Genomic DNA, 144,179 nt, shown 5'->3' with positions numbered 1-144,179 from the left:
TCTGCGCTCTAAAACTGTCTAGGCGATTTGTCTTGAATGCCTTTTATATATGAGCAGCAAAACAGTAATTTAATTGAGAAATTGTAGTTCGATAGTAAGGATATAGTGGCTAGCTCCTTGAGAACTCATTTGGCTTAAATCTACAAAAGGCTGTACAAGGGAACACGGCCTCTCCAAGGAGCGAAGTGACTTACTTGTTGTGAGTAGCTCCAATGCAAAGTAAGCGGGAAAAGCTCAGCTCGTGCAAGGGTATGAGTCAACGGTATGTAATACCAGTATGTCGACTTATCTTAGTCTAGATAGGCACACACGACCACGCTCCTCCAATCAAACTTTGAAGTTACTGCACGAACGACGCAGAATAAGAAGTAAAGATATAACATTTATCTGATATATATATATATATATATATATATATATATATATATATATACTTATATCTATATTTATATATATGGGAAAGAAGGGTATACGTAAGGGCTCGTTCTTCTATGTTTTAACACAATATTATTGAGATCTAACAGACAGTAATGCCACGGAATGTACAGAGGAAGTTATTAGAACTAATGGAATGTAAATAAGAAGAAAGAAAAGTGCATGAAAAAATAACCAGCCATGAGCAGCCGTATATATATATATATATATATATATATATATATATATATATATATATATATATATATATATATATATATATATATATATATATATATATATATATATATATATTGTAAAGAAGAGGAAGTACTCCGGCGCAGAGGCAGCAGCATTGAGTGTGCAGCAGCGGCAGCAGCATCGAGTGTGCAGGAGCGGCTCGAGCTCGGAAATTGCGGCTGGTGCATCGCCTTCCAAACCTTCCAAGCACCAACCTTTCTGCTTAATAAATCTCCTTTATAATTGGTGGAGATGCTGGGTACCGTCCCTTACACCTTCCCGCTACCATCCTGGAACTCCGTTCTCGAGGGCTACCTTCTGCTATGCCGGACGCCGATCAGCAGACGCTTCCATCTCTTCCGGCCACCTGTCCAGGCAGTGTTCCTCAGCGGGAGCCTCCAATCTTCAGTGGAACAGATGACAACGACGTTGAAGAGTGGCTCTCGACTTTCGAACGGGTGAGCGCTTTAAACAGATGGACGGACGCGGACAAGTTGACACGCGTTTCGTTCTATCTCACGGGTGTAGCCAGCCTTTGGCTTAGAAACCACCAGGCATACGTCCGAACGTGGCCGCAATTTAAAACGTCGATTGTAGCAGTCTTCGATCGACCTGCCGTCCGAAAACTTCGTGCCGAGCAACGTTTGCGCACACGCGCACAAGAAACGGGTGAAACCTTTACAAGTTACATAGAGGACGTCGTCGATTTGTGCAGACGCGTGAACGCCGAAATGACGGAAGCTGAAAAATGTAAGCACATCCTCAAAGGGATTGACGACGACGCTTTTCAAATGCTCTTGGCGAAAAGCCCGACCACTGTTAACGACGTAATTAGCCTCTGCCAAAGCTACGATGAATTGCGGAAGCAGCGAGCGCTGACAAGACGTCCTCCAGCGCACGATTTCGCATCGCTGTCTAGTGCGATCAGTGGTCATGACCACGCGTCACTAATGGCCGAAATAAAAGCATTTGTCCGCGAAGAAGTTGCACGACAGCTTTCCTTGGTGCCTTTCACACCAGAAGCTACCACAACTTTACCATCGTCTCTACGTGACGTCATTCAAGGAGAGGTCGCCGAGGCCTTACCAGCTGCTCGCGAGCCTAATCTTGTGGCTGCTCCTCTCACCTACGCCGCGGCTGCAGCCATGCCAACTCGCAAGGCGCCTGCGCCTCCGTTCCAGCCTCGCGCGAGCTATCCCCCAGCTCCAGTTCACTGGACCAGCACTAACACCGCCAACCCGTGGCGCACCCTCGATAATCGCCCGATCTGTTACACTTGTCGATACCCCGGACACGTCGCAAGGTATTGCCGCCGCCGGACGCATATCACCAATGAAAACCGCCGTGAGCCTTTCTTCCCGCTTGACTCCAACGCGCGATACGGTTCCTCCACTCCAATGCCAGCCCGCTACCAGGACGACCACCGCCCTCGGCCGGGACGTCTTCGCTCACCCTCTCCACGCCGCCGCTCGCCTTCTCCTATGCGTCGACGGCCCGCACCTAACGAGGAGGAAAACTAGACGACGCAGTTCCTGAGGCAAGAACTGCGCAAGTTTCGGTTTGCCCAAGTCCTCATTTGTCACCTACCAATGTTATTGATGTGTTCGTCGAAAATATCCCTACTGTCGCTCTTGTAGATACCGGTGCAGCTGTTTCGGTAATAGATGCTGGATTTTGCCGCTCAATTCGTAAGGTTACGACGCCTTTCTCCGGATTATCGCTTCGCACAGCCAGTGCTCAACCTGTTCAACCGACCGCAGTATGTACAGCCCGCGTGACAATTCAGGACGTTCTGTATACGATAGAGTTCGTTGTTCTTTCATCATGCTCCTATAATATTATTTTGGGATGGGACTTTTTGTCGCGTCATAACGCCGTAATCGACTGTGCTAGGGCTGAGATCGAATTTTGCTCACTGGATGACCAAGCGTCCGTCGACACCCAGTTTGCCGCTAAACTTGTCGTTAGCGATGACACCTACATCCCTCCATGCTCTTTTGCGTTCGTGCCAGTTTCATGCAGCGCCATATCCGACGGCACGGTCTTCTTCACACCATCCCCAATATTCTTCGCCCGAAGAGCTCTTCCCCTGCCTTTTGCTGCTCTCGATCTTGTAGAAGGGTCAACCACAATGCCAATTTATAATCATGAGTCGTCGTCTTTATCTCTACTTTGTCGCGAGTGCCTTGGCCACGTCGAGACAATCAGTTCTTCCAGAATTATATCCGTCCCCGATGAGGTGCCTTCTACCTCCGTCTGTGAACTGGCTGTCGTCTCAGCGCCTGACTCAACGTCGGCAAACATATTTCAACCATTCATCTCTGCAGATTTGACATCTTCGCAGCGTTCACAACTCCTCACCATTCTTGAGAGCCACCGCCACTCTTTCGACGTTGAACAAACATCTCTCGGCCGTGCGTTAGCAGTAGAACACCACATCGACACTGGGTCCCACTCACCCCTGCGACAACGACCATATCGCGTGTCCGCTACAGAACGCCGCGTTATTGCTGACCAAGTAGACGACATGCTTCGCAGAGGCGTCATTCGACCTTCACAGAGCCCATGGGCGTCTCCGGTGGTTCTCGTCAAAAAGAAAGACGGTTCTATTCGTTTCTGTGTCGATTTCCGGCGATTGAACAAGATCACGCTGAAGGATGTCTATCCACTACCACGCATTGACGATGCTTTGGACAGTTTGCAGGGTGCCGAGTTCTTTTGCTCGTTAGACTTGCGGTCAGGCTACTGGCAGGTGCCTATGGCGGAGGCCGATCGCCCCAAAACCGCTTTTGTCACGCCAGACGGCTTATATGAATTCACTGTCATGCCCTTCGGACTTTGCAATACACCTGCAACGTTCGAACGAATGATGGACAACATCCTGCGTGGACTAAAATGGAAGATATGCTTGTGTTACCTCGATGATATCGTGGTCTTCGCCCCTAACTTTGACACACACTTACGTCGCCTTCAGCACGTCCTTACTTGCTTAACTAACGCCGGTTTGCAATTAAATCTCAAAAAATGTCGATTTGCCATGCGTCAACTGAACATTTTGGGCCACGTTGTTTCCAAGGAAAGCATCCTCCCGGATCCCGAGAAATTGCGAGCTGTTACGGCGTTTCCTAAACCTGCCACCATCACAGAACTTCGAAGTTTCATCGGCTTGTGTTCGTATTTCCGGTGATTCGTCCGAAACTTCGCGTCTATTATATCACCTCTCCCGCAACTTCTCAGCAGCTGTAAAGACCTCTTATCGTGGTCCCCTGCCTGCGACGAGGCTTTCAACACCCTGCGACGGCTTCTTACGACGCCACCAATTCTACGCCATTTCGATCCTGAAGCGCCAACTGAAATCCACACCGACGCCAGTGGTGTAGGCCTGGGTGCTGTGCTCGCACAGCGTAAACCGGGACATCAGGAATACGTCGTGGCATACGCTAGTCGCACACTTACCAAAGCTGAGAGCAACTACAGCGTCACAGAAAAGGAGTGCTTGGCCATTGTGTGGGCCCTTGGAAAGTTTCGCCCATATCTATATGGTCGTTCTTTTGACGTCGTGACCGACCACCACGCGCTGTGCTGGCTTTCGACGTTAAAAGACCCATCTGGCCGCCTCGCTCGCTGGGCGTTGAAAATTCAAGATTACGACATACGCGTGGTTTGTCGGTCAGGACGGAAGCATGCTGACGCCGACGCCCTTTCCCGTTCCCCCCTGTCCCAGAATGCCACAGCTGACTCCGCTTGCGATTCCACATTGTCATCGCTTGACTTTGACACCATTGCTATCGAACAACGCAATGACCCGTGGACTGCGTCTCTCCTCAATCATCTCTCCGACACTTCTGAACTCCCAAAGACGCGAACGCTTCGGCGCCAAGTTCCACACTTCTCGATACGTGACACGCTTCTCTATCGACGTAACTACGCACCAGAGGGACGCAAGTGGCTGCTCGTCGTTCCACGAACCCTGAGGTCGCAGATTTGTTCCTCTTTTCACGCTGACCCACAATGTGGCCACGCAGGAGTCTTCAAGACCTACGAAAGGCTTCGACATCGCTACTACTGGCGTGGCATGTATACCTTCGTCCGCAACTTCGTCCGCTCTTGTGCCGAATGCCAGCGCCGAAAATCTCCACCACACGCCTCCGCCGGTGAACTGCAGCCTTTACCATGCCCTTCCCGACCCTTCGAACGGGTTGGAATAGATATTTATGGGCCACTTCCATTGACTCCGACTGGCAACAGGTGGATAATAGTTGCTATCGACCACCTAACGCGCTATGCTGAGACCGCTGCTCTTAAAACGGCTACAGCACAAGAGGTTGCCACTTTCCTACTACGTCATTTTGTGTTGCGTCATGGAGGCCCTCAAGAACTCATCAGTGACCGCGGCCGCGCCTTCTTGTCCGAGGTCATTGAAAAATTGCTCGCTGAGTGTGCTATTGTACATCGCACATGTACCGCTTACCACCCACAGACCAATGGGGCTACCGAGCGCTTTAATCGTACTCTCGGTGATATGCTATCTATGTATGTGACGCCTGACCACTCTAACTGGGACTTAGTTCTCCCATTCATTACATACGCCTACAATACGGCAACGCAAGCGACAACAGGCTTCTCCCCTTTTTACCTCCTCTACGGCCGTCACCCCTCCCACACCATTGACACCATTTTGCCCTATCGACCAGACGCGTCCGAGTGCCTACCGATCTTGGACGCCGCCAGACACGCAGAAGAATGCCGCCAGTTAGCTCGTCGCTTTACCTGCGATGACCAAAACAGGCAAAAGGCAATTCGTGATGCCCAGACCTCAACTCCCGTTTTTCTTCCGGGTTCTCTTGTATGGCTGTCAGTGCCGCATCACACACCTGGGCTCTCTTCCAAACTTCTGCCAAAGTACAATGGGCCATATCGTATTGTCGAACAAACTTCGCCAGTAAACTACCTCATTGAGCCTCTTACGCCACCATCAGACTTGCGACGTCGCAACCGCGAGGTTGTACACGTACAGAGGCTCAAGCAATACCACGGTTCAACGCCGCCTGCACAGGACTAAGTCGCCAGGATGGCTCCTTTTTTTCTCCGTGGGGCCATTGTAAAGAAGAGGAAGTACTCCGGCGCAGAGGCAGCAGCATCGAGTGTGCAGCAGCGGCAGCAGCATCGAGTGTGCAGGAGCGGCTCGAGCTCGGAAATTGCGGCTGGTGCATCGCCTTCCGAGCCTTCCAAGCACCAACCTTTCTGCTTAATAAATCTCCTTTATAATATATATATATATATATATATATATATATATATATATATATATATATATATATATATATATATATATATATATATATATATATATATATATATATATATATATATATATATATATACTCGCGAAAAAATACGCGAGTTACAAACTAGAAAGCATGAACAAATGCTCTGTCATAATTAAAAAAATGCCAAAAATACAGAAAATACTGTAGTTCTACGCCACATGAGAGTTACATAAACTTGTATAAAAATTCATAGGAGAGGGCAGCAGTCCAGTGATATCTAGTCAAGCTCCCGTGGGTGAGGCTGGCTGTTGTGTTCGGGACAACATAAGTACAGCTTTAACGTGGAAATTGGTGATGATATGCAGTTCTTGCCAGGAATGAGAAAGGGTAGAACGCCATGGAACACTTATAGCTCGAGTTCCGCAGACGTTGGGTTCTTTGTCCAGAATGGTACGCACGGGTCACTACCAATTTGCGTATTCGTTGGTTGTGTGATGTTTCTTTTCGTGAAAATGTCTTGAATTTGACGCCTTCTTTCTCTCGAGCGAGACATCTTGAATGTGTCGTCGCTTTGGCTGATTCGTTTGTAAAGGTCTTTATATAAGTCGTATGTGTTCTTTCGACGTCTGTAGTTGACCGTATTAAAAAACAAGGCGCTTAGCTGGTCGAGTTCCTTTTGCTGGCCTTGCTTATGCTGCGAGAAGTGCTGAGTTGGCAGCCCTATCGGAGCAGGACAATGCTTGTTTTTAGCAAGTTGATGTAGTAGGCAGTTGGTAGCTGTTGTAACGCTTTTCAAGCGGGCATTTGGTTGGACGGACTTTAATGCAAAAACATCAGAGGCGCCTGCGACAGCATTCATTACGTAAGTTTCTGCCACGTGGAAACCTCTCAAAGTGGATGTCTTCAAGCCTCCGGTGTTTGCTCTTTCAGGTCGCTGCGCTCTGAACGGTTACATGACAACAGGCGTGGTTTGGTCAGAGTTCAGTTTTGAATGCCCGTCGTTCTGTGCGACTAATGAGCTGAGCTGTTCCAACGCATGCATCTGGATTGAAGCTGCAGGGCATGGCTAAGTACCTTCTGAGTTTCACAGCTCTATTCTGACTGTAGTGGGCGTGTGAGACGTGGGGTGAGCGCTTTGAGCGACGAAAGAGCAAAGCGATGGGAAACCATGAGGTTGGCCGGATGTGCGAGATGGTAAGTAAGCTGCTTTAATGCGTGAAGATTGATTTCCCCTCTTCTATTCATCATGGGGTCGTTCGGTATTTTCCCCATGCGTCAGCTGGTCTACCGTGAACAAGGTGTCCTTATGACACGAATAGTGACTATTATAAAGGAGATTTAGTAAGCAGAAAGGTTGGTGCTTGGAAGAATTGGAAGGCGATGCACCAGCCGCAATTTCCGAGCTCGAGCCGCTGCTGCACCCTCGATGCTGCTGCCTCTGCGCCGGAGTACTTCCTCTTCTTTACACTATTAAGAACCTTACAAGAGCTGCGTGGTAGACAACCAGGTGGTGGATCATGTATGCGAGAGGAAGCATGCTGGGCAGCAGTAAAGTGCGCAACGTCTCGTGTCATATGTTGGAGCGACGATATTGAAAATGCCGATTTTTGTGCAAAAGAGAAACGTGATGGAAAGCCATGTCTCTTAAGAAAAAAGCGTGAACTGTGGTGGCTGAGTGGGATTTTCTCCACATTATATGTAATAAGGAAGTCCTTATTGAAGTCGTTAAAACGGGCGATCATGTACTCTTTGACATTCTGCCGTGATTCATCGTTGTCAAAGATGTGGCTAAGGTAAAATTTGAATGCCTCACAAGTCACGTATACTCGCTGAAGTTTGTAACCATCTCCCGTTCTGAACATGAAGCAGGGGTAGCGTGGAGCTCGAACAGGTCGAACCAGTCCCGTACAGGTCCATCGTTCGCTGCTCCGGTGTACTTGGGGATGGGAAGGTCAGTTGATGGTTCAGTCATGATGCAGGTAACTGCATGCGCCTGAGATCACCTCTTCTTTAGTTGATATTCAGTTTAGGCGTATTGCCGGTGGCTTTGTGAATGATGTGAGGTTGATGAGCGGTGGCCAGGTCTTCATCCTGTCGACTCGTGTGACGCTATGAGATGACTGGTAGACGTGGTCTGGTTGAAATACGCTATGTTTATCCCAAAGCACTTTTTCCTTCTCTGCCTCTACCGTCAGCCACTGCCTTTCTACGTCACACACACACAGCTAGACAAATAGACAACGCCTGTTCACTAGGTCTACGCCGGCTGTTCTATTCTCATCAAAAAAGAAAAATCTCCAATAAGTGAATAATTACAAGTATGCGCGATACTCTGGGTATCGTGTGGGTGAGTAACCACACGTTACCCCATATAAACTGAGTGACATAAAGCAAGATAAAGTGCCGTTGTATCTACGTTGAAGTCGCCGAGTAGTATAATGGATTTGTGCTGGTAGGGGTTTTATGTTGTTGTGCTACAAATATGGTTGATATTAGGCTTGGTGAATCTTTTTTTATTCACTGACACGCATGTTTCGGCTATAACAATAACCAAGACAGTGAGCAGTAAAAGTCTACGACAAGGTTAGGTTCTATTGTGTAAAGGGTGTGTACTTAAGGGGTTACTCGGTCACAATTACAATTGATAGCAGTTCATCATTGAAGAGTTTTTTGCATCTAATTTCCACAATCTCTCCGTGATGAACACCGTAGAGAGATACCGCACGACCTTAAGCTGTTCGGCTCCTAAAGTATTAGAAACAATGACTGGTCAAAATATTTTTAATGCCGCTACATACAACATTAGAGTCAGTGGCACCCGTTTACATAATAAATTGACTGTACCTGTGTACGACTCCTATGCGTATTGGCACATATATATGAATGCTTCATAAAAGGGCACCTTACTGTACACTTCAACAAAATCGAGGTTGTTTTCTACAAAGCTACAGGCGTTCCCGGTATTCAGCCGACCTACCTCGAACAGCGCTTTTGATGCTTCCCACTTCAGCACCTCGTTCCAGGTTCCAGAAGACGTTCCACTTGCCAATGCCGGGAAACAGATCGTTGCTTGTGGCCAATAAAGGATAGGCCCCTAGCTTCGAAGCCATCACCCTGAATGGTCATGTGATGAAGCGTTCTGTAAGCGCCTTGATAAGGTTCTAAAGCCCAAGCGCACACGCTAACATCAAGGCATACAGAATGCCACCAAAGCAAAAAGAAATGCCAGAGACGCATGTCATCAAACTCTACGGTTCTTACTTTCACCAAACTCTAGGTTCTTACTTTTAGTGCTAACCAAGTACCAAAGTCTTCCTCGAACCCAGAATTCCTGTTTTAGTATTATCTTTTGCGCAATGCTTATCCTGTGGTTTGCATGCTTTCATGCTCCTAAATGTGACTTCTATGTCACGTTACGATGAAATGTGAATGAAAGTGCGTTTGCAATATGTTCATTGAGCATGCTACAGTCACACGTAGCCTGCAGTCGTGTGTTATGCCGCATATAACTATTGCGTTACCACGTTTATTCAAGTCGATCCCCTGTGATCGACGCTTTCGATTGTCAATTTTGGCATGTTGAGCACATTTTTGCGCACCCAGCCCTTTATAGTAGTTATTTCAGGCACTCAACTTTCAGTATAAGTTTGAATCTGCCCATTTTGGCGACACTGATTTTCGACAGACCTTTGCGTGAACCTCAAATAGGTCTTCATCAGTCACTACGCCTCGAGAACTGTTCAGAGAACGGTGCGGTGTTATAGCTACACGTGTGGTTCTAAAGAGGTGGGGGTCGACAGGTATTTGTTCTGGGCCTTGCTTGGAACATTGAAGATTGTCGCCAGTAACCATACGTCTAGCCTGATAATCTGCACCAAATACACTATGATACGACTAAGAAGATATTGTTATCACGTTGTTTTATTGTGTTTCACAGTGAATCACGTGCAAGCGCTGGAAAATTTCTTTTGGCTTTTAAAAGACATTAGGCGTTGTTCCGGTGCGCCTCATCTAGGGGGAGCTTGATCAGAAAAATTGGGGAGTGAAAATGGGGTAATAAAGTATTTATATATTTTCCAGCCATTCCAGCCGCGCACCATGAAGCCCAACATGGGGACGCGACAGGGCAAATATATAAAAACATGCTAGCGCCAGCTGTAAAAGCCACTATAGCCTAATATTATGTGACAAAGAGGGGCACATACACAAGGTTAAGCCTTACGTCCTTGAAAAACAAACTGAAGCGAGAGCGCGACACGAAAGATGGAAACAGCGTAAAAGACGAAGATCATGAGAGAGAGAGAGGTAGTAAAAGGCGACTGCTGATTTTCCCTGGGGAAGAATTATCCCATGGGTGCCATCTGCCAGAAGCCGGGGCCTAAGCGTTGTGTTGCCTTTGCTTGGGAAGTCTTGAGGGTCCGATCACCTGGCATTGGCTGAACCCCTAAGATCCCCTTTTCCCCGTACACGGCAATACCACGCACTGTGGGCATGGGAGGGAGTCGGACCTCGCCCTCTTCCCGGTAGCTCGGGCCTGTGGTGTCGCCAAACACTGAACGCCTGCTCACGCAGACGCCCCTGCGGGGTCCAGTACCTAATGATACTTACAGCCGAGAGGTAGATGCATGGCGCGTGTGCAATAAAAGAAATGTTTACGCGGGTATTTTCAACTAGTCTCGGCAAGCATGTGCAGTAAAAGCAATTGCTGTAAGCAATTTTATCTATCGTGTAATTGAATTGTACGTAATAAGTGGGCTCTGTGCTCGGTACATTATTCGCACTGAAAAGGCATAACAATAAGCAATGATATGGTAGTTTAAGACCTCTGTCTAATTGCCTTTATTGTAGCTTATAATTCCCATAAGAGAACGTAAAGCTGTAAACTAACAACGCCATCGTTCTTCCAACACGAGGTTTACCTCACAAGAGTTAACGTTTGGTCGAGCTAGTGCTTGGGCATTGGAACCATCGTGAGAGCGCAACTAAACGCAACAAAAAAGAAGAAACAGACAAGGACAGTAATGAAATCACACTGCGATGAAAGGATACCATCAGATTTTAATTTAGAAGGGCTGGTGCTTCTCCCACCAACGAGCCCATCTCACGGCTAGTACGAGAATCAGTCAGTCCAAGCACTCCCATTGCAAAGCTGACTGTAGCGAGACTAGAGAGAGAGACGTGAGACGACGTCGTGAAGGCAGCTGACGGGATCGTGCCAATCTCACCTCTTCATTCGTAGGGCTGAAAGGGAACAATGGTTCTTGCCAGAGGCCGGTACACCTGGTGCGTTAAGTCGTTCTGTTGCTCACTCAGCTGGAGCTAGGCATGAGCTGCGCGAGAGGTGCGGTGCGGTGGCTAAGAAATGATGATGATGAGGATGAATGGTGATGATGATGACGCTACACTAGCAATGCCACTGGCTTTAAGATATGCCAGTATAATTTAGGGCTTATGGATGGTACTGTATTGCGAGGGGCTATTCATCATTTTCGAATTTTATGACTGGGCTCGCCACACATACCAGAGAGGTGATATTTTCGCCCTAATTGGGAGAAAAATGGCGAAATTTTGCAACTGCTGAATGCAAATGCATTTCTTTGGCGGGCTATGTTGGGCGTTCGGCGGTGTCCGCTCACTGGCAAGTGTTATCTCTGCGCTCTCACTCCATCTCTCATAGCAAGACCTGCGGACGCGCGCGCATATTCTCTCCCCAGCAACCAGAGCTGGTCGTTTGGTGGAGTAGCGGTGAGAAAGTGGAGAAGAAGAGCGCGCTCTTGCATGTAAGAGCGCTCGCAAAATAGAAGCTCGGCAGAGCTCCCACGTGTGGGAAGGCAGTGTTGGAGAGTGTAGGTGTAGTGCTTGCCGCTCCTTCTCTCGCCATTCGCTCTCTCGTCCCTGCGCCCCACTATCCTGTCCACTCACTCGAACATATATATAAATGGAGTGAAGGAGGCGCCTCACTCTCACCCGTTCGTTGGCGGAGAAATGTGTAAATAAATGGTTGCGGTGTAAACCCTCGTCTTGTCAGTATTTATGCCATAAAAATTACTATGCTGTGTACTTTCGACGCAAAAATTACCTTTGCATTTCCGCACGATTCCCTGCGGAAAGGTTGGACTTTCTTTCGTCGTTTGGTGACATTCATTCGAAAGTCAGTGGCAATTTTGGCCATATGCACAAAACTACGTGGCATGGTTGAACAATTCAGAGTCGTTTACATGAGCAGGTAACCATGTTTCAGTGAGTGCAATGATTTTGCTGAGCTTGCGTCGATAGCGTCGGATAAAGAATTGTATTTTTTAGAGGCACTTTTAATCTTAGAAAAAAACTGGCACTTGAGAAGAAGAAAATCTGCCACTGCCCCTCTCACGCCGCTAGTTTGAAGAACAAGACAGGAAAGGGAGGAAGGCTTTATTTTATTACGGTGGTTCTAAATTTCTCGGATTTTATCAATATGCTGCTGTACACATATCATTTTCTAATCAGGAATATTTGTCTAAACGTACCTCGAAGGGTCGGAAAGATGCCGGCTCGTGCCGAAAGCTATCAGATTTCTTCGTGTGGCACGTGCACCGACTTAAAATTCTTGGGTTATACTTATGTTTTTCTTGCATTTTGCATCTGGTATACTGAGCGAAAGCAAAACGGGGTTCTTTGTGTGGGAATAAATTAAGGCGGTGTGCCAGTTGTATGGTATCTGACTCAAATGTGTCCGTAATGATCTTGATTACTCACACTATATGCACCTATATGCAGTTAAGGATATCATAGCAGAAATCAAGAAGAAGAAATGGACATGGGCAGGGCATGTAGCGCGTAGACAGGATAACCGCTGGTCATTAAGGATAACTGACTGGATTCCCAGAGAAGCGAAGCGGGTTAGGGGGAGACAGAAGATTAGGTGGGCAGATGAGATTAAGAAGTTTGCGGGTATTAATTGGCAGCAGCAAGCACAGGACCGGGTTAACTGGCGGAACATGGGAGAGGCCTTTGTCCTGCAGTGGACGTAGTCAGGCTGATGATGATGATGATGCACCTCCATTTCTCGCCAGGTGTCACTACTATCGCGGAGACAGTGAAATTTGTGTTGTCGCGGCGTGACCGGTCTTACAGCTCATGTACACGAGCTTCCAAAAGGCTGTTGTGACTTAACTTTTTCAATAATTTTTGCTATGCGTTTGATTCTTTCAAGGTGACCTCATTCACATTTAGCTATTTTTGTCTAAAGCGTGAAGTCTTTCCATAATACCAAAGATTTTCGATTCAAGTGTTTTATGTCCAGACCTTATTACCTTACCATCAGAAGTGCTCTCTGAGTTTTTTGTGTTTGCAGAGAACGCCTGTGCACATCTTTTAGTTTCTTGAAGACAAGGCTCGTCTTCTCAGTGAGATCAGCTCGCGAGGATTTATTGTCGACCATAGGTCTAGTGCGGGTGTTACGGCTAGTTTTGACTCAACGTCGTCCGAGCACAGCACAGCCCGAGCATGGTAATATGGTGAGGCGAACTCATCATATGACGGCCTTAGAAAAAAGTCACAGCTTTTCAGCAAAGGCAAAGCGATGAACGCGATAGCAACAAATTGAAAAGTCACGCTCAGAATGGCCAGCTGATCTAGCCCCACGTTTCTCACGCACAAAGGAAGCATGAAACCCACTCTTGGGTATAGATGAACGCGAATAAGCGTCTGAGTTGTTACTTCGCTATGTCTAAAGAGAGCACGCTTTTCGCAAACGTTGACTGTGCAACGAATGTAGTGAGCTTTGTGCGCCCAGTAACTAAAACAGAACCGTTCCGGTAAAATGTGAACGCCAGCCAAGACGTACGATACTTCTTTTCACGAGATGAGGTTGTGTCATAGGGCGTCGAGTGCCTACTGTTTCCGGGGAAGAGTGTGCGTGGGAAATGAGAGTGTGGCCGCTGCATCGTGACGATGTTGCTACGCGTGCTCATTGCGCCATCTTGCTGGTAATGCTGGAAACACGATAGATCCCCCCCTAGCCTAGATGCCCGTCAGCAGCTGTAAGTGGTAGACATAGATAGCTGGCCGTTTGAGCGTTGAAAGACATGCTCCCTGGTGGCTCAGTGGTTAACGCCTCGCACACACGATTCAGAGTACCCAAGCTTGATTACGTACGCCGCAGTCTTGTTATGATGTGTTTTCTCTCGTGTATGCCATATATATATATATATATATATATATTGAAAAAAACAAGTATACGCCTCTAAAAAACTGTTTATTGGTGACGTTTTGATCGGAGACCGATCTTCATCAGACATCAGATGAAGATCGGTCTCCGATCGAAACATCATCATAAACAGTTTTTTAGAGGCGTACACTTATTTTTTCTTAATTCTACGGCAACCGAAGCCGGACTCTTTATAATCTACGAATATATATATATATATATATATATATATATATATATATATATATATATATATATAAATATATATATATATATATATATATATATATATATATATATATATATATATTGATACAAAACAGCCGCTAAACACGGGTGCATGAAGGAAGAAGACGAAGTCAGTTTTCGTTGGATGCTGGTCTGGCGCCATCTTGCTCGTCGAGTTCTGTGCGCTGTAAATAGATCATTAAACAAGTTACTCGTAACATTATTGGTAGAGGTGGACGACCCCCGTACCTCGATGGAGACGCGCAGCGGTCGCACCATCGGCGACCTTTCGACTGCTTCGACGGCTGGTACTTCCTCTACGCAGCCCTCATCAGTCCAAGCCACCACCTACGTCACACTCCCGCACCTCCGGGATCCTGGCACTTTCTCCGGTGATGGTGCGATCGATCTCGACACTTGGCTGAAGCGGTACAAGCGCGTCAGTGCTACTCACCGCTGGGATCGCACGCTCATGCTCGCCAACGTGCTTTTCTACCTGAACGGCACTCCCCGAACATAGTTTGAAAGCCACGGAGCCGACATAACGAGCTGGGATCTCTTTGAAGAAAAGATACGTGACCTGTTTGGCGATTCATCTGGTCGTCAGCTCGCTGCTAAGAAGACTCTTGCCACACGGGCCCAGTCTTCTACCGAATCGTACGTCTCCTACATTCTTGACGTTTTGGCCCTTTGTTCCAAGGTCGACCAGTCCATGTCGGAAGACGAAAAGTTTAACCACGTCTTGAAAGGCATTGCCGACGATGCTTTCAAGCTGCTGGTTTTTAACAACGTCTCGAGCATCGACACCATCCTTAAGGAATGCCGACGTCTCGAGCAAGCTAAAGCCCACCATGTAGCCCAAAACATCGTGCGCTTTCCGAACACAGCGGCCACTTCTTCGTGTGACGACGCCTTCCACCAGGCCCCTCTATGCGACAACCTGACACGCACCATTCGTCGAGAGGTCGAGGCAGCACAACCGGTAGCCACGCCACTACCGACGCCTGCGCCTTCCCCGACCACGATTTCTTTGATACGAGCCGTCGTTCGTCAAGAGCTATCGAATGTCGACCCACATCCTGTCTCTGCCGTATACTCTGCTGCGCCCTCTTTTCGTCCCCCTTCTGCTCCTCGCATACAACGTAATCCGTCCGAATGGCGTACCCCTGATGACAGGCCCATATGTTTCAACTGTCGACGCGTTGGTCATATTGCACGTCACTGCCGCAGCCGCTGGGCTCCACCGTCCCATTATGCACCTCAGTATCACACCACCTCTGCTCGCCAGTCATCCCCATCACTTTCTTCATCAACGCCGACCACATTTTCCGCTCGTACAGCACCTCTGAGCAGACCTCACTACGACCAGTCACCGTCCTCTGCTCGTCGTCAGTCCCAGTCACCCCCACAACGCCATGCTGCCTCTCCGACCTATTCGCAGCATCTCCGAACGGAAAACTAGGCCGTGCACCTTCTGCAGGTGGAGCTGCGTTGACGACCTTCGTAAGAAATGCTCGATTAATTTTAACAACGAACTGGAACATTTTGGACGTTACTGTCGACACTGTTCGTGTCAGTGCATTGATAGATACTGGCGCACGTGTGTCCATTATGAGTGCTAACCTTCGCCTCCGACTTAGAAAAGTTGTCACGCCCGCCCTCAACCGAGCTGTACGAGTCACCGATGGAGGAACTGCCGCAATTCTCGGCATGTGCTCTGCGCGAGTGTCAATTGGGGAGAGAAGCCCTGTCGTTCTCTTCGCCGTTATCAAACATTGCCCTCATGAACTCATTCTCGGTATGGATTTTCTAGCCACGCACTCTGCCCTCATAGACTGTTCAGCTGGCTCTCTCCATCTCGATTTATACCTCTTTTATGACCCGCCTAGCCCACCGCAAACCAGCCTCTGCTGCATTAATTTCACGCGCCTCCTTCCTAACTTTGTCACACATGTCGACTTATACTGCACGCCGCCAGTACCTGATGGTGATTACATGGTGGCCCCGATTCCTGCAGTGATGCTTACGCATGGGGTTGCTGTGCCGCATATGATTCTGACGATTAAGAGAAACCGCACCTTCCTTCCACTGGTCAACTTCTCACTCACCACCCAAGTTCTGCCACAGGGTATCTCCCTGGCCAAAATTACTGCTGTCCAAGATGACCATGTCGAACCCATCAGTGTTGACGATTGCTGAAGCTCAGTCAGTGGTTCCATTCCATCACGTTCTTGGGGCGCCGACATTGAGCGAATGGTGTCATCGGACCTCACGTCTGAGCAAGCTGCAGCGCTTTGCCACGCTCTTGAGGGCTATCGTAGCATTTTGGAATTTGCCAGCAACTCTTTAGGCCAAACGACCATTGTCCCCAATCGCATAAATACTGGCCATGCAACCCCCATTCACCGACGCCCCTACCGTGTGTCTGCGTCGGAGCGTGCAATATTACAACATGAAGTTGGCAAAATGCTTGCGAAAAACATTATTGAGCCTTCATGCAGCCCCTGGGCTTCTCCAGTCGTCCTTGTTAAAAAGAAAGATGGAACATGGCGCTTTTGTGTTGATTACCGTCACCTTAACAAAATTACCAAAAAAGACGTTTATCCTTTACCTCGCATCGACGACGCCTTTGACTGCCTGTACGGTGCGACTTATTTTTAAACAATTGACCTTTGGTCAGGGTACTGGCAGATAGCCGTCGACGAGATGGATCGCGAGAAGACCGCATTCATCACTCCTGATGGTCTTTATCAGTTTAAGGTGATGCCCTTTGGACTCTGCAATGGACCAGCCACATTTGAAAGAATGATGGACTCATTGCTCCAAGGGTTGAAATGGTCCACCTGCTTGTGTTACCTTGACAAAGTTATTGTCTTTTCGCCCACATTCAATTCGCATCTTGATCGTTTGTCAGCTATTTTGGACGTTTTTCGTCGAGCCGGACTCCAGCTTAACGCCTCCAAGTGCCACTTCGCTCGTCGTCAAATTTCCGTGCTCGGTCACCTTGTCGATGCCCAGGCGTGCGTCCAGACCCAGAGAAAATTCGCGCAGTCACAAACTTTCCCGTTCCGAAGACCACAAAGGATGTCCACAGTTTTGTGGGGTTGTGGTCATATTTCAGACGCTTTGTTAAGGACTTTGCGACCATTGCACGCCCACTCACAGACCTTTTGAAGAAAGACGCCTCGTTTACCTGGGGCCATGATCAAGCGTCATCATTTTCGCAACTTACGACACTGCTTACAACGCCACCAATCTTGGCTCACTTTGATCCATTAGCCCCAACCGAGGTTCCCACGGACGCCAGTGGACACGGCATAGGAGCTGTGCTATTTCAGTAACAACGCGGAAACGACCGTGTTATAGCCTACGCAAGTCGACTGCTATCTCCAGCCGAGCGCAACTATTCCATCACGCAGCGCGAGTGCCTCGCCCTTGTATGGGCAGTCGCCAAGTTTCGCCCTTACCTGTACGGGTGCTCATTCCGTGTTGTCACGGATCATCACGCGCTCTGCTGGCTAGCCTCCCTGAAGGACCCCACGGGACGTCTCGCTCGTTGGGCTCTACGCCTTCAAGAGTTCACGTTCTCTGTAATGTACAAAACAGGGCGATTGCATCAAGATGCGGATTGTTTATCCCGCTAACCTGTTGACGGAGCAACCGATACCGACGCTATCACAAACGTTTTTTCCGTGTCGCAGCTGTTAAACATTGGCGAAGAGCAACGTCGGGTTGCTTCTTCACGAGCCGTCATTGACAAACTGGAGTCAACGCCTCGCGACCCGTCCCTACGAATGTTTTTGGTGAAAGACGGGATCCTATATTGCCGCAACCTTGATTCCTTCAGATCAGACTTACTTCCTGTCATCCCAGCGCACCTGCGTTCCACTGTCCTGCATCAACTTCATGACGCTCCCATGACGGGCCATTTGGGCGTTTCTCGTACATACGATCGGGTACGACGTCGGTTTTTTTGGCTTGGACTTGCCCGCTCTGTTCGACGCTATGTCGCCGCTTGTGAGCCCTGTCAGCGGCGCAAAACGCCGTCTGCCCTCCCAGCCGGCTACCTTCAGCCGATGACGTTCCCAACGAGCCTTTCTTTCGAGTTGGTCTCGACCTGTTGGGCCTTTTTCCACTCTCCACAGCCGAAAATAAATGAATTGCTGTTGCCACGGACTACGCGACGCGGTACGCAATCACACGAGCACTCCCGACCAGCTGCGCTACCGACGTTGCGGAATTTCTGCTGTACGACATAATATTAGTGCACGGTGCTCCCCGTCAACTTCTCACCGACCGTGGCCGCACGTTATTATTAGCTGTCGTTCGTGAAATCCTAAGGTTTTTCTATACCAAGCACAAATTAACTACTTCATACTATCCCCAGTCAAACGGCCTCACGGAGCGCTTTAACAGCACCCTAACCGATATGCTTGCCAAATACGTTGCCAGACCACCATGATTGGGACATTCATTTGCCGTATGTGAGGTTCGCCTACAATTCATCTCGTCACAACACTGCCAGATATTCGCCCTTCTATCTACTATATGGCCGGGACCCAACTCTACTTTTAGACACGTTACTACCTGCGACCACTGTATTTTTATTTTTTGCGGGACACCAGATGACACGGGGAGGTATTGTGAACAGTCATTATCGATGCGAACGAATTGCTTGCGGTTACTCAGGTACGAAGATATCCAGTTAACTATAAATGCAGGAAGACCAGTAGATCGTAATTTATTGATAAGGTGAACATGAAAAACAATATCAAAAGCTTTGGAGAAATCTAGAAAAATAGCATCTACTTGGCCCGACTTGTCAAGAATGGCGGCAAAACTGTGAACAACCAATGTTAATTGCGTTACTGTAGAGAAACCTTTTCTAAAAACATGTTGAACAGAAGAAACCAAATTACGGTCATGTAAAAATTTGTGAATGTAGTTAGCTATGATATGCCCAAGAAGTTTGCAACACGATGATGTCATTGAAATTGGCCTGTAATTACAAGGGCATGCAGGGTCACCTTTTTTGAAGACGGGTACCAAGCGGGCTATTTTCCAGTCAGGAGGTACAATTGCGGTTGAAAGAGATGCGCGAAAAATTGTAACCAGAAATTGAGCCAACATCTCGGCATAACGACGAAGAAAAATATTGGGCAATTTGTCCGGGCCTGGGGAAGCTTTTGTTTTAAGGTTAAGGAGCAATGAAACAACACCAGGTAAAGATATAAAGTCATCATCGGGAGCTGAAGGCACATGGATTGTAGGTATGGGATCACTCGATTTAGAAAAAAAACACTTTGGAAATAAGCATTAAAATGTTCAGCAATATGGAGAGGTTCAACAAGGAACATGCCACCGCGGTTAAGTTGTTTTATAGGCTTTTTTTTACTGGACAGGAAACGCCAAAACTTCTGTGGGGCATTCCTGATATAGTTTGGCAAGGTATTTTCAAAGTACAGACGCTTTGAGTTTGCGACTGTGGAGTTGAGAACGATTTGGTTGACACTAACAGTATTACGGTCAGCCGCTCCTCGTCTTATGTTTTTGATTTTCCTTTTGATATGCAGAATTTCACGCGTTATCCATGGAGTTGTTCTTCGTACATGTCTTATTTTATTTGGAATGAAGTTGTCGAGGCAATATAAGCAAATGTTTTTGAATTTATCCCATAATTCGACGGCATCGGGACCACGAAACAGCTGAGAGAAAGGTCGAGATGGTCTAACACACTTTTATCCTGGGCCATTGAAAAATTTTTGACAAATACAGATTTGGGCCGAGGCGCGGGGTAGCGTATATTTTCAAAAACACAGAAAAACTCAACAATTAAATGGTCAGAAATACCGCTACTAACATTCACGGCAACATTTTCAATTACACGGCTCAGAAAAACTAGATCAAGCATCGAGCTGTTTTTGACCCTGAAACACGTGTTGGTTGTTTTACGATTTGGTGCATGTCATGGCTAAACATTATATCAAAAAGGTAAGACGCGTGAGGGCTTAATCCTGTACTGCAAATATTATTTTCCCAATCAACGCCAGGCAAGTTAATATCGCCTACGAGAAAAATTCTGTCATGCCGAAATGTTGCCATATGGTCATACAAAGCTTTTAAGTACTGCGGTAGGGAATCGGGTGGACGATAAACCGCAAAAATGAGAAAACAACGCCCCCAACAAGATGCTTTTAAAGTAAGGCTCTCATGATTACTTATCTGTTGCAAAGCTGTACAGTTAATTCCATGTTTTACCAGAACGGCAACACCGCCGCCCCTAGACGATCTATGACGGCGGAATACTTGATAAGAAGGGGGAAAAACAGTATCGTCCTCGATATCACTCCGTAACCAACTCTCTCTAATAACTACAACATGTGCGTTATGGCCCAATATGATAGCTTCAAGTTGTTTCGATTTATTTGCAACACTGCGAGTATTTATATTTAAAAGATAGAGCTGCTTACCCTCAGGGGTTCTTGGTCAAGCGCTGAATTTCCTGTTCGGAGAAGCGCCGAGTTTATTTCGAGAGTTTGTGACATCGTCCCATACGAATTTTTCTTTGTCTACTCGAAGTTTGTCGTGTACAAGGGCTACTTTCTTTCCCTGCTGTTTTTCATTTTTTGTGCTCTCCCACAGTAGCTTGCGTTTGCGCAGTGTTTCTTTCGAGTAATCATTTTGGATAGATACCTCGGTACCCTTCAGTTTATTAGCGTTCATCAAAACTTGCTCTTTTTCATTGAAACCTGAATGATTATAATCACTGGTGTTTGGTTTCCTGGCTTTCCGATCCTTTGTATCCTACAAACTGACCTGCAAGGAACATGAAGCTTTTTGTCAAAGATATCAGTGAGTACTTTGCGTTTCAAATCGGGCTCGGTTTCCACTCCAAAAACGACCATGTTTGCGCGTCTGTTTCTATCTTCGAGGTCAGTTATTTTGGCCTGGAGGGAAGTGATTTTTTTTTCCAAATTATCTACCCTAGCTACCCGTTTTTCCATTTCCGCGAAACGCAAGGCTCACTCACTCATAAGCTTTTGCATGTCATCCTGTTTAGCTCTAAGTGCTGCGATTTCCGAAGTTATGTTATTTTGGCCCGAAAGGAGTGTCTCAAACATTTCCTGTACCGTAGGGCCCGGATTTACCTCGACATCCCCACACAATACCAACAGGCACACACAGTACACATCATACATGATGCAAATACACTGCTGGGGGTACGGCAGGACCACGAGACCGCGGCAATCACTTCTACATGTAGTGTAACAAACACCAACCTGTACGAAATAAAAGAACGGCGCTTTATGCCACATGCCTGCGCAAGGTCCGCCGTGCCCACTGAAGGTGAAGTTGCTGGGTCGATCCTTTATAGGTGAATCACTTGATGTCACGTGGCCAGACAGGGGAGCTGCCGGAAGCACGTCGACGAGCTGAACGCTGCTGAGTCCAGGCAGTAACCAGTGCGTCTCGGAACAGCACGTGTCAATCACGGCGCTGTTCAGCGATGAAGATGCTCCGGCGAAACCAAGCAGGAAAGCCTGTACGAAATAGAAGAACGGCACTTTATGCCCCTTGTCTGCGCAAGGTCCGCCGTGCCCACTGAAGGTGAAGTTGCTGGGTCGATCCTTTACAGGTGAATCACTTGATGTCACGTGGCCAGATAGGGGAGCTGCAGGATAGGGGAGCTGTATATGCTGTGGAAGCCATTGCCCGCGCCGACCACGCGCACCAAGTCGCCCGTAACCGTCTACAGGCTTCACAGGCGCGCCAACAACAGCTCTACAATTCTCACCATAGGACGCGTGCACTTTCCTCCGGGTTCTCTCGTGCTCCTCTGGTCACCTACTCGGCGTGTGGGACTGTCTGAAAAACTGTTGTCGCCCTACACTGGACTATTCCGTATTGCTCGCCATGTGACAGACGTCACGTACGAGATTGTTCCAACCGATCCAACAAAGTCATCGTCAGCTCCGAGCGACACCGTTCACGTGGCTCCGCTAAAGCCCTATTACCCCCCTTCGACATCATCTGCGTAAATTTAGCACCGGGACGGTGCTTCTACCGCCGGCGGTTATGATACAAAACAGCCGCTAAACACGGCTGCATGAAAGAGGAAGACGAAGTCAGTTTTCGTTGGATGCTGGTCTGGCGCCATCTTGCTCGTCGAGTTCTGTGCGCTGTAAATAGATCATTAAACAAGGTACTCGTAACAATATATATATATATATATATATATATATATATATATATATATATATATTTATATATATATATATATATATATATATATATATATATATATATATATATATAAATAATTCAATGGGCCAGTTAGTCTTCGTAAAGGTATGGCATATGGCACAACGGGAGCGTTGTCAACAAGGATAAATATATTTATTTCAAAACAGTGTCGGGAGGGGTCCACCCTTCATCAGGGGATGAGTTATACTAACATGAACTTCCAAACTTCGTTGCTGCCGCGTCCCTCTCGCCTTGAAAGATGTTTCCGAGAGTGAGAGAGAACTAAAAAAAGAAATAAAAAAGAGAAGAAAAAAGGCGAAAAGGAAAAAGAAAACAGAGAAAGAAAAGAAGGAAAAAGGAAGAACCACTGTGAACACTGAGCACGAAACCAAATGTCCGTGTACGTCCACATCCGGTTCTTATCCCGTGTTGGTCAGTTCTCGACGTCTGTCGGGCCACTCAAGATTGTGGCCGCGGTGGCGGGAGGGGTCCGTGACGGCGTGCGTAAAAAAAAGGGTTTCCCCTTAACGGGTTGGTCGGCTCTTTACCTCACATCTTCGTCCGTTCCCCTTCAATGGTCATCAAGTGGTAGGCGAACATAAACACTTTGTATGTGCATGTGTAAAAAAAGAAAAAAAAAAGAAAAAGAAACAAAAAACAAGAAAGGACAGTGTACACGTACGAGTCAGTCAGAAAAAATAAGCATGGTCTCCAGCTATCATTCTTTGTCACCAATTTCCTCCTGGCTTACTTCTCGGAGGCTGGAGAGTCTTTCGGGGTCCTCGTTGAGGCCGGCTAATAATGTTCTAAATTTTAAAATAAAACATGCCTCACGCTGTACGTGCTCGCGCCTGTTTGAGAAACCGGACTGCAAAAGAGTTACGCTGATATTTTCAAATCTATGATTTGGCAGGCGCAGATGTCTAGATAAAGGTAGCTTCGGCAGTGAAGTGGCGTGGTACCGGTGATTATTGAACCGCAGCCGAAATGGCGTGTCTGTTTGGCCGATTTATTCTTGTCCGCAGATATTGCAATGTAGCAAGTATATTACGTTACTGGAGTCACAATTAGGGCTTTCAGTTATGCAGAATTTGAAATCCGAATTCGCTTTGGATTCACGTGTTGTGACCATCTGTGGGCATACCTTGCATCGAGCTTTTGCGCAGAGATGGCACCCTGATTGAAATTCGGGGAGTTTGTTCTCACTCTGACAAGAATGTCCTTCAAGTTTTTATACCTGCGGTACACCACGTGAAGAGGCGTCGCGAAAATAGAAGTTAGTCGTTTGCTTTGTCTGATTATGCTGAAATGGCGGGAAAGTATGTTGTTGATTCGTGGCGCTGATGAGGAGTACGTTAGTACAAGGTTCGTTTGGGAAGTCGTTTTAGATAATCTGTTTCGTTCCTTAATTATATCATTCCTGTTCACGTTGCGAGCACGTAGTATGGCATCGTCAATGATGTCTTCCGAATAATTTTGTTTCAATAAGGAACGCTTTAGGTGTTCTGCATGTCTGTCAAATTCCCGCATATCGGTGCATATTCTTCGATACCGGTAGGCCTGAGAATGTGGGATATATATATATATATATATATATATATATATATATATATATATATATATATATATATATATATATATATATATATATATACGGCAAGTGACGGTGACGCCCACACGTCTACACCGGCACGAAATACAGCCGAGAGGGTCCATAGAATTTTGGTTGCCATAAATTACTCAAGAGCAGTTACATGTAACACTCTTGGGAACGGGAACAAGAGCAAACACGGACTGTTGCTTTTGTGAAGAAGAACTCTGACAGGCCAACCTGTTGAATCAAAACATAGCGGTTGAGAGCCATGCCAAAGGTACTGTTCTCGTGCCTCCTGAAAATGAAGTGGGCCGGCGGGCTTGTTATAACGTCGATAATAGGCGATGTCAGAGATGACCATAAGGAGGTACCGGAAATGGCTTGCGTAACAGCACACGTGCAGAAGGGTGCGGCAAGCAAGGTGTCTTTAGGCATAGCGAGTTCGAAACGCTGGTAATCGATGTAATGACACCATTGGTTAAGCTGGCGTAACACGGCCACTCGCTGCAACACTTTTTCAATAAACACAGTGCACCACAGCTTCACTAGACGTTTACGTCACCACTGGAGGGTGTAAAAGCTAAGTTTCCAAGCTCGCTTTCATCATTGCTGCTCTGTCCGTTTCAACACAGCGGTGGCACACTTTCCCCACTGTTGCTGTCAGGTTAATGAACAACAATTGTTTCGTTTTATGTTGCGATACACCCCTTTGATATGTGGGCTTTAATGTCCCAAACTAAAGATATCATAAACAAGCGTACTTGCTTGGGTGAATTTGCAGCTATTTATTGTTACCGTATTGCTTTTAATCAGTGTGGAATAAGGTAAAAATGAACACCATAAGAATATGTGAGAAGCCTTAGTAGGGAGCTCCAGAAATTTACACCACCTGGGGTTCCTTAACTTGACCCGAAATTCGAGCACACGGGCCTACAGCCGGGATTCGAACCCGCGACCTGCGGATCAGCAGCCGAGTACCTTAGCCAATAGACCACCGCGGCGGGGCGGGATCCATTCTTCTATCGACACGGTAATCCACATCTAGTGTCCCGTAAATTAAACTTGCCGCACCACCTCAGCCTACCTTGAAGCCCTGTCCACTGTTGGCCGAAAATTACAAATTCAAGAGGAACTTCAGGCCCAACAAGTGCCACATTTGGACCACGCGCCCCAAAGCTATGCTTCAGCGACCACCACCGCTGCGGCCAACGCTGACACGGGCGCATCTCACGTCGCCGTCAAGTTACCGCCGTTTAGGACGGCGGCACCCGAAGTATAGTTCACTCAAGTCGATCCCAAGTTTTCCCTGACACAGATCACGCAAAATCTACCCCGTTCCATTTACATCATCCGCACTTGTACGCCAGATACGCCAACGAGGTTTATAATATCCTCGTCAACCCACTAGTGATCAACCGATACTAACACCTCAAGATCGAACTCTCACGCTACCAGTTGACTTACGCAAACTTTCGCAGCTACTCCGCCACTTACCCGCTCTCACCGGCAGCATGGAAGTACCGGAAGCTTTCTTGCGAGTGGTTTGGTGCCAACGACTTCCACTGCACGTCCAAACAATTGTGCAGGCTCAGTCCTTCTTTTCTCTCAATGACCTAGCCGAGATCGCCGACAGCATCAACGAGGTTTCTGTGCCGCAGTCATCGCCCATCCACCAGGCTCCCGCCACACCGCCGAACACCGCAGAGCTTATGCGGCGTATTGACATCGATCGACAACTCGGCTCTATTCAGCAGCGCCTCGAAGAGCGACTTTCAACACGTCAGCGATACAAATCGCCAAGCAGTGATCTAACATCACCTCGTCACAGCAGGCTCCTGAGCACGGCTGTTACCACTATCATCCACACTTTGGTGACGGAGCCCAGCAGTGCCGACCGCCCTCCTCCGCCAACAAGAATCTCTAACAGCAACTGGTGAACGTGACTGCAAGCTGCCAATTTAGAAGCCGTCGCATCTTCGTTACCGAACAAATCACAAAACGGCAGTTTTTGTCCACACCGGTTTCGAAATCTGCTGCTACCCACGAGCCCATCTTCAAGGTACTCACCCACCGACATCTTTCGAGGTCAGTGTGGTAAACCGGTCCACACTCAAGACGCACGGCTCAGTCAAAAATCTTTGCCATGACGTTCACTGGAACTTTCTCATCTCCGACGTCGCCGAGCCGGCTGAAGTTTTCTGGCTCACGACAACCTCCTTCTGGACTGCCACAACGACGGGCTCATCGATGCAACAACGGGACATTCGACACCAGGCCAGCAAACGACTGCGCAACAGCCAAACATCAAGGTACTTCGTGTTGACAATCACTCACCATACCACGCCACCTTCGCCGAATTTCCCGGCTTTACGGGCTCCATCGGGCTGTCGCGCAAATTGGAGTATACCACCGTGCACTACATTGGGGTCAATTCAGGCCCCTCAGTTTTCTGCCGTGCCCTTCGCCTTGTTCTGGACCGCATGCACATAACCAAAACAGAATTCGAGGCCACGCTCGGCGAAGCAATCGCTCGCTGCTCTGACAGTTCATGGGCCTCACCACTTCACCTTGACCCGAATAAGACCAAAGGCTGGCGAGCACGTTGGGACTACCGTTCTCTCCACGCGCGCACCAGCCTAGACAGATACCCCGTCCGGCACATACAGGACTTTGTCCATCGTATTCATAGCTGCCACGTCTTTTCAGTGATAAATTTGCGGAATGCTTACACGCAGATACCCGTCCCGAAAACGGCAATTTTCACCCCATTAGGCTTGTTAGGCTTCAACTTCATAAGCTTTGGGCTGAGGAACGCTGGCAAAACCTTACAGCCCTTCATCGATGAAGTCGTCCACGGCCTCGGCTTCTGCTTCGTCTATCTTGACGACATATTGGTCCTGTCACGTGACGCCAAAGAACATCACGGACGCCTTCGTCTTCTGCTCCAACGCTTCGACCACCATGGCCGGCTCAATGGCGTTCAAAATAGCACACTTGGTGCTTCTATCGTTCATACCTTCTGCCACGAAGGTTTGTAAGAGCAAACTCTCCCTTGACTAAACGCCTCTCTGACTTGCAGAATTGCCCTAAAGCCACCACCGCTAAACACCTTCGCCGTTTTCTAGGCATCATACAAACACCAGCATAACTTCCACAACTGTTTGGCCGGGCTACGAGAACACCAACTCGTCACGTGAACACCAACTTTAGCAAAATTTTTGAATAATGAAAAGCTACCCTCTCCACCGCCACGCTCCACACCCATTCCGTGCCAGACGCTTGATTGGGCCTCTTCACGAACACATCTTGTTTCGCCATCGGCGTCGACCTCATGCAACGCGTCGAAAACACCTCACGTCTCTTGGTCTTTCACTCAAAAAAAAACTCGAAGCTTCAGAAACGACTTTTCAGCCACCAGTTCCACTGACAAAACCACGACCACCGACTACCTCAAACAAATTTTCCAGCCTACTACAGAGAACTTCTGTTGAGATACGAAATCTCGGAACACTTTTGCCATATTCTCGGAGCATTCAACGGTACCATCCATACCAATCACAAGCCTCTTACCTAGGCCTTCTCTCAACGTTGCGACAAACGCCTTTCTGCTCTGCAGAACCAACTGTCATTCATCGCACAGTTCACTACCGACATCCAGCATGTCAGCGAGAATGACAACTTGGTCGCTGACGCGCTTTCACGTGTATTCTCTATCAACTCGGTGCTCACAAAAGCGGACATTCTCACCGAGGCTCAGACCACAGATGCCCAACTACAGGAACTTCTCAAGGGGTCGTCCTCACTACAGCTTCAAAAAGTCCCCTTTCCAGGGTCAGCAACCCCCGTCTACTCTGATATGTTGACAATACAAAGCAGAACCTGTGTGTCCCTGTCCCATCACCGTGCTCTTTTTAACCAGCTTAGTTATGCCTGCCCACGCGCCTCTACATGCCACGTGATTAACCACAATGTCTGGCCCTCCATGCAGCGGGAATGTCACACGTGGGCCCACTCCTGTATTCGCTGCCTACGTTCTAAAATCACCAGGCACTACACGTCCCCATTCCAAACATTCACTCAGCCCTCTGGTCGGTTCTTGCACGTCCACCGCGACATCATAGCACCCTTTCCCCCAAGCTGGATCCAATCGCTACTGCCTCACCGCCATTGACTGGTACCCTCGATGGCCCGAGGCATGGCCCTTCGAGGAAATAATTGTGGAAGACGTCACCTCAGCCTTCTTAACCAGCTAGATGACTTTTTTTCGGCGCCCTTCGCCGTGTGACCACCGACGAAAGATGAAAGTTGAGTCGCACCCATTCATGCTCCTCAGACTAAGAATCGCGTTTTAACGCTTGAGGATCACCAGTTATAACCACTGTGTAAACGAAATGATTGAGCGTTTCTACCGGTAGTTCAAAGCAGCCATTGTGTGCCACCCGTACTCAACCTGGCTTGAGGCCATCCCATCTGTCACCTTTGGTTTTTGCGCCACCTTCAAGTTGGATATCCACACTACACAATAAGAGCAATTTCGTGCCGCTCTGACATCCAGCACTACGTCGTCAGACCCAATCAACTTCGTCGCCCGGCTCCGACGCACCATCGCCGCCTCACGCCATCACATGCGGCCCATCACAGCATGCCTATAACTTTGGGTTCAAGGAGCTAGCATCGTGCACACACGATTTCCTCCGTAACGAAGTTGTACTCTGGCCTTTCCAGCCACCCTCTAGCGGACCCTATGTAGTAGTTCATCGCAACGACAAGAACTTTACTCTGCGCCTGAACAGTAACGACGTCCGCGTCTCGAGTGACCGACTCAAGGCCACATACACTGCTGCAAACGAACCGGGCAGTGCCACTCCTTCCACGGCCCTCCAGCCACAGTCGCTGACGTCGCAACCCCGTCCTTCTACGACACGCACTGGACGCCTGGTACGCCTCCCACATTAGATCCTGAGGGCTCTGCAATCTGCGGAGAGAGGTGATGTAACGACTACTACGCGGAAAGCTGTGCAGCCTCTGTCTCGTCATTGGTTAGCCCAGCATAATACGGTCACTTGCTGTAACTTGGTTCCGATAAGGGACAGTGCCACCGCTAATTCACCGGAGGCTTACGTCACCGCTGGGCGTCTTAAAATTCAAGCTGCATAGCTCGGTTTTATCCTTGATTTTCTATCTGTTCAAGTGCACCCCGCCATTTTGCTCTAGTGGCTAAGGTACTCGGCTGCTCACCCGAAGGTTGCGGGGTTAGATACAGGCCGTGGCGGCTGCATTTTTGATGGAGGCGAAAGTGCTGTAGGCCCATGTGCTCAACTTCAGGTGCACGTTAAATAACTCTACATTGATGAAATTTCCGGAGCTGTCGACTACGGCGTCTCTCATAATCATATGGTGGTTTTGGGATGTTAAACCCCACATACCTAACAAACCATTCATGCGCAGCGGTGGCATGCTTGGCAGGCTGCCGCTAAGACGTTTAAAACGATCATGACGTTTTATGCTTGGAGGTGTCCTTCCGTTGGCACGGCATCCCACAATATCCTAAAGTAACTTTATTATTTACCACGAGGAGTCCACAAATCCTTAAAATAAATATTAGCTGTGCAGAAAAGCGGTACATGCATGCGCTTCAAAGAATAAGTAGAATCATTTTTAACAACCAGTTCCATAAACGACTTGATCACCATTGTCATCAGCCAGACTACCCTCACTGTATATGGCTAAATCTTCCCTGTGTTCCGCTATTAGCTAGTTCTGTGCTTGCTGCGGTCACTCTATACTCGAAAACTTCCTAATCTTATGGGCCCATGCTAGTTTTTTGTACTCTGGAAACATTGCCGAGCTTCATTTCGAGTACTTTGGTACGCTCAGCTATAGACGTTCATATTATTGAGGTTGTTAAGGCTTTTCAGCATCTGTGTTTATTGTGGTGAAAAAACTAAAGAATATTTCATCAAAATATTACTACCAGGTGGTATAAGACTGCTGCGTGCTATCAGTCCCCGAGAGGAAGCCCACATTCACGACAAAGACGGATCATGAAGCGCCCACGCGGCGAATTTCGGGCAGGATTTTACACACAATCTGCAATACCTAACGGCACGTGGAGGTGCGGAAATACTCATGTTCTTTGCCATGCGTGAACGAATCCACTCTTCTGCCGCATAATCCTCCCTCACCTTGAGTGCTAATAATAAAATTATTCACTTTAATCACAATACAGTTGAACTAACATTTCTCCTATTTATGAAGAAAATCGTTTGATGATTGAAACTGGGGTTTTAACGTCCGAAAACGACCATATGATTATGAAAAACGCCGTAGTGCACTGCTCCGAAAATGTAGACCACTTGGGGTTTTTTAACGTACGCCTAAATCTGATCACACGGGCCTAGAACGTTTTCGCCTCCATTGAAAATGCAGCCGACGCAGGCGGGGTTTGATGCCGTGACCTGCGGGTCAGCAGAGGAGTACCTTAGACACTAGGCCACCGTGGCGGGGCATTTTATGAAGGAAAGAAGTGTACACCAAAAGGCTGTTTTTTGTTAGACACAATAATAATGAGTTAATACAGACACTGATGTCAAGGAAAGCATAGGGGATGTTATATGAGCTAAAGGCAATGTGAAGAAATAATAATGGATGACAAGATAATTTGTCGACAGCAGAGGCTGAACCTGGGACTTTCGAAAAACTCGTCCGATGCTGAACCAACTGAGCTATCACAACTGCATTATCCCATATACTTTATTGGGTATATATGTGCAATAAACGTGCAAGCGTTAGTCGGCGCGGCCAGTAGCCGTGACGTCGAGTGTGCACACTCTATTTTTGTCTGTTTGGCGTCACGCAGCGCGTAATCATATTACGAGCAGACAACTGCCCATTAATTTCTTGTATACTACTTAAAGTCAAGAAGTCTGCCAGAAGGAGATCCTCGCTATCAACGAAGAAAAAAAGAGTGTTTGTCACATGGATTTCAGCGGCAAAGCTGTTGCATGTATTCGCAATTACATGTGACGTAGAGATATGATTGTGACTTGTATCTATAAACCTTACAAATTCACGTGAGTCAGTTTGTTGTTTCGCACGGTAAAACAGCAGCTCAACCACCCCCACATGAAAACAAGGTTACATGACTTAGTGTTTCAGACAAGCTGCGAGTTTCGTGAAGGTGCAATTATTGGTAGCGTTTTTTATTTAGAAGAAGATTGTAAACCGCGCCATTCACAGGTCACATGCACAAAACGTGTCTGACTGTACAGGTAATGTACTGCGAAATGAACAGTTTTTCAGCAAATTATGCATTGGTTTTCTTATGGCATCTATAAAGTGTGCTTAGTGTTACTGATTTTTTTTACATTCTGGTGTGGTAGAATCATTTTTGATCATTTGAATATAATAATCTAATCCAAGTTGCCGAGTGCTGCACTCTCCTTTTGACTCCCTTAGTGGTCCAGCAGTTCGAGTGCTCTCTTGCAAACCAGCCAGCCTCGGTGTCCAATCTCGCACGCGAATGCCACATTTTGGACGCAGGTGACACTGCTCGAGTCCCATGAGCTTAGATTTGAGCTCACCGTAAAGAAGCCATGGCAGTCTAGAATTTCTGGGCCCCTCCACTGCGCCAACTCTCGTTATTATATCCTGGATTTGAGACGTTATACCCCGTCAAATATTATTATGCCTGTCCATTATTTCTTCATTAGTACTTGACCCGCTCATTATCATTAGGTTGAAAAGTGTCACACATGGGCATGTAACACTAATGCATATTTTCATTACTAGCACCCGTATGAACACTATTTAAAACGAAGCTTCACTTTCTTGTGCAGTTTGAGCCAGCTATTCACGTTACTGTGTAACATATACTGCTTCAAACTCAACAGGATTTAACCTTGTCCTTTAGTTCAACCAAATCTCTGATGCAGCCAATAGCAGCAGTGCAATGTCACGTGCCAGCTAGCTTACGCCGTCGCACTGACAAGGTGCGAGCGAATGGCGAGTGTGAAGTTACCGAAATCCCTCAGAAGTAAGCGAAGAGCTAAACGAGAAAGTTAAATGTGATGGGAACGAGGAGTTTCTCTGTTAGTTAATTATTTTAAAATGCTGAACAGTTCATAGGGAAACTGCGGGCACTTTGAGCGTGTCTATCAACGCATCAACCGAGCCTTTCATGGATGGGTGCTCTTGATCGCCTCTTGAACTTGTCGTGGACCATCACTGACATGTGAGGGCAACAAATATTGAGATATGTGACTGTCTGGTGAGGTCATTAATAATGTGAAAGTCCTCTCGCGTACGTCGTGAAAACACTTTCTCCTGACGCATGGTACACATACCCATATGCCATGCGCCGTGGTGCGCGGGTGTGCCCCACGGGTGATTATTATTTTGGGTATATGCCGAAAGGACAACGACACGCGTTAGACATTTATGTTTGAGAGCACTAACAGAAGCTCACACTGCTAGCGTAGACCCGAAGAATGCGAGGATAAATTTCGAGCGTCTCAGCAGGCATCGGTGTCAAGCATTCTGTATAGGAACGACTAATTATTTTACGACAGAGCCATGCCGGTGCTTCTGACTACTCCGTTAAAAACACTTTACGGATGTATGCTCAGGTTGAATACGAATAGTGGTAGCAGTGCTCGCTGTTTAATTCTATATAAAATGATATAGGCATTACATATATTAACCCATGGCACAGAGGTCCCGTCAAGTTAACATCAATTGTGATTCTATTGATTAATCCACGTATATACCAGTCTAAGAAACAGTACAGTTTTGTTAATAAGATTCAGGGAGACATATTTAAGCCTTGGTTATCCCCGGGGGCATACGCTCACGAAAGATTCATTTGATATCCAAATCGCCACACCGTATAGTGCACATATTTTTGATAATACTCACGTCTGTGCTCTAACATGCATGCCGTAGGGCCCATGCCGTGTCGGTTTCGTGCAAATATAAGTTGTCGAGTGTAGGCATTAGTCGACATCTGTGTAGTTCATGCTCCTGGTTAGTTTGCGATGTGATCACGACTACCACGCTTAACGTCGACCTATCTCGTAACACTTGTTTCAAAACCAGAAAAATTTAGGATAGACTCGATTGCTGCTTCACAAGAAACCGGTTCCCCTTGAGGCCTGGGTTCTGCGAATTTTTGAAAGGTGTTTACCTTGATCGAGGCACTGTTCGTACATGGTTCGACCCAATCAATAGGAAGAATCCCTTTTCTCTGTTCGTTTAGCTATCTGAATATCCGCTTCTGTCCTACACTTGTCAGTGAAGCCGAAAAAATAAGCCTAGAGGTGTGTGTTGATAGGACAGTGTACATGCTGTAGAATAAGCGCAGAGACCATGTTTTCAGAAGTGTACGCAGCAAAGAAGCATTTCATAGCTACTTTGAACTGTTGGGGCCCGTGTGCTACTTAAACAAGGGTTCAGCAACCTAAAGCCTGTGGGCCACATGCGGTCCTCTTGACAACGTCTGACCCCCCCCCCCCCCCCTGCCCACCCATTTGCCTGTCACTTCATGTCTGAAGGCCGACACGGCAATTTCGACCTCAAACAAGGCTAGATAGGAACACCGAAATGTTGCTTGTAGGTAGAATTGTTGGCCCTCTTCATACTTCGCCACATGACATCTTCGGTAATTCACTTCAGAAATGATCTTTAGCACCAAAAGTCTTGCCGAAAGGCTTTAATGTTTTTTCTTGTAACTTGTGTTCGAAAACTGAAATCTTGTGGACACGTGCGTGGAAAGTTAGCATAGCTTCTTTTCCAGTTTTGTACGTTATTGTCAATTCACGCACGTTTTCCTTTGTGCCTCTAGGGCACCATCCCCCACCCCTCGCACTCTCTGCACGCCGCAAAACCCCTGCCGTGTCAGTTTCCTGCAAATCGGACCTTCAATTCAAAAGGTGACAGATCATTTGCCTAAATGATAACATTTTTCGTGTTTTTCTGTAGTAAAAAGAGGCCGCCAGTCTTCGTTCGAAATTATTGGCACTTGTGTAAAAATGTATTATGCCCATATTTATGACATTAAATTTTTGTTTGATCTGCGTATTTTTACGACCGTTAACGTGCTTTTTTTCCGGATTAAGAACGCCAGGCTTGCATGGAAGGCCCAGTACAGTCACAGCGAAAGCTAGAAGAGCGGCCTTTTAGAGCCTTTTCTAAACACTCATTGAGTAATGGCTGCAAGACCACTTGCTTAATGCCCACTAAGGTATTATAAGAAAAAACTCCAGGGTAATAAGCCGCCATTACTTATACTATTTTTCGTCATTCTTCTGAAAAATGTGGTATCCGCTAAAAAATTGCGAGGAATTTTGTGCGAATCGTTCATGCAGTGGCTGACGACAATGACGAATTATGCCTGAAGTGGGTACGCGCCGCGGTTATTAGCTGAACAAAGACAAGCTATTGTGATGGGTTCGAGCATTTGACGACCCAATCGTTACGCTATTTGCATTGCAACGACTGCTCGTTGCTTGTTCTTTCGCTGTTTCAAAGTGCCTAATATGTCATATTAACGCGACTGCTTTCCCAACATCAAGCCTGCCTAAGGCAACTTTGCCAATAAGTCCCAAGCACCGGCGTCACTTCGTGGTAGAATACTGGTCTGGCACCCAGCGAACTGGGTTAGAGACCCACTCTGTCATTGGTACTGGTTTTTTTTCAATTTCGCGCAATGTGGCTACGGACACCACTGGTGGTGGCGGCGGCAGACAACTAGGGCGCTGCGCGAAACCCGAGCTGCGATCTCATGAAAGCCTTCATTGTAAATAGCCTCTACTTACGATATGCGTGTCGTCACACAGTAGCACCCAATTCATTTCGATAAAATGGACGTGCCTGCTCTACTGTGAGTACCGACGTTGCGTCAGTCTATAACCCACCCTTTATACGCCAGTATAGTCAATATGCTGCTGGGCTCACGATGTGCGCACAAATACAGAAAGCGAACGAAGACGTCTGTCAGAGTTGGAACGCTTCACTCAAAGCAAAAAAGAAAAAGAGAAATGCTGCGTAGCTGCTACTGCTGGACTGCTTCGCATGAGGTTGCCTCTTATACTGCGTGGTATTTGTGGAAAATTGCTGGTCTATTTCACGGAATAAATGGATTTCATAACTTTACTCACGAATAATTGTAACTCCATTGCTCTTAACATTTCGTGCTTCCACCTGTAACTGTCCTTATTGCTACCAATGTTAAAAATCTCAATTCACGTCTCAATACAGGATGGAGTCAATAGAAGTGTCAAGGCCGGGGCCTTCAACCACTTCCGAGTTCAAAGACGAGATTGTGATGCCTTCCTCGCCATTACTGCTATTTTTACAAGGGGTTTCTACCCGTCACTTTTTATTCCTTCGTGAAAGATACAGACAATGCCACAACTAAGCATTGAACCTGTCATGGTGTCAGGCTTTCGTTGCATGCTGATACCGCCGTTCGTGCTGGCGAAAACCCTCAAAAGAAAGTAAAATCAGTTGAAGTCTTGGTTTCAAATATCGCGGGATTAAATCTCAGCCATAACGGCGCATCTCCATTTAGCCAAAATAAGAGAGGGCGATCTTTGTAGATTTACGTGCTGGTTAAAAAACCCCAAGTGGTTGTAGTTGTTTCAGCCCTTCAATACTGTATCTTTCACTATTTAAAACAAATTTTGAACGTAAACCTTGAATAACTATCATTATTTTTCATACAGAATTACCATGCCAGAAAAGCCACCATGGTCATGTGACGGCATGGCAAAGCTTGTGGGAGGTAATTCACAACTGACAAATCACATACATTTACCATTTTAGCGAAATTTTCTCATGACATCTTGTAAAATGACTTCTGGTGTCATGCTTTATGTCGAAAAGACGGTAAACTATTGTGTTCTTTGTTTTATCTTTTTAGATGATTTTAAAGGCCATTTAGAGATAAAAAAAAAGAAAGAGACGAGCATGATGCCTTTCTAGCACAAGCTCTGGGTCTGTAATAGATATCGGTTTAACATCGATAGTGGTTGCAGTGTTTGCTATCTAATTTTATAAAAAAGAGCAATAAACATTAAATATGTGCACCTGTGTAATAAGCAGCGATGGCCTAAAGTTAGAGCATCAGCCTCGCATTCGTGGTTCGAATCCAAGTGCCGCGCAGTTTTTGACCAGATTAAAAAAGTTCGCATGGTCATGGAACTGCATTAAGAGGTCTTGGGTGCTTCCTCACCGGTGACCGCCTCCGGCAACGCACTCTCTCACCAGAGAAGGATTGGCCACCCTGGTGCAGTATCTGGCCACTACCTCCCACATGCATTCATTAAATAACTCACGGCTTCGAATTCCCAGTGGCTTCGAAGCAACTGACCACGGCAGCGGTCAGATCTGCAACGCAGTACAAAGCGCTAAGAATCTCCGTGTCTGGACAGGCCGCCATTGAAACCTGAACTTGGCAACGTTTAACGCTAGAACCTTATCTTGTGAGACAAGCCTAGCTGTATTATTCGAGGAGCTGGAGGGTGTTAAATGGGATGTAATAGGGCTCAGTGAGCTTAGGAGGACAGATGAGGCCTATACAGTGCTACGTAATGGGCACGTTTTGTGCTCTAGTGGCTTGGCTGATAGAAGAGAACTGGGAATGGGATTCTTCATCCAAAGACACATAGCTGCAACTTAAAGGAATATTATAGCAATAATAAAAGGGTGGTAGGTATTGTAATTAAACTCAATAAGAGATACAAGATGATGGTGTTGCAGGCCTACGCACTTACATCCAGCCATGATGATGCGTCAGTTGAAAGATTCTATCATGACGTCGAATCGGCAATCAGTAGGGAAAAACACAGTGTACTATACTGATGGGAGACTTCAATACCAAGGTAGGGAAGAAGCAGGCTGGGGACCAAGCAGTAGGGGATTACGGCATTGGTGCTAGAAATGCCAGAGGAGAGCTACTAGTAGAATTTGCAGAACGCAACAACTTACGGATCTTGAATACCTTCTACCGAAAACGAAGGAACCGTAAGCGGACATGGAGGAGCTCTAATGGGGAAAGTAAGAACGTAATAGACTTTATACTGAGTGCACCCCCAGGCATCGTGCAGGGTGTAGAAGTGCTTGGCAAGGTGCGATGCAGTGATCATAGAATGGTACGGTCTCGAATTCTTATAAGCTTGATGAAGGAAAGACAGAAACTGTTACGCAAGAAGTCAATCAGTGAGGTAGCGCTGAGAAGGAAAGCACATGAATTCACAATCTCGCTTCAGAACAGGTACTCGGCTCTATTTGAGGAAACCAGCCTTAGCTTTGACGCAATGAATGATAATCTGACGAGTATCATTACGGAGTGTGCAGTGAACGTTGGAGGTAAGGTAGTTAGACAAGAAAATGGCAAGCTGTCCCGGGAAACAAAGAACTTCATTAGGAAGCGTTAAAGCATGAAAGACTCAAGTACAACAGGCAAAAATAAGCTGGTAGAGCTTGCGAAGTTGATTAATAAGCGTAAGGTATCCGATTTCAGAAGGTATAACAAGGAGAGAATCGAACACGCTCTGAAGAACGGAGGAAGTATCAAAGAAGTGAAGAGGAAACTTGGAATAGTCCAAAATTTAATGTATGCACTAAGGGACCAGAAGGCAAAATAACTAAAAGTATGGATGAGATAGTTAAAATAGTGGAGGACTTTCACAGATATCTGTATACACTGTGAACACAAACTAGCCGCATGGGGCGGTTTAAGGCCGTGATATTAACTTTATACACACTTCTAAATCCATATGATGTAACAAAAAAGAGTGATATGGTTCTGCGACCGTAATTTTACATCCTTAGAAAAAATCGTGGATAATAGAGAAGAGAAAAGAGGTGAATTCACGATCTGACGTCGTTCATCACGAACGAGACCGCCTGAAAACTCCCAATTCGCCTCCTCTCGCATGTTTTCTTTTTATTTGTTTCCAGAGCTCTCAGCAATTTGATTTCAGTTCTGGCAGGCGTGCATTCTGCTGTGCAGGGGGAAGAAATGCGTTGTCCCATGAAAGCACATATTTATCAGAATGCTTAAAAACTCACAACGCGCTAATCAAATATTTATTTCTTCATATCATCGAATGATATCTGTTGTATGGAATGTTGAAGAGGGCACATTTCAGACAGTTAAGCTCGGGTTCAACCAGCCGTGTGACCATAAAATAACTTCGCTTGTGTTCTTTTACCACCAAATATAATTTCAAAGCAAGAGCCTGCAGACCTTCGATGTGGACGATCGTCACCGCATGCACAATCACTTTACCCTTTCAGATAACGTATCGGGTAGGCGCAGCATGCATTAACGCACGGAATAAAACCAGGTGTTGAAGAGACCCAGCGAAGAAGAAAGAAAAAATGGCCTCGTATCTGCATGTGATCTCCAAATGTCGTCAAAAGACGATAGTCTTGCGTGTGGAGAGAGTGAACAAAATAATAATTTGATGTCCTGCGCAAGAAAATCAGTGAATGGTATTCTGGAGGCGCTGCGCTAGGGTGGCTCGAGCGTGCAGCGGAGGCGAACGAGCGCATCAAGTCACGCCACACGTGAAACATGAGCGTCATCTAGCAGTTTCTTTTGAAAAACAAAGCGCGTGGCCGTGTGCGCCCGTCTCAAAGATGATAAGCTGTAGAACGCAAGGCGACAGGTAGGTGCCACCACCATCTCGTCTAAGTAAAGCGTTGGAAACACTTCTTGTTCTGTGCAAGCGTTGAATGGTTGGCGCAACGTGCTAAGCGATACGGTCCTTAAAATTACCTAGGTATGCGTTATCTAGTAAGAGATGAATATGCAGAATATGTGCGTGTAGTTATGGTGCCACAGATATGCGTAATAATTGCTTTTTAATTGACAATTGCACAAGCATGAACGCTCAACATTGAGCAACATTGGTGGTTGCTGCGGATAGGGTCGGCTGTTTCAAGTACCCGATGTGGTAAGAGTAGACAAACAGACTAAAGTACAGACAGAAAGATAGACAGACAGATCAAAATTTTTGCGTCGAAGGTCCCCAAGAAAGACAATCATCTTTAAAAACAAATGAAGGGAACTGTTTTGAAGCGCCCACTCCGAAGCGAGAAATTATGCCCTCGACCGATCTCTGCTACGGCCTTTGAACAGTGACGGCACCTCGCGAGAGGGGAAGCGATGCACGCAGAAAAATAAATAATTGGCAGATCCCACGTACAGTTGGAATCGGTGATATGCGAAGCATGAATGAGAAATGTTTATATGTCACTTTAAAAATAGCCCAACGTTACCAGGTGTAGGTCAGTGATGACGTACATGACTTTCGTGTCATGATTATCATGTTTGAATGTGTCGTTTACCTTCGTCATCTATTGACGTCACGTGATACCAAATTTAGTATATGTGGAGCTAGCGAAACGCCCGTGAGCACGATAGTAGCGTGGTATGTTGTCAGGTTCTTACATTACACGCATCTCAGGATTATCATGTTTGCACCAGTTATATATTTCGTCATCCATTGGCGTCACGTAATTCCAAATTTGGCATATGTGAAGCCAGCCAAACGGCCACAAGCGCATCATCAGTGTGGCATATAGTTATGTTGTTACATGACACGCATGTCGTGATTATCATGCTTGGAAGTGTCATTTACCTATGTCGCCCGTTTGCGCCACATAATACAGAGTTTGGTACATGTGAAGCTAGCGAAACAGCCGCGAGCGCATCACGAGCGTAGCGCGTACTCATGTTGTTACATAACACGCAACTCATGTTTATCATATTTGCACCGTTATCGTATACCTTTGTCATCCATTCACGTTCAATAATACCAAATTTGGTACATGTGACGCTAGCGAAACGGCCGCGAGTGCATCATGAGCGTGGCATGTGGTCATGTTGTTACACGACAGGCATGTCATAATTTTCATGTCAAGATCAGTCGCTTGTGATCGCCATGCACTCATGTCGTACCATACCAGTATTGCAACATGCTATGTGAAGGAAACCACCGCAAGATCTGCAGGACTATGAAATGTAAATGATGACATTAATGACACACATGTCATGGTTTTATTCTAGTCAAATATGTTCTTCATACAGTCATGTCATGACATACCTAGTTTGGTATCGATAGCTATAATAAAACGGCCAAGAGAGCTAAAAGGCGTAGGTGCCTAGATAGATAGATAGAAAGATAGATAGATGGATAGATAGACACATAGGAAGGTAGGTAGGTAGATAGATAGATAGATAGATAGATAGATAGATAGATAGATAGATAGATAGATAGATAGATAGATAGATAGATAGATAGATAGATACGCTCAATGTCGCCGCAGTTTGCTAAGAAATGTTTCACATTTTAAAAAAAGAAAAAAAACACGTGAAAAAAGAGCCGTTCAAGTTCCGAAATGCCAGCGGAGATTAGGAGACTACACCATGACGCGCTTGAGTGATAGCGAAGTGGAGCCGTCTCAGGATAGTCTTCACCTTCTGAGCGACGCATTCGAACTGCACGGCTACGTGTCGCGGTGTTGTGCGCGTATTTTGTGCGGCAGCGTTACTTTGTTCTCGTCGCTGGACGTGAAATGTGTGGTTTGACAATAGTTCGCCAAGGTTTTGTTTGGTGTTGCATATCTTAGTTGCCACACTTTGGGGTGGTTGTTGCCAGACTGTCACCAGATTTGGCAGAAAATTTTGCCTCTGTAGTTGTGACTTCTTGTGAGGGTTTTGTGTCGTCTGCGGTGCATGTTGTCCACCGTGTATTTCGCGAGTGCGATGAACTTGTTTTCTAGTGCTACGTCGGCCGTTTTAATTAACAGAATGAACCGCGTGCTTCAGAAGCCGGGGCACGTTGTCTTGCTCTGTGGTCAGCTGTGCAATTAAGATATCGTGTCTCAGTATTAGGGATGACGCGTATGAATCCTTAAGGGGAAGTGAATTCGGAAGCCGCGTTTCAATATACGTTGGACTCGTATCGCTGAAGCACGAAATATCTGCGTAGCTGTACGTACCTAGTCGACTGCGCACAACAACGCGTCTTCTGAGAAAACTGAATAAAATCGGAGCAGGCGGTGCGCTTCCCTTTTCTACTCGAGTCCGACGATCATATCTCAGAAGTAGGCTCAGCTGATCGTGCCGCGTCCACCACGTGAGAAGGCGGGTACGCTACGCTTCCGCTTGCTGTGTCAGCACAAGACATATCGTTCGGACTCTATTCAGTTTCCGCAGAAAACGCGTAGTTGTGCGCTGTCGACTAGGTACGCACAGCTACAAAGATATTCTGTGCTTTGGCGAAACGAGTCCGATGTATATTGAAACGCGGCTCACAAGTTCACTTCCTCTTAAGCATTCATATCCGTCGTCCCTAATGCTGAGACACGAACTGCACAGCTGCGCATAGAGCAAGAGAACGTGCCCCAACTTTTGCAACGCGCAGTTCATTCCGGTAATTAAAACGGCCAACGTCACACTCACGAACAATTTTATCGCACGCGCACTCGTGAAATGCACGACGGCTGATTCCCTAGCTCTGAGATTTTGCACAGCTACGCACACAGCAAGAAAAGGCGTGTCGACTTATGACACGCGTGTTGGACATTCATTCCGTTAATTAAAATGGCCAACGTCGCTCGCGCACTCGCGAAATGAACCGTGGACGACACAAATTTGTTTTCTATTTATTCTCTTCTTATATCAAGAATATAAGCTAGTAAGAAGACTTTACAATAACAACCTTGCATTGTTCACACGGACTGCATCGTAGAGCGAAAATTTCAATGCGTATCGACGTACAGTAGCATCATAAAGTTGTTCTGATTTAGTTTTAAAGGTAAATAATGTTAAAAAGACAAAATCAAGACTATATAATGTCACACTGTGGTGAGTGACACTGTGTTTTGAGGAAGCACGTTCGTTTTATGGTATTGTCAGTTGATTAGTTCCATATCAGCACTGGAAGTTGCCATGATTACATGTGAATTTTCATAGTATTTAGGAGATGTATCAATGATGCGTGGCTAATAGAACTGCATTGATATCAGTCAGTTGAACCTGTGGAACCTTGTTATTTAGTCACCTTGATCGATTTTTTGGTTATTTTGTTTTAAATTTTGTGGCCATAGTGCTTTTTATCAACACAGAGTATTCTGACTATTGAGACAATTACTGGCAAGGTTGAAACTGCTGGTATTTTGTCTGGCTCTTCCTTTGTTGTCATTTCATGTGTGCTGTTTATTTTTGCCATGAGTCAATAACAAGTCACACAATCGGAGACATAAACATAACAGCTGGGGTTGTTCAATAAGCTAGTGTTCCACGTGTTTTATTACAAAAGCGTATAATATTTCCTTTTTAACGGCCAAAAGCCATCATATGATCATCAGTAACACTGTAGTGTGGATGTACAGAAATTTTGACCACCTGAAGCTCAATAATGTGCACATAAATCTAAGCACAATTACCTCAAACATTTTTTATTCGGCGAGTATGGGTTTAATAACAACAGGAATTTTACTCACATTTGCATCCCTTTACACTACAATGCTAACTACACCGAGAAAAAAATAGTCGCAGTAGTAGCGCACAGGACAGGGGTCAACTTCTGATGTTGTTTTGAATTTCTTTACCATCATGTATTCTTCACCCTCTATTCTTAAGTGAAAAGTTTACAAGGAACTACTTAAGAGCATCTGAACTTTGCACTTGTTTCATGTTTTGTTAGAAAGTATGCAATGGTGCTGTCAAGTGTCAGTTAGTGGTAAGACATTCACTTTATTCATACAAAAAGCTTACTGGATGGTTTTTATCCTTTTCAGGAAGACATTTGTAGTAAAGCAGCAGGAGTTGCTCGCCCACCTGTTCGTGTACAAGACAGTGTATTGTGGGAACACTACCTTGTGCCTCACTGTACACTAACTCAAACATTTCGTACAACTTACAACATTTGGGATAATACTCGCACGTGTTTTCTTATACACGCAGAGTGTTATGCATGATACTGTATAGAACCCGTTCAATAGCGAGCCCAGTTGAAAATTTCGCATTGTTAGAAATGACACTAGGTAGAATCGGCTTTTTACAGCACACATATTTACTAAAATGCACAGTTGGGCGAACTGATGAGTATTAGGAGTTAAAGGAAGAGTGGAAAAGAGGCTCATATCATTGTGAAATGGGAATGAAAGGCACAAGACAATGCGCTACTAGAAATGGAAGGGTGATGCCAACCACAAAAAGATACACACACATATTACCGAAAAATTTCAAGATGAAAGTTTCACGCAGCCGCAGAATGAGTACGAACGTGACTAAAACAACGATACAATCGGTAAACTTCAGCTTATAGTACTGAGTTGCCCTGTTCTCTTCATTTCTGTTTCTATGTTGGTTTGCTTTCGCACTTTTTTTCACTATGGACTGCAGCCCTAACCACGTTTCACTCTGTATATATTTGTGATCAAATTAGTTTCAACCTCATGATATACCGAGCTCTGGGACATAATATGTTAACCGCCGTCAGATATATATAGAAAGTTTTGAATTTTCGGCCTGTGATTGCTTAATTTCACGTTCTATGCAGCCCAGGTACCTGGAATAATTTCTAAAGTGGTAATTATGCATAAGCCTTGAAGTGAGAAATTAAAGATGTAGAACTTCTTAGGTTGCAGATGATATTGGTAAGAATGGAAATATTGTAAACAACTCTGTACTAATTATGTACGAATGAAGCATCTGTGTATTACAGCTGTGTGATAATGCCGACAATTTTGCAACCATAGGTAATTTTAGAAAATTAGGTTATTCTTCAGATATGTGTGATAAAAATGTGACGTCAAAAATGCAATGTTGTTATTTTTTTGGAATGACTGAACATGATTCACACTCATGATGCGCTAGAATTCAACACTAAAAGACACACCGCAGCACGGGTAGGACACACACGAGTGCGAACTAACAACTGTTTATTCGATGGAAACATCACAAACATATATAGGGTGAAAGGAAAAGAAAAGAAAAAAGAGCGTGAATTGACACACTGCCCACCACCAGAATGTAACCATCTGCGCGACATCAAATCTGGCCTTGTCAACTATCTAAAATCTCCACGTAAAAAGCATATTCATCGTTGGACAAATGACTAGATGGTGCATTAACGCACCTGTCTTCACTGAGCCTGCGCATCATGAAATGTTCAATTATTTCAATTTATTTTGTGTCTTTTGATCATGATAAAATAATGGTGTTTTCGAAATTCGGCCACAAATTTTGGCCACTTCATGCAATACGTAGATAAGTTACCGGGGTGAAATGTGCTTGCAGTTGTAATCATGCTAACGTAAACGTGAATTAAGACACCTACCGGTTTGCCCAACGTACCAATTTCGGCATGACAAAGGAGTGCCATATAAAACATTTCCTTTCACGTGGTACAAACTTGTTGACATGGTTAACAGAACATGTATGGTTGTTCTTCTGCTTTTTGCCATTTACTAGGTGACAAAGTGAAATTCTATTGTGAGGTGCTGTGAAGGTCATGGGAATGCCATGCCTTCTTGCAATTTTTTCAGTCCATGCGAAGTGCTGTGGACGTAGGACATAACCATAGGCCTCTCTTTTGACTTCTCTTTTAACCGTATGTTCGTTTTTTACATGTTCTCGATGGTTTTAAAGAGTCTCTCAGCCAAGGCAGTGATCAAGGCATCAGGGTAATTGCTGTCCTTAAGTCTATGAACTTGCTTCATCAAAGTTCGCGCTACCATGTGGTCACACGAGTTTTGGCAGATGTTTAACATGCAGGCATACGTGACGCTTCAATGTGTCTGTTAGTGTTCAATTCTAGTGTCTGTTAGTGTATGCAAGTCACTAGCTTACGTCAATGTAGCTGGTTTTCTGGAAGACAAATCGGTTTGCATGTTCTACTCTTGATAAAACTGGGGTACATTATACCTCGGTGATCGAGCAGAAACGACTTTAAGAAAAGCTGTTTGTTATTCGCAGTTATATAATCTGAATGAAAAGTTTAGGAATACATTCTTCTTCTGGAACTCAGCTACCACCATATTTCACACATTCACTATTTCGCAAAACTTTGAACAAGCTTAACCGACGCTGCACCTAATCGAATGCAATTCTTTCTGTTGTTGCCACAGTTTTTTTTTCAGAGCACCTGTATAGTTTGCTCGCGTAAAAAATAAAGGCAGACGTACAACGATGACTGAGGGTCACGATAAAAAACTGCAGCTGGTTAAAAATTTTTGAGGCCTACACTACAGTGGGCTTCAGCATATTGTGGTATCGGAATAGTGCAACCCCTAAAATGAAGTAGTTATTTAGTTTCAGCCCCATAAGTTGACGTACAGCAGCCTTTTGCACACTTGTCCTTCAAAGTAGGAAATGACACCTCTCACACATCTTTTGAGGAAGCATGTATTGTGCAGAAACCAATAGCCCCAAAACGCTCAAGGTTGTCGCTTCATGTACCTCTATACGAAATGCTTAGCTATTCATGTTCAGTTCCTCGTTTAATAATTGAAGTCGTGTATCGACAATATTTTGTCTTGTTTCACAGTCTAAGGGGACAAAAACAGGTAACTACTAAATAAAGTCACACACCTGTGCATGTCTAACAAGGCGATCGACATGCCCTCGGAGTGCTTTAATCATGGCCCCATTTGCCGTATACTCGCTTTTCACTGTTTTACTACTAAATATGCGCCCATAAACCATATTTACTTAGCTCGAGCTTCATCTGCAGCAACACGAGAACGTTCTGCAATGATTGATGTTGTGACGATCTTCCTGCCACTGCCAGTTCGTTTTACTTGTTTTGGATGGTGCATGAAGCATGGAGAAAACATGTTCGCATATTGTGTTTTTGAAATAAAATATTTTCCTATCACCAGGCTACATTACTTGTAGGACAAGCATAGACGCATCACTAAAATATAATTCTCCGTTTTTCCTCCCAGGAAGCGTCAGTACGGTGCGCGCATCCGGATTTTATTTAGGTTGACAAATAAAATAAACCAAATCATGAAAAAAGAGGAAGACAGATGTACTTGTAGGTGCGTACCAAGCATGACACTAAAGCTATTACCACATTATACCACGTGTCATATTGTTCTACGAAAAGTTAAATATGTCTATGAACGTTTTTATCTTGATGTCTGCAACAATACATGGGCTAAATTTGCACTCAAACGGAACTGCCATTTTTTTATGCATAATTTTCATAGCATCTCGTAGCACTAAAACAGGTTGGTTGAGTTTGCCTATTTATACAGTCGCACGACGCCGGGTAGCCACAAGATCTTGGTAGCCTCGCTCAGTGCACATTATAGTAGAAATAGAACCCAATAGACCCTAAGATATGGCACCTGTACTTTTCGTTTTGGCACTCCTGCTTCCAGCGACTCTCGGTGCTCTACCTACTGGTGAGGAATTTTTTTGTCGCAGCATGTTTTTACAGTTTTTTGAGCCGGTACCATTTTTGTTACTTATTAATTTTGCTGACTGAGAACATGGTTCAATTGTAACAAATTAATTAGCCAAATGTTGAGCGAGGGCAGCGTTGAAACACAATCGGCTTCGTAAGGAAGCAATATTTCAGGCTCAAGGCTAAGGATACGTACATTAAAACAGCCAATACTGACATTCAGAAAAAGTTCACCTGTACTCAGGGCGTTTATAAGTTCTGGTGAATTCTCCAAGAGTGTACGCCAAGAATAGACACTTCAACATAGGCGAAAAGTTTCGAGAAGTTGGTACGCCGAAGTATAATAATGTTCACTACAGTAGTGTGCTTATTACAGTAAATAGTATTGCCGAGAAGGATCACTATAAGCTTTGTGTAAAAAAATTTTTATGATATTGATACGTGTATGAAAGTGTCACCCCAGCACAGCTGAAATGGCACCCAAAAGAGGAAGATGACAACGTGGTTGTTGTGGGATGGACTCTCGAGCTTCCCCCGTCGGCTTGCATGACTGTGCGCTCTTTAAGCCGTTAGCAAGACCCACGTTCGGTGAATAAATCTTCCCGGTAACATCTTTTGGTGGCAAGTGCGGGGTCTTCACACAACCCGGCTCTGGAACTCCGCAGTGGACAGCAGCTTTGTCGAGCCGCGATGCCTGACACCGGCACTCAGGCCTCGCCCTCCGCGCCGGCTCCATCACCTGTAATTCCCCATCTTCTTAACCATGCCACGTTTACCGCGACGGACAGCACGAACGTCGAAGAATGGCTCGCATTATTCGAGCGCGTCAGCAAGCACTACAGGTAGGACGAGACGCTTATGCTGGCAAATATTCTATTACACCTACGGGGTACGGCACGCGCCTGGTATGAGACGCATGAAGAAGAATTAACCTGCTAGGACACGTGCAAGCAAAAGATTCACGACTTGTTCGGTCGGTCAGTGGCTCGTCAGACGGCAGCCAGGCTGGAACTCGCGTCGCCCGTTCAATCATCGACGGAATAGTACGTCACGTACATCCAAGACGTACAGGTACTGTGCCGGAAGACTGACAAACACATGTCCGAGGCGGACAAGATCAGCATTGTTTTGAAAGGCATTGCTGACGATGCTTTCAACAAACTAATGTGTAAGAACTCTACCACTTTTGACTTCATCATATCTGAATTCCGACGATTTGAACAAGCTAAAAGCAGGCGAATAACCCACCACATTACTAGACTACCAAACACCGCTGCGACTTCGTCTTGCGAGGATTTTGCAGCGCCCCGTTCACTTGCACCTCCTGCCAATATCACAAGGATTGTTCGCCAGGAGCTGGAGGCGATGGCACCGGCTTCCTATCAGCCTCTTGCGCAAGACAACTGGGCAACAGTCTCGCTTATTGAAACCGTCGTACGTCAGGAGTTTGCTAACCTGGACGTACAGGTTCCCCAGCCCACCAGGCTCATGCCACAGCCCATGAGCCCTCCTGTCCACAATGCTGACCACCACTCTGCTCCACTTGTCGCTGCGGCAGCTTCGACTCCTCGGTTTCCACCACGCTACCAAAATCCATCTGAGTAGCGCACGCACGATGATGGAACCATCTGCTTTTCTTGCGCTCGAGTTGGGCACATCTTCCGCCATTTCCGCAACAGGTGTTACTTCCGGCCGAGCTTTTTTAATGTCGACCGCCGTCAGAACCGTGGACACTATTCGCAACCCGCTTTTCCGGATGTCCATCTTCAGGACCCTTCACCTCGCCGTTCATCTCCACGCTCCGAACCCTCCTACGCTGATGTTGTCACCCAAAAAAATTGGTCAAGCCACTCGCCGTCACCCCAGGGTCAGTCATCACGCTCCCCTCAACGAAGCCGCTCTCTGTCACCGGCTTATTATGACCATTCCCCGTGAAACTGACGAGTGCAGCTCCTGGAGGTGGCGCTGCGTTGACGACTCGGAACGAAAACACTCAACCAGCTACAAATTGAAGACGCCATTGCTTCGAGTTCAATATTCGAGTAACAATATTTATATACATAAGCGCCACACTAAATGAAGCGTCTTTACCAAATAGCGCCTAGACCGCTGCTCTGTCTTGAATTCCTGTTTACTAAACACTTATTTTTCCCCTGTTCTTCGCACAAGACAACAAATAAATATACGTTTGAAGACAAAAAACAACAACTAAATCACCATTACGTGGCAATCGTTGCTTTCAAAACGAAAAATTGAGGTAGGAGCCAAGTACTCTTTTTCTGTTAAAAAAACTCTCCAGCAATGCAACGGCCTTAAAAACTATTGCAAATCAAGTCAATGAAAAATATGTGTCAATGAATAGAAGGTAAGTGATTGCAGAAGAACTTGATATAATAACCTGTATGGCTTTAATCCGTTATCTACGGGCAGTGAATGTTTTCACGCTGAAGAAAGCTTTAGCATCATATTCATACCAAATGTAGATTCGGCGGTTAGAGAGATTTTCTATAGTTATCTGAACCCTATAGATGCAGTAAGCGCCTTTCGTGATCCTTGAATCAGATCCATAAGAAAAGGCTTACATTGAAATGCGGCCGAAGGCACAGAGATTCCCTGGTTGAAGAAGCTTTAAACATGAGGACACCTATTCCGGGAATGTCATTTTTTTTCTTTATGTTTGGGATCACTAAACTTGCTAGAAATTGTAGTCGTGAGATGTACAAGCACATCAGCAACGACAATCCAGTCAATGGTACAGAAATTCCCGCGCTATTCTATCGATCGATGCTCTTGCACAGTTATTGTATCGGCGAAAAATTGTCTAGTTGTCATGAACACAAATAAAAAAACATAAACTGACAGTAGTTCATTGTCAGACATTTAACTATGCTCTGTACATTTCACTGTATGCAACCACATTTAAACGCCCCTTCATCACCCTTTATTTTCGATTTTCTAGGCAACTGCCTCAATGCAACTTTGCCAGGAATTCTGAACCTTGGACAGGTATGCCGCAATCCATTTTGTATGCACTTAACCATCAATTGCGAAGGACACTATCAATCAATTGCGAAGTTCAATTCCGGTCGCAGTGGTCACATTTCCATGGAAGCGATATGCTTGATGCACGTGTACTGTGCAATGTCAACGCGTGTCAAAAAGCCTCAGACAGTTTAAGGTCCGTATCCACAAACCAACCTCAACCTTATCTCGAGTTTTCCTCATCAGTTTTAAGCCGTTATTATGCTTGCTGAACAAAGTAGCCTAGCACGCATGAACTAATGTTTTTGTTATATGTTATCCTGTTACCACTTCTGTGCTCTTAAAACGCACGTAGAGAGTAAAGAAACGTGAGCAAAACGTAAGGACATGCCAAGGTTGGTTTGGGAGTATACGGGCCTAAATTTGTGGAGTCTTCACCGGCACGTTCCTCATATTGATGCAAGGGTTTTTAGATCTATAAGATATCAGATATTATATTCATCGATCACCCTTCTTCCCAGAAAAAAGATGCGGGTGACCATTTGTAGACCGCTAAAGCTTTGTGCAGTCAAATGAATTACTTTATTTTTCCTGTTCCGTCCTTGTATCGACTAGCATGAGCCCAACTACCTAATAACACGTCCTAAATTTGCTTCTAGTGAATACTTCTTTGTAATTTCAGTGCTTTGGAACATCGCTGAACTTTTGCTCGACGTCTGCGGTAAGCTTCATGTTGAAACCTATCAAAAATACTTCATTTCTCTGGTTCTCAACAGCTCTTGGCATTCATGATATGTTTTTGCCTGAACAGATCTCATTTCCAGCAAATTAATAGGTGTTGCAGTAATTACAGAATGCCATAAGTGCTCCTAATTATTGTATGTACATGTGAAGCGTGTACATCGGGCTGGCTATATTTGCTCTTAGATATCGTGCAGCATTGAAAAATAAAACATTTGGAGGATTTTTTTACACTGGGAAATTATTTCGGAAATGCACCAATTTTAGGACAATAAGCTTAGCTTTCAACGAAAGCAGGCTAATGCGTATGTAGGCACGACTTATATTCATGCAAATTTTTCACCACTTATAGTCAAGGAGCGTTCACTGGTTCACTACTTTTAAATAACTTTGAAATACCAATCAATGCTTCTTTCTCACTTAGACATCAGGCTTTGGCTGTAGGAAACAAATAATCAAGGTTTGTAACATGCTCACAGAACTTATTGAGGGGAGGTTTTCTTTAAGTAAACTTTTCTTTATAATCATCCCAGAGCAAGACAACTTCAGCTATGTCGTGATCTGTTGTGCCCATTTCAAGTAATTATTAAGTTCTGCAGTAAATCGCATAGGTTTTATTCTTAGTCATGGCAGGTCAACTAAGGTAGTCTTCCTTAATTTTTTCTCTATGTAAGCTTCTATTTTTATAGCTCAATAAAGAACCATATTTGTCTATGTCACATATAGAATGCACAAAAGTTACTCGTCAGTGCACAACAAACGTTTGATTGTAGGCGCAAAGTACTACACGTTTGAAAGTCATAGAATGTTCGACGCTGATGATAGTGCTCTTGTTTTTTTTCTTTTCACGCCCCAGAGTGGACTAGTGACAGCCCTGACTAAGCTGCTAACGGTAAGAAAAGACCTAATACTGTGGACTAAACTATTTTTCTTCATTGATGCAGATCTCCAAATGAAGTGCTCTTCATAGCCTTACTAACAAGACTTTGTACGAGGTATAGCTGAATCTGAAGTTTTTTTTAACCTCCTATTTCAACAGTACGAGAATCCCCGTGTGAATCTTAAAAAGGAATAGGAATGCGATGACATGCTTCACGCTGTAACAGTTTTAGCACTTCTATGTCTACAGAAAAAAAAACGTTCAGTAATGACATCTTTTCGCGAAGTATATGCGTTTATCATAGGTTGTGGGTTACCGTACCATCTTTTCTATAGCTCAGTGCTGCGGTAAGCCGAAGGAACCCTCACAGCCACAGGCAGCAGGCGTCCTGTTGTGAGCACATCTTTAGTCCTCGTACCATGAGTCGACAATGCATGGAAAGCTTGCTGCTTTAACGCAATGCGTTTTGTTATCGCGGCGAGTTCCATTAGGTATGACACAGTGTAAAAACTCAAACTCTTCTTTCATACACGTGAGAATACCATGTGTAACACTCCATTTTAAGGGTCGCATTCACTCTCTTTATGAGAGTCGTGGGAAGCACGACGTCTCAAAAGGGATTTCTGCACGACTATCGAAAGGGAGCTTTACACATGCGACTCTCACATGCATAAAAGCAGAATCAAATGAAACCTTTTTTTTTAACTTGAAAGCGCTTTAGGCTGGGGTCCACGACGGTTCCGTTGACGTGATTCCATCACAATATAATGTTTTAGGATGGATACTAACAGATTGCAAAAAAAAGGTTAAGAAAAAGTTCCGCCGGCGGACGTTGACTCTACAAAATTTAACACTGCGGAAGCACGACGACACAGAGCGTACGTTGTCCAGCTTGCTAACTGCTTGCAGTTTGGGTACATGGTGTAGCATTGGTGGTCCTTATAACTCACCAACTTGAGATATATCTGTGATCAGTATCGTGATGTCGCGAAAAGCGCCACTAACCTTGCCTCATAACAAATTTTAGTTAGGCCGTGGAAGTTGTTACGTGTCTGATGAGGAGAATCAGGCAACAAAATTTTTTTTTCAGTCGGTTAAATATGAGCCGGGCAAACAATTTTTTTGAGCGGCGAGAAATGAGAATGAAAAAACGCGAGCTCGAAACCCTTGCCGCTCCCCACGCGTAAGCTTCGCAAGCCTAATCTCTTCCCTACCTTTTCCGGCATCCCAGCAAGAGGTAACGTGCACATGACGTGCCCAAACAAGTTCAACCCCCGAGCCCGTGAGCCGCGTTCTTTCGTTGACCAGCGTTATTTTGTGGTATACTGCCTGTTTCTGCGCGATGTTTTGGAAGCGCTAACTTAGACGTGGTAGAGTACACGAGCATAAAGTACACGTGGTGGAGTACACGAGCATCCGGCCAACCCTAGAATATGCTTCCATAGTATGACATCCCAACACAGCAACCCTTACTGATACGCTCAAATGTGTCCAAAACAAAGCCGCGCGATTCATTTTGGCATGTTATTCCCGCTATGAAAGTGGGTCATTCATTAGGAAAAATCTAAATCTCCTCCCTCTTGCCATGCACAGGAAATATTTCCGCTTATCTTTCTTCCACAAATTATACCACAGTGATTCGTCGTTCCACGATACGTTCATTCACCCTGCTTTGTGCATTTCCGCACGCGTTGACCATGACCATAAAATTGAACCTATATTTTCTCGCATAAAAAAACACCAATACTCACCCCTTGTTTTAGCGATAACCGAGTGGAACGCTCTGCCTGCCAGCATTGTAACGCATACACAGCAATCATCTTTTCAGTCTGCATTATTGATTGATATGTGGGGTTTAACCTCCCAAAACCACTATATGATTATGAGAGACGCCGTAGTGGAGGGCTCCGGAAATTTAGACCACCTGGGGTTCTTTAACGTGCACCCAAATCTGAGCACACGGGCCTACAACATTTCCGCCTCCATCGGAAATGCAGCCGCCGCAGCCGGGATTTGAACCCGCGCCCTGCGGGTCAGCAGCCGAGTACCTTAGCCACCAGACCACCGCGGCGGGGCCAGTCTGCATTATTTGCGTTCCTTGAATCTGTTGGACAATCTTAGGCATTGCTGTATAACGTGTCATGCAGCTTTTTCAGTGTGCTCGCTTGTGAAAACCTTGCTGTGTTATATATTGCTTATCTTGGGTAACAGACTGCGTATCCTGCGCATGTTTTCTTGTCTTCTTTTCTTGTTAAAATTGCTGTTGTCACTGATTACTGTATGATACCCTCCTTATGCAATGCCCTAGAGGCCTTTAAGGTATATAAATAAATAAATAAATAAATAAATAAATAAATAAATAAATAAATAAATAAATAAATAGATAAATAAATATTGAGTGCTTGAACGCGCAGGATAATTATTCTTTTTCCAGGACTTGGCGGCTGCTTGGCCCCCTAAGCACGGCAACAGGAACGCATGCGAAACGCATGCACATTAGCCCCGCAGCTCGTTGTAATATAGAACACGCGCGAACATTCTCCTATTGCATCTCATTATTTATCTCAAGGTATATTAATCTATTCAAGCAACAAACTACACAAACTACACACGTATTGTTACATAATTTGCGCCAGGTCTTGTGCTACTCTTCACATCGTCCCAGAACAGACGTCTTACGTAGACGGCAAACGTAACAGCACTGCCGTATACGTAAGCCAGCTCTTACGTGTACGTCATGCCCTCATTCTCTGAGCGCGTGCCCGCGAAAGGAAGGAGGAGCAGCGTTCATCTTGAAATCTGGCCCATTTCTGCGGTGCGTATAGCGTGGCCAATTTCGGCAGACGTGATTGCGTTCGCCCCATGTACGCATTGTGCTTGTGAGCTCAAAGTTGAGTGGCCCTTTCAAAGTTTCTTGCCCTACGCATTGCTATGTGCGCGCACCTTCGCAGACCGTGGTGGCTGGTGCGCACGCTTTTATCTCATAATTCGGGCGCTTTTTACATCTAGTGATTCTACTGCAAGTTTGCCTTAAAGTTACAGTGCTTAAAAAGAGCAAAAAGGTCACTCTAATCTCTACCCCGACCGCGTTTACGAAAGAAGTGTGCTGCTCACACGCAGTGAAGTAGGAAGTGGAACTGTGACACTTGTTATTGCATGCTCCTCCTGTGTGCTCATTTTATGTGGACTTCATGCTTGAGACGCACGCTCTCAGTCTGAAACTGCTTGCATTGCTTTATGTCACATTAACGTTTGTTTCTGTAGGATTCATTTATTCACCCTTGGGTTGAAGCAACGCATGATGAACGATCAACTCACTCTTATAAGGCACGTTGCACTATCGCGTTGTGCCTGCGGTAGACTTGGCGCTAATACAAAAGACGAGAGAAGGACAGGCGCCAAGTCTACCGTTAAAATGAACAAATTCGCCCAACAAGTCACTCCACTCGTGTTATACCGATTTCTTAACAAAGGGATGAGTCGTGTTTTTATGCAGACGAAGCTCCTAAGGGCGTGCATCTGTCCATCCAATATATGTATGTATGTTGACTGCCTAGAGTTCCCCCTTTGCCAACTGCCTACTACTTCGTCATTGCAAGCATCTCACTGCGCCCCATCACCAATCCGCCACTTCACCAACCGTTAAACAATAAATACTGTTGATAAGTAGCCAATATAAAATGCAAGATGATCTTCTACTTGTGTCCAGGTGCGCATTAAAGAACCATAGGTTGTCCCACTGCGTCCGTCCTTGGTATATGCGTGACCGCCTTGAGTTTCCCCGTTGCCAACTGCCTATAATTCTTCCTTGCAAACGTCCCACAACGCCCCATTACCGTTCCACTACTTCACCGACCATAAAGCCGTCATAATGAAGGGGGAACGGAAGCGACGTATAGCTACCACTTAAGAATGATAAAATTTCTTGTATAGATATTTATATTTTATTTATTTATTTACAATACTGCTAGCCCTTGCGGGCTGTAGCAGGGGTGGGAGGTGAACAGGTTAACAATACACAAACAATGTTAGGCAAAAAACAAGTCCAGCCGTCGTTGAAAATCCTGTGAGGATCTACATCCTGTAAGTACCTCGGGAGGAAGCGCATTCCAGTCAACAATAGATCGCACCAGAAACGAAAACTTAAATACATCCACCCGCGGTACATAAGCTTGGACAGAAAATGAGTGATTGGTACGAGCCGATACTCGTCCTGGGGGGTGCAGGTATACACTGGGATCCAGCTTGTAGTTTTTATGATACAGGTCATAAATAATTTTTAAGCGAGCTATTTTTCTACGTGTAGCTAACGATTGAAGGTCAGCCCTAGCAAGCAAAAGTGATACAGACTGTGTTCTCATGTAATTTGAATAAATAAACCTCGCGGCCAATCTTTTTACTCGTTCAAGTTTGTTAATTTCAGTTTTAGTATGCGGATCCCAGATGATAGCTGCGTACTCCAGCGTTGGTCTAACAATAGTCTTATACGCCAACAATTTAACAGAGGGCGGTGCATTACGGAGTTTCCTTCTCAAAAAACCCAGCTTTCGCTTCGCCAGTCCTGTAATATTGTCAATATGCTTGTCCCACTTTAAACTGCTGGATATAGTAACACCTAAGTATTTAAGCTCATTAGAACTCTTAATTTCTCTATTGTTTATTGTGTATTTATAGTTAAGGGGGGTTTTTTATTTGAAATTGTCATGCAAACAGTTTTCTCAAAATTAATTTTCATGTCCCATTTTTCACACCAGTTGTCAATACATCGAAGAGCATCATTGAGGAGCATTTGATCAGAAACACTTTTCACATGACAAAACAAGAGACAATCATCTGCATATAACCTTACATCAACAAAAGGAGGCACAACCGTTGCAATATCATTCACATAAATTAAAAAGAGTAGAGGTCCCAACACGGAGCCTTGTGGCACACCTGAGGATACGCGTAAAAGAGAAGAACGTGCGCCACTTATTTCAACAAACTGCAACCTATTGCGCAAGTACGCTTCAACCCATCTTACAATTGCGGGATCAATACCAAGTATTACCATTTTTGGAATAAGTTTCTGATGACATACTCTATCAAAGGCCTTAGAGAAATCAATTGCTATGACATCGACTTGTTCTTTTGAGTTTATCGCTGTAGCGAAAGCATGAACAGATTCAAAAAGCTGAGTGACGGTTGAAAGGCCTTTTCTAAAACCGTGTTGCTTATTATAAAACAGATTATTGTTTTCTATATATTGAAATATATATTTTGAAATTATATGTTCTATTACTTTGCATGCCGTGCATGTGATAGAAATTGGACGGTAATTACAAACATTAAGGCGGTCACCAGCTTTGAAAATGGGCACAACTCTTGCTAATAACCAATCAATCGGAACAGCGGCAGTACACAAAGATAAATTAAAAATTTTAACTAAGAAACTAGAAACCCAATCAGAGTAGCGCCTCAAAAATTCGTTGGGAATCATATCCGGACCAGGTGATTTTTTATGATCCAATTCAAGCAGTAAAGCCATTACGCCCTCTTTAGATACGGTAAGAAGATTGGAACTAGTATCATCGAACGTACAGCCTTTTTTTGAATGATCAATACTTGGAGAAAAAACATATTCGATATATACAGTGTTTGTCACGTCTATTATCTAGTAGTGGATGATATTCGCAGATGGCTCATGGTTTAGCGATGAAACTCTCCAGCGCTTCATCCAACTTATCATCATTCACTCCGTGGTATGCTGTGATTCTTTTTAGTGTATGTGCTCAGTGCAGGTTAAAAACGACGTATTCAAATTGAGTGGGTGATAGCTAATAGAAGTTTGACCAGCTAAACAAGGACGACTATGTACTAAAAACAAAGTGTTATTAAAGTGAGAGCTGTAAACGCTTCGTGAAATGGGAAAAGTGACCACCGTTGTGAATGGTGTGCGAACGACGGATGCGAAAAAACGAACACCATGTGAACACGTCACCTCATGCTTTTCTAATAAAATCACACGCTGCAAAAATCTGTGACGTCACCATAGAGTCACTATGATCTTGTTTCATCACACGATGACGTCATAACATGAAATCGTCACTTTGTCAAAAGTCTGCCAATGTTGGAGGCACTGCAAAACAACGTCAGGGGCAAAAAGCCTACAATGCATTTCATATCGTAGACAGTGCAAAGTCACGTTGGGTCTTGAAACGAACAAAAGAAAGTAGCGGTCGTATTTTATTAATTTACAGTACATGCATCACGGCACGTGACTTTTAATTGTCCATGTCTACGCAAACAGCCAAAGAAGCAGGTAAAGCAATTGATGAAAGAATTCATTTAGGCCTTCTAATACTTGCACGAACTGACACTAGTTGCCCGAGAAATATTACTTTTCCGGTCAGAACAACTAGTCCTGAAAAATTCAGCAGTCTTGGATACTTTATTATACGCCGTGTTTGGGACAACTGTGTTAACATAATATTGAATGCGTCGCAGATTAGAGCACGTGAGTTTCACAAAATAATGTCTTGGAATGGCCCCAACCAAACCTTCTCAGTAATTGAGCTACATACTGTGCTCGTGATTTGTAGTTTCTGAGGAGTTTCTTTATCTTGATGCAGTGTCTAGCCACGCCTTTGACCTCAACCAGTGGCATAGGTGGCGTGACGGCCTTCACCGACATCATTACTATTGTCCTGAGATCACTTGGATTGGGTAAGTTTGTCCAGTACATGACGTGTTTGCAATCATGCACAAGCCATTGACTTGTTTTTACAGCTGTCACGCAGGAACTACGTACCTCCTTCAATTATCTAAATATAGTACTCGGTAAAGGAGTCGACGGCTAGGAGATTCTGGTCATGCCTCACGACCCTTTTTGAAGCTCTGCACGTGTGCAGGCGCAGCTGTTCCTCCAACCGCTTGCAGTATGTCGCGTGTAATCACTCAAAAGACTTTCACCAATTTTTAGCAAGAACTATACCGCAAAGTAAACCATATATATATATATATATATATATATATATATATATATATATATATATATATATATATATATATAGATATATATACTATTTTGAACCAAGGCATCATTCACTTGCACGGATGCTTGCTGCAACGCTGATATGATGCCGGCAAAAAAATGTACATTTGCTTTAATGTGCCGTTTCTTAACTAAACTTTCTGGTTGTGAAATGCTGCCAATTATCAAATAATCAGTATTGTTTATATTTGCGCCGCTACTTCAATAACTTTGTGCGTATAATATCGTATGAGTGAGTGCATCATGCTCAGTCTAGCAGTCCTTGCCGCGGAGGGGGGAACGACCGTTCGCATGTGCTGCCAGTGTTACAACCGGAGACCACGAAGCACTTGTGTCGATGCCCTTGCTTCTGGTAACGTTGAAGTGGTATAAGGAAGACAGTACTAAAACTTAACTATGTGCATAAAAGTCAACGCTGCCATTATCTTACCCTTGTCATTGGTAGCATAATCTTGCAAGGCTGACAATAACCAACTGAAAAAAAGCACCACCCGGTCAACAGCCACGCGAAAATATCCTGAAAAAAAATGCTCAACTTACAAAAGGCATTGATTCATATTGTGACTAATTTACTTTAACAGGAACCTTTCTGGGTGGTTTCCAAAGCGCCCTCACGCCATTGTGCGCTTTGGGTGGCTCCACCGTGGTTCCTGGCTGCGCCACTCTACTGACTGGTAACCAGACATGCTCATCTCCGATTTCCATCTCGTTGCCTGATGCATTTGGTCTCTCCAGGGTATGCATTCATGTTTTACTCCTATAGCAATTATATGGACACTCTCAGCCGGATTTTGCCGCTGGCGTTGCTGTCGACGTTTGCGTCACCATCGCTCACCGGATATATATACGTATCTATATATCTCTGAAAATGCAACTAAGAAAAAACTCAAGAAAAATACTGCGGCGCACAATCGAACTCGGGTGCTCGGAATCGTGACTTCGATGCGTTAACCACTGAGCCACTGAGGAGCACGCACGTCGCTGTTCCAACAACAAGCTTTTTATAATTACCACTTACTGCTGCTAACGGACATCTCGGTTGGAATTATCGGGTTTCAGAATTACCAGCAAGATGGCGCAATGAGCGCAAGTTGCCACGTCGCACGGTGGCGTGCGCGCTAATCTTCCACGCGTACTTTATCCTACTTAGACGAGGGGGGGACGCTCCCTCACGTGCCCTTACCTCGCGGGGGGGGGGGGATCGTACATCTTGGCTGCCCTTGGGCTTTTGGGCTTTATCTGGAACGGTTCTGTTGTAGTTACCAGGCGCATAAAGATCGCTGCAATCATTGCAATCTCCATTTGCGAAAAGCGCGTGCTTTTAAGACACAGCGAAGTAGCAACCGAGATGCTTATTCGCGTGCATCTATACTTGTGAGTACGTTTAGTGAGTCATTTGAGCGTGAGAAACGTAAGGCACGTTTAGATCTGCTTTCCATTCTACTCGTAGTCTTCCAATTTGTTCCTATCGTGTGCATTGCTTTGCCTTTATGGTAAAGCTCTGACTTGTGTATCCTTCCCCACAGCAATGAGATACTTCAAGAGATCTCAACGACAGCCGGAATTGGTGCCGGGCTTGCCAGCCTGAATGTTCTCGCCGGCGTCTGCAACAACTTCCACCGTAGTCGTAAAAAATGATAGATTGACCGGAATAATTACCGAGGCCTTCTTCGCGGCAGTCGAGTATTATAGCACAAAACCAGGCCGGGCCTTGAAACAATACTCCAGGGAAAGGTAGGCTTTCTGTAGTCCAACAAATCACCTTACATTCGTATTGGGGTACGGCAGAACCGTCAAGTAAGGGCCAGTAATCCCACATTGTGAACTGCGTGAGGAATGGATGGTTTAAAACATCCCACCCATTACAAAGGCGTCTTTATTGTAATCAGTAACAGCTTTAGCACTAGGTCCCATAATTTCGTACAGATATGTACTAGGTACCTTGCTTTTCCATAGAATGACAAAAAACGACATAGCTGGTACTTCACCCTTCCCAAATCCTGAAGATTTATGGCGCAGTGGGTACCTTACAACTGCTTGGAACATTTGCAAGAGGCATTAAGCGGCCTCTGGAGAAGCTGTGCCTGCATCTATCGCTATGGCTTTATTGACACTTCCATGCAAGCCTGGTACTTTTTTTTTTCATAAGCAAAAATCTGCCTTGACGTAAAAAGTCTGTCCTCACCCAAAACATGTCTTGTCGCCTAGAAGGTCTTGGCTCATACCCACAAGGAGATTGGCCACACTGTACCTTGTAATGTAAATTTTTCTACAACGCTTGCTAAAAAAGAGAGAAAAAGATAACAACAATAAAGTTCTTCAAAAAGGGGAAAAGGACGAAAAATTCAATAAACCAGAATACATAAAACAAATTAGGAAATATGAAAAAGAGGAACCAATAATTAAATATATCTGAGTGTACCACTATCAGAGTATTTTTCCGGTTCCCACAATGTATTTACGTAGCGCTGAGAGAATAGCACTGCGACCCGCAACCAACTGACTGGCTCCAAATGATAAAAGGGTGGGTGTATTAACTGTCAATCCGAGTATACCAATCGGTCTCTCCAGAATTATTCGGCGCAGTGAAGCGAAGCGGTAGCATGTGAGAAGAAAGTGGTCTAATGTTTCCAGTTTATTGCAAACTGTCCATAGGTTAGTTGGTGACAATCCTAATTTGTGTAGATAATAATTTAACCAAGGAAATCTACAGCGAACGCTTGTGAGGGTCACCTCACATTGTCAGGACAGACATTTTTCAGTGTTCCATGTGAATTGCAAGTGCCAGAATTCTAAAGATTGTAGGAGTGAGCCTTTGTTGATTTTTAAGATTAACAGGCGTTTGAATCGTTCGGCAGTAATAAAAGAAAACTGCGGAGCTACTAGTACCTCCAGGATGTTTAATGATGGTGAAGAAAACGAGTCAGCAGTTTCATTTAGTGTAATTCCAGCATGCTGGTGGTCCCAAAGAAACCGAACTTCTGATAGGCTACGCGGTACGAGAGACCAAAAGATGCTGAGATGAGGAGACTGCTTTGCGGCCGTTAAATGTGTACAAACAGACAAAGCATCTGAAATAATATCTTTTGATTCCTGAAAACTTAGTTTTCAAAGAGTTAATTGAATAGCGAGGAATTCTGCGAGATAAATTGTTGTGATGTCAGGCAATAGAGAGAGCGAAAGACCAATTAGGATAATGAGAAAAATAGGTACTCCCGCCTTCTGAAGAGTTTGCATTGCATCCGTACAAATTACTACGTAATTGAGAAAATGACAGATCGTCTGTAAGGAGGCCCTCCAGAACATGCTTTGGAAGGGAATTGGCGTTTTTTGAAAAAAATCTCATCGAAAGCTAAGTCCACTGGCCTCGAGCACAGATTTTGGGGATGAAATTCTGGAGGCAAACGTGAAGATTTGATAACACGCACTCAACGAAAATGACTTGGGATCTTTGATAACGACACCACGGGCGCTTAAAGAAAGAAAGTGGAGATTTGATTAAAACTGTCTGTGAACGGGAGAGAGGCGCATCGTAGAGTTTTGAAAATGTTAGCACAGCAAGCTGTCGAAATCTTGCATCAAGTGGAAGGATTCGAGCTTAGAATAGAGCACGCTATTTGCAACACGCTAAAGTAGCTCAAGACACAGCCGCAGAGCCTGCCAAATCCATTAAAATGGTGAACCAGCTCATGATGTTGTCTCCTCTTAGTCGTCATCTTCATCTTCTACTTCGCTTTGAGAAAGAGTAGTTGTGAAAAGGAATATAATAAAAAGGGCAACATTTTATTCCTCCCGTCGCTGAACAATGACTCAGCGCCCTTAGGGTCAGGAAAGAGAAAATAATGAGTATAGGTACAATAAGAGAAGTTAAAAGGAAAGAATGAGTAGCATGGCAGGACAGGATCTTGTTAGCGGAGGCGGGAGCACGCAGGCTTACAGAACACGTGCGCTGCTTTGTTCAGCGTATATCAAAGGGCTCGGAGAAAGAAATAGAGAGATAAAGAAATGTTGGTGAGACAAACTCCTCCCAAGGCGGCAGGAGTCAAACTCCCCTACCCACGATTCGAAAACGGATCCAGGCAAGCAGTAAAAACGCAACATAGCCTCGTACAGTGTCGTAAAGCAGGGCGGTAGAAAAAGAAATTGATGGTGAGGAGGAAAGGTGGGAGGGTGAGAAGAAGGAAGAGTGTGAAGGTTAACATGTAAATTGTGAGCAAGAGAGAAATGGGAAGAAAAAAATCCACAAAGAAAGGGAAAGAGAAAAAGAGAGAAGATCGAAGAGAGCAACAAAGAAATAGAGAGACGCCCAAGAATATAAATAGAAAGAAGGGGAAGAAACAATTAGGACAAATAAAGTAAAGGAGGGTAGAATGAACTAAAGAAAAAGAAACAGAGACAAAACAGAAGAAAGCAGAGAGGAGACCAAGAACAACCGGAGTTAGAAGGAGAAAACGAAAAAGCAACAAATAAGGCGAGCCGGCACCACTCCTCCTTCAAGCTTGCGATCACGAGTATGAAGCTGTCCATAAGCCTCGTTGTCTGTTGGACTTCGTGCGTCCAGTGCAAAATACGATAATCTTTTTCATGTTCACCATCATCATCATCATAAGTCCTAATACACGCACTGCTGGGCGAATACTCTCGTATGTTCCACCATTACCCGGTCTTGTGCTCGCTGCTTCTACGTTAAACCCTCAAAGTTCTTAATCTCACCGACCAGGCTTACTTTCTCTCTTCCTCTCGCGCATTTGCCTTCGCTTTCTATTCAGTGAGTAATAACTAATGACCAGAGGTTCAGTTGCCTACGCATTATATACGCTGCTCATATCCATTTCTTCATATTGGTTACAAATAACATCTTCATAACACAGTTTGTTTCCGGACCGACTCTGCTCGCTTCTGGTCCATCAGTGTTACACATATAATTTTTCTATTGCTTTTCACGTTAGGTTGAACCCTCTCTTTAAGTCCTCAGGTTTCTTCTCCCTAGGTAACCACATGGAAGATGCAGCTCTCATACACCTTCCTCTTCAGAGATAGTGGTAGACTACTATTCATGATTTGAGAATACTTGTCGAATGCGCTTCATGCTGTCTTGATTACTCGAGTAATTTCAGTCATATAATTCAGCTCTGCGGTTACTACTTTTCAAAGTAGACGTATTTACTTAGAAATTGCAGTGCCTTGCCACTTATTGCGAAACGCTGTTGTCTGCCGAGACTACTGCACGTCGCTTTAGTTTTGTGCATAGTAATTTCGAGACATCCGCTTTGAATTTGTGATTGCGCATATTATTTTGCGTCTAGGTCAGTTGGAATTCGTCCCGCGAGTCATGGTGATTGCCAGAAATTTTTCAAGGGTTGAGGGGTACGGGGCTTCACTTTTTCTTTATGCGAAGACAAAAAAATTGGGGAGGGGAGGGGGAAGGGGTTTGTAGGACCACCCTTTGGCTACGTCACTGCCTTGAGTTACTCATTATAGCAATGTTGTCACCGAATCACAGATTACGGAGAGACTCTCCGTTAACTCATATAGCTCTTCCCCATCTTGGGTTCCGAAAACGTCCTGTCCCCGTGGTGAGTAGCATTGGTTAGATCGCGTCTCCATGCCTCACACCTTCTGTAATGGTGAGTTTGTAGATTTATTTGTCTATTATTTATTGCTACGCTATTATGACCGAAGAATATTACAGAGGGGCTGGGCAAAGTATGAACACGGGAGATAAAATAACGGCATTGAAGTAAATAAAACAAATACCAATAAATAAAAATGAAAGAAAAGCTAGAAAGAAAGAAACGGAAAACAGTAGTACGCAGCGCAACATTAGGTGTTCCCAAACTGCGGTCTTGAAGAGTACTAGGTTCTTAGTAGCAGCAGCAGCAATGGAGGTGGGAAGACGGTTCCAGTCCCTTCTAGCGTCCACACGGACCATGGTGGTTCCATAGCCACCCTTGTACCTACGAAAGACTGTGCAGACTAGAGCCGCGTAAGAGTCTTCAGGTATGCTTAACTATGTTTTCTCGATGCCATGACTCTGCATTTCCTACACGCATGCTCCCATCTCAATTGAATCAAACGTCTTCTCAGAATCTATGAAGGTAATAAATTAAAAGGTTTGTCAGCTTTCACACAAATTTCGGTAACTTGATCGGTGCTTTCATGGCGATTGTCTAGTTGTCTATACAAAATCTTGCTTGGTGTTCAGTTTCATTTAGTGTAATGCTTCCTTAATTATATTAGCTATTATCTTTATAAGAAGCTTGTAGACAACGTACATTAGCAATGTACATTGGTACATTAGCGTACCCTTTATTATATATTACGACTGTGTCACCGTTATTCTAAAATTCAGGTACCCTCATTGCCAAGAGGCACTGCGGATGCTACCTGGCCGGTGTTTCTAACCCTTTCTCTCCGCAGTCTTTCAACCGATTTTACCTTATCTGATTCTTACCAGGGGCTTCTTTCAATGCTTTTTTGAGGTTGCTGGCAATTACTGGTGGACTGTTCACTTCTTCTTGGCTGCTATTCTACTTACGTTATCATCTTATTTGCACAGGCTACTCAACAAATATCCGTTAAACTTATTCGCTACTTATACTATCCTACTCATATTCATAGTGACTTCGCCTTCTTTGTTCCTTAGTGCATACATCTCGTTTCGTTTGTGCCATTTTTCTCTTCATTGCTGCGCAACTTCGAGCAATCTTTGGAGGACGTTAAACTCTCTCCTCTTCATATCAGTTCCTTCTGTATTTTCCAAGATTGTTAGTTTTATTCCGCCAAATAAAAAATAGTTGCCATTGAACGTCTCACCAACCAGATAATCTATGCCGAAGATGAATCTATGCTGCATCTTGCAGCTTCAGAAGGGTGAATGATCTCGTTTCTTGGATAAACTTTTTCAAACATTCAAGTGTATAGACTGATTTACATTGTTCGGCACCCGCGTCGTTTGATATCTCGCTGTTGGTTGCCACAGGTGATAGATGCCGCGCACAAAAAGGGTTTGGGACCCGGGTTCCAATGCTGAATTCTGGCACATTATTTAAACTTTTTAATTAGAGGTGTAGTATATTGCTTATTAAGAACCATATTTCAAACTACTAGATTACAAATTTTTATTTACCACCCTCACTTTTGCGGGCATGAAATTTTCACAAGCTTTGTTTCTTTTACCCCACCTAAAATGACTGTTTCAATATTTTGTTTTTCTGTGTTTATAAAGATGTGGGTTATCACTTACTCCAGGACTATGTTGCTGCTTAAATATGGGCATAAAATAGAATAGAATATTACCTATTTTTTTGTTCCTCACTGCCATGGCCCGCTTGAACACTCAACGTAGCACCATACACAGCTACTAGGTGTGATTTATGAAAAAAAGCGTACAATTGGCAATTAGAGGCTCGGCAATTTTGACAGCAATATAACAGTTCCACACTCGTCTGCAGCCTAATGCTAAGATTTTTTAAGAACTTTTCACCATGTTTTGTGTGCGAAAATGCGAACAATCTTGATATAACTGTCATTAGTATCAATGCTAAGTAGAAAGTACGGAAGTCACTCTGATAAGCAAAATTCTTGCCCAGAAGACATGGTATGAATAAATAGAAAAAAGTCACAGATATATAATTTATAAATATTGGAACATGCAAGGTAAAAACAAGTAATTTTAAGAACTACCTGTGTAGATGAACGAGTGATAAGCTATATGCGACGCCTATCGGCCCATTTAAAACCTGGCAAATTGACTTAGTTGCATGCACACTGTTCACTGCCACACAAAAATAAAACCACAGATGGTTTCTCTTGTCATTAAGAAGTGTGTAATCAGAAAACAGCACAAATATATGTAATAAAAAACTGACGCTCTTAGTCCTTCTTAGTGCGCTTCCATACAACATTCAGTCTGGATGTTCCAACATTCACAAAGTCATAATGTCTAAGAGTCCATAAAAGTTCTCTAAAATACTCTCACAGCTATTTCTTCGACACTTGAAATTTATCCGTGAGTTCTTGCTGCACCAGTCCTGCTTGTAGAGATGAATGCTGCTTGGATATGAAAATGCCAGCAAGACATCACCAAGAATTGTGGGTAATAGTCGCAACCAACTTTTGCAAAAAGGTCTACATAGTTGAAATAGATGGTTGCTGTCAATAACAAAAGATTTGGCACACGAGAAGCAGAAATGTTCGGAAGCACTGCTGTGCCTGGTATAGAATATTAGGCTTTTCTACAAATCAAAACATCAAAGTTCTAAGGCAGATAAAAATTTGTTTTCCTAACAGCGAATTCTTCATGATTGGTTACGTATGAAATTCATCCCTCTTCTTCACAATTTTCCATCGCTCGCCTTTCTTCAACTTAAGTTTGCCAGCTAGCAAACTTGACTATTATATTCACATCAAAATTGAACGTGAGAAGCAGATTGTGAGCGTAGGTAGCGTTTGTGACAACGAACATTAACCAAGTGCTGAGAAGTCAACCGTGTACCGGGTAAGTTCTGTTGCATAATCATGAGTACGAGCCAGTAAAATCAGGAAGATGAGGTAAGTGAATGGGTGAATGGAATCATTAGGACCTACGTAGATATTGCTTATGGTAGTGCTTGTGAGATGAGGGTGCTCTTATTTTGTTTTAGTTCAGGCTAAGTGAACAAAGGGAAGTTGGGTGTCAGAATTTCATATTAAACCTGTAAAATGTGTTGCTCGTAAGCGTGCATTGTACCTACACAATCCTGTCGGGGGCCACTTTTTGTGACAGTTAAACAAATACTGAATGTGAAGTGTCGGAGCGGGATTCCGCTCTATGATCATTATCGCGTTTCAGACTGACACTGCCAAACTCTGTTTTCCGTTGCAGTGCTTAAACCAGACACTCAACGTCTGCTAGAATGGATCACAAGCAACTGTGAGTATTTTCATTTGCTGAGAAATAACAAGAAGCAGGGAGAAATACCAGACTTCAACATGTATTTTTTCGTCTCGACAGGGTGGAAATAGTAATATGTGTTTATTTTTTATTTTTTTTTCATTTTTTTATTTATTTGCCCATGCCAACCCCAAACTTAAGGTGTTAGATGAGCGAAAAGAATGTTTTACGTATTTATTAAAACAGTGAAATACCAGTAAATAAAGCCTCTAAAGACAATTCACATATATTTCCGGATGAAGCATAGCAATACTTCAGCTAGGAAAAAAAAAATGTACAAAATCAAGTCTGTACAGGACTTCATGGTCCTGTACAAAATGAGCTACAGTTCCGTGGAGGCCAGCGTGGTTAATTCCAATAATTTCGCAGGTATTTCGGGAATTGTAAACCGCGATGCAGGACGTCTTTGCAGTTAGAGAAGATTAATATTTGAAAACTTAGAGGAGGGTGAGAAATTTATATCATAATGAGGACCGATACAGCTCACAGATTTTTGACATTGACTGTCATAACTTGACGACCTATTAATGATTAGAATTTCATGCGATAGAGGCAAACTGCAGCATCGGATGCATTTATAATGTTCAATTTCACAGTTATATCTATTTTGGCGTAGAATGTACAATGCACTGCTGTTAACCTAGACATCAAAGGTTTTTTTTGTATCTTCTTCATTTTGAGGCAAGAGCATGCGTCATGCGTAAAAGTGACTGTGATATTTTTCTATTATTTGACTGGTCTTATGGGTTCTTTGCTGTGAAGTACGTTCAAACAGTCATAAAGCAGCAGCCTGAAAACGACAAAACACAGTTTTATCCCCGTTCATAATTTTCCGCCATTGTCCCCGCCAAGTACAGAACGTTACAAAATGACTGCTTAGAGTGGGATGGTCTTATTGATGTTTATTCATTTATTCACACAAAATATGACGCATTTATCAGAATTTAAAAGAGTTTGAGAGAAAATATTAAATCAAGGGACATTTATATGCAACAAAAACGATGATATAGGATTACAAAGCCTTACGGTACATGAGGCTTATTTGTGGAATGTTTACTAGAGCAATGTGTACGTACCGTTTCAGTTTTGTCATCAATAAGGTGAAGTTCAAGAAATAAGCACTCTTTGTTCAATGCCTTGTGATGAAATGTGAGACAAGACTTTCTGTCTGATATGAAATTCAGAACAAATATTTTAACGTTTCCCATTTTCCGAGCGGCAGTATTGAGACCTCTTAACGTGTATCAGCGGCAATATTAATGCGGACGTGGTGAATTTTTTTTGCATAGTGTAAGCGCCCCGGCCTATTCGCTCTTGCTATAGTCACGTAAATGAAGCTATAGGAAGACTCAGCAAACTCAGCAGCACAATCGTGCATAATAGGACGCTGCCAACGCAAACTCCTTCCAGTGTTTTCTGACGGATTGTTTTGCAGAGTGGACCGCATTTTGCTGCACGTGATCTGTGTTGCAATCAGCTAGGACCACGGGTTACAGGCCTTTTCTTGCTCATGAATTTTTATTTTTTCTAGGATCAAATGGTGCTCAGTACGATCAACACCATAACGGTAAGTGTACTCAGTGGTCCTACCGATATGCTTACAATTGGTTTGCTAATAAAAGCGTACCTATAGGGAAAGGTTGCCGGGTTGCGCTGATTTTATGACTGCAGTATTTCTGTTGCATGTTATGTCGTACACTATCTTTTCTTAAGACCTCTGTTTAACAGGCGGGTTCAATGTAGAGGAATTAAGCAATAAAAAGGGTGAAATGGTCTATTTTCAATCAGTAGTATTTAGCCTGTCCGGTCACAGTACCAAAACCTGAAGCAATTCACCTTGTTCTTGCTTCTTCCGCCCCGTCGACCTACAAGACTTCTTGTAACTTAATTAAGATGACAGTGGATAATCGTCTGTATTGGTTGTATGAACGCAAAATGTGACTTCGAAATACATGGTATGTTCTTGATAGAGCGGATCTGCGAGCGTCAGCACGCTTAACACAAAAAGCATGAAAACTACGTCATAGCTAGCCTCTACCGGCTTTTACTGATGCCAGCGTCGCATTGTGCTTTGCGCAGTTGTCGGCATAGTCTCACTGAGTATGTTAACGGAGGCTAACGATGGTGCGAGCGCAGCTTTATTTTAGTTGTATTTTGTATTTTGCTAGTGCCTTACCGGCGAGTGAAGTGCGTTCACTTGGTTGGTGTGTGGGATTTAACGTCTCAAAACTACGATATGATTATGAGAGACACAGTAGCGGAGGGCTCCGGAAATTTCGACCACGTGGTGTTTTTTAACGTGCTCTGAAAAGTGCATTCACTTGACAGGTACGTTTTTCTATGTTTCGCTTGTGGCTGCGCTATCGCATGTGCCCAGAAAATACGCCCTGTCGTGCACTCTAGTTGTGATTTGATAGTCTCGGCAAAGCGAAAAGGCACGCGAGATACAGCATGCTTTTCATGTTTATCCTCAAAGGTGACGTTTAAAGGAAGTAATAAACAAGAAGATAAAAGCAAACGTAGACTTGAGTCGTTCTCACGCAGCGCACTCCGATGCGCGCAGTCTTAGAATTAAGAAATGAATAATTTAAGCATTTGCAGACTCAAATGTTCAACACCACTGCAATTGCACACTAATTTGTTGTCCGATCTTTACAAGCTTCATATACTTGCGTTCGCTCGCACAGACATAAACTGCTGTCGCAAAAAAAAATAAAACATTCACTTGTTACAGAAGCATCCAAACGGGTCGCACAATACTGTCACGATGTTTAGATAGCCGGCTCTAACGTAGCTTACCTTCCTACATTTCGCCAAATATAAATAAAAAAGACACAAATTATCCGTAAAAGATAGTAACAACGATGACACAAAAGAAAACAAGATGCCTCGCTCTAACCTGTTTGTACACCTAATGTTGCTATTGGGTAAAACTATACGTGTAAAAAAGGCCGAGACTGGAAGCAATAGCGCATGATTTCTCCAAAATCAGTGCTGTTGAGCTTATATAACTGGGTTCTCAAGTGTAGTTTCATGCAGCGCAGTTTCATGCTGCGCAGTTTTATGCTGCGCAGTTTTATGCTCCATAGTTTTATGCAGTGGGTAACAAAAGAAAAAAAAGGTAAGAACTTCACGCTAACGAAGTAAAGAATACGAAAAAGGAAAACTGGTCAATCATATGGGCTTAACATAGCCTCCTTGACTAAAACTAAATCTTTACTTGGTGTAGCCAACATAGAGTCGTACCACAGCCTGTCACAGAGCACGCAAAGATGCTTGAACTCCAGTACAAGAAACTGAAGTGCAAACTTAGCCGTGGCATCTCCAGTGGAAGCGCGGATACTTCGTCGCTCGCACTCAGCTCACTCGACGCCGTGCAAACTCTGCGCGGTGACTGTGCGGGTTGTCTCTGTCTGAAGCCTGGCGGAAGCTTCTTGGCACTTGAGCAGCAAGACGAGGTTAAGGTCGGGTGCTTCGCTGCTAATGCTTGGTTAGTGATTACTTATAAGCAACGGCATGGAGTGTTTTTCGCAGACAACTAAAGTTTCACCTCCAGCTTCAATAGCTTCGTTTTCCATGTTGACAAAAAAAGAAAGAAGTATTCCGCATTGAAATCACCGGAAGACACGTAGATGACAGCCTCCACAAGTTTTGTTTTCTTTTTTCGTTGTTCAGCATTTTATTTACCGATTCACAGAAAATGCAAAAAATAATGTGTACATTGAAGAATGGCAATAATGGCAGTCCTATGGACAATGCCGCTTCATATGCCACCCTAAGTATTGAGGTATTTTAGGAAGACAGTTTTTTTCTGGTGCAGCAACGCATTACGCTCTACAGAAAGAAATCAGAGAACGTCACTCAAGCTGTTCCTCGCACTTATGGTGGTTAGGAATCAAGCCCGTTTCACTTTGTGTGTTTCAATAGCAAGTGCACTTTCTGCTAGGCAATTGTCTCATACAACCCTAACATCTTTAAAACTGCAGTGCCTCTTAACTTCCGTTGTTGCGGCCAACCCTGGAACATCTACTTCTGGACTTACCTGCCTCATCGCTCGACTGATTCAAAATGCTCCCGGCCTCAACCTCCTGACATTTTTTCTGTCATTTCTGACATCCGGCTGTAAGTGTGCTCTATTATCACGTTGCGCTGTCTAGCGGAAGCACAGAAGCCCACTTACTGCGATAGAAATAGTCCTGAAGGTACTCCGTTGCTTGTGAAAGCACTTGTTTGGTACGCATAACTTTATTTTAACGCATTAAGATTTTTTCATAGAACCACTGTTAACACAAGTTGTATTTATATATTGATAACTCAGATTAGACCAGTGCTATATCGGCACTGTCAGAGGTTGTCATCATTACCTCAATATTTTAGACAAATTAACCTATCGCATGCCAGCCTACGCAATTTTTCGCTTTCAAACGTTTTCCCTGGGTTGTTTTTGGTAGCGCTTTTTCCTGTTTTGATCACATTATGCCAAATTTAATGACATAATGACAAGTTTCCAGAATACTCCTCACACTGAGCTTTTTTGGTTCATCTGCAACGCAGAAACAGAAATGCTGGTTCTTTAGTATATGCAGTTTTTTTTTCTCTTTTTCAGGTCAATAAAATAATTTCGATGAGCTCGCAGGAACAGCGACGGATACATACAACAGTACTAAGTTAACTGAAATCTTTATATTAGCTGGAATGGTCTAACAAAGATATATCATCAAATACTATGGGACATGCGGGGCTCTATAAGTTATATATTGAATATAAAGATGACAAATAAAACTGTATTGACTTGTTTCTTTGCGTTTGTTGTATTTTACGCTGGCAGTAATCTTGCGAGTGTATTTTAATGTACTTGATGTCTTTGACTATCTATTTTTCACCATGTACTGACATATCTTTGTTACTAACATTTATATAGCAATATCTGAAAATCAAACAAAGGCAAACTTTGAAGTGTGCTATGCATACGTGTGAACTTCCGGGTCACATCAAGCATTCTCTGCTTGAATAAGTAAGTGCTCATTGTGGGTTCTTCTAAGTTTTTGCAGTTGTAGCCAAGTAAATTGTGTTCATATGCTGTAAAAGCTACAAAAATTGGTATAGGTTTACCTATTAAAGCAAACCTGCAATGAGGAGGTTTCAGATGGCGACATTTAACGGAACAAAACAGTGAACAACAGTACTGAAAATGATAGAGTGTTTTTCGGCATATTATGGGCTATTAGCATCGCACAAAGTTTCAAATGCCTTGTGGAGCTGCGTGACAACAAAGTGCTTTACAGAAAGTAAGTGACTAGAAGTGGAGCCGTATTTGCAAGAATGTCTCTTCATGGCAAAAAAAAAAATATTTTATTGTGTTCTGCCTTGTGAGACCACATTTTATACTCTATGGAAAACTTTCATGGCTTTCAATGGCTTGCGTCCAGCAAAGGGACTGAGGAAGAAACAGAGAAAATTCCGAATAATAAACATATAGCAGTGAGTTCGTTTTTACGAAACATAGTGGCTTGCCACTCCGATGGTCTGTATCTCTTTCACTCAGTTTCGTGGTTGCATCAGCTATGTAGGCTTGCCTAGCGAGAACGATCAAAGGAGGAAAGGACACTTGTGCTCCCTCGGTCCAGAATACAACTCTGGGGCATTGAAGTATGACGCCAAGGACGTGGAGACATTGACAGTCTCATTTTCATAACTTAGTGTGGTTACATCTTAGCCAGCCTTGTGACTCTCTTGAAAGCAAGCTTGCATAACACCAATATTTTGGTGAAAACGTCGTAAGACGAAAAAATAGGGTCGTACGCGATAAGCCCGGCTGGTACTGAACTGTAAGATAGCCCTGGGCTTCTCTGAGCTTCTCGGTAATCAACCGTTTCCGATCATATGTAGAGGCGACCTATAGTGTCACAGCGCCATATTTATACATATTTGGGTATGAACGCATGTGCGCCCTCATAGCACAACCAATTGCAAAGAATTAAACCTACCCTGGCACACCTGTTCAAGAGTGCGCTAATCTGGGCAGCGCCGCTATGCACTTCATGGCGACAAAAACTAGCCCACACCAACATGCTTGCATCTTTCGTAGACGTGCACGAAGCCTGCGCCCTACAAGTATTCCGAGAAATGAAGATGCAATAAAACGAAGACGAGAGACACTGCTTGCAGAAACAAGCGCCTACTTATGGCGCTCGTCTGTGTCTTTAACCTTCGTCTGGGTCAGGCTGCCTTACGCTGAGCTCCAATGACACAACACAAGATAATAATTGAACAAATGTTGTGCTCATACATTTTTCAATTCATTTCTACCCGAATTATCGGACACGTGTTCGGAGACTATAAGGCGACACATGCTTCACATTTCAATCAGTTTTGCATTTCCAACTTATCGTACAAAATGATCGCCGCAAAAGGACATGGTAGGAGTTACAAGCTTGTCCTGTCGAAGCGCCGCATCTGTATGCCTTTGTGTGTGCACGTAACGTGAGCACCACATGCAGGGGGTGTATACAACAACTCCCATGAATGGGTGTATACTTGTTTACAGCGCAATACCAGAAACACGGGGCAGGTAAGGAGCAAAAGTTATGTGTTTCTGGCGTCGCACTCTAAACAAGTTCACGATGGATCCCAACCAACTGGCCCACCTTACTGTCTTAAACAATGGGCGCATTGCGCAGTGCGTGTATAGGAGAAAATGATGGCTTCCGACATATTGTGATAATAGGCAGCTTTATAGCACCTGCTCTGTTGTCACATGATCCTAGAAAATGGTGGCGAGGTTTGGGTAGGCGCAGCTTCGGCGCCGCAATGTCGCCTTAAGCGCCTTACTATTTTAACGCGTCTACCACAGCTTTCAAATATGCAATATTTATATAGTCTATAGTCTATAGGAGCCTTTCAGACGTCAATAAGGTGGGGTATGACGTTCTTCTCAAGCTTCTTTATGAGGTTGGACGGGATCGTGTTATAGTGACGAAAGCGGAGAAGCTTGGTGAAGCTGCTGTAGCTCGCCGTAGTTCTTGCCTTCTCACTAGATGATGATAGTGATGAATCTTGAAGCATGGCTCATACCTACTCAAGGGGATTGGCCAAGAATCGATAACATAGTGAAAGAAACGAAAGAAGAGCCTGAAAGCCATAGCACACACCTACGTCCTTGGGGGACTGGTCAAGAACCGGGTAGTTCCAACGAAATACTCCTAATTTGTTAGCTCAAGTTTTTTAGTGAACCTGAAAAAGAAATACTCTTTTTTTTCTCTTCAACTCTGAGTCAACAGATCGAGTGGATATGCGCCACCAATACTAGGCTAGCGCCACTACCCTTGAAACATAAAGAAATAAAATAAGAGCGAAAGATAAAGCAAGAGAAAGGGGAATTCCAGGAACGCTATTACAAAAAGAATTATGTCAAATGAAGAGAACCGCGACATAAAAAGGTAAAGAGGAAGAAAAAAGGTCATGAGAGCGAGAAAACGCGTTTAAAAGAAAGGAGGAGAAAAAATAGAAAGTAGCAATGGTAATAAAAATATAAAAAGATAGAAAAAAAGGGAAAACGAAGACACAAATAGAAAATGAAATGAAGACACTTAAGAGGAAATAATGCAGAGATCCACTCTCGTTTCAGTAGATGCATTACGGAGATGGTGCCAGACAAGACCTGTGTGGATACAGATTTAATGAGGGGACTTGGCATCGTAATCTCTTAAATAATATTTCCGTCCATGTTAAAGAGTGCCATCAATTTCTTTCAGGGGGAAAGGAGAGGTGCATTCTGTGGCATGAACCCTTATACTTTGGCCAGTGGAATACCGGTGTGCGCCACGCGTGTTGGGAAAAAAAGGGTTTGACAATTTTTGTCTCGGAACTTTTACGCTATTCATGTAATAAACAACGCTATTCTTAACATTTACTTATTGGTTGACTTGATTGATAGTTTTTTTTAACAACTGTTCTCAGTACATTCCTTTTTCAGTTCCTCCGACTCGTCTGTTGTCAATGTTTCATCAGGAGTGCCCCAGGGCTCACTTCTGGGATCACTTTTGATCCAACTATATATGAAAGATTCGGCGATTTTGTGTCTTCCGAGTCCACCGTTGTGCTGACGACAGTGTACAGTACAGTGTATTTAATAGCTATGATGACCACATTTTACATAATTATTCTTTTGCACAAATTTTCAGGTGGTGCAACACAAGGAATATAAACATAAACTTTGTTAAAACACTCACTCTTTCTTTTTAGAAACGCGCATCTGTTACGCTGTTCAATTACCCTTGCAAAACTCCTCTTTGAAACGTGTTTCCGAATATATGTACCCAGGCGTTCCCTTCACAGCCAACATGTCTTTGTCTAAACCTATGAAGTACAGCTGCAATAAAACTTTAAAGAACCTGGGATATCTATCTCATACGTTAAAAGATTCTCCAAGCGAAACAAAACTGCTTACATATATAGCGCTAATCCACCCCATCCTTGAATATGCCGGCCCCGTATCGAACCCTCATAAGTCTCTGACATCAACACACTTGAATCAGTTCAAAATAAAGCCATTCATTCAGTTTTCCACCGTTATGGCAGGAATACGTCACCTTCTTCTCAGCTTGCTGCGTTATGTCTACAAACTCTGTCCAAGTGACGTGATCTCAAATGTCTACAGCTGCTGCATATTCTTGTTAATGCCAAGCGCTACACAATATTCAACGAATACTTGTCTCCATATAAACTGGAACCCACGAGAAATAGTTACTAGCTCAATCTGACACCGTTCGAGTCACGTACTAGCATATTTATTTTAGCTTTTTCGGCACACTATAAAAATGAAATATTTTGCCTGGATCAACCAGAATATTGCCTTGAGGTGCATGCTTGAATAAATCTGCACGATCTGCATGAAAACTTCACCTTGGCGCAATCGAGGTCAGGAGCCTGCAAATGAAGTTTGAATTGGACTTTACTCGTCGTCAAAAGCAACCCCTTATATTTGGCTTCCAAGCAGAGGTCCAGAGATAAGGGGAGCTACAGGAAGCCACTACAACTCCGAGCCTTCTGGACACGATAACCCATATCATCTAAGCTACTGTGGATGGCCACATCGCTGAACGTGGCGTGTCGGTGAGCATCGGTATTGATGATTTGGCATCTAATTAGGGAAAAGCTCCCCCGCTGCGTCAACTGCAAATACCGACAAATTTCACTGATACTCGCAGTGAAGGAGTCCTTGACGATTTACTTGAAGTGCAGATGCCATGTATCGAACAGGAACAGCAGAATTTAGAACTTCTTGTGTCAGTTGCAAATATAGGAGAGAAGAAAATGTTTTTGTTTGAGCAAGCACGTTTGACAGTATTTCAAGCGTTGATGCTTGGCTGGATTTCTACGATTTGCATGCGCGAGAAACAAGTGGATGAGCTACAAAGACCGCAACCATAATTTGAAGTCTTTTCTCTGTGGGAACGCGCAGAAGTTATTGAAATCGAAAAAGTCACAGCTTTGCCGCAATGGCAAAGCAATGAACACTATAGCATCAAATTCGAAGGTCACGCACAGTATGGCGAGCAGATCGCAACGTGCCCCGCGTTTCTCACGCACAAATGCCGCACGGAACGTTCTCACACGTATAGAAGAACGAGAATAAGCGTCGCAGTTTTTAGTTCGCTGTGCCTGGAAAGCAAACGGAGGCTGTGCAACAATTTAAGGGACCTTTGTGAGCCCCTAACTACAACAGAATCTTTCCAGTGCAAGCCCAACGTCAGCCAAGACGTATGATCCTCCCCACCGGAAGCTAAGGGTGCGCGAGAGATCGTCCCCTTCCGATCCTCTCCAAGAGCGAAAGTACGCGTGAGAGATGAGAGCCGCCACGCACTCATTGCGCCTTCTTGCCGATAGTGCTGAAAACACAATAATTCCTCCTCGAGATGCCCACCAACAGCGGTAAGTGGTAGCTAAAAATAGCTGGCTGTTTGAACGTTGCAGGATGTACCCCTCGGTGGCTCAGAGAAACACAAGCATTGCCCAATGATGTAAAAAATGAAAAGGCAGGGGTATTTCGATATTCGCATGGGCCACAACGTGCAACTTTTTTGTAGTGAGCACGCTGTGCTATGTATTTCAGGTTTAGCACTGCAGTGGAATAAGTATACAGAAAATACACAGATTATTTACAATTTGAATTTGTAGCTCTGTCTGGGAAAGATCGAGCTGCACGAGAAAAGTTTGAGATAGTGGGGTTGCATTATGTTTTTGTACGTAAGACAATTTTTCAGTCGTTTCTTTTTCTGCGTAATGTAGATGACCCTTTATTTGAGAACTGTTACATAATGAAGGTTGTCTAGAGTGCTGCGGGGATTTTCCGTATCGTCAAAAAATGTGCAAGGACAACTATAGGGGTATTTAAAGGAGGTTGTTGCGTCTTTTCACTTTCTATCAGTGAGATTTTCGTTAGAATATCTGAATGAAGATTCGCGTAAAAAATTGTATGAACACCTTGTCGATATTTCACTACCTTTACCATCTTACCGTCCGAAATATTGTGCAGGCCCAAGACAGGTTGTTCTGAAACATGTTAAAAGAATGCTTGTAGCCCCAGGGGTCAAAACGTTTTTTAATACTTACTGGTACCTTACCAGTTAAATCGTGGTTGCAGGATAGGGAATTATTCGTCCTATGGAGCACAGAGTGCCACTTATGTAGTAAATCGTAAATAATTGAACACGTGTTTAAAGATCGCTGTAGCTTGGTCTTTCTCTGGGACGTATTACAGAGAACCCTGAAAAAGAAATACCATTAAGTCCCAACGATATTCGTTTTTTTTGGTTAAAAACGAGGCATGCATATGTTATGACCTAATCATGCTTGTGGGCCTGCACAGTATATGGATACCCTGATGTGCATTTGAAAACGCGGATGTAGAAATGCTATCTGTCCGCCAATACTTTCGCGAATCTGTGGGCCATTTCTTTGAAGTGCTGAAGGGCTAAGAGGATGTACCAGACTGGATTGTACGCATTGATCCATTGTTATGAATGCCAAAGTATTGATCACTAGTCAGCTAAGAGCTGACGGTACTTCAATCAATTTTGTGGGTGTATTTTGTGACGCACTTATTTTTCGGCCACTATGTAAATATGTGAAATGCGAACAGCCTTGATATGCAAGTCATTAAAAAAATATGAATCCTTCGGTGACTCAGTAGTTAACGCCTCGCACTCACGTTGCGGACGTCCCACGTTGAAGTCCGCGCGCTGGATTCTTCTTTTCTTGCGTGTATATATATATATATATATATATATATATATATATATATATATATATATATATATATATATATATATATATATATATATATATATATATATATATATATATATATATATATATATATATATATATATATATATTATGAAGTCTTGGTAGTCTGAGTTGCGACAGCGTTTACTTGAGGAAAGAATGCAGGGATGAGGACGATGCAAGTAACAAATGCCCGCACTAATTCCCCCCGCTTGGAAGCGGACACCCTGGCCGTCGTAAGTCAAAGTGACGGGGAACGTCGCGTGAAAGGTTTCATGCGACAAACGTGGACAATCTCTGTGCTGCGGTAGCGGCGGTCTGTTGGGGCGACGAGTGGTGTCACACGATAATTAACCGGTGAAGTCTGTTCTAAAACAATGTATGGCCCGATGAAGCGTGGTTGGAATTTGTCACAGAGACCAGGAGTGCGAATAGGTGTCAAAAGCAGCACCTCGTCATCAGGTTGGAAAGACACAACGCGGTGGGATTCGTCATAGGTGATCTTCCGCTCGTGCTGTCTCGCTTCAGTATTGACGCGAGCCTGATGGCGAGACTGATCCAGGCGGGAAATGTATTCTTCGCTAGAAGACTGACATGAATTCCCATGGCTGCTAAAGAAGGAGACGTCGAGAAAGGTAGTCGGGGTGCGTCCGTACACGAGATAAAACGGTGAGTAGCAAGTTGTTCGCTGAACGGCGGTGTTGTAAGCGAATGTCAGGTATGGTAAAAGAGTATCCCAGTTTTTGTGGTCGGGTTGAACGTAAACGGCTATCATGTCTGCAAGGGTTCGGTAAAATCTTTCTGTGAGACGATTTGTCTGAGGGTGGTAGCTTGAAGCTGTCTTGTGAGTAGTTCCAGAAGCGCGGAGTACTTCATTTACCATTTGTGACAGGAACACTTTGCCGTGATCACTAAGCAGTACACGAGGAGCCCCATGACGCAGGATTATGGCGTGAAGAATAAAGTCTGCAACTTCCACAGCTGAGCCTGTAATAACAGAGGAAGTCTCAGCGTATCGTGTCAGGTGGTCCACGGCGGTCACTATCCATCGTTTGCCAGCAGATGTGACGGGGAGAGGCCCCTAAAGGTCAACACCTACAACCTCGAAAGGCATTGACGGGCACGGAAGTGGCTGTAGAGGTCCAGCAGGGGCAGACGTGGGGAGTTTACGACGCTGGCATGGGTAGCAGGAACCGACGTACCGCGCTACACTAGAAGAAAGGCCAGGCCAGTAATAACGACATAGAATGCGGTCAAGAGTTTTTTTAAAACCAAGATGACCAGCAGTCAAGTCGTCGTGGAAGGCTTCGATTGATTGATTGATATGTGGGGTTTAACGTCCCAAAACCACCATATGATTATGGGAGACGCCGTAGTGGAGGGCTCCGGAAATTTCGACCACCTGGGGTTCTTTAACGTGCACCCAAATCTGAGCACACGGGCATGGAAGGCTTCGAGCACCTGAAGTCGAAGAGAGCGTGGCAGTACAGGAACCCAGCGCTGACCGTCAGGGTGGTAGACGTGGCGGTAGAGAACCCCATTGTCCAGCTTAAAGTGCAGGAGTTGACGACGGAGTCGTGCGTTTGGTGGATGAGAAACTCCCGAAAGGTGGTCCATCATGCATCTTCAGTATGAATCGGACCGCTGGTGGGAGATAAATGTTGCCTGGTCGTCCGAAAAGGGTTGCGTTATTGATGCGAGCGTATTAACTTTGGTAGATGTGGCGGTTGAGTTCTCACCAACGCTGATATGGGTAGTTGGAAGCGGGCAACGAGATAAAGCATCGGCGTCTCGATGTTTTCTGCCTGACTTGTATGTTATGTCAAAGTCGTACTCCTGCAAGCGTAGTATCCACCGACCCAAGCGTCCGGACCAGTTTTTCAGTGTAGAAAGCCAGCTTAAGGCATGGTGGTCCGTAACGATTGTGAAGTGACAGCCGTGGAGATAGGGACGGAACTTCTGGACCGACCAAACCACAGACAGACACTCTTGCTCAGTTATAGTGTAATTCTTTTCAGCAGGGGTGAGTACGCGACTGGAATATGCAACAACTTTCTCTAGGGAAGACTTGTCGCGTTGTAGAAGAACGGCTCCTATAACAAGGCTGCTAGCGTCGGTATGAAGGATAGTCGGTGCGGCTTCGTCAAAGTGGCAGAGCAGAGGTTCAGACGTGAGTGACCGCTTCAACAGCTCGAATGCCGTTTGACATTCTTGAGACCACAGAAAGGGGACGTTCGAAGCGAGTAGTTGGTGTAATGGAGCAGCAATAGAAGCGAAGTTCTGGATAAACCGGCGAAAATAGGAGGCGAGGCCAAGGAAACTGCGAAGCTTCTTTGGTTTTTCGGTACGCGGAAAGTGAAGAACTGCAGAAATCTTGTCAGGGTCGGGCCGGGTGCCATCTTTGCTAAAGACATGTCCTAAGACCTTGGTAGATTTGCTAGCGAAAGACCATTTCTTAGTGTTTATTTGAAGCCCGGCGCCGGCAAGGCACGTCAGAACTTGATCCAGTCGTTCTAGGTGCTCAGGAAACGTTGACGAAAAGATAATAATGTCGTCCAGGTAGCACAGGCATCTTTTCCATTTCAGACCGCGCAGCACGGTATCTCTCATGCGCTCAAAAGTCGCGGGTGCGTTGCAGAGCCCGAAAGGCATCACGTTGAATTCATATAGCCCGTCGGGGGTTGCAAACGCCGTTTTATGTTTGTCGTCTTCATGAATGGGAATCTGCCAGTACCCAGAACGCAAGTCGATGCTTGAAAAGAATTCCGCGCCTTGTAGGGAATCAAAGGCGTCGTCAATGCGTGGCATAGGGTACACGTCCTTGCATGTGATCTTATTGAGCGCCCGGTAGTCCACGCAAAAACGCACAGAGCCATCCTTTTTGCGGACCAAAACAATAGGAGACGATCAAGGGCTAGATGAAGGACGGATGACTTCCCGTATAAGCATGTCCGCAACGTTTTCTTCTATAAATTTTCTTTCAGTTAGAGACACGCGGTAGGGTCGGCGGTGTACGATAGATGTCCCAACAGTTTGAATTCGATGTGCTGTAGTATTAGTGCGGCCCAGCTTAGACGAGCAAATGTCGAAAGAATTTGCATGTTTCTGTAACAATGCGAGCAGCTGCTGCCTCTGTGAATATGTCAATTCACTGCTGATAGCGGTGGTAAAGGCGGAGGAAGAAACATGCTCACCGAGGCAAGGTTCTTTGGATGCGATGGCCTGAAGTGGCGTGACAAATACAGGCTGAAAGTCAGCAACATGGGCCACAGTAGTGCCCTGGGGCAGTAAGATCTTCTCTGGTGTAGAGTTGACAGCGGTGACAAGTGCCGAGCCATTGCAAAAACGAACGACACCGGACGGAAGAACTATACCTTTGCGAACGCAAAGTGGTGACGGTGAGACCAATACATCCCCGTAATAGATGTCGTTGGACGTAATGCTGACAATTTGCTCTTGTAGTGGCGGCAGTTCGATGTCTTTCGCAGCGACCAGACGAAGTGGCTTCTGATTGTCGTCGTCAAGCATGTAGTCCGTGTCAGCGAGGTGAACGACGCGTTGTCCACAACAAATCGCCGCGGAAGCAGATGATAGAAAATCCCACCCTGAAATTAGTTGGTGAGAGCAGCGGGACAGAACAGCAAACTGGAAATGAAGGCGGATGCCGTCGATGAAAGCACGCACAGTACAAAACGCGGAAGGGCGAATGACGTTCCCCTGGGCAGCAACTAATGTGGGGCCATCGTAAGGCGTCAATACTTTCCTTCAATGTTCACACAAATCAGCACGTATCACAGACAATGTCGCACCTGTGTCTACCAAAGCATCGACTCGCACTCCTTCCACTTCCACAGAAACCATGTTACACGGGCCCGATGGAGGAATTTCAGTTCTGATTCCGAAAGCAGTTTTTCCTCCACAAACTGCATCACTTAGTTTTCCGAATGAATTTCAGAGGTGAATGAGGCGGGCCGATGTGGAGAAGTGGAACGGCGGAAGGGCGAAGGCGAGCGGCGTCTCGTGTTTCGGCTGTTTCGTGGTGCAGTCGATGCAGGAGGAGATGGAGAACGGTGCGGGGGAGACGAATAACGCCGACCTTGATAAGACGCCCCGGCGTACAAATCCCGTTCACGCACGTCGTTCTGACGCTCATCTTGCTGGCGCTTTCGGCAGAAACGAGATATGTGGCCGTGATAGCCACAGTAGTAGCAAACAGGGCGAGACAAGCGCCACGGTGGGGAATAGAAGACATTCGGGGCACCTGTAGATAGCGCGGTCAGGTGGGCCGGAGGGTCAGGGGGTACGAAATGGTAGTTGACCGGGGGAGCGGCAGCAACTGACGCGTAGGATGGACGCGGCAATGTCGCGTGGGCGTCGCTGGGAGGCACGGCAGCAACTTCAGGGTACGTGGGTATGGGGCGTGAAGCATGTGGCTGTACGGGCGCAACACCGGTCAGCGTTGTAAGTTCCTCCCTGATGATGTCACGTAAGGGCATTCCCGAAGGCTGTGTAGGTCGTGGTGTAGGAGGTGTGAAGCCCATGGACCGCAATTCTTTGCGTATAATGTCCCGGATGAGGTCGCGCAGGTGGCCATCTGACGTGGAGTGGTGGTCGCCAATGTCTGGTTGGAGGCGAACGGAGTCCAGCGCATCAAGGCGCTGGCACGTCGTCACGACATCAGCGATGGTAGCTGGGTTTTGCACAGCGAGTGCATTAAAGGCAACAGGCCCAATGCCTTTCAATATGTGGCGCACTTTGTCCGATTCCCGCATGGATTGATTGACACGCCGGCACAGTGCGAGGACATCCTCGATGTATAAAGTGTACGATTCACCGGGATGTTGTCGGCGAGTATCAAGTGTCCTCTTCGCGACGGCGGATCGAATGTCCGGGGTGCCAAAAACGTGTCGCAGCTGCTGCTGGAAGGTAGCCCAGTCGGGTAAGCCAATGACGTGGTTAAAATACCATGTCTTTGTGACTCCGGGCAGATAAAATGGAACGTAACGCAGTTTGGCGGCCTCGTACCACCGATTAGCGACACTGACGCGGTCGTAGTCGTCGAGCCAGTCTTCTACGTCTTCTCCACGACGACCAGCGAAGAGCGGGGGTTCCCGCTGATGTCCGTGTATGTAAATTGGAGGGGCAGCTTGCGTCGGTGCGTGGTTGATGACATGAGCGCCGGTAGGCTCGGTCTGGGACATGCTGCCTAACAGTGGGCGCAATCGGCGGCCTGAACGAAGCTCCAGCGGGTAGAGCGGGCTGCGGGAGGTAAGAGGACCGAAAATCCACCTCCACCACGTATGAAGTCTTGGTAGTCTGGGTTGCGACAGCGTTTACTTGAGGAAAGACCTCGCAAAACGAACGGGCAGAGCCAGTACACAGACGATGACGATGATGATGAACCAGAGTGGCAATGAGGACAAAGAGACAAGCGGATGATGGTGATTGTGATCATGCAGGGATGTGGACGATGCAAGTAACAAATGCCCACAATATATATATATATATATACATATATATATATATATATATATATATATATATATATATATATATATATATATATATATATGGTGCATGCCATTGACGCCCACGCCGACACCAGCGGCGATATCCAGCCGAGAGTGTCGATATATTTGCTATCGGAATAATAACTTCATATTCATACACTTCTTGGGCCACATGAAGGAAAAACATCGCAAGTTCTTTCAAGGCAATGCTTGTTGAGCTTTTGGACAATGTACAATTGCACAATTATAAGGGAGTGCGTGTTCGAAAAGTGGCGCTTACTTCTTACAGCTGACCCATCATGGTGGCACTCCTTCGTTGTCGCTATAGTCATACGTGGCATGGCAATGTACTGCCAAAGATAGATGTTAGTGCGATCACTCAGCTCTATGAACGAGCTACTCTCGGCATTGAGATATATCACAGCCCCTGAGGTCAAGACACCTGATGAAATCGGCAGGGGTAAATACTGTGCTTAGAACACAACCACACCTGAAGGCGCCCCAAAACCAAATATTGAATTTAGACACACCAGCACGTAACTGAGTGTGCAGTCACAGGCTTCTAAAAAGAGCCACAATGTCCATAAAAACAGTCTTCTCGTGAAAAAAAGAAATGTGGGTGCCCAGACGCCAGTAATTGGTCGCACACTGTCACTTTTGAAGGACACTGACGCCAATGTCAGTTTAAATACTAGAACCTAGTAAACACTAGAGATATTGTACATAGGAGGCCAATGTGTGTGTGCAGCAATGATGGTTCTTGTCGAGAGTGTTAGAGATGAGTTCAAGTTTATCAGCGACATGAAGGCGAGAAGTTCAATGTTGAAGCGCTAGTAGTGTCCAAGCTCAATTTTGACTGCGTCTTATCAAGGCCTGATATGATGCCTGTGAAAAATAACCTAATTTCGAATGACAAAGTTAGAATCTACAATTAGTGCGCTGAAGCAAACAAGGCTTACCGTTGGCCGGCTACTACAGAAGACGTGCCATGAATGTTTTTGGCCTTTTGTGAATTTGATGCATATCTGAAGCCATAAAATTCATTGAGGTAGCTTTTCCATTACGAGACAACAATATTGTAAAGAAAAAATTATCATGACAAGAAATCTTAGTTAAAGGAAAAGCTGCACAGAATGCTGGAGGCGGGAATCATGAGGCTTTTCAATTCATCTTTCGCTTTACCCATTACAATTGTTGTGAAAGAACATCAGTTATTTCGCCTGTCTACAGATTAAGGTGTATAAATAAACCAACTGATCTTTGCCCATACTTAATGCCACGAATTGATAAGATTATTGAAGAAACCGGACAATGTCAGTGTTTTTCGGGATCGGCCTATGTAAAAGGTACTGGCAAGTGCCTCTAAAAAAAGATACAAAACACTTACCGCATTCTTCACCCCTGCCAATATCTACGAATTCAACAGGCTACCTTTTGTATGGAAGGACTTTGGACAATGGTCACAAAAGACAATCAATGAAGTACTTTAGGGCTTCATTGGAACATTCAGTATTGCTTACTTGTACGACAATATTATATACTAAAAAACGCAGAAAAATCATTGTGAGCTTCTATATAATGTCCTCTAGGCACTTAGCGCCACTTGATGTAGGGCCAGCATGACGAATAGTAAGTTCATCCGTAGATAAATAGTGTTTCTGGGAAGTGTTTATGACGAACAAACCAAGAGCACTATAGAGCAGAGAGATCAGCTCAACAATAAGCTGATAAAACCCTGTGGAACCCACTCTTTAAGAGTGTTTCGTTAACTCGAACGTAATTGCTGTGCATTTATAAAAGACCGGGCAAAAAAAAACCGAAATGTTTGAGCACATTGACTCGAAAAGGAGTTCCCTTCATTTGATCCAACGAATGTGAGAAGAGCTACTCGCAGATAGTCCGGGCCATTTCGCCCGAACCTGTACTAGTACTGCCCCACTGAGACGTGCCGTTCGAAATACATACAGATGTATCTCGCTATGCTGCATGCGTCGTATATGTATCAACGTGATGAACACAAGTCACCTGGCAGAGAGTTTAAAGCCGTCGGCCACTATTTTTGCACGTCAACAAAGGTGCAAAAAAAACTACTCAAAAATAAGGAAACTACGTTGGTCGTATTAGCTTTCAGGCAATTCAGAAGTTGCCTGAAAGGCAACCATTTTAACCTCTTTATTGGCAACGAAGTGTTGAGCTATTTATTGCAACTTGCACAGCCCAAGGGCAGAATAGCTTCATGGTTGAGATAGAACCAAAAATTCAGTTTCGACATGATACATAGACCAGGCCAAAAGCACCAGGAGGCTGACACCTTCTCCCGTCTTCAAGCCTCCAAGAGCCACAAAAATAAAGCTCAGGGAAATATATTGGTATTGCCCGAATGCTCAACCGCACAATTTGAAGTAGTTTACTTCGATTTCTCTCAAGTTAAGAGGAAAAGTAAAAGCACCTGAAAAACCCAAGCTTTCCTCGTCGTGCTGGATGAGTGCACGTGCTTTGCGGATGCCAAAGCTGAAAGAGAATACCAAACTTTGTAATAGCACTGTTCCAGAGAGAATGTTTTAAGCTCACCAAAGCCATCGTTGCACACAATGAGCCAGCCTTTAGGAGCCAGAGCTTACGCATACGCAACTAGGGTTTAAAAAAAAACATCGTGCTTCAATATCTAGCACCTTATCATCCGCAGGCTGAGTCTCCTACTGATTTCATGACTAGAGACCACAAAATGTAAAAAAGTTATACGCGGAATTCAAGAGAGCATGAAAGATTGCTTTGGAGGAAGCCGTACATTGCGCTAAAAGGTTCTACATTGCCATCATCTGATGCAGCGAAGCCCCGCCGCGGTGGTCTAGTGGCTAAAGTACTCGACTGATGACCCGCAGGTCGTGGGATTGAATCTCGGCTGCTGCGGCTGAATTTCGAATGGACGCGAAAAAACATTGTAGACCCGTGTGCTCCGGTTTGGGTGCACGTTAAAAAACCCAGGAGGTTCAGATTACTGGAGCCCTCCACTACGGCATTTATAATCATATGAAGGTTTTGAGGCGTTCGATTCTACATATCAATCAAATGGTTGCAGCCCACAATTAGCTGCGTTCGACATTTTTTTTTCGTTGCCAGCAGACAAAGATCTAGGCTTAGTTGGCTGTGTCACACTGAAGGAACGGCCCAAGATTATGTATAACACTAACATATGCAACAGCAAAAACACATAAATACGATGAACATGAACATTGATTGTCACCACAGCATGAAGATGCCAAAGATCAGTCTGGTTCCATGATACTGCTTGAAAAGCATTCGATTCAAAAGCCTTAATCAGCCTTCCATACCTTGCTGTTGAAACTACCAAGGAACAGGGACTTCTAGAATCGTTGTATGATTCTCTGCCAAGTTGAAGAATAGAGAAGGCGTCTACAGGTAATATGGTGCCATATTACCAGCGTGAGGGGAACGACAGCTGATCCGGAGAGTGTAGTGATTCACATCGCTAGCGCCAACGAGTGATCCAAGCAGAAGACGCCGACGTAGAGAAGAGAATGTATTCATGAACCAATGCGGACGCATTGTAAGCATGAAAACTTTGCAGCATATATTCTTATCGCATGTACGCCGGCCAATTTGCCCGCTTCAATGAAAGTCCGCGCCCTTCTAAATATGTTGGCAATAGGGCTCTGTTTTTTTTTTTTGAAAAATTTCATTGATAGTTGGGATATATCTGATAAACTTCAATTTTAGAAGGGTGGCTTACATGTTCAAAGGGTAGTTTCGAAGCTGATAATCATCAATAGAACCAAGCGCAACTTCATTAGTGGCAGTAATTTCAAAAAGTATGTTTGTGGCTATCAGAAGAGGCCTTGAAGTCATTAAGTGAATGAACCATGGGTCTGGTATAATCTTTCCAGACGTTTAAATTGATTTCGCGCGTTCACATGATTTCTTTTAAAATATAAATTTGTGTAACATTTCGAAGCATTGAGAACAACGATAATAATGTTCGCTTATTTACTTTTCTTCAAGAAGGAGAGGAAGGATGGCAGGCGAAACTTCTCACCACATATTTTTGAATTAAATATCGACACTTCACGTCATAATAACTAACTAGCATTCCTAGGAACGAAGTAATGCGAAAAGAATCAAGAAAATTCTCCTTATAATCAGCCTCTTCCCTCCAGTAGGTATGATACCAGTGCAGAGGAAAACAACAACAACAAAAACAAACTGAGAAGCAGGTTTACGAGCTTCTGCCCCGACAAGGTACACTTTCGCAGCTTTACAGCAGAGCCAACCAACAGACTTCTGAGCGGAGTAAAGGAACAGGAAGCCAGACAAAAAAGAAAGGATTAAAAATAATATTATAAACAACAATATCCAAAACATGGGAATTGGAAATAACAATAATTAGAGCACATCAGAACAGACCATAACATAAAAAAGCACCTAATTTTGAATATTTGGTGATTTATGCATAAAGTTGCTTGTTTAACTCCTGGTACACAAACATACACAAGTTAGTCACAGTCTGTACTTACGCAATAGGCCTCCTTCATTTGATTTATAGAAGATTCACTTGCGACACTTCGTCGTTATAATAGCGGTGAAGTGTTTTATTCGAAAGCCAATTGGCACAAGTTTTTCTATTTCGTATTGAGCCATGGCGATAACAGACGAAACAACTTTTTGATTGCGACGACAACAAAAAGAATCAAACTTCACATGCACCGCACATATAATGTTGTTGTCTAATTGAGAATGAAAGGCGTCGTCCTCTGCTGTGAAGAACTGCAGTGCAGCGAAGTGCACGGGAACATTCGTCAAATATTATTTAATTAGCAGCCCCATGTACAATTTATAAGCGTAAGTTCTCCGACTTACGAACACTTCAATACTGGTTCTCAGACAAACTCACTTCCAAAGTCTTTCAAGGATGGGTCATTATGGTTAAAAAAATGCAAATCTCTCCTTAAAGTAGGCCTTGTTAGACTGTATGAGACTGCTGTATCACGAGAGTTTGCCAACGATTGCGGAAAAAAGAGAACGCGTCCTCGCAGGAAATTAGGGCAGGATATTACACACGGGCGGCAATCGTCAATGGCAAATGCAGGTCGCAAGTACTCGAGTCGGAAGCCACGCGTATATAGATCATGCCTACCTCCTGATATTTCATCACTTACCTTGAGGGCTATTAATGTATTTCCGGAGTTTACTGAGAGTGGCTCTAAATTTACATCGCTCCAATTGGTGACATACTTCTCAGCCCAAAATTCCCTACATGCCTTTATTTAACAATAAGTATCGCAAAATAACGCCAAAAAAGTAAGGCGGATGCACCAGTAGTAATTGCAATGCAAACGTGAAGAAATAAAAGGGAACGAAACGATGACTTGCAATGGGCAGGTACCCAACCTGCGATCTTCAAACTACGGTACCGATGATCTGCCAACCGAGCTAAAGCTACGGTAAGGCAGACAAGATATTACACGCAATAAATATATTATGGAGTGATCTATACTGAAATATTTATCACTTTAATCTGTGAAATATTCTAATATTGACAATTGACTAAGTTAGTTGCGGTGCTTGTCAGAGCGGTAACGCACTTGTCTGTTGACCGCAAAGGTGAAACGACTGATTTACTGCTGCCGGGAACATGAGGAGCTTTTTCACCTTGTGAAGGTTGATAGGAAGCGAAACTTTTTTGTGGCTGAGAGATGGGGGACACAGTATCTAGAAACGCCATATTTTGTTCCATACAATACAAGTAACGCTGTTGAATCTGAGAAAGAAGATTGGTTAGCAACGTGAGCGAGTCGGATCGCATCACACTTAGATTTCTCGGATACGTGTGTAGTGTACGGGGCCTACGCCGATCGACTGAGGCAGCGCGCTGCCACATCTGATCGTAGAGGCCACGGTGCCAACACAAACAGACACTGAGCGGAGCCGAAACTATTATTTGAAATGATATAGATAACTCGTTCCTTTGTCTCAAAGCACTAAGCATTGTCATTCATTGCTTGTCGCAAAAAAAAACGAATGATATGCGGATCGTAAAAATACAAAATTATTTCTTCGTGAGGACGCATCTACTGCTACAAGTCTAGCTGTTTTTTACATTGCTGTACCGGGTGCACTAAGCAAATTATAAATCAAAAATGTTTGTCGTCAAAATTTTTTACAAACTTACCGCGATTTCCTTAAGATGTTTTCTTTTTTTTTACCGTGATATGGACCATCTTGTCGATCTTGCCACATTCGCTGATTTTATTGATTTGTGGGGTTTAACGTCCCAAAACCACCATATGATTATGAGAGACGCCGTAGTGGAGGACTCCGGAAATTTCGACCACCTGGGGTTCTTTAACGTGCGCGCAAATCTGAGCACACGGGCCTACGACATTTCCGCCTTCATCGGAAATGCATCCGTCGCAGCCGGGATACGATTTCCACATTCGCTTCACGTTACCTTCGTCATACTAGAAATTTTTATTCTGTCTGAAACACCACTAAACGTAAAGTATATTTTGTGCACCGCACTACTGAGTATTAACTGAGCATGCGTGCGCCCTGAGAGCATGGCCACGCCGACGAAAACGGTTACCGTGTAACTACAGTCTATGAAGCGGGCTTCATGTGCTCTCCAGATCGCCAACTCGAATTCATGTTTTTGTTTGCATGGGAGTCATGTCCTTAAGCTTCGACAGCAAAATATTAGTGTCAGTTAAGCACCTTTTTGAAAAACTTACACAAATAATCAATCATGTAAGCTCAGCGAGTCACGCTCGAGAAATCTCGATTGTCATAAATTTTGTGTTTGTTAGTTGTTCTAAATTTTATAAATATGGCCCCACTTGACGTAGTAGTCGCTACGGGACACGTTATCCAACCGCACACCACAACTTTACCTACTGGAATATGGGCAAACTAAAGCTCCTGCTGAGGAGTTATGAAAAGACAAAGCTAGTGAGCCCACACACACGTAGAGAGTTGTCCGCTACTTACGTTGCACCCATCATTAGGTTGCCTCGATAGCAGGACAGGATCGTTGGCATCGAGGTGCCCACATCGCAGCGCCGTCTTCGTTTTCATAAAAATAAATTCATCCGCCAGTATGGTGAATACGCCTGATAAGCTTTTGGCATGCGCAGAAGTACTGAGAGTGCGCGATGATGTCAATCATACTTGCAAAGCTTGGAGATAAGACAAGAAAAAGCGGCTTAGCGTGCGATTCACAGGCTGCTGCACATGATATTGCTTTTCGCACTTGGTAGGATCAGCTGGGATGCAGAAGCATTGTTTGCCGTGTATGACAGCTTTCAATAAGTTGCTTCATGAATTCCCGTAAGTTCATTGCTCCTTGGCTCTAGAGTTAGAGCTGGTGACTTTCCGAGTTGCTGCGAGTGAGAAATGCACCTTAACTCGTACAAGCGTCTGATACAGGACGGAGTGTGCAAAAGCCTTAAAAGTGTTTGTAGACCACTATGAGTGCTGAGTGTCCAACCACAGGACAGAGAGGGCAAAAGCCTTAAAAGGGCTCGTAGCCAACTACGCGTCATGTATTTCTCGCCCTCACTGCTCTTCCTATATGTGCCGTCAGCGCCTTGGCTCTTATTGTTCTTTGTAAAACATATGAGGAATGTCAAGGCTGTTCGGGCTATATGGGTTTAGCTTTTCTGTCTACATGCTGTTGTCTGCGTTAGCGTAAGGAAGAGCCCACAAAAACGAATTGTAATCATTCAAACGTATCACCCCTAAAATAGCGGAATCCGTGTCCTACCGCAATGGCAGAGTTTTCATTGATTGATTGATTGATTGATTGATTATGTGGAGTATAACGTCTTAAAACCATCATGTGAGTATGAGAGACGTCGTAGTGGACTTCTCTGAGAATTCCATCCATCTGAGGTTCTTGAACGTGCACTCAGTTTGAGTACGTGGGCCTACAGCAATCTCGGATTTTTTGTCGTAAAAGATACACGTGTGGTAACACTACGCTGCTGGGAAAAAACATTACTTGGATAAAATTTCCGGAACCCTTCAGTACGGCGTCCCTCAAGACGGGAGAGAGGGTTTGGGTAGCGAAACTTAAACTCCTACTATTGATCCCACACGATGATCATGCGAGAGAACACAGGACGGATGGGCGACTGCATGACAATGCAGTAGAGAAGACAATATAAATGTGATACCCATCGCACTTAGATCGATCTGCTGCTTATTTTATAATTACGTGCTGGTGAAAAAGCACTAGTGCCACAAAATTTTAAGGAGAGACTATAATTGCCCTACCAATATAACGCGTTCGTATTTGTTTTTAAATACTAAGCATTTGTTTGCGTACTTTAAGTACATTGATGGTCTATCTATCTATCTATCTATCTATCTATCTATCTATCTATCTATCTATCTATCTATCTATCTATCTATCTATCTATCTATCTATCTATCTATCTATCTATCTATCTATCTATCTATCTATCTATCTATCTATCTATCTATCTATCTATCTATCTATCACAGGAGGGTATCACGGGAGGGTGCACGGGAGGGTAAGATGATTTTACGAAAATGACTTGATGGTCATGTCATCTGTAAAATCAAAGTTCGGTCATGTACGTCATCTAACCCTTTCCGCCAAGTTGCGATTGCTGCGGTTAACCTACATGGTTGCTGCGGTGGCTACATGGTTAGAATGTACCCTCCCAATGCGGGTTAATTCATTTATTGATTGGTCGCCTACCATATGACTATGAGAGACGCAGTAGTGAATATGCTTCAAAAATTTCCAATACCTGGAGTTCATGAACGCACACCAAAATTGGAGCACATGGGCGCAAAGCATTTTCACCTCCACCCAAAATGCAGCCACCGCAACGAAATTAAACCCCGCGACCTGCTGGTCAGCAGCGAGTACCTTAGCCACTAGACCACGGCAGTGGGGCAGTGGCTTAGGTTAGACGACCAGTGCTGACCGGGAACCTACTGGGTTTTCCCGATGGGTACAGAAGTACACCGACCTGACACTCGGTTGTTTCTGTGTGCTCATTTCGAAGTGTAGCCCCATAGGCTTCTGCGAAGGTGTCTGGTAATATTTTAATCAACCACAGCCTTGCTGAATTGATTGCTTTGTGGGGTTTAACGTCCCGAAACCACCATATGATTATGAGAGACGCCGTAATGGAGGGCTCCGGAAATTTCGACCACCCGGGGTTCGTTAACGTGCGCCCAAATCTGAGAACACGGGCCTACAACATTTCCGCTTCCATCGGAAATGCAGCCGCCGCAGCCGGGAATCGAACCCGCGACCGTAAGGTACTCGGCTGCGGGTCAGCAGCCGAGTACCTTAACCACTAGACCACCGCGGCGGGACAGCCTTGCTGTATTATTGGAGCGTCCGCCGCTGATGTGGGAGGCAGAGCATTGCGGCTGCCCGGTACCTAGCGGTTAAAATAGGTGCGGGCACACTTCCTGTCTGGTGCTCGGCAGAAAGAAGTTACAGTCGCTTGGTAGGGCACCCACCCCGTGGAAAACTGGCTGCATGGGACCGCCAGACCAAAAGTTAAGAACATCTTCTTTTGAACCACAGTGTTGGCTACTTAAATAGAGCGTCCGCTTCCAAAGCGGGATGTGCCGGGTTCAATTCTCAGGGCTGACCAAGAACCAACCGATTTTTCCTAATGAATAGAGGTGTACGCCGACCTGGTGCTTGTTTTTGTTTTTTTTGGGGGGGGGGGGCACTCATCTGTAAATGTAGCCCTTAAGGTTCGGCGAAGGCCCCTGAGCGTACCCTAATCCACCACAGCCTTGATGAAATTGTTGAGCATCTGCCACTGCTATGTGAGATACAGAATTGCTGCCCCTAGGCACTTACTGGATAAACAGGTACAAGTGCACGTGTACCCTGGTGCTCGGCCAAACGAAGTTAATAGTCGGCAACGCACTAACCTTGTTAAAAGTGGGCGGCATAGTACCGCGAGACCTGAAATTAAGATCACCGTCTTTCGTTTCCCTTTTTTTATGGCACATACCCATGGGCGTATATGTGCGATAGCTGATCGGCAGATTATTAGATACGAAGCAGCTCCTTAACTAGCCTGTGTAACATTGTCCCTGCGTCCACACCGCGTTCCCCTAGGCTGCGGGTGGTGGGCCGGTGTCAAGTAGGTCACGCCTTCCTCGCAGTGCCCGCGCGTTGATGTCACGATCTCACGCTCTTCCTAGCCTGTCGCCGCTCGCCATGTGTCCTCTCTCTCACTTCACCTTCTCCAAGGCTTGCAGCGTTTGAGTGCCCATCAAGTGGAAGCACTCTTTTGGCTCATTTATCTGCCATAAAACTTACACGAAAGCAAAAATAAAGGTTAAAAATAAAGGTTAAATAAAGGCTAAACAAAGGTTTCGGCTTCGCCGAAATAAAGGTTAACACAGTGTATCGCGCATGTGCTCCCACATTGCTGTATGTGCTTGGCCACCTGCATCTGCGTGTCAGTGTTACCGTTGATTTTGTCATGCTGGGTAGGTTTTTTGAGTGAAACACATGTGCATTGTTCATTTATTGCTTTAGACTGTTATATCGTTATTTTTCTTTCCTTTTCATCTTTGCGATATGAAGCGTTGTTTGCTCTGTACGCCCTCTCTTGTATAGGCCTGAAAAGGCCCACAGTATTGAATAAATAAATAATAATAAATAAAACCACCTGCAGTTTCTATGGGTTTCAAAGAAACCTTTACTCGAGTAAAGGCTACAGTGAGTTTCGCTTCAAAGCGTTCTTCCAGCACGCGCGTCAACGTTTGTTTCAGCCAGGTCGATGGCGTGCGCACCACTGCTGCTTCGCATTCCATTATGGTTCCCTTTGGGAAGTTGGACCATACTTTTTATGCAGCCAGGAACGACGATAATATACAAGGGTAACATTAACTCCGGAGCGTTTAGAAAAGGCTGGCATCGGCAGTGTTAGCAATGCAAGGAACAATGCAAGGAACAAATGCCAGGGTCCCAGCAGGAATAGAACCCTAGCATTCTTCCGCGTGAAGTCATGAAACACTTAGCCAGAGAGCGACGCGAGGCCTCGGAACTATTTTAGATCCGTAGCTCCTTATGACCGAGCTCAATCCAGTGCTCAATCGAGCGCGACCACCTTTACAGCGCACGCATCCCCTCACTACTCTCCTGCACTCCCCCTCTATCGCCTCGCAGCGCCCACGCAGGAAGCGTCTACTAGCCTATGCTCGCTCCCCTTCTCTCTCCTCTAGGTATCCCTCGCAGCGGTGTGTACACACCCACTGCGCATGCGCACCCTCTTTCTCTGTCTCCTACACTCCCCGTTTTCTCGCCTCGCAAACTCCGATAGGGCAGCGTCTGCTGATAATATTTCTTGGGGTTTTACGTTAAATTTTTCTTAGATGAATATGGGAGATGCCGAAACAGAGGGCTCCAAAAAATGGAACTGCTTCTTTAACGTGCGCCTAAATCTAAGCCCTTTTGTCTCTATCTAAAACGTGGCCGCCGCGGCCTGGATTCGATCCCGCGAATTCTGGGTCAGCAGCCAAGTGCCTTAGCTACTGGACCACCGCGACAGGTGAAATACGTCTGCTAGCGAGTTTTCTTATTAAAAAAGCGACTGTTTGCTCTGCAAAACCGTTTACGAGCCACTCCGGATATACAGGCACTGCATCTTGACCTCTATGGGCTGTGCGTTGTGGGCTGCGCTTTGTTCAACAATAAATGTTTGCAGCATTCGCTCAAATAAAGCGGGCTGCGAATCTGTATCCAAGTGGCGTCATCTGTCTCTCATTGCCCAGTGGCAGTGATTCACAAGATCCAGTAGAAAGCTTCGGTGCATCTCTGGGCGCTTTGTGCCCACTCAGGTTTCTCTGCTACGCAACATAGCGATGAGCGCTAGCCTCAACGACGCCGCCATTGTAAGCGTTAGCGTCCACTGCTTTGTATATACACATGACTCCATTTAGCGGGTAATTATATATTTTCTTCAAACATTCTAATGTTCGTGAAGCGAAAATTGTGCCGTCAGTACTAGCAATTCAATTTTATCAAAATTACATAAGTATACCTATGACACAGCTATCACATCGAGTTAAAGTCAGTTGTATTTAAGCGCCATTGACCTAATTTGATTCAGGAATCAGTGCCCAGGCCTACCTTCCTCGTTAACACTAGCGCTTCATATCGGCCTACCGTTTCTGGTGTTCCTAATACCCGTCACAGTTGGCATAAATTCGAAACTGCTAACCACTGGCTACACAAAACATACGCGGCTACTTACGCGTGCCTGTGCGTGCACTTATGCATATTGTCGCGTGTGAAAAAAGAAGTACTTTAGGTAAGGAATACCGCGTAGTCGGAGAGACGTTGGTCAGTGATGCGACAAAACTAAAAAGCCTCGGTGACAGTATGCGCTGGGCAAAAACGGCTTCCTCATTTCTTTCTGGTGGTTGCGGGCTCGTGCTCGCCACAGTTTATGGCCAGGTGGTATTAATGCCCGCCTAAAAAAAAACGCATCACCCCGATGCTCCCACAATTGGTAGTGCGAAAACTGAAGTAAACCAAACGTGCACACTGTGGGCTCATTGAAGAAAAAACAACAAAAAATAACTAGGCCAAGGCACAGTCGCACTAACGCATGATGTACGGCTTGAGCTGTAGGTCATCAACCATCTCTGGGTAGTGCTTTCGACGCTGGGGCGACATTGTTCCGTCTGGGACCACCTCATAGTTCACGTCCCTCACGCGACGCACTACTTTGTAAGGTCAAAATTGGTGACTCAGGGGATTTTTGGACAACCTTTCGCGGCGAACAGGAGTCTCTACCCAATTCAACCTGTCGATGGTGAAGATTGTAGCGGCGTTCATCTGCAGTTCGTTGTTGCATGATATGCAGGCCTGCCACTTGTCGACCTTCTTTGGCATACGGAGCAAGCTGCTCAGCGTCAGGTGTGAGAAACCCGTTGTAATCTTGTGGCAACACAGCGTCTAGAATGTCCTGGACCCCACGCCCGTAGACGAGACGGAACGGTGTGAATCCTCTCGCTTCTTGGATGGCAGTGTTGTACGCAAATGTTAGGTATGGGAGGACCTGATCTCGCGTCTTCGGCTGAACGCCCACATACATGGATAAAATATCGGCGATACTCTTGTTAAGTCGCTTCGTCAGGTCATTAGTCTGTGGATGATACACCATCGTCTTGCGAGGACTCGCGAATGTTAGTTTGACTACATCGTCAATGAACTTAGCCGTGAAAGCTGTTCCGCAATCAGTGATCATGCGAAACGGGGTGCCACGGCAGAGAATGATCCGGTCGACAAAAAACTGGACAACATCAGAACCTGTACCTTGTTGCAGGGCTCTTGTCTTGGCATATGTCATTAGATAATCTGTCGCTACAACTATCTACTTGTTACCGGCAGATGACAGAGGAAATAGCCCCAACAAATTCATTCCTATTTGATCAAACGGTGCCCTTGGAGGTGTGACGGGTTGCATTAGGCCTGCAGGCTTGAGTGGCAGATATTTGTGGCGTTGACATTTACGGCAGCTTTTCACATATCGCTTGACGTACGTAGCAAGTTTCGGCCAGACGTCCGCCTTTTCAACTCAGCGAGAGTTCGTGAAGAACCTAGATGACTGGACGTGGGCTCGTAAAGTCAGGCCAGAAGAATGCCGTCTCGCATGTCAGAAGGGACCATTAGCAAATAGGCTTTTCCATTGCCGTTCGACTTTGTTTGATACAAGACACCATTCCGTAGACAGAACGAAGAGACATTGCGAGAAAGGGGTCGAGGTACGGGTGTGTTGCGTCCTTATAGTTGGTCAAAAATTGCACAAATCTCGACGTCATCGTCTTGTCATGCGATCAAGTCTATTGCTGTGAGAACTCCGAGGGAGCTGCTGTAATCGTCATTGTTGGGATCACAAACTCCAGTAGGTGTATGGAACGAGAAACCAGCATCTTCTTGCTTGCGGCCTAATTTATAGACAATGGTAAGGTCAAACTCCTGCAAATAAAGGGTCCATCATGCCAGGCGCCCAGACTGGCCTCGTAAGTTGGCTAACCAGCACAATTAGTGATGATTAGTCGCTACTATGAAGTGACAACCGTACAGGTAAGGCCTGAATTTCATAGGGGTCCACACTACTGCTATAGGCACTCCTTCTCCGAGATGAAATAGTTCATCTCGGCGCGAGACAGGGTAAGGCTGGCATAAGCTATCACGTACTTGGGGCCTTCTTAACGTTAGAAAAGCACGGCGCCAAGGCTCATTTTTTTCGCGTCGTTATTAACTACACTGGTAGCATCCTCGTTGAAGTGAGCAAGAACTGATGGTGCCTGCATACGCTCACGTAAATCAATGAAAGTCGCGTTCTGTTCCTCATTCCAAACAAATGGTACGTCAGCACGTGTGAGACGAGTCAGAGGTTTGGTGATTCAAGAAAAATTGGCAATGATGCGACGATACTAGGCGCACAGGCCGAGGAAGTGACGTACTGCTTTCTTGTCACGGGGAATGGGAAAGGAGCCTACGGCGGTTGTCTTGTCGGGGTCAGGTCGAACACCGTCTGCGCTCACAACAAGGCCCAGAAATTTAAGTTCTTTAGAGCCGAAGTGGCATTTTTCTGGCTTCAGCAGAGCGGAGTGCTTCCAGAACAGCCCGCAGACACTTCAAATGTTTTTCGAAGGTGACAGAAAACACGACGTAATGATCAAGATAAACTAGACAGGCGTTCTACTTCAGACTGGTGCGAACAGTGTTCATCATTTTTTGGAACGTCGCTGGCGCAGAACACAGGCCGAAGGAGAGCACCTTGAATTCATACAGACCATCAAGCGAAAAAAAGCAGTTTTTTTCAGTCTCTTTCATCAACCTCAGTCCGCCAGTATCCACTTTTCAAGTATATGAATGAAAAATATCTTGTACACCATACTCTGTTGATTGAATAATTGATGCGTGGCAGAGGATACACGTGTCTTTTAGTCACGCCGTTCAGATTTCTGTAATTCACGCAGCAACGCAACGTTCAGTCCTTTTTCTTTACAAGAACGATTAGCGATGACCACAGACTATTGGACGGCTATTTCACATTATCCCGAAGCATTTCCTCGACTTGAGCATTGATTGCATCACGTTCTTTGGCCGAAAATCCCTAGGGATGTTGTTTTATGGGCGGGTCATTAGTGTGCGTAATAATCCGGTGTTTCATAAGGGGCGTTCGACACACCTTCGAGGACGAAGCGAAGCACTCTTGGAATGCAAGCAACAGCTCGAGCAGCGCAGCGCGTTCTTGCTGCGTGAGACTCGAATTGATGTCCACATTTACAAGAGCCATAGAAACGCCTGTAGATGTGGATTGTAGCTCGCTGTCCACTGGTGTGGCGGAAAAACATTCAGCAACGTCTTCGATGGGTTAGGTGAAAGCGATAGCGGTGTGACGAAAAAGGTTTTGCTGCTCATTGTACACTAACATTTGTCAAAAGCAGCGTGGCACACCTGTAGTGGAGCGTAATGAGGCTGCGGGCCGCACAGACACCTATTCTGAACAAAAGTGTCAAGTTGCCTTCGGTGACTGCCTCACCATCACGTAGCTCGTCACACACGACATCAACAAGGACGCTTAAACGCGGGGGCAACGTGATTATGTCGGCCGAAACACGAAACGTGCCGAGATGGCTGTCATTAGGTTTTTCTCCTGCTTTGTCTGTCGAAAACGTCACGGCATGCGGTTGCAGGTCAAATATAGCAAAGTTTTCACGTAAAAAGTCGATGCCTAGGATGAAGTCTCGTGAGCATGCGGGAAGTATGAGGCAGCTGCAGAGAAATGTGCGTCCGCGAATGCCGACTTTAGTCGTGCATATACCGAGAGGGGTGACGACGTGCCCGCCGGCTGTACGGACTTACAGATTTGTGCTCCGTACCACGGCTAACCGGCTTTCTTGAGATGCGTCGCCAGTGTTCCGCTCATGATGGAGTAGGCAGTCTCTGTGTCTAATAAAGCACTAGCATCGTGGTGGCCGTCGACCACTACAGGCATGTCTAGGAAAAGTCGGCTTTCTTATTCGGGAGCTGTGATCGTCGAATCGCTGCTGGTACATACTCGCGTGGAGGGGGGCCCTTGCTCATGTCGTTTTATCAGTGGCCCCATATACGAAGGTCACTGTTAGTTTTCCCACCTAGGGCAGAGCGACCGCGCTGGCGCCGCCCCTGATTATTTCGGGACAATTGACGAACACCTTCTAGGATTTGGTCCACCGGCGAAGCAACATAGACATGGTGGTCATACACAGCCAATCTCTGCTGCAGCATGTTTTCCGTCTTCGTAGCTTCAGTAAAAAAATCCGCCCCAGTATTTGGAGGACTTCATACGAGACCAGCGAAGAGCTGCTCCTTAACTTCTCGCATTAGGTGCCACAACTTCTTGTCTTCTGCCATACCTGGGTGAGTTCGACGGAAAAGGCCGGTCATGTCATCCACGCACGTCATCACGCTTTCGTCCGGCATTTGAATGCGGGATTGAATGGCCCGCTCCGCTCGTTCACGGCGATGGAGTCGGCGTAACTTGCCAGCAGCTGGCGGCAAAACACCGTCCACGACGAGAAGGGTTCACGGTTCCCGTACTAAGTACGAGCTCCATTCTCAAGGCTGAAGTACACATTCCGGAGCTTGTTGGTGTCGGTTCCCTCGTTGAAAGCAGCAACGCGTTCAGAGTGAGCCAACCAGTCAACGACATCCTCCAAAATGGAGCCGCGGAACACCTTCGGCACGCGTGGCTTCTGCAGCGTGTAATTAAATAAAGGAGTATTTCCCGTACCGCTCTAGGGTGGTGCAGTTGACGATATCCCCGGCAAAGGTTCAACACATGACAACAATCCTCAAATTCTATGGCTGGACCGGTGGAGAGGTGTTGTGACTGCAGGAAGAGGGCTACCAGGATGCGTTTGGGTCATTGGCTGGGAATAGCACGGCTCCTCCACCAGTTGTCGCGTATGAAAAAGAGGGACTTCGGGTAAGGAATACCACAGCGTAGTCGCAGAGACGCAGGTCAGTGACGCGACACAACCAAAAAGCCTCGGTGAGAGCACGCGCTGTTCCGAAAATGACTTCCTTGTATGTTTCTGCTGGATGCGGGCTCGTGCTCGGCACAGTTCTAGCCAGGTGGTAATATCCTCTGGGCCACTTCATAACGTATCGCACAAGAAAGAACACCGTCCCCATTAATCTGCATGGTTTGCATAACATCGATTCCCATGATACGTGGGATCTGCCAAGCTTTTCTAGCATATTGAGAGGTTGCTCAGGGGCCCTTTAAATCGGAGACAGTGAAAGCAATAAACGGAGTATATTGTGACAAGAGATCTTTCTAATTTGGTTATGCAACTCACTCATTTGCATCAACGAGCTGGGTAGATTGGCAAAGAAGTCCCGTGGTAGATCGCACCTGAGAATTCACATCGAAACCAATTTCAGAAAAAGCTGTTGGTAGTATGTGATAGAATTATAAGGGAGACGACTTTTTGTGTTTAGGTATTGCTTTTTTGCAGTTCTGTGCTGACGCAGTCACCATCGTTCGCAAATTGACCCTTTTCCCACGCAGTTGAACGAGCTTAACCTAAGCCATACATAATAAAACGAGATTGTGTTTCTTTAAGATCAACCTTCAAGCAGCCCTGGCCAAGTAACACTGTAACACGCACTGAAATTACATACATTTTGGCGTACCTTAAAGATCGAAAGGTGGGTTATATTTACTGTGCCCTCCACTATGCCGTGCTTCATACTATCAAGCTGCCCCAGCAATTATTAAAATATTAGGTCGCAACCCTTTAAATTGATGCCCAGCAGTCTGTTGCATTCACGTCATTTAACGTAAGAGGGTGCACCTGTAGCTGAACTACAAACTCGTCAAGAGACACGAATTTGGCGGCGGCCAATGCTTCAGAAAAGCCCTAGATTCTAACACTATCGGTGTGATCGATTGGCTGATTTGGAGTGGCTGACGAACTCGGCGCCAGACCACTCCACTCTAGCAGAGGACAGCAGGAAGGAATCTACGAATCTACAAGTGCTTTCGCTGGAATCAATGGCATGCTCAGAACCGAACGTGATGCTCCCATTTACCTTCTTGCTGAAGTGGGCCCGATGCGCCCTGCGACGCTACGCTGGCGAAACGTGAGCTCAGACGCGAGGAGTAACAGACGCCATCGGCGTCCATTGATGCAAGCAGTCATCGGCGGCACTTGCGACTTCTGGTATATAAAGCTGCTCCGTGGAGTGAATCTTGCGGCGGAGCTGCTTCAGATCTGCCAATGGTATAGGGAGCACTGTCAATCTGCTAATGAAATAGAGTTGCTCCGTATGAAGCCGAAAATATAGTTCTGCAAGTGCTCCGAATCTTCCAATGAATGACACCATGTGTCTCTGTGTTGAAATGACTAATGGTTCATATTCAGTGGCTAGGTTAGTAATTAAAGCTGAGCAGGGATAATATGACGCATGATTTTACTTTCTGGCTGCTTTTAGACGTAGGCAGAAATGCAGTAGGCCCGTGTGCTCAGATTTGCGTACACGTTAAAGAATCCGAGGTGGTCGGAAATTCCCGAGCCCTCCACTACTACGTCTATCATAATCATATGTTGGATTCGGGTCCTTAAATCTCACATATTAATTACTGATTTCAATTTCTCGTGACGTAAATTGCGAGCAGTATAGAAAGGGTGACACCGTTGCACAACCATGATCACATTATCCAGACAACATTTCATTCATACGTTCGGTTGCTAAACACACTACTCTCACTGCTTGCTGCTACATACATGCTCGTAATTGGAGTCTCCTCAACTTCACCTACAGCTGTAGAAACATGAAAGTGCTTTTCAACTATTGTTACACTGATAACCTTTCTCTCCCGGTTCGTTTTAGACGTTTTACACGATACTCAAAATAAAATAAACAGGAAGCCACTTCGCGTGTTTTACAACTGGCAAGGTATGCTCTTTATAGGGCTTGAATGAAAGTGCCCCAAAAATATAACCTTGTGTTTTTCCGTGCGAAAACGACAGTAAGCTGCACGCATCAGAATCAGCTAAAGCTTGGCGTATGGGATGAAGTAAAGTTATAAAAAAAGAAAATGGGCAAGCTCCTTCGCACGTGCCACACACAATGCTTAGTCCAGTATTTTATTTACACCACGTGTCTTCATGTTTACGACAATGCTAATTTGTACGTAAAAAAGGTTTCAACATATTATTCACAACAAGGCACGAGCTAAATTTGTGCCACAACGGATGTAGTGTTTCATGTTTTATTCTTTATTGCCAGCGCATAGTGTCTACACACGTGGTGCTCCCTTTCCCTATATATATGTCATTGCTCCACGTCGGGTAGCCTCATAAGATCTTGGTAGCCTCACACAGCTCAGAATCTGAGTCCTACAAAAAGCCTGTATAACTCAAACCATGGCACCGGTACTATTTGTCTTGGCACTCTTAGTGCCAGCGGCTCTCGCTTCTCTGCCGACCGGTGAGAAATTTGATTGTTGCGTCGTGCTTCTTTGGTGGTGGGTATTTATGCACTCTCTTGCATAATCATAAGACTACAATTCATTCGTTGGCGAAACACGCAGTCAAGACTTATGCAAGCCTACAGTCACTTTTTCATCACTTTATAAAAAAAGAATTATTTATTGCGAGAGGCTAAGGATATGTGTTTCAAGAAGCAAATGCAGGTATTCACTGGGTAATTCAGCTCCCATAAGTCATCAAAATAAGCTTTGGTGATGTCAATTTTCGAAGAATGTATATTAGAGAAGGCAATTTCTTCGTCGGAAAAAAGTATCATGTAATCGATTCAAAGAATTATAATGACGCATACAGCATCCTGGTTCTGGTTCTATGAGAAAATGATGCGTGAGGATATTCAAAAACGATTTTGAAATTGCAGATTTTTGTATTCGTAGCCATCTCAATTTTTCCGCACCAAATCAAGAGTAGTGTTGGTACTTTGTAGATTCAAGTCTTTTGTTCGCAGTTGGAAAGACAATGACCAAAATTTTATTTTAAAAACGTAAAAAAAACATCTATATTTGGCTGTACAAGACACTTTGTGACAAGAAAACGAGAAAAAGAGAGCACGGTAGACAACTTAGCAACATTGTCGGAAAGCATGAAGTCGCAATGCGAGGTAGCATAGTTATGAAGTCAAATGAGTTTAAATTTATTACCAACGGATACAGAATACATTATTACAGGACAATTCAGTCCGTTAGCCTGTATATGGGCTCATTGTATACCAGTGTGCATGAAACGTATTGACTGCAAACAAAACTTCGAAGTCGGATCTATTGTCGAGGCTCTCTGGTTGGCCAGATTATAGAGAGTTTTTGAACACGTAGAATGAAAGTAGTGCCTTTTAACGATGCCTACAGCAGCTTCCTGATGAGAAACGGTGATGAAAATATATCGTGGTTATAGCTTTCATCACAGATACTTTTAAACATCTACATAGCTGTCCCAAGAATATTACTCAACCTTGGAGATGTATCGAATTGCCCTGGGATATATACATTTCGCGTGCTTAATTCCATTAACTCAGTTGTAAATTCGCGCCCCTTTGCCGTCATGCCTTTCACGTTTCGTCTATTCTGTGTACGCCTAAATGTTTCCAATAAAGTCATCTAAAAAATTTCTTTTCTTTCCATACTACCATAATAATTTCTCTGTTTTTTTATTTCACATTTGCTAATATTGATTGAAACTATATCTGTAACTTGTGCAAACACATGTGCACTAATATACAATCGGTGCAGGGAGGAAATATAACCCCGCATTCGGTCGATGCATAGTTATGCGCTGTTGTTCTCAGAGACAAGAGCACAATTCGTGAATGTGAAACAATCGCGCAATGGTGCATATGCGTGAATGTCGTACGCAAAAAAAGCGGAAATAGAATCAACTGTGTCATAATAGCTATAACTGAGCTTTGAACCGTCAATTATATATGTTCAATTTTACATGACATTTTCCTTAACCTTCACTTTCGGGGTTTTAGGCAACTGCATCAATGTCACACTACCAAGCATTCTGAATCTTGGGCAGGTATGTTGAACTTTGTATCGTACGAACTGAGCCGTCATTTGACAGATCGCCAAGAAACATACTGCACAGGGGCAGTTCGAAAGTTTTTTTGTCAAGAGCACTACCCACGTCGTCTAATCTAGAAGCTCCCGACAGTCAGGAATGGTTTTCAATCTAAAATGCCTTTCGCAGCACTATTCGTACAGTGACACGTTTGAAAACTAAAAAAAATGGCTTCACCCATACATCATTGTTAAGTTTCCTTACTGAATAATTTCCATCGCGACATCAAGCTGTCTCTTTTTGTTCTCTTTCTCTTCGTTTTCCATGTTTTCTTCACCATTCGCTTCTTTCTCTTTTTCTATTTTTCTGTTTATATTTATGACTCCTATCTTTTCCTTTTCCTTCTATTTCTTCTCTTTCTCTATTTATATTGTTCTATTTATTTATTTCTGTTCCTACATCTTCCTCTGTATCATTACCTATTGTTTAAACTTGTTTTCCTATTTCGTTTTATCGCTTTGTGGTTGTTCCTGGTTTTCTCTCTGTTTTTTATTTGTCTGTTTAGTTACCTTTCCGTCGCTATCATTCACGTGTTACACATGCCTCGCTCCGTCCATAATTTTCTTTATTCTTGTTTGTCTCTTTCCTTGTATTACCTTTTTTTTCTCCCTCCATTTTCTCGGTCTTCCTATTTCACTCTCTCTTACACGTGTTTTGCGTGCTCCGGTTCTCCAATCATCGTTTTCGTTAAAGACCTCGCATGCTGCACGGGCTTTCCACAATTTCCTTGGCGCACGTACCGAGGCGGTTTCTAGTAGTTACCGAAATTTCGAAGGTCAGCCTATATCTTCTCTGTTGAAAAAAAAATACTCAATATGAGATCCCCTATATTTTTGTCTATGTTTGTCGTGATCTAACTTGTAATTGCTAATGTGTCATTGTTTTACGCAACTGCACATTCTAAAACAATTACACTCCATTGTATTACTATAACATATTACTATGGCATGTTGCTTGAGTATATAAGACTGAAATTTTGTGTCTTTGCTTCGCATTTTTATATTGTTTTTCCAATGAGCTAATTGTAAAGTTATCCGCGAAATAGAAAGAAGGAAGTCGTTCAGCTCGCTAAAAGATTTGGGTAGCTTACACCTGTAAACTGGAATGCGCTTGTGCCAAAACAATTTCTATGCGGGATTTTTTAAAATTTTTTTCACGCTGAATGTTCTTTTGTAAGCTTTCATATGTTAAACAGGCGTGTTCCCATGGACTCAATGCTTACATAAAATCAAGCAATCTTTTCCAGAACTGGGGCAGTATAAATCATGCTCCCTTTTAAATGTCTGTCATTCTACCTCGGCCGAAAAGGAAGAAGAGATGTCATTTCGTTCACCACGTTAGGCCGTGTCATGATAAAGAACATAAAAAAACTAAAGAACCTAAAGAACCTTCAAAAAAGCAGCGATTTACACGCAAAAGTTTTTGGTAAATGTGAGCTCTTGTAGCATCGTGAGATAACCTTCATACATAATAAATTTAGGTGTGAATTAGGCGAGATGTCCTTATCTTGTGTCTGTGCATTATGCCTAGCGCTGTCAATTATTCTACGCTGAACATCCACTAATTTGCTAAACAAGTGATTCTGCTTCATAATAAACTTTGCAACATTCATGTATAGGGCAAATAAGGCAGGGTGATTCCAATACTTGAAAGCTTGAGAACACTGAAACACGGTTGAAGTCACAGGGGCGAGTCGTAAATTTTAGGGTGAGAGGTCGATGCTATGCTTAAGAACGGGCAATGTCTAGGCTTCCTCATACAACTCGGACTGCTAGAATTATGCGTACAAAATTAAAAGCCAGCCGTGACGCTAAGACCACTGACGGTCGCGTAAAACGAGAACTGAAAAGCGCAATCAGTAAAAATTATACGCGATGAATTGATGATAAATAATATTCGAATAAACTAGTGGCTTGGTTTTTTTGATATTTTCTCTCTGCTCTTTCTTTCCCGACTATCATGTAGGTGAATGGCAGTAAAAATATGTAAATTTGAATAACTATCTTTTTGTCTTTTACTCGTGCACCTATAAGCACAAGAACCACTCTGTGCTCGTGTGCCCTGCGTCTGCGTTAATTTAATTGTTGTATGTTATTACAGTGCTTTGGGACATCCCTTAATTTTTGCTCCACATCTGCGGTAAGTATGACAATGAAGTTTCTGAAAATACTTCAGTCGCTTTTTCTGCGCAGCACTTATGTGCTTACATATGCACCGTTTGAATAAATTTAACACAATTTTAAGAGTGCTCCACAATTTTCTCAACATTACCGGTGGTCAATATATTAACAGCTATGGAACGAGCTTACAGAGCATGCCTATCAATGTCAATATTAGTTATCATGTTTCTTAGCAAAATAAATTAAACATAACCTAACTGCGCATTTGCTGAAATCATAAACTTCTCCTAGTTAACTACTTCTCAGTACAGAATATTCTATTTATTCCTCAGAAGCAATAGTCGTGCATAACAGCTACTTTCCTTCTTCACCCACCAATTTGTCTATACCCTATTCTCAGATGTATGCACATATGGCGTCAGCTTGAACTCAACTAAACGAACATTTCTTTGTGCCAGAGCATGCACCTTATCCAAATATTCTAATCTTTTTTGTGACAAATTATAATCCCGAAAAGCGGAAAATCATTGTCAGCATGGTCGCATTTAGGTGTTGGTGCGTGAAACATACTTAGACGTTGAAATTGCGGAGATGGCGGTCAGTGCACCACTTGTCCAATATACGAATTCCCCTAAATATTTAGAAACTTATGAAAGCATGCTAACTTTTTTTCAAAAACAGTCTTGCCATATCGGTTTCATCAAAATCTGTATTAACAGTGCTTATGTTGTTTCCCTTCATATGACACCACAGAGTGGACTTGTGACGGCTCTCACTAAGCTGCTATCGGTAAGCAAATAAGTAACTATATGGATCAAATAGTTTTTTTTTCATTCTGATAAAAGTTATACGGACACTCTCAGCTGATACTAAACGTCGCCTTTATGTCCCATAAGTTGATATGTAGGTATGTAAAAATACACAAAGAAAAATAAATCAGCAACAAAAAGTTGCAGCATACCGAGAATCGGAACCTGCGAATCCTCGCTCCACTGCCCGCTGTGCTAGCCAACAATGTCACGTACTTGCTTGTACCAGTGATATAGCGACGATTGATTCCTATGCACTATTTACCGGGGTGTGAAAATCTCGAAACAGCTTTGGCGTATTTTTCTCAGCAACGCTTTTACATTTTCCTTCAAATATAAAACTACTCCAGAGACGCGTGCTATAGCGTCCCCTTCTCCCTTAGTATCAGTCATGCTGTAGAAGAGTAAAACAAAAACAAAAAAAACATGGGGCACACTTGGCAATACACACCACTACGTGGCAGGAAATTCAGAACAGTCATTCTACGTATACTGCAATTTAAATGAAAATAAACGTGCGCTTCTGCATGTGGATATTTGCAGCAGAATCCTCCAGTGAATGTTATTAGTATGAAAGTTATTAGTTCACGCTTTTCACAGTATACATATGCAATCTTTTTGAGCGCCCTCTTTTATGCTGCCATGGCATGCGACAGCACATCGCTGCAGCACATTCATGTATTGATCTGGTTGCCGTTGTTCGTGTGATATTCTGACTCCTTGCTAATGCATTCATGGCTTTGCCCTGGGGCGAAGTGGAGACTTTTTTTCCTTTTTGCACACCATTCCCCAAAGTAAAGTTGTTAGTGGATTTACTTAAAAGACTTTGCGCAAGGTAGAGCTGGAGCTAATGTTTATAGGTACTATCAATAATGGAAGAATCACTCTGACCATCTTATGGAAGAACGGTGGCACGAACGCACACGTTACATTGTGTGCATATTAATAATTTTTCAATGTGCCAAATAAGCTCTCCCACAATGGCTACTTGCTGCAAAGTTTATGTGAATAACAAGATCAGGTCAGCGCAATCACCTCGCTTACCTAACAATCTTGTCCTTTATTTATTCTCGCATTCAATAAATACAAAACATAATGGGCTCTTTTACAACGAAGCATACACACACATGATGAAATTTTATGAGACACTCGCCCATTGTGCTAAGATTACGTACTTGTTGTGAGGACCCCGTGAAATATGTTTAGCGCACTAAATTGGACAACTGGCAGCTCAATCTGTCTGTTAGTTTTTGTAAGCGCCTTTTACTTTATATCATTCGTCGCCGCAGACCGCTTATCCTGGTTAGAAGGGTGTTGTAGCTTTCTGAGAGTCAAATATGAATACTTCGCGATAGCAGAAAATGATAAATATTGCTTTATTATACCGCATTGACGCAATTTGCTGTATGTTAAGTACTCCAAGATACTCATTAACGTATTGCCACATGTGGCGGCTGAATGTGGGAGAAAGGTGAATGGATTTATTTATACTCTAAGGCACTCCCCATTGGGAAGTTCCGGTTTGTTGCTGCGGCCCCCTCAGCTGCAGTTGCCTGGCATATTTGTTTGCAGATATGTTTGGACTGGCATTTTCCATGACTACACGTTGCATGAAGTTTATCCTATTTGTAAACAACGACAGCATATTTTATAGATACTTTGGCGGAAGCACGGGCCCAGAAAGCGTCAGCAAAAGCCCTTTCCGAAAAGCAAGTTCACACCGGAACTGACGGCAACACCTCCCGAAGCAGCTATCTGCTGCCGCAAAATATAAAAAGGGCTAAATCATGTAGCTAAAGGAACTGGCGGAGCATTGCTTAAAGTCTCGTTCACACCAGTGACTCACACTGCTCACGTCACGTACTGCCACTGGGGAACAATGTTCACACGTGCACACGGCAAACACTCATCGCCACACAGATTCACCTTTTCTTTCATAATGGCTGGCGTTGCCATTGACCCTTTATATAAGCTGACGTCCTGTTTCTGCGAATGTTGTCAGCACAGTCTTGCGATCGCTGAAACATTGAGCGCCGAGCATCTAATCGAAAGCAGTTGCATTGCGGCCATATTTGACCATTTCTTACATAACTTGGTCATGTGACCGTCGCTCCATAGTAGCAGGTGTGAGCGAGCTTGAAGCGCATCAATGTCTGGAGCAACTGCCCACCCACACAGCGTCACCCAATGGGAGCGTTCTCTCATCCCCCGTATTGTTTGGCTTTATAGTTTGTGAATACAGTCTTCCAGCAGCATTTATAGTGATATTCTAACGCCAAAAGCAAACACTTTCCTGTTATCATCTCAAGTATGTTGTGCTGCTTTTTTTCGCGTTATGGTGCAATCTATATTGTGTTAATAGTCATAACTGGAACGGTACGTTACCGTCACAGTTAGGTCGGCATAGGCACTGGAGTAGGCCTGTTGAATGCGTCACCAAGTTTGCCGTGCTATGTTTGTATGCATCAGTCTCCAACTGACCCCAATGAAACTGTATCATCGGGTACGAATGATTGTGATAGACTAGAAGTTATGAACCTACATTTGTTGTCCGATTTCGTTTCTTCGACGCAGTGTCTCTTCACGCCTTTGTTTTCAACCAGTGGCTTAGGAGCCGTCACTGCCTTTATTGACGTCATCACCATTGTCCTCAGGACAATTGGACTAGGTGAGTCTGTCAATATTTCGCTTGTTTCGCAAGAAGGAAGCTCCATTTTCAAACGGGAATGCCGAAGTCACATTACTTACCATAATGTTTTTTTTGTTAATGTTGCGCCACACACTCATGAGATAAAAGTAGGAAGCACAAAACTTTTGAAGTATTATAAGTCCTCACACAACTTTGTAAGTTGTATTTTTTGCAATATTCCGCAAAGTTTCAGACGTTGATATATTCAAAATTGTCAAGTGAATGTCCATTAAAGTGATTGTCTTTCTTTGCGTCTGTACGTCCGCCTGTCCATCCATTCGTCTGTCTGTCTGTCTGTCTGTCTGTCTGTCTGTCTGTCTGCCTGCCTGCCTGCCTGCGTGCCTGTCTGTCTGTCTGTCTGTCTGTCTGTCTGTCTGTTGGAGGGTTGGTTGGTCCGTTTGTCCGTCCGTGCAATAGTCCAGTGAAGTTCGAAAAAGCCTAGCGAGTCTTCAGGAGACACTCTTCTTTTGCCACCTTTTTTGAGTCTTGTGAAAGTGCCTTATTATTTTAGTTGCTCATTGAGAATCCCAGATGCTGAAAATTTCCGGAGCCGTCTAATACGGCATCTAATAATTATGTCGTGGCTTATCGTGGCTTTGAAATGTTAAATGCCAAATATTTTCGTTATAATTGCCCAAGCAAATGAAATGAAAATGAATGAAAGCGAGATGTAATCAACTATTGCAGTGCGTGTACAGACGCGCATTCATGCACACACGAATGAGCGTACATACGCAATTTTCATGCGGTTATGCCATTTTATGATAGGGAAGAATCCACATTGCAAGAAGCCCTTTTAATATGTTAGGTTTTGACTTTTCGTTACTGATGCGAATATCGTATTTTAGCAAAAGTACCTTTGATGAACCGTGTTGTAATGAGAAAAATAAAAGAGCATCCTTCTATAAGGTGAAGTCTGTTTTACGGAAAGCAGAATAGATATTACAATTACACAAAAGTTTTCGATTACCACGAACCGACATTATCGTCAATGATCTCGTAATTTGTGTTTAAAATTTGTTGCAGCAAAGGGGTTGGCTGTTCATTTTTGCACTCTTTTACGGTTTGCTATTCTGATTTCAATTACTACTGCTATAGTTTTTAAGTGGCGCGTATTGATGCGCTAAAATAAAGACTCTGCTCACGCTGTAAACAAGAATTATCACGGAAAACTCAGTGTCTGTGCGGTGTTTGTTGGCTATTACATTCAAAGTGCATTTTATGACTTTTTTCTCATTTCCGTCAAACGTCAGTGGTCAATATTCAAACCTACATAAAATACAATCCTGCTACTTTGAACAATGCAGAAAATACAGACCCAGGGCCAACTTCTCAAGCTGCTTTGAAGGTGTATTTCATTTGGAACTTTCTCGAATGTCACCAGACATGGACGCCATAATCATTCAAGAAAAATGACATGGGAGACTTCCCAAAATGAATGGGACAGGATGTTTCTTTGAAGCCTTCCGGCATACGCTTGTAAAATAGCAACGCTGAAACGAAGAACTTGGGGAGATTCATCTCAGGATAGAAGCGGTGAATAAAAGCATTTCGAAAAGCGAAAGCCTTAGTTGGCTGATGAAATACGAAAATGACCATCAGCGTCTAGACTATGAAATGTTGCGACAAATTATTGTAACGTACGAATGTCTTCGTATGGCACTATTGTAATGCGACAGACCACAAAACTTTTTGGCGTCATCATGGTGTCATACTTACGACTCTACAGCAGGCTCATCGCAGGACATGGTCCATTGGTCATAGCTGAGCCGATCGCGAAGGCACATGAGGCCCCGAAAGCTCGCTCTACAACAAATTTAGAGGCAACCAAGAAACGCGCTGACCTGAAAAAGTATTCGGAGGTGGGCGATCAATACAATCAAGTGAGAAGGCAAAGGAGTGTATGGCTTTATCACTCGAGTCACTTTGGATGGGTTCAAAAGGTTCCTTGTCAGTTTCTCAAAAAGCACTTCTTGTGGTATTGATACTGTCTTATGCTGAAGAGACCTGTTGCTGTTCTAAGCGGTCGGGATTTACTTTGCAGGTTCTTTACTCACTAGTATGCAAAGTGCCCTGACGCCACTCTGCGCCTTGGGTGGCTCAACGGCCTTTCCCGGCTGCACCACGTTGCTGACCGGGAACCAGACATGCTCCGCTCCAATCTCCATCTCACTGTCGGACACATTTAATGTATCCAGGGTATGTATTGCTTTTTGTTGCATTACCATCATAACTTATTTTGTTGTTGTTGTTGAGTTCACATTGCTGACTGTTTGCCACTGCTATCGTGCTTAATGGTGGCTGTGGGCCTTGCCAAGCTGCCTCTTTTCGGAGAGCAGCTTTTACCTGCAGCTGTCCTTCAGATGAAAATAAAACATTATTATTATTATTATTATTATTAATATTATTATTATTAGTATTATGAAAGCACTGGTGGTCGTTTTTTGGGCTGTGATGAATTGAAGAGACACCTATGTAAATTTATCTTGTAGCTTCGTTGGGTTAACGCTTGCTTGATTTGATTTTTCTCTTGCTTGTATAAACTTCCTGATCCATGCAAGCATTTGAACTAATTTCCCTGGCTTTGGTTTTGAGATTAGGGGAGGAAGACGAAGTGATTCGTTTACGGAACACATCTTGCTCGTCTTTGTGCTTTTCTGGATTTTTCGCCGCAGTTGTGGGGTCTATCGCCTCTTATATCGTGGTGATGGATGTTAAACCTCACGGGGCACCGTCCGAGTCCTGTTTGACCGCTGGGACTGCTTCGAGGAAGCGAGGAAACGCGTTTAGTGAGAGTGAGGACACTGAGCTATACTCCGCATCAAGCGACGAGTCCTCGGACGACGGCTTCCAACCCGTCTTGTACCGCAAGGCTAAACGACGGATCGTCAATGCATCTTCGGCATCAAGCACGACTACCGTGAAAACTGCCCCTCAGCGATGGCCTCACTCTATCCTGTTTGTGCCACTGAAGGCTACCGACAGTCTACGCGGGCTGAACAGGCAAGCGCTCTCTGTGTATCTCGAGAATATTACGCCAAATTAGATCAAAGAAATACGTCTAAACGCAAGAAAGAACATCTTGGCAATCGATGTGCTGAATCCACGTGCGCTAAACGCGCTTCAGAAAGTAACGCAACTGGGTAAAATCAATGTCAAGTTTATAATACCAGCTGATAGCACCACTTCAACAGGAGTCATTTATGACATCGCCACTGAAATTCCAGACTCGGACCTTTCAGTGCTAATAAAACCGGCAAATGAAGATAACGTCATTGTGGATGTCAGCCGTCTTGGTAACACACATTGTGTGAGAATTACGTTCAAAGGGGACAGTCTCCCCTCCCATGTAAAGGTTGCCACTTTCGTCACCAGGTCCGACCATTTATTCCAAAACTTATGCGATGTCATAAGTGCCAGAAGATCGGCCATGTGCAGGGAGCGTGCAGGAACTCCGATGTGTGCCCCCGATGCTCAGAACCACATACCGAGGACAAATGTAGCGTAACCATACTAATGTGCCCTAATTGTCAAGGTGCCCACAGTGCATCTTCCAAAGACTGTCCACGCATAAAGAAGGAGTTTACTATTCTTAGACAAATGGTGCGAGACAGCTCTACCCACAAAGAGGCCGCGGAAAAAGTCCGGCGAAGACGACGACGTCACCGTCGAAGATCTTCGCGAAGAACGCACTCAACTACAAGAAGCAAGCCAACGCATCTGGGAACGGCGCCCACTGCAGGGTACACCGCGGCGAACGCAGACGATGGAAGACAGAAAACAAGTAGATCTTTCTCTACTGAAGATTGGCCGCCACTTACGCGCACGCAACTTGTGGAAGAACCACATCAGAAGCCGCATTCATCAGAGCAAGCTGCGACAACAGAGGAGCAGCAGAACTTGGATAAGCAAGTGATTGCTCTTCTTCGACCCATAAGTAATGCCATTCGCACGGTGTTAACTAACATGCGCACAACATCAGCCAAAAGTGCACTTCAAGTACTGGACGCTCTGAGTCCAGTACTGGTGGCTCTTGAGTAGATAATGGCCCACCAGCCACTGTCTTTCAGGGAAGAGGTAAAAAAAGCAACAATTTTTCAGTGGAATGCACGGGGACTGAAATCACGCATTACAGATTTCCGTCGGTTCGTTTCCACCAATATGTTTCGCATCATCGTCATCTGCGAGCCAAATTTATCGAGCGCTATTAGACTCTCCGGATACTAATCCTTTATGTCGGCTTGGTATAGTGGAAACAGCAAGGTCCTGCTGCTTATTCGACGTGACCTGACCTACATTATTCGGCCTGTACCACCTGACCACGATAACCAATATATATGCTTAACAGTGAAGAAAAGGGGTCTTACTGTCACTGTTGTCGGTGCATACCTGTCGCCATCAAGTAGATTTGACTACAGAAGACTAGGACACATCCTATCATCCACTCCTGGCCCATGGGTGATCATCTTAGACTTCAACGCCCACCATACGCTATGGGGGAGCCCGAAGATCAGCGCAAAGGGTAGAAGTCTGATAACGTTTGCTTCAGACAACGAGCTGTGCTTGTTAAATGATGGCAGCCCAACATTTTTACGTGGCCCTGGTTACAGCAGTTGCATTGACTTGGCTTTTGCTTCTCGAGGTCTCGTCAGATGTGCCGGATGGTTTGCGGACATAGAAACACATGGGAGCGACCACATTCCCACATATGTCAAGATCAGAGGATTATCAACTTGCAAGGTACGCGAAACTATCCAAAGAGTGGACTGGACCAAGTTTGAATCTCTCATGGAAGAACGCTGTCAAGAGAACACCTCATTTGACTTAGAAGAGGTGATCAAGTCCACAGTGCAAGACACAGTGTGCACCCTCACATGCTCTTCCAGAGTAACCGAATTCGATGTGAAATTAGAACGACTTCGGGCTCTCCGACAGCGTGCGGAACGAAGGTACCGACGCAAGAATCGCTAGACGTCTTCAGAAGAAGATACAACGCCGCATAGACAAGCTAGAGTCACAAAGTTGGGCAGCCTTCTGCGCTTCGTTAGATCCTCGCAAGCCTTTATCACACTTGTGGAGGACAATAAGAGGGCTCCGGACATCTCCCATTCAGCAGTCTCCATTCAAGGCTCTAGCCCTCTATCAACAGAGATCCGAGGTCGACGTGGCAGAAGAGTTCTGTGCCAACTTATCTGGTCAACTCGCAGATCCCAACATCTCCACGCTCTCACGTGGTGGCACGACATCACACGATCACCACTAGGACCAATTTTTTTCTATTCATGAGCTTAAAGCAGCACTGGCTTTGTGTAGACCGACATCAGGACCCGGGCCTGATGGAATATCATACAGAGCACTGTGTCACCTTGGTGAGTGTGCGAGGAGTGCCCTCCTCGAGATATACAATGACTCGTGGCGAGAGGGCACCCTCCCAGTTAACTGGAAGACCAGCCGTTTGGTTCCATTACTGAAGCCTGGCAAGTCACCATTGGTGCTCACATCATACCGCCCGATTGCACTGGCTAGTTGCTTGGGCAAAGTGATGGAGAGGATGGTACTTGAACGGCTAGAATGGTTCCTGGAACATCACAACATCTACCCGGACGCTATGACGGGATTTCGCCGTGGCCGGTCATCAATCGATAGCGTCATAGACCTGGTCAGCTACGTGCAACACGAAAAAGGCCGTAAGCTTCTCTGCGCTTCTTTATTTCTTGATGTTAAAGGGGCGTACGATAACGTCACACATGAAGCTGTCCTCACCGCTATCAAGGAGGTAGGAGTGGGTGGTGGGATGTTTCAGTGGCTACGCAGCTATCTCTCTGAGCGATCCTTTTTCGTGAGAACCGAGGATGGTGACACTTCGCTACATTACAGCCACCATGGTGTTCCCCAGGGTGGCATACTTAGCCCTGTACTATTCAACCTGACGCTAATAGCTCTCAATGAGCATCTGCCAAGTACTGTCAGATTGTCAATGTACGTGGACGACATCTGCGTTTGGACGTCTACAGTAACACGTCTACAGCTGCGAGCGCGAATTCAGAGAGCTGCCACTCAAGTTGCTATTTACCTCCGTCAACGAGGTCTGGAAATTTCCTCTGAGAAATGTGCACTAGTGGCATTTACGCGCAAACCAATGCATAACTACAGCGTTCTAATAAACAGTGAAAGAATACGTTACCTCCGATCATACAAGTTCCTAGGTGTTATAATTGACAGAGACCTCTCATGGAGCTCACATGTATCATACATGAAAAGGCGATTGACAGGCATCTGTTATTTGTTCAAGTTCTTCGCTGGAAAGAACTGGGGAATGTCCACAACTGCTATGTTGCGACTATACAGGTTTCTTTTCCTTGGATTACTTCGGTACAGCCTACCTGTGTTAACCAACGCAAGTAAAACAAGCCTACGAATGCTTCAAAGTGTCCAGGCTCAAGCACTCCGGATATGTTTAGGCTTGCCCCAAAGTGCGTCAACAGCGGCAACTATCGCCATCACAAGGGACAACCTCATCAAGACCCACATTAATGTGGAAGTGCTGAGGACACATATACGACACCTTGCTCGAACCCCTCGACATCACCTAGCCTCTCTACCAGTGGTCCGACCATGCACATCTTACTGCAAAACAGTGACCGCACATGGTGAGTCGATCCCAACTTCGTTCTCTCCCGCCGCTAGACCTGTGACTCCGCCATGGTGCCTCGCTCAACCAATGATTATAATTAACATACCTGGCGTCGAGAACAAGTCCAATTTGTCGTCACCGGCTCTTAAACAGCTCACACTACTTCTCTTGTATGAGAAATATCAAGACTCCACACATATCTGCACTGACGGATCGGTTCAGCCGGACAGCTCTACAGGAGCAGTAGTGATACCAAGGTTGGCCACGACAATTAAATTCAAGATTTCTCACGCAACAACATCAACGGCAGCAGAATTGGCAGCACTTCGTGCCGCGTTGCAATTTGTAGTTGATCAACCTACACGCAAGTGGACTATTTTTTGCGACTCGAAGGCGGCACTGCAGTCTCTACAATCAGCCTTACGGCGTGGACCACACGAGCAGCTGGTACTAGAGATAGCAGAGGCTATACACCACCTGACTGAGAAAGGGCACCAAGTTACATTTCAGTGGTTGCCCAGTCACTGCGGAATCATCAGCAATGAACGGGCTGATCAAGCTGCCCGCTCAGCCCACACAGAAGATCATAAACTGCGACTACCACTTTCTAGGACGGATGCTGCACGAGAGCTCCGCAGACTTGCTCGCCGGCAAACCACATCGCAATTGAATCAGCCGCACTTCAAGCATGCCCGACTGTAGTCGCTTGACCTACGCTAAGTCTTCAAATCCCGTCGAGGCTTCGCCGAGCAGACCCGACCCTGTTATGTAGGCTGTGGTTGGGCGTTGCATTTACCAACGCGTACGCTTTCCGCATTGGGATGGCCGACACCGCAGCCTGTGGCCTCTGTGGCAAGGAGTAAACTATTCAACATGTTCTTTGTGAGTGCCTAGCGTATAGTAGGCGGCGACTATGCCTTCACAGGGAACTCAACAAATTAGATGATCAGCCTCTGTTGGAGCGGGAAATTCTGCAGTATCGTCAGGATGCGACTTCACAGAAGAGGGCCCTGAAAGCACTGCTGCACTTTCTGCGATTGACCGGCCTTGCTGAACGGTTGTAGCTGGGACGCCCTTCCTGTGTGTTTTTGTTTTTTTTATGAGTGCGCGTGCGTTTTTTTTCTCTATCTAATCCCTCTTTCTTGCCCACACTTCCCCACCCCCAGCGCTGGGTAGCAAACCAGATGCGAATATCCGGTTAACCTCCCGGCCTTTTCTTTCTCACTCTCTCTCTCTCTCTCTTCCCTGGCTTAGCGTGTGCTAATGCAGTTCTCAACTAACGGGTTACCGCACAAATATTTGGGCCTTGGTTATGGTAGCTGAAGCAGGTCACCTATAAAAAAGCATTTGTGCCGAACTCAAATTCCTGATGAAAGAATATTTGTTCTACTAAAACTACGATAAATAGTAGACGTGAATTATTTTCTACTTTTCAGCTACAAACAATAACACTTTTTTTCCAAAATGCGGGTACAAAACATGAGCATTCTGTGACATGTTGTAAGCAAATACAATATTTCCAAATGTTTCCGGGTCATTCTTAAAAGCGATCTGACAAATACATACAAATACACAATGAGGGCTGACTACAGTCTGCCCTCATGGGCCTAAAATAAAAAACTCAAAATAAATGAAACCTGCTGCGCGCTTACGCCGATGTGGAATACGTGGTAACAGACACAAAAAAATGTCGTTAGCAATCCAGCCTGTAATTCAGTGACGTAGACTGCGTGCATCCAATTAGGTAGTCCATCGCGTAATGTGTATAACAGAACTATTGCGCCTAGATTGGAAGCGACGACTTAGAGACTCACTGCACTGTGCTTCTGCGATGCCTTGCAATTTTCATGGTTATTTCTATTTCTTTAAATGAATTATGCCCTTTACGCGGACACCTCTAATTGTTCTGTAACTATTCATCTTGGCTTGTTTTACCCCTGTAATGCCTTTGTACAAGTTTATCACAAACGCTGAAGGGTCCTTTTCAACGAGGCTGGGTTAGCTTTAGCTAATATTTTTGCCGGTCTCAGAAAGTCAAATCTGCTTAATCACAGTAAAGACAGTTCTCCACGTGCTTTTTTATCATACTTGGAATAAACGAGGTAGCTTTGTTCTGTTTTGCCGCATTTCAGGCCCATTGATCGAGGCCACCTTGAGTTTTAACAATACCGCTACCCAAATTGGTCTAGAATAGTGATTATCAGGATGATGAGCTGCCCACATTGTTTTCGCGAGTGCTTTTTAACTGTTCTAAGAACTAAGCTGTTCTTGGTCGAGGTTTTTACGTCCCGGGAGCGTCATTGATTTCAGATCTTACTGTAGTAGTTGTGAATAGTATTAGTGGTCGAAGAAGTCGCGCATATTTGTATTGGGATCCATCCACAGAAAGAGGATAAATCCAACCAGAGATATGTGCTACTCATCTCTCCCCTCCTACTACTCCCTACTCCCACAACTCACCACTGCGCCCACTCTTGCATGCTTCCGCCGCTACTCCCATTTCCTTCAATAACTTTATTCTCTTGTAACGTCATTGCCACTTCATTCATCTTCATTGAAATCCACTGCGCGCCACCTACTACCTTTCTTTTTCACCTTCATTCGATAACAACGGCAACTAATGTGGAGTGGGCATATCTCAAGTCATACAGTAAAATTTTGCATTCCTTTGCAGTGCCTAAACCAGACGCTCATTCTATGCCAGAACGGATCCCAGGCTACGGTGAGTATTTGTATTTGTTTATATCATCATTGTGTACTGTCTTACTCTGTTATCCCCTCCATTTTCTGTGTGGAGGTGCGAGTGACCCAATGTGACATTAATATTGTAAAATGCAATATATGGGCATCCTAAGTTTCAACATGGCAAAAATATTGGAGGCCATAACACGCTGATAATGTGTTTACCGGAAGCCACTCAAAACACGGAATGGTACCAGTAATTTGATGAAGAAAGCGCGCACTAACATTTCATCACGCTAGTCTATCCGAACTTTATTCCCCCCCCCCTTCCCCACGTATATCTCAAACTGAGAAGCTATGAATAACTTTGCAGTGAATAAACCCGAAGCTCGCCTTACCAATACGGGTTAATATTGTCACGTTACTCTCGACAAACTTGATAAAAAATGGGCTCGTTTAGTCGACTACTCAAGCAGCGGCTCAGAGAGATCGTCTTTGTCTTCTTTCACTCTTCGATCTCACCCAAGCAAACCATGTGGCAATAGTCCCCCCCTTTGAAAGCATCGACTCGATGCTCGTAAATAAAAAAAAATGAAGGTATACACACGCAGATATAGAGAACCAAAAGAGGGAGAGTGCCACTACTCGCAGCGCAAATGAGGAAGTTTCGCCAACGCTTCCGCCAAGCGCAAAAAGAAAGGGCATAAAAACACAGGAGAACACAAACAGCAGCAGCAACGCAATGTCACGGCATGTCGTAGCACGTGAAACCACAGGGGCTACTGTGTGAAGTAGGGCTTCAGCCGAACGACATGCACGGTTTCGGGCCGAAGCTGTCGACGAGAAGACGCTGCGCCGTCCGGAAATACCTCGTAGGTAAGATCTGTGATTCGTCTAAGAACCTTGTACGGTCCAAAATAATGGCTTAGGAGTTTTTCGGATAAGCCTGGTCGCCGGACAGGGATCCACACCCACACTCGGTCCCCAGGGTGGTAGGTGACATTTCGATGGCGGAGGTTGTAACGTCGTGCGTCTGTATCTTGTTGGTGACTGGTGTTTATGCGAGCTAGCTGACGAGCTTCTTCAGCGTATTGAGTGTATTGCTCAGCATCTTGAGCAAGTTCATTGCTTTGGTCGCACGGAAGCATAGCATCGAGCATGGTTCGCACGTTGCGTCCGTAAACAAGTCGGAAAGGCGGAAATCGCGTTGTTTCTTACGTTGCCCTATTATAAGCAAACGTGATGTATGGAAGAATCTCGTCCCAGGTTTTATGTTGTACGTCCACGTACATTGACAGCATGTCCGCTATGGTCTTGTTAAGCCTCTCTGTCAGTCCATTGGATTGCGGATGATAAGCCGTTGTTTTTCGATGACTTGTGCAGCTCAGTTTAAAAATGTCCTCCATCATTCGTGCTGTAAACGACGTCCCTCTGTCCGTAATCACGCATGACGGGGCACCATGCCGTAGGACGATTTGGTGCACGAAGAACTGCGCGACTTCAGAGGCGGTGCCACGGAGTAACGCTTTTGTTTCAGCATAACGCGTAAGATAATCTGTCGCAACTATAATCCATTTGTTCTCAGAGGACGACAAAGGGAAGGGCCCGAGAAGGTCCATTCCCACGAGGTCAAACGGTGTCCGTGGTGGTGCGATCGGCTGGAGCAGGCCCGCGGGTCTCACAGGCGGAGTCTTGCGGCACTGGCACTCACGGCATCCTTTCACATATCGATGTACACTAGTTGATAGTCGCGGCCAGTAATACTGTTGGCGTACTCGGGCGAGAGTTCGCGAATAGCCCAAATGTCCTGACGTGGGCTCGTCGTGGCACGCCAGGAGGGTTTCATCACGCATGTCGGTAGGAACAACGAGTAGGAAGGCTTTGTCGCTACCACGGGCGTTTTTCTTGTAAAGTATGCCTCTTCTTAGACAAAAAGAGGACAGTTCGCGAGCAATGTGTTGAGGGACCTGAGAGTTGCGGCCTTCCAGGGAATCAATGACTGGGCGTAATTCATCGTCTGCCCGCTGCTTTGACATAAATTCGGAGTCACTAACTGCTCCGAGAAAGGCATCTTCATCTTCGGAGCCCCTGACAGCGTTCCCCACAGGTGCTCGAGAAAGCGCGTCGGCGTCTTCGTGTTTGCGCCCTGACCTGTACACAATCGTAATGTCAAACTCCTGCAAACGCAAACTTCACCGTGCGAGACGACCGGATGGATCTCTGAGATTTGCCAGCCAGCAGAGCGAGTGGTGGTCAGTCACCACTTTGAAGGGACGACTGTAGAGGTAAGGCCGAAATTGGGTCGTCGCCCACACGACTGCGAGGCATTCTTTTTCTGACGTAGAATAGCTGGTCTCAGCTCGAGAAAGAGTACGACGGACGTAAGCTATCACATGCTCAACGCCGCCGTGTCGTTGTACAAGGACAGCGCCAAGTCCGACGTTGCTGGCATCTGTATGAATTCCTGTAGCAGCGTCCTCATCAAAATGGGCAAGAACAGGGGCTGTTTGCATTCTCTGTCGTAACTCTGTGAACGCTGTATCTTGTTCTGCGCCCCAAGTAAAGGGTACGTCATCTCGGGTGAGTCGCGTAAGAGGTTCAGCTATCTTAGAGAAGTTAGCGATAAATCGGCGATAATACGCGCACAAGCCGAGGAAACGGCGTACTGCTCTTTTATCTGATGGGACAGGGAAGGCGGCGACAGCAGCAGTTTTGTCTGGATCAGGTCGCACTCCATCTGCACTAATGACATGTCCCAGAAATTTCAGCTCTTCATAGCCGAAATGGCATTTTTGGGGTTTCAGCGTAAGTTCAGCTGTGCGAATGGCTTTCAGAACCTTTCTCAGACGCTTAAGATGTTCTTCAAAGCTCTCGGAAAAGATGACCACATAATCGAGGTAGACAATGCAGCTTTGCCACTTCAAGCCAGCGAGAACTGTGTCCATCATCCTCTGAAAAGTGGCTGGTGCAGAACAGAGGCCGAAGGGAAGAACTCGGAATTCGTAAAGTCCGTCTGGAGTCACAAAAGCGGTTTTTTCTCGGTCTCGTTCATCCACTTCAATTTCCAATAGCCACTCTTTAGATCGATGGACGAAAAATACTTCGCACGTCGTAACCTGTCGAGGGAGTCGTTTACTCGTGGAAGTGGGTAGACGTCCTTTTTTGTGACGCTATTAAGCTTCCTGTAGTCAATACAGAATCGCAGCGTTCCGTCTTTTTTCTTTACTAGAATGACTGGTGAGGACCAAGCGCTGCTGGATGGTTGAATAATCCCGTCATAGAGCAACTCTTTTACTTGTGTCTGAATAGCCTCGCGTTCTTTTGCAGAAACGCAATAAGGCTGCTGCCGGATGGGGCGGACGTCATCGTCGGTAATAATTCGATGCTTCGTGAGGTGTGTTTGACGGACTTTAGAAGAAGAGGCGAAGCAAGATCTAAACTCCCTTAAAAGGTCGTGAAGTGCAGCCTTTCTCTCGTCTGACAGGGTCGAATTAATGTCGATGTGGTCTAGAAATTCTTTATCCTCATGCGTTTCCTCGGACGCGAAGCACTCCGTGACGTCGGCAACAGGTTCTCCATAATCTAGGGTGGTTCCACGGAAAAGATGCCGGTGCTCGTAATTGAAGTTCGTAGCTAGTATCGTTGACTGTCCGTTACGGACGCGCACAACACTTCGGGCGGCGCATACACCTTGGAGCAGCAGAAGTGATAAGTTGCTTTTAGCCACCACGTCGCCGTCTTGGAAGTCTTCACAAGTGACTTCGATGGGAACAGTTCTCGAGGTGGCAGCGTCACACTGTCATCAGCAACACGCAGCGCAAGTCTACGGCAGTTATCAGCGTCTCGATGTGTTGCGCCTTGAGTCGAGAAGGTCACGATGCGCTCACGGAGATTTATGATGGCACCGTATTCCCGAAGGAAGTCCATGCCGATAATCAGCTGACGCGAACAGTCAGGAAGAACGAGGCAGCTGAGCACAAACGTTGACGCACGAATTTTCACTCTTGCGGTACAGCGACCCAGCGGTGTTACAACGTGTCCTCCAGCTGTTCGAATTCGCGTTCCATTCCACGGCGTGATCACTTTCCTGAGATCTTTCGCTAGCCTCCCGCTGATGATCGAATAGTCTGCACCAGTGTCTACCAATGCACTGACCTGAAGACCGTCAACCAGCACAGGTATGTCAAGCGACACGCGGTCACTAGGTTCAGATGCGGATGTCGGCGCTTCTTCGGCACCGCGATTATTGTCTGACGAAATGCCTTCGGCGTTGCGTGCAAGCATCGATGGGAGGTCTTCCGCACTTTGAGTCCCAGCGACCTTGCCCCCGAAGGCCGCTGCCTTCAGTTTTCCCGACGAGGGCTCGGGGAGCGTTCCCGTGCCGTCACCCCAAAACGTGGCCCAGTGGCCACGGGTCTCCTCGGAGATGGTGACCGCGATTGCCGTCGTGTAAAGGGTGCACGCTGTTGCGCGAGCTATTCTTCGATATCCCTTGGCCTTTGACCAATTCGGGGACGAGGGGAATTGACGGAAAATCCGCGCAGTCCAAGTTGCCGGTATGGGCATTCGCGGTAAATGTGACCAGCCTCACCGCAATGATAGCAGAGGGGTCGTCTGTCTGGCGTACGCCAGAGATCAGACTTGCGCGTCGGTGTACGGCGACTATCGATGTCCAAATCAGCGTGCGCTGACTGAATCGCGACTGACGGCATCATTGTCTAGATCGGGACGTATGGCATTGTCTGGATCGGGACGTGCAGCACTGTCTGGATCGGGACGTGCGGCACTGGCTGGATCGGGACTCCTTGACCCGAAAAGGAGTGGCAGATCGCAAGGCTTCCACGTACGTACGACGACGACTGTCAGTAGACACAGGAGCCGTTTCCAGATCAACTGACGTGGGCGGAAAACGATGGGCGTGCAGCACCTGCTGGACCTCGTCGCGGATGACACTGGTGATAGAACCAACATCGATTTGCCTTGTCCCGTACATCTTTTCCATTTCTTCCCAGACGACAGATCGAATGATCTCGCGAATCCATTCGGGGCTCTTGCTCACAGGGGTGGCGAAAATTTCGGGAGTTGAGGCAGCATTCACATGACGGTCAAACTGGGCAGACCGTTGGTGCAGTACTCGCTCCATTGTTGCCGCTTCAGTAAGGAACTCAGCAACACTTTTGGGGGGACTACGCACCAAACCAGCAAAAAGTTGTTCCTTCACACCACGCATGAGGTGGCGCAACTTTTTTTTTCTGCCATAGCAGAATCCGCTCGCTTGAAAAGCCGTGTCATGTCCTCGACGTACATCGAGACGGTCTCGTTGGGCATCTGGATGCGTGATTGAAGTGCACGCTCCGCCCGTTCGCGGCGGTCGGGACTCCTGTATGTCTCCAGGAGGCGACGCTGGAACTCGCGCCAAGGTGTCTGAACATCATCCCTGTTCAAAAACCACGTCTTGGCACCGTCGTTTAGGCACGTGTACACGTTCCGGAGCTTCGCGGCGTCATCCCAGTAATTGATCGCTGCGACACGTTCGAACTCACTCAGCCAGTCGTCAACATCTTCATGCTGCTCTCGGTGAAAGGGGCTAGGCATGAGCGGGTTCTGGACGGTGCAGTAGATCGGCGTGGAAGGTGTCGGAGCTTGCATGGAATCTTGTATCGAAGTCATAGTCGCTGCGTCAGTGGTTGGTGTCTCAGGCGGTAGGCCTCGTTGGCGGCGGCTTACTCTATGAACAGGAGTGTCCACGGGTGCAGGGCTTGTGTTCCGGCTGCTGGACGGGGTCTTGGGCATCGGGTGGATTGCGAGACGCTGTACCCAGGAACTCCACCAGTCTTGTCACGTTACTCTCGACAAACTTGATAAAAAATGGGCTCGTTTAGTCGACTACTCAAGCAGCGGCTCAGAGAGATCGTCTTTGTCTTCTTTCACTCTTCGATCTCACCCAAGCAAACCATGTGGCAATATCTAGATTCTGATACGTTTGCGCAATAATGAACTGACAAGGTAACCTACTCATTAGTTCAGGAAACTTCGCATACTTTAACTTCATCGCGACCTTTTCATAGGCGCCAAATTCCAATGAGTATTCTCCCTAAGTCTTTTTTTTTCAAGAAGCTTCAGAAAATAGACTGTTTCACTGCAGGGGCGAAGTATAGAATTCGACATAAGCAAAAGCGGCGTTAGCCGCTAACTTGTTTTGATTGCGACTTGGCATAACTCAGCAGAGCATTGGGTTAAGGCACCGTTACCTTGGTAGCGAGTGAACTAGATAGTGCTCTGTCTTACGTTTTAACGCATATTGAGAGGTCAGAGCCCAGCGTGTGTAGATGACAAAGACATCTGGTAATCTCTCTTAAGACAAGGCGTGAGCAAGCTCGCTCTACTAATGAAAAAGCTCACAGAGTTCAGTATGCATTTGCATATTACGACTCGAAGAAAAAAAAGGTATTTTTTATTTCCTCTCAACCGACTTACTGATGCCACCCTGCCACCCATCATGAGGTTTCTGCCCCTAAGGTGATTTTGCACTGCCTCAAGGATTGTAGTCACCTCACCTAGTTTCGCATTACGTCCATGATCAGACCACCTTTGACGAAGCTATGTCGCGATGTGATAACGTCATCGTGTGACGTTACGTCTCCTGATTTCAGTGTGCAGTCCTGATCACTTCATTAAGAAGTTACTGGTTTTGCCGATCTGGGACGGCTTCATCACGTGATAGTAATTTTTGCATTACTCGGTCCCACGACGCGACATGCGATCGGTAAAATATCCTATTTGATGAGGCATCGAAATGCCTAACCAGAAGCACCTCTTTCAAGTCGACATCGCGTGGAATTTTTACGCGGCTCCGCGCCCTCTTTCTATCAGGAGAGTGGGCGCGCAGCTTTGCGTATCAACGCTCTTTCTGTCTCTCGCTAGGAAGTGGCACCGGCTCAGAAACCCCTGCGTTGACGCGCTGCTCCGGACGCGTTGGGCCCAGCCATGCGCATTTTGGCGTCCTGGCGCTTTTTGAGCATGGCCAGAAAACGCTGCCGATCGGTAGTAGAGGCTACCAAGAACACGCGAGCCGAATAATATTGCGCAGCATGTGGCCTAGAATTCAAAGTAAAGTACCAGACAGCTAAAAATTGCTTTCTCTTTTCTCGACAAATCACGTAATATGCCCGAAAATCAAGCCTAGCAAACCTATTTATCAGCCATTGGCTAATTTGAACATGGCGCGCTCACTTGTTACAGCGATCGCCGCGGGAGGCTGCCAATGCATGCGCGCACGTTCACACAGAAAAAGCTGCGCATTCGCAGAAAAAAAAGGAATAAACTGCTCAAGGTCACGCGGCGCGCATGATTTTTTTCATTTGCTGCTTCCATTCCTCCCAGCTTAACTTTTCGTGCTTTCGTCGGGACGAGAGAAGAGAGAATGCAATCAGCTTGCGACAAACCTTCACAACTCCACTCACACTGGACGGAATCTTAAAAACTTGCGGCGTTCAATTCATGAGGCAATAGGCCCTTCCAGTAAATGCATTGAATGGTTACTTGAAAAACTGTTTCAAGGACTCTTCAATATATTCGCAATAATTGTGCTGCTGTCGCCATCGTAATGCAGCTTCCTCACTAGCGGGATACCCACATGGCCCTTTCGCGCGACAATAGAAGACGACCGTGCTTCCTCTACGCTCGAAGCGCGATGGTCGGCTGGAATTGCACGCTTTCTATCTCACATGAAACATACGACGCACGGTGCGATAATATGAGCCGTCTACTTTATACAGAATGTCATGATGATGGTAAAAAGGGTGTTACAGTGTCACTATAACCGTATATCGCTTCCAACCGTGTGCGATGGAAAACTTTCAAAATGTACTTAGTCAGGCCGAGCTGCACCAGTCCTTGGAACAGGTCCCACCCAATGCAAAGCTACCAAAGCATTGCAAAAACTTACACTACAATTCTTTGATAGTACAGTGCTGCTCAGTAAAGCGATGGTGCCGCTATACAAGAAACTTCATGCTACAAACACAATGCACCGTACTTTGTTTGCGAATGTGCAATATAAATTTTAGGCAAAGTATTCTGCAGAATTCACAATAATTCATAAGGTATTATGATTTATTCTCAAACAGACACACTATTCTACTGTTCTTGGTCAGCTACCACTTTTTACTGAATGGTTCGTCTTTTTGTTTGTTTGTTTTTCAGGATCAACTGCTTCTCAATACGATCAACACCATAACGGTAACCGTGCTCAGCTCAATTTCACCTAGAGCATATCTCTTCAGGACTACCCTAAGCGTGATTCTCTAATCCTGGTAATGCAAAGCATGGCCACTGCGAAGAGTGTAAAAGATTTGTTCCAGCAATCTTATAAAGTTTAAGTTTCCACTTAGCCGTTTATGCACCAGGGTGACACGCTCACAGAATAAAAACCTCTCAGCCAGAGACTGGCCCTATTTGTATAAAAATGATCGTAATGAGCCGCAAAACAAATGCTTCACAGTACATTTACTTTTCCTTTTATAGAAGAAAAATCAACATGTGCTACTTTAGTTTCTTTCGCGATATTGTAGTTTGGATGTTCTTTTATGCTTTTGAAGGAAATATTCGGCGATGTATTTCACAGAAGATGGCAATTAATATGGTAGACCCACGGCAAAGCCATTTAATTCCCACTACCTGGTCTAAGCTTATTTTAGCGTCTTGTATTTCCTGAATATTTATTATGAGCGTCAACCACAGTGGTGCACGCTCTGATGCCACAAACAAAAAAACTTCAGCAAATTTGTTCGTTATACCTATGGTAAAGATTTCTGTCCAATTCTGTTCGCGAGTTTTAGGTGCAAAGTGCCGTGTGTAAAAAATAGTTAGAATGGGATATCATGTGCTGCTTTAACCTCTCGTACACCGCAGTGCCTCTTGACGTCCGCAATAACGACCAACCCTGGAACATCCATGAACGGCCTTGTGTGCCTCGTCGCTCGAATGCTTGAGCCTATTCCTGGAATCAACTTGTTTGCAGGTTTCTTGCGGCTCTTATTCAGGTGTAAGTGTGTGTTTATCGCCACGTAAGCTTTTTCTATCAGAAGTAATGAAGCTCTCATGCTGGCGTATTGATAGTATGGAAGTAGCTGAGGCAGTTCTCATAAACGTTGTATGCTACGGAGTTAACACGAAGGTGCTACAGCTAACAGTGCATAGCTGGTTCGGTCATTTTAAATATGGAGAGATGTTATGTCATGGCATGCTGAGAGATCATCATCAAAGAAAATTGGTTAGAAATCGACCACCAAAATTTCTAAGATGAAGAGCAGGAAAATTCTCTACACCAAAGATAGGCACACAGCACGGATAGGAAGTAGAATCAATTTGCAACTGGCTTGATCGGGAATGAAGGACGCAATGAATGATTATCACGGATGTCGAAGAACTCTACGGGGCCTGGTGGGCTCATTTATTCTCAGCTTTAGTTGCGTTTATCGCCCCTGTTTCCGAGCTTATTCCGCCTGCAGAACATAGGACGCGTGGGTAATGCCATCGAGTTGGACTTATAGGGACATAACGGTGACGGTACTAATTTGTTGAAAGTGTGCATCTAACTGTTACCGCAATAAAGAGATGTACTAATTTATCACAACACAATTTGAAACAAAAAGAGTTCTATATTTTATACCAAGGGCATTTCCAGAATGAGCCCCATTGCAACGTCGCCACCTCATTGGCCTTTTTTACTTAGTTGTCTTATTTTATTCTAGTCTGCTAAGAATTTATTATCCAAAATAATGGTTTATGATCATGAATTTATGCCAGTTTCATCGATGTAAGTTTTGTATTAGGTGAAGAAATGTACAAGCGCTAGTTTCTTTCTTCATACTTTCTGTTGGTGGCGCCGTGTCCTGAGTAAAGTATAGTAAATAGATATGTGCGAATAGCGCTTGAATCATATGCATTTCTTCTTTATATTGGCAAACATTTACAGCAGATTATTACAGGCAGAGATTTTCACAATGAAATGAATACTACCAGACAGGCATCAAATACGATTTTAGGAGGAGACCGGAAAATACGCTGGCGCAAGATTAAAGTGCTTGCCCAAGGGCAACGTAAATAATAAATGTGCGCAATTGAACAGAGTTCACGCGTTGTTCAAGAGGGGGACACACAAGCAGGCAGGAAACCGTAATAACCCGTGACTCTAGTTGTTTATGTAAATACTAATGATAGTAGAAACAGTCTCTTTTACTTTTATTTCCCTACGTGCACTCGAATGTAAGTACTGGCAATCAGAAAAAACTCTTTTTTTGCAGGTCCATAAAAAAATGTTCTTGAAGACCCGAAGCGTGATGTTCTCTTGAAGACATCGGTGGATATACGCAAATAATAAATTCATTTTAGCATTTGCTGGATCTACTTCAGAAAGTGCATCTTATAATAATGTACAATCGGCTGGGGTTAGGTTACCTTATTTTCAAAATAAATTTTACTAAATAAATTGGTCTGGACAAATTTATTGCGTTAGTATTCTCCTTGCTCTCAGAGTGATCATGGAAGTTACATTGCAATTGTTGATTTCTTTTTATTCTAACAATATGCGGACAGATATATAAATAACCAAAAATCTAATGGCAAAATTGTTTATTTTTAAATACTTGCGTGGGGAGAACATGCCCTATGAGTCAAGTAAAGACACCAGGGCAAAGACAGATAGGTGAGGGGTTCTTCAGTTGACTGTAGTGACAAAAAAAAATATTACATAAAAAATGCTCTATTTTCTTCTGTTACGACCGGCCGCCGCTGTGGCGCACAAAAGATAGAGATATATGGCAACCATATATTCGCCCTTGCGGCTAAACTACGGCTTTTTTTTCTCTTTACAATGCGTCAACGAGGGCTGCTGTACTCAAGATGGCGTTGTTGTACTTTGTGTACACGTGCCTGCCTTATCGATGCAAGACATCCTTACCCGTCAGACAAGGGGTGTGTTCCAATACTCACCGTAGAATGCTAAATATACAGCTAAATAGACGGCGGTCATCTGAAATGTCATTCCAATTTTCACGTAGCTGGTAAAATAGGCAACTCCGAGAAGACCGCATCGTAGAGAAATATGATGCAGGCTACTTTGCTGTCTAAACACGTTGGTGGCTCAGCGAATTGATCAGATAGATCGGATCTTGTCGGAATGGTCGTCTGCACGCAAACAGACGCTTTCCTAATCACTCCATGTGAGTAATGTTTATTTCTTTTCGATTCCAACATGAAATAGGCCAGAAAATACAACCGTTATGTTTGTTCATTTTAGCTTTTTCATTTTGGCTTGAGGTGGCGCATCGTCGCGTAAAAGCCATCCATACGTGTTCCAATTTTCGGACAGCATGGGCTCCGTGCTGTCTTTTAAGCAGTCTGCGTAGACTGTCTACGTGCTGTCTAAGAATTGAAACACAGCCATGATATGAAAGGTGGACGATGACTGAAAGAACAAGAAGGCTTGGCGAAGCAGATAAGCCTCGACAATTCCGCATTAGCGTTTCTGGGGACGCGCACATCTACCTGCTCTCAAATTTCTAAGCGAAACACCGGGTGAATTTCCCGATTACACATACACGGACACAAATCTCTCGAGAAACATCCTTAAGACTACCAAAGTAATCAATTATTGGCAGCAAAGGATAGTGCTTTCAAGATTTCGAGGCCTTCAGGCTTCCTTTATGCTCCGTAAAACACTTTCACGACACTATACTGTAATTTGAAAAAAATACGTAAAAACACTAGGAAGGCGCTATAATTTTTCATGGGAAGCAATATTTCTTGTTTATTAGCATACACGCATGCATGCGCTAAATAATAAATACAAAGCACTTTTTTGCGAACTTTGGCGACGTTGAGTCTATCTATCTATCTATCTATCTATCTATCTATCTATCTATCTATCTATCTATCTATCTATCTATCTATCTATCTATCTATCTATCTATCTATCTATCTATCTATCTATCTATCTACCTATCTACCTATCTATCTATCTATCTATCTATCTATCTATCTATCTATCTATCTATCTATCTATCTATCTATCTATCTATCTATCTATCTATCTATCTATCTATCTATCTATCTATCTATCTATCTATCTATCTATCTATCTATCTATCTATCTATCTATCTATCTATCTATCTATCTATCTATCTATCTATCCATCTATCTATCTATCTATCTATCTATGTATCTATCTATCTATCTATCTCATATCTATCGATCTATCTATATATCTCATATCTATCCATCTATCTAGCCACCTATGACTTTTAGTTCTCCTGGCCGTATCGATAATAGTATCTATACTGAAATCGGTTTTGCAGAATATGACTGTATGACGAGCATAAATTACTAATTATAACATGAAAATCATTACATGTAAGTCACGAATGTCATGATTTAGGGTTTGTGTTTTTGCTGCAGTTGTGGTGGTTTCGTTCGTAGGACATATTGTAAAGCTGGTATGGAAGGTCATGAATGTATGGCTAACATAAGTGACAGACCCTAACATAGAAATTATGACATGCATGTCATGTAAGTTCTGACTATATGCTTGGTGTGCTCGCAGTCCTTTCGCTAGCTTGACATATACCAAATTTGGTTGTACGGGAAATGAACGGATGTTGAAGGTTTATCACTGGTGCAAATATGATGTTAGAGGCATTATATATAGACACTAATAAACTAGGTTTAGGGCACCAAATATAGGCAGGCAAAACACGGTTTTACACAGTAAACTTTCAAAAACTCAAAATTTTGAAGAAATATATGTGAGATCTGTCTATACGACAAAATAGCAAACATAAATGTTTCAGTTTATGATGGTACAATGGCGGTAATAGTTTAGCAGACTCATATTGCTTTCAAGCGCAGGGTTTGCAGAATACGGTCCCCTGTTTTAATGTCCAGCATAGTGAGTTAAGTCCCAACCGTCAAATAAACACACTCCTGAATCTCATACTCTTCGGCATTGCTCAGACGGGCCACACTGGAGCCAATAACCCAAAGACCAATTGGCCAGTACAAACATTTTGCCTCGTATAACCTTGGTTTAACTACACAGGGTGGATTTCTGATCTCTCTGTGAACAATTTAAATGACCCTTCACCACGTTCGATGATTTCTAGCAGGCAAGAGAAATGCGAGCACTGTGCGCTCACGATCTCACCTACCAAGAGAGAAAATTTATTGCGGAAAGGCAGGGAGGTTAACCAGAAAACATATCCGGTTTGCTACCCTGCACTGGGGAAAGGGTAAGGGGAAAGGGAGGAAGAGAAGCACAAACACACATACACACACTCGCACACAGTAGTGTCACAATCGTTCAACGAGGCGGGTCGCTCGCAGAAACTTCATCAGCGCCTTCGTTGCTTTCTGGCGTGAAGCTCGATCTTTCCGACATTCCAAGATTGACTGCTCAGAAAATGGCTGGTCGTCGAGGCGAGCAAACACTGCTGAGAGGGACTGCCGCTGAGAGCTGTACTGGGGGCACTGACATAAAATATGTTCAATTGTTTCGTCATTGTCGCAATGGTCGCATGTAGCGCTGTCTCTCATTCCGATGCGGCAGGCAAAAGCGTTCGTGAAAGACACCCCAAGCCACATACGGCAGAGAAGGGTCGTCTCGGATCGGGGTAGGCCAGATGGAATAGTAAGTCGTAGGCATGGGTCCAGGCGGTGAAGACGGGTGTGGAGAAAACCGGGCGTATTCCGCATAGACCTTGCGACATCCTGCGCAAGCGTATTAATCTTTGCTGCTGCGTCGCTTCTTGATAGTGGAATAGGTTCCATCACTCCATTTTCGTGAGCATTCTTAGCTGCATTGTCGGCATGCTCGTTACCGATGATGCCGCAATGGCCTGGTAACCACTGAAAAGATATGTCATGTCCTTCGTCTATTAGGTGATGGTACAGTTGTCGTATTTCGAGCGCCAATTGATCTTGAGGTCCACGACGTAGAGTATTGTGTAGACATTGGAGAGCTGGTTTTGAATCAGTAAAAATGCTCCATTTTTGTGGTGTCTCTTGGTCAATCCTGCGGAGTGCGCTGCGGAGTGCCGCGAGCTCCACGGCTGTCGATGTCGTCTTGTGTGACGTTCTGAACTGGATGGTTTCGGCTCTTGCTGGGAAGATCACAGCTCCTGCAGATCCTCCAACAGTTGTCGAGCCATCCGTGTAAAGTTTGACATGATCTTTGTATTCTTCGTGTAGCATGAGTAGAATCATCTGCTTTAAAGCTGGCGCCGAGAGCTCCGCCTTCTTGCGAATCCCCGGCACTGTCAAGCGCAGTTTTGGTCGGTCCAAGCACCAAGGAGGTGTTAGTATCCGTTCCGGAGGTGTGTAGACTGTTGGAAGGCACTCACGGAAAGTCAATACTCTCTTACAGAAGGAGGCACTCGGTCGATCTTCTGGAAGCGAAGCTAGGTGGTGGGCAGGGGCGCGAGCAAGGTGTCTAATATGAGCTCTAATCACCTCCAAAGTAATGTGCACAGTGGCCGGATGATCTTTGGCGATTGCGATGGTTTCCGCTGTTGATGTACAGCGTGGTAATCCAAGACAAACTCTGAGTGCCTGGCCCTGGGCGTTTTCTATTGTGCGTATACTGCTTTTGCAAGCGTTCGTCAGAACCGGCAAGCTATACCGCAGGTACCCCAGAAACAGCGTTTTGTACAAATGCAACATCGCGTGCACTGATGTGCCCCACGTTTTGCCTCCGAGGAACTTGAAAAGTTGTGCGATGGCCGTTAGGCGCTTCTTTAGAGTGGCCACATGGGGACTCCAGCAGAGATTTCGATCGATCGTGACCCCCAAAAACCTGTGGGTCCTGGCGTAGCAGACACTGTGTCCATTGATGGCGATGGGATATGATGTCATTGCCTTCCGCGTGAACGCGACCAGCGCCGATTTCTCAGGAGAAATCTCGAGGCCTTGTTCTCTAAGGTACGCCGATATTGAATTCGCTGCTTTCTGGAGTCTCGCACGTACCTGAGGACGTGTTACACCTGATGTCCAGGCACAAATATCATCTGCATAGAGAGATATCTGCACGGAATCTGGTATGCGTTCAACGAGACCGATCAGAACCAGGTTGAACAGTGTGGGGCTCAATACACCACCTTGAGGAGCACCACGGTGTGTATAATGTTCAGAAGTCGGCCCATCATCAGTTTGCATAAACAATGATCTCATATGTAGGTAGCATTGGATCCAGCGGTACACTCGCCCACCCAAACCAACTGACTCGAGGGCGTCAAGTATGGCTTCGTGAGAAACATTGTCATATGCTCCTTTGACATCTAAAAATAGTGCGACAGATAACCGTCTGCTCACCTACCAAAATTTCTAATGCTACTCGCCACGAAAAAAATGAAATGTCAGAATGAACGTCGCTACCTCCATCTCACGGACGCATGCTTCGAAATGGTGGAAGGGACGTATGCGACAAGTACGTCAAGGAAGTACGTGACACTGCGAGAATTATTCGACTTTACATGAGTAATTTCTGTAATCTGTTGCCGAAATAAAAGTATGATTAATGACAGAATTATTAAGAGATACAGACGAAAGAATGTTTCGTCATTTTTTTGTAATTTTATGTCAAGCGAGATGCGAGGCTTATGCTCCTGTCACACGACCACCACCGAATTTCGTTATCATATATTGATCTAAAACTCCCTTGATGGGTTCGACGGAGAAGGAGGAACGCCAATGGCACACGGCTTTTTTAAATGCTTTGGACAGAAGCCACAAGGGGCCCCTTAGGCGCTGCAGCTACTTTTCCACATGCGAGACTTTGCGTTTATTACTTCTGAATACATTTTAACTCGTACGCGCGAATCTATAAAGTATATTTTATTTACATCGAAATAAGAAAAATGTTTTGGCATGCATCACGAACGCGTGCACCTGCAATGAGGTTGGCAATTCTGGAGACAAAAATGCCGGCAACACTGTACTGTTGATTTGCTACTAGTCTTCTCTACGTACGCCAATTGCCAAACACACTGAAAGTTGTCGCCGAGCTCTATGAAGTTGCGCTGCAAAATAGATCGTAATTTCTTTACAACGTTGAATGGACATAGCTCTTCCGTTCAGTGCAAAAAGCCCTTGCTGTGGATGAGTTACAGAACAGTTCGCAAGTAGCTCCTGCACGACTAATGGCGTCGATGACGAAGGAAGGAAACCTGCATCTACCACTGTTATGAATTTATGCCGTGTTGAAGTAGAATAAGGAGCACAACAATAAGCAAACGAGTTACAGAGATATAAACACCGCGGTGTGTACGGTTGCCTGGCCTGACGACACGGACTTGGAAAAGCTTTTTCGAAATTGGGGCACGGTGACTTTTGGCAAAGCATAGTGGCAAAGCATAGTGCATAGTGGGGATGGCACCCTGATTGAAATTTGGGGTTGTTTGTTTTTGCTCTGACAAGAATGTCCTTCAGATTTTTATCCCGGCGGTACACAAATCACGTGGTGTACCGCCGGAATAAATATCTGAAGGACATTCTTGTCAGAGCAAAAACAAACACCCCCAAATTTCAATCAGGGTGCCATCCCTGCGGAAAAGCTCGATGCAAGGTATGCCCACAGATGGTCACAACACGTGAATCCAAAGCGAACTTCTCGGATTTCAAATTCTGCATAACTGAAAGCCTTAATTGTGACTCCAGTAACGTAATATACATGCTACATTGCAACATCTGTGGACAAGAATATATCGGCCAAACAGACACGCCATTTCGGCTGTGGTTCAATGTTCACCGGTACCATGCCACTTCACTGCCGAAGGTACCTCTATCTAGACATCTGCGCCTGCCAAACCACAGTTTTGAAAATATCAGCGTAACTCTTTTGCAGTCCGGTTTCTCAAACAGACGCGAGCGCGAACAGCGTGAGGCATATTTTATTTTCAAATTTCGTACAGTAGTAGCCGGCATAAACGAGGACCCCGGAAAACTCAACTGCCTCCGAGAAGTAAGCCAGGAGAAAATTGGTGACAAAGATTGATAGCTGGAGACCATGCTTTTTTCTGACTGACTCGTACGTGTACACTATCCTTTCTTGTTTTTTTTTCCACATGCACATACAAAGTGTTTACGTTCGCCTACCACTGGATGACCATTGAAGGGAAACGGACGAAGATTAAAGGTAAATAGCTGACCGACCCATTCACGGGAATTCCTTCCTTTACGCACGCCGCCCGCCGACCGACTCATTACGGGGAAACCCCTTTCTTTATGCACGCCGTCACGGACCCTCCCGGAACCGCGGCGACAACCTTGGGTGGCCCGACACACGTCAAGAACTGAACAGCACGTGATATGAACCGTATGTGGATGTAGATGGACAGTTGGCTTCGTTCTCAGTGTTGACAGTGGTTCTTCCTCTTTTTTACTTTCTTTCTTTTCTTTCTTTTTCTTTTTCGCCTTTTTCTCCCCCCTTTTTTGTTTTTTTTTTCCTTTTTCTAGTTCCCTCTCACTCTCGCAAACATTTTTCAAGGCGAGAGGGACGAGGCAGCAACGAAGTTTGGAAGCTCATGTCAGTATAACTCATCCCCTGATGAAGGAGGACCCCTCCCGAAACTGTTGGGAAATAAATATATTTATCCTTGTTGACAACGCTCCCGTTGTGCCATATTTCATACCTTATATATATATGTGGCTAAGGTACTCGGCTACTGACCCGCTGGTCGCGGGTTCGAATCCCGGCTGCGGCGGCTGCATTTTCGATGGAGGCGGAAAGGTTGTAGGCCCGTGTGCTCAGATTTGGGTGCACGTTAAAGAACCCCAGGTGGTCGAAATTTCCGGAGCCCTTCACTACGGCGTCTCTCATAATCATATGGTGGTTTTGGGACGTTAAACCCCACATATCAATCAACCTTATATATATATATATATATATATATATATATATATATATATATATATATATATATACATATATATATATATATATATATATATATATATATATATATATAAATATATATATATATATATATATATATATATATATATATATATATATATATATATATATATATATATATATATGCAGAAGAATAACTTCGGTTGCCGCAAGGTTATAAATATGAAAGTAGATGCGCTTTGACATAACAACTGTTTATTGCGCCGACGTTTCGACAGGACCCCTGTCTTTTTCAAGGCATAAATGCCTTGAAAAAGACAGGGTTGCTGTCGAAACGTCGGCACAATAAACAGTTGTTATGTGAAAGCGCATCTACTTTCATATATATATATATATATATATATATATATATATATATATATATATATATATATATATATATGTATATATACATATATATATATATATATATATATATATATATATATATATATATATATATATATATATATATATATATATATATATATATGTGTGTGTGTGTGTGTGTGTGTGTGTGTGTGTTTGTGGCGCTATGATAACTAGAAGACGTGACATGGCTCATACACTGTGTTTATTCCATTGTCACTTTTTCCTCGGCTTCACCTGCTATGCCTTCACACGTCACATGATTTTCCCTCCCCCCGAAAGATAGAACTGGTTACAAACTAGAACAAATTCAAGAAGATAATAAACAAAATAATGCTCAAATTCACAGTTTCCCATCCCGACGGAGTTCCACAATCACACTTAATCTTCAAGGCCGATGAAGCAGTTTGGTGAATTCTCTAACAACTGTGGTGGGCGATGTTGAATGTTGCGTTTTGGCCAACAGAAGCAAGGCTTGAAGATAGAAATTATTGATGACACTGCAATTGTCGCGAGGAATGAACAAGGGTGGAAGTCCTTGTGTAGCATTTGAGGGTCGGATTTCATAGGCACCGAGTTCTCCGTCGTAGACGCTGTTTATGTATCGTGGCTGAGACAGAACGAGTGTTGCAGCCTGCATGTGCGAGAACCGAAGCTGATAATATGATGTTTGCATTTCTTTAGAGTACACGTGGTAGCTGCATGTCTCTTTCGTAGCTTTTTGTAGCCTTCTCTGGGTTTGTTGAATGGTAGACACGGCCTTGAGAACTGGTGCAGAAAACTTTTTCGACGTTGCATCCTGTTAAGATGGTTTATGCATTGACTTTGTCTTTGCTTTTTTAATTGGTGTTGTCTTCGAATAAGCCACGAGTATACTCGTGATGTGGTTTCACTTGTTCGCTCTTCTTGTTCGAGTAAGCGTTGTAGTGCCTGGGTTTCATGGAGTTGCCTTTGTTAAAATTGCTCGTTTTTTCGAAAGTTGGTCAGATAGGTATCTTTCAAGAACGTTTGTCTCCTGTTCTTTGCGCGATGAAGTGTCAGTACATAGTCTGTAGTCGATATTGTACTGCTGGGATTGTCTTGCGATGAAAGTAGCATGACAGACTGGTGAGAAAGCTCCCAAGATGGTTGCAAGTCATCATTTATTGTAAATGCTTCTGTCAGTTGAAATTGCTCCAGCGTTGGTGGATTCGACATTTCTGCTGTGCTTTGACTCACATGTGTGTTATCACTTGACGATGAGAGCACAACAGACATGGCTTGAGGTGGTTCTGAAGGCATACGTTTGTCTTTTCGCAGCATAATTAAGCTGAGAATGTCTGTCGAAAGACTCTGGTCCGGAACGTCAGGATGTGGGCTGGTATTGCGAGGATTCACCAGTTCGTCACGCTTAAATAATGTCACACTTTCCAAACCGTCCGGCCCTTGTCTGTGACACGAAGCATCAAGTGATTTGGGTGGTTTAGTTACATCTGAAGTGTTGTGGTGCAGTGAACACGTTGAAAATGCCGATTTCATTGCTCTTGGGAAAGTCGGCCTTCGTTTCAGTCTTTCGGCGAAATGGTCTAGATCCCTTTCGGTATACGGAGGCTTTACTTTGTCTGTTGCGACGTGCAAGTTACCAGTCGGAGTTTGAATACGTGACGTTTTTTTTTTCGGAAGAGTCATATGATGGTACAATGGGGGTATATGTTCTCTGAAGTGTTGTTTAGAAAATAGACTTACTTCGGGAAGACTTCGCTTAACAGTGATAAGTGAGTTAAAAAGCCTTCCGCTGATACGGTGTGAACAGATCTTTATCGTATTCTTCGACATGGGTGATCATTTTTTTTGATGCTTTTCCAAGAGTCATCGTACTCGAAGATGTGGGTGAGGTACAATTTGAAAGTCTCACCGGAGACGTAGTCGGTAAAGTTGATGTCCATCTCTCGTTCCGATCAGGATGCAGCGATGGCGTGGACCTCGAATAGGTTGAACCAGTCCTGTATGGGTCCGTCGTCCGGTGATCCGGTGTACCTTGGGATGTCAAGGTCAGCTGATGGTGCTTTCATGATGTGTGTCATGGTGTAGTGTTGGGATGCACTCGTGTGGTCTACGTTCAGTCACTGCGTCTTGCTGAGGTGTTCAATGATGATGGCCGGTTGATGAAGTAGCTGCCAGGTCTTCATCCTGTCGACACGTGTGATGTGATGAATGAGAGACGTGACCTGCCTCATACACCACGTTTGTTTCATTGTCACTACTTCTTCCTCGGCGTCTTCTACCACACACAGACACACATATTATACACACATATATATATATATATATATATATATATATATATATATATATATATATATATATATATATATATATATATATATATATATATAAGGGAAAGAAGTGTATACCTAAGGGCTCGTTTTCTCGGTGTTTTAACACAATAATAATGAGACCTAACAGACAGTAATGCCAAGAAATGTACATGGGAAGTTATTAGAACAAATGGAATGTAAATAAGAAGAAAGAAAAGTGGTGAAAAAATAACCAGCCGTGAGCAGGTTCCTGCTCACGGCTGGTTATTTTGTCACCACTTTTCTTTCTTCTTATTTACATTCCATTTGTTCTAATAACTTCCCATGTACATTCCTTGGCATTACTGTCTGTCAGGTCTCATTATATATGTATATATATATATATATATATATATATATAAAACGCGTCATTCGAAGGTCGCAAGTTTGGATCCTGCCCACTGCAAGTTATCGTTTCACCCAGTTTTCTTCATATCAACATTAAAATTCGGTCTAATATCTTCTTGTATACTTTCCTGGGCATTATTGTCTGTTAGATCTCAATATTATGGTGCAAAAACACGGAAAAACGAGCCCTTAAGTATACACTTTTTTCTCTAAATAATTAACGAGCGTCTCGTACTGGCAGACCTAATGTTTTTAGGTTGTATACGATGGTATATTGGTCAGCTGCCCACTCGTAATAAGTTCACGTGTTACGTGACGCCAAATAGGTTCGAAAGAGTGTGGCACACTCGCCACCATGGCTACTGGTGGCGCTGACTGACACTCCCCACGTTTAATTCACATACAAACCCGATAAAGTGTCTCGGGGGTTGGCTGTCGTGGTAGCTCAAGTAGTAGAGCATTGAACGCGTCATTCGAAGGTCGCAGGTTCGGATCCTGCCCACGGCAAGTTATCTTTCCACCCACTTTTCTTCATATCTACATTACAATGCGGTCTAATATCTTCCCCTATACTTTCCTGGGCATCATTGTCTGTTATATCTCATTATTATGGTCTAAAAACACGGAAAAATGAGCCCTTAGGTATACACTTCTTTCCTTAATGCTTTAACGAAGGTCTCGTACTGGCAGACCAAATATTTTTAGGTTGTATACGAGGGACTATTGGTCAGCTGCCCACTCGTAATAAGTTCACGTGTTACGTGACACCAAATAGGTTCGAAAGAGTGTGGCACAGTTGCCACCATGGCTACTGGTGGCGCTGACTGACACTCCCACGTTTAATTCACATATAAACCCAATAAAGTGGCTGGGGGGATGGCTGTCGTGGTAGCCCAAGTGGTAGAGCATCGAACGCGTCATTCGAAGGTCGCAGGTTCGGATCCTGCCCACGGCAAGTTATTTTTTCACACACTTTTCTTCATATACATTACAATTCGGTCTAATATCTTCCCCTATACTTTACTGGGCATTATTGTCTGTTAGATCTCATTATTATGGTGTAAATACACGGAAAAACGAGCCCTTAAGTAAACACTCCTTTCCTAAATATATATATATATATATATATATATATATATATATATATATATATATATATATATATATTGTGGGCATTTGTAACTTACATCGTCCTCTTCCCTGCATAATCACAATCACCATCATCCGCTTGTCTCTTTGCCCTCATTGCCACTCTGGGTCATCATCATCGTCATCGTCTGTGTGCTGGCTCTGCCCGTTCGTTTTGCGAGGTCTTTCCTCAAATAAACGCTGTCGCAGCCAAGACTACCAAGACTTCATACGTGTTGGAGGTGGATTTTCGGTCCTCTGACCTCCCGCAGCCCGCTATACCCCCTGGAGCTTCCTTCAGGCCGCCGCTTGCGCCCACAGTCAGGCAGCATGTCCCAGACCGAGCATGCCAGCACTGATGTCATCAACCACGCACCACCGCAAGCTGCCACTCCTACTTACATACACGGAAATCAGCGGGAACCCCCGCTCTTCGCTGGTCTTCGGGGAGAAGACGTAGAAGACTGGCTTGATGACTACGACCGCGTAAGTGCCGCCAATAGGTGGGACGAGGCCGCCAAACTGCGTTACGTGCCTTTTTATCTGGTCGGAGTCGCGAAGACATGGTATTTTAACCACGTCGTTGACTTACCCGACTGGGCTACCTTCCAGCAGCAGCTGCGGCACGTCTTTGGAACACCAGACATTCGATCCGCCGTCGCGAAGAGGACACTCGATACTCGCCGACAACATCCCGGTGAATCGTATACTTCATACATCGAGGATGTCCTGGCACTCTGCCGGCGTGTCAATAAATCCATGCCGGAATCGGACAAAGTGCGCCACATATTGAAAGGCATTGGGCCTGTTGCCTTTAATGCCCTCGCTGTGCAAAACCCAGCTACCATCGCTGATGTCGTGGCGACATGCCAGCGCCTTGATGCGCTGGACTCCGTCCGCCTTCAACCAGACATCGGCGACCACCACTCCACGTCAGATGGCCATCTGCGTGACCTCATCCGGGACATTATACGCGAAGAATTGCGGTCCATGGGCTTCACACCTCCGACACCGCGACCTACACAGCCTTCGGGAATGCCCTTACGTGACATCATCAGGGAGGAACTTACATCCCTGACTGGCTCTGTGCCCGTACAGACACCTGCTTCTCACTCTATAGCCACGTACCCTCAAGTTGCTGCCGTGCCTCCCAGCGACGCCCACGCGACATTGCCACGTCCATCCTATGCGTCAGTTGCTGCCGCTACCCCGGTGAACTACCATTCCGTGGCCCCTGACCCTTCGGCCCACCTGACCGCGCTATCTCCAAGTGCCCCGAATGCCTTCTATTCCCCACCGTGGCGCTCGTCTCGCCCTGTATGCTACTACTGTGGCTATCGCGGCCACATATCTCGTTTCTGCCGAAAGCGCCAGCAAGATGAGCGTCGGAACGATGTGCGTGAACGGGATTGGTACACCGCGGCGTCTTATCAAGGTCGGCGTTATTCGTCTCCCCCGCACCGGTCTCCATCTCCTCCTGCATCGACTGCACCACGAAACAGCCGAAACACGAGACGCCGCTCGCCTTCGCCCTTCCGCCGTTCCACTTCTCCACTCCGGCCCGCCTCATTCACCTCTGATATTCATTCGGAAAACTAAGTGATGCAGTTTGTGGAGGAAAAACTGCATTCGGAATTAGAACTGAAATTCCTCCATTTTGCCCGTGTAACATGGTTTCTGTGGAAGTGAAAGGAGTGCGAGTCGATGCTTTGGTTGACACAGGTGCGACATTGTCTGTGATACGTGCTGATTTGTGTGAACATTTAAGGAAAGTAATGACGCCTTACGATGGCCCCACGTTAGTTGCTGCCCAGGGGAACATCATTCGTCCTTCCGCGCTTTGTACTGTGCGTGTTTTCATCGACGGCATCCGCCATCATGTCCAGTTTGCTGTCCTGTCCCGCTGCTCTCACCAACTAATTTTAGGGTGGGATTTTCTATCATCTGCTTCCGCGGCGATTTGTTGTGGACAACGCGTAGTTCATCTC

The 144,179-nt window shown here is 44.9% G+C and overlaps 2 protein-coding genes across 2 annotated transcripts; both read left to right on the top strand.

Moving 5' to 3' along the window:
• The first annotated feature begins 46,496 nt into the window (after window positions 1-46,496).
• On the top strand, window positions 46,497-71,982 carry LOC142767095 (uncharacterized). Its single transcript, XM_075868319.1, has 10 exons — window positions 46,497-46,612; window positions 49,574-49,620; window positions 50,279-50,317; window positions 51,194-51,229; window positions 57,829-57,922; window positions 58,832-58,986; window positions 67,117-67,164; window positions 68,717-68,752; window positions 71,172-71,307; window positions 71,792-71,982. The coding sequence occupies exons 1-7, from the start codon at window positions 46,549-46,551 to the stop codon at window positions 67,144-67,146; spliced, it is 465 nt and encodes a 154-aa protein (XP_075724434.1). The 5' UTR covers window positions 46,497-46,548; the 3' UTR covers window positions 67,147-67,164; window positions 68,717-68,752; window positions 71,172-71,307; window positions 71,792-71,982.
• Window positions 70,458-130,377, top strand: LOC142767897 (uncharacterized). Its single transcript, XM_075870141.1, has 7 exons — window positions 70,458-70,649; window positions 110,632-110,725; window positions 112,791-112,945; window positions 120,055-120,102; window positions 128,268-128,303; window positions 128,976-129,108; window positions 130,370-130,377. The coding sequence occupies exons 1-7, from the start codon at window positions 70,458-70,460 to the stop codon at window positions 130,375-130,377; spliced, it is 666 nt and encodes a 221-aa protein (XP_075726256.1).
• Window positions 130,378-144,179: the final 13,802 nt, after the last annotated feature.

The sequence above is a fragment of the Rhipicephalus microplus genome, chromosome 7 (genome assembly GCF_043290135.1).
Source record: "Rhipicephalus microplus isolate Deutch F79 chromosome 7, USDA_Rmic, whole genome shotgun sequence".
NCBI lineage: Eukaryota > Metazoa > Arthropoda > Arachnida > Ixodida > Ixodidae > Rhipicephalus > Rhipicephalus microplus.
Note: the sequence above shows the minus strand (reverse complement) of the source record. Positions and strands in the feature narration are given on the sequence as shown.

Excerpts from the sequence above, each read along its gene's own strand:
- LOC142767095 (XM_075868319.1), top strand. The coding sequence starts at position 46,549 with ATGGCACCTGTACTTTTCGTTTTGGCACTCCTGCTTCCAGCGACTCTC. Across the intron at positions 57,923-58,831 it reads CCTGAGATCACTTGGATTGG|GAACCTTTCTGGGTGGTTTC; the intron begins GTAAGTTTGTCC and ends TTACTTTAACAG. Across the intron at positions 58,987-67,116 it reads ATGCATTTGGTCTCTCCAGG|TGCTTAAACCAGACACTCAA; the intron begins GTATGCATTCAT and ends TTTCCGTTGCAG.
- LOC142767897 (XM_075870141.1), top strand. The coding sequence starts at position 70,458 with ATGCTTGAACTCCAGTACAAGAAACTGAAGTGCAAACTTAGCCGTGGC. Across the intron at positions 110,726-112,790 it reads CCTCAGGACAATTGGACTAG|GTTCTTTACTCACTAGTATG; the intron begins GTGAGTCTGTCA and ends TTTACTTTGCAG. Across the intron at positions 128,304-128,975 it reads ATACGATCAACACCATAACG|TGCCTCTTGACGTCCGCAAT; the intron begins GTAACCGTGCTC and ends CGTACACCGCAG.